The sequence below is a fragment of the Xiphophorus hellerii genome, chromosome 23 (genome assembly GCF_003331165.1).
Source record: "Xiphophorus hellerii strain 12219 chromosome 23, Xiphophorus_hellerii-4.1, whole genome shotgun sequence".
Taxonomy (NCBI): domain Eukaryota; kingdom Metazoa; phylum Chordata; class Actinopteri; order Cyprinodontiformes; family Poeciliidae; genus Xiphophorus; species Xiphophorus hellerii.
In genome coordinates, this window is record NC_045694.1 from 20,174,191 (window position 1) to 20,299,822 (window position 125,632).

The 125,632-nt window shown below is 37.2% G+C and overlaps 3 protein-coding genes across 6 annotated transcripts; all 3 read left to right on the forward strand.

Moving 5' to 3' along the window:
- The first annotated feature begins 2,574 nt into the window (after positions 1 to 2,574).
- On the forward strand, positions 2,575 to 104,021 carry frmpd3 (FERM and PDZ domain containing 3). 3 transcript variants are annotated; one of them, XM_032554317.1, is made up of 19 exons: positions 2,575 to 2,859; positions 2,956 to 3,072; positions 50,597 to 50,682; positions 54,579 to 54,655; positions 83,032 to 83,144; positions 84,116 to 84,270; positions 84,351 to 84,453; positions 84,742 to 84,787; positions 85,424 to 85,528; positions 88,675 to 88,782; positions 90,807 to 90,938; positions 91,968 to 92,087; positions 92,842 to 92,978; positions 93,456 to 93,582; positions 93,920 to 94,009; positions 94,217 to 94,396; positions 95,304 to 95,439; positions 96,065 to 96,949; positions 97,475 to 104,021. In XM_032554317.1, the coding sequence occupies exons 4-19, from the start codon at positions 54,593 to 54,595 to the stop codon at positions 100,291 to 100,293; spliced, it is 5,319 nt and encodes a 1,772-aa protein (XP_032410208.1). In that variant the 5' UTR covers positions 2,575 to 2,859; positions 2,956 to 3,072; positions 50,597 to 50,682; positions 54,579 to 54,592; the 3' UTR covers positions 100,294 to 104,021. The 3 variants fall into 3 exon arrangements, with proteins under 3 accessions (XP_032410208.1, XP_032410210.1, XP_032410209.1); XM_032554319.1 differs by lacking the exon at positions 96,065 to 96,949 and having other exon boundaries at positions 2,576 to 2,859; XM_032554318.1 differs by lacking the exon at positions 54,579 to 54,655 and having other exon boundaries at positions 2,576 to 2,859.
- A 1,086-nt stretch (positions 104,022 to 105,107) lies between these two features.
- prps1b (phosphoribosyl pyrophosphate synthetase 1B) lies at positions 105,108 to 109,999 on the forward strand. 2 transcript variants are annotated; one of them, XM_032554320.1, is made up of 7 exons: positions 105,108 to 105,423; positions 105,820 to 106,009; positions 106,887 to 106,985; positions 107,610 to 107,734; positions 107,894 to 108,067; positions 108,607 to 108,766; positions 108,909 to 109,999. In XM_032554320.1, the coding sequence occupies exons 1-7, from the start codon at positions 105,302 to 105,304 to the stop codon at positions 108,999 to 109,001; spliced, it is 963 nt and encodes a 320-aa protein (XP_032410211.1). In that variant the 5' UTR covers positions 105,108 to 105,301; the 3' UTR covers positions 109,002 to 109,999. The 2 variants fall into 2 exon arrangements, with proteins under 2 accessions (XP_032410211.1, XP_032410213.1); XM_032554322.1 differs by having other exon boundaries at positions 105,109 to 105,423; positions 105,820 to 106,003.
- A 2,030-nt stretch (positions 110,000 to 112,029) lies between these two features.
- Positions 112,030 to 115,020, forward strand: LOC116714024 (solute carrier family 25 member 53). The gene is made up of 2 exons (XM_032554323.1): positions 112,030 to 112,116; positions 113,372 to 115,020. Exon 2 carries the CDS (start codon positions 113,379 to 113,381, stop codon positions 114,252 to 114,254), a length of 876 nt encoding a protein of 291 aa, XP_032410214.1. The 5' UTR covers positions 112,030 to 112,116; positions 113,372 to 113,378; the 3' UTR covers positions 114,255 to 115,020.
- The last annotated feature ends 10,612 nt before the right edge of the window (positions 115,021 to 125,632 follow it).

Below are 125,632 nucleotides of genomic sequence, written 5' to 3' on the forward strand. Positions count from 1 at the left end.
AATCACAAAGAACACATGTCTTTGCAAGAGCTACTCTTTACTCTAATCCCACTTCATATGTATTTAAACAACCAGCACCTTTGTAATTCATTTCAGACAGTCGCAGCCTCACAGCTGAAGACATGATCACATATTTTTATAGCTGGAATATATATTTTGATCAGAAAAAATCAAAACAATACTTTAACATTTTGTGATTTATTTAATCTTTCTTTTCTTTTTTTTTTTTGCTTCTCCCTGGCTCCAAATAGATTTTGTCACACATAGATAGGACAACTGTTTGTCTGCTAATGTCACATCCTGCTAACATTAGCAGACACAAATACTTTTATAATGACCCAAAAGCCAATCTTCAGCTTAAGCATCGCAATATAATTAATAAAACACATAATACATAACAAAGGATGTTTCAGATGTTTTCACAAACTAAAACATATCCAAACTGCATGGGAGATTTCTCTGATGGCTGTCTATCTGCGGTCTAGCACTAACACTTATCTGTCTTTTGTCTAAAAGTATGTGAAGATGTTTTATATTTTTATGTACCTTGAGATTATGTGCATCTCTGGGCATATTTTAAATTAGCTGCAAGAGCTTCAGTATGGTAAAAAGCAGCTTTTCATATTTTCTTGTCCATGGTCCTTGTCGAATAAATTAAATAAACTAAAGAATATCAGCGTCTCTAGAGCCCCAGTCTAACCTTTACTCTACCTGCCTGTTGACACTAAAAATATTGTTCGCCCAATGTGGGCTTCTCTCCAGCATCCATGGGACTTTTTGAGGAAAGGGCAAGTAGGACCCTAATTATGGTCTCCACTGTAGTGATGTAACAGAGATGGGTTTATGCTGGGGTCAGTTTGGGAGCTGACCTCCAGTTGGTAAATTTATGCTGATGTCTTGGCCTCCATTCTCTCTGCAAATGCACCAATGCAAATGCAGCACCACACCACAGCAGGCTCCATGATGTGTGTTTCTGAACTTTGCGGCCATTGCATCATACACTTACCCACCCAATAAGCAGTATACCTTTTTCTCACAGGAAATGTAAAGCTATACCTTGGCCCCATCCAACACCTTAACTTAAACACATTAAAGACAAGATTTTGGACTGGGGTTGGGGGAGACAGTCAGCAAGCAGTGGCATTACCCCCCAATGTTAAAAGAAGAAAATATCTCTAAAATACACAAACTATTTGAAGTGAATTATTACCAAGGAAGAAATGATCAGTTAAGAGATCAGCTGGATCAGTCTTGTCAAGAAGGCAAGTAAATGCTTGTTCAAATCCATTAAAAACTCACAATTTGAAGCACTTGTAGTCGTCGAATTAAAAATGTGCTTATACTCTGCAGTCTGTCACTAGTTTCTGCCAGGAATAACTGCAGACTTTGCATGCAACCCAGACATTTTGATGACTAGCCTGGCTCTTCACATTTGTAGCGACAATAAAACTACCGGTCAACGGTTGGCAAAAAAACACATTGTAGACATAGAAAATCATTGGTTAGCTTGTGAGCAGAATAAAAAAAAATATGCAATAACACCTGTTTTTAAGAAATAGTCTCAGAAGACCTGCAGGTTTGTTTTTTTTTAACTTTGATCGTAATTTTCTATGAGGAACCAAAAGGCCAAAAAACAAACTGGTACACAAAATATAAATTAAATTATTCTTACTAGCCAGTTCTATTATTATGTTGACAACTGAAAAAAAACAGCACGATCCCCAAAGAGGCTGTTTATGTCCGAGTGGAAAACTCACTGTGGTTCAGCGAATACACATTTTACAAAAATGAGCATGTGTATGTTGACTTGCATTTTACAGACATAAAATTATGTGTTATTTCAGTATGTTTCGACAATTTATCTCTCGTTGCTGTTCTATGTCAGGTCAACTGTGGTATTGCATGTTTTCTTTTTCCATATGGAACAAGAAGATGACAGTGTAAGCTACATAAAGGAGACAGTTTGGGGAAATTATTAGAAAAAAGAAGAAGTTGCGGTTACTAGGTATTTTCTGAATGCAAACGTCTCTACTTTCTTCTTCTTCTATTGCAAGATTTCTCTACCAAGTTTTGCTTTCTCAAGTTTAAATGCCTCTTTCCATTTCTTCAGATATTGCCTGATCTTCATTTTACCATTTTATGGTAAATATCATTATAAGCTCATATATTTTAAGTAAATGAGATTGTAATTTAACATCCCATATCTGGTATAGACATTGGATGGTTTTATCTCATATTAGTTTTATTTATTTACTCACTCTGAAACATTTTATTTGGATTTAGTAAGTTTATATAAATTACAATATGCTTATAAACTTTTGCATACCAATGTGAATAATATATATTCTTTGTGTATGCCTTCTCCCTTGTCTCCTTCTTTGTGCTCACAGATTGGAGTGACTCATGAACTCAATCATACATTTGTGACAGACTAATACCAATAGATCGGTTAGAAAAAAAAAAACTCCATCCTATACTGTCTTTGTTGCCGGTCTCCGTCTTTTGCTCCCACACACCCCTCCCTCTCTCCCATCCTCTCTCACCCTGCCACAGCATTTCAGAGCTGCCAGAGGCGTTAACAGAGAGCGAATAGACTCTGATTTCACACACAGCACAGGGAGGAGTCGGCGTCAATGTGTAAATGCACACACGCACTCTGATGCCCATGCCCAGGGAGACAACAGGAGGCGGACAGAGACTTCAGTTGCAGAATGTCCACTTGCTGCAGTCAGACATGTAGGAGGAGTAGCTGCTCTGCTCGCCGTTCCAGCTCTGTTTCAGTCCTGTAAGCACCTCCCATCCCCCCCAGTGTTCGCTCCCTGGTCTGCGGTTGCTAAGGGGCTGGCTGGAATGACCCGGGTAAGTAGGAGACACAAGAAGATGCACTAGATGGGGCTGCCGGCTGGGAGGACTCTCTGATCCCTGATCCCTCCTCTTCTCCATGCTGACACACAGACAGAAGAGCTCTGATCTACAATACAGATGCATGCCCATATAGGAGGGCACTGCTGTGCAGACCAACGGTCTTCAACAGGCACAGCTTGAGAGGAGGACCTCCACAGAGACACACAGGTAAGGGGCAGCACAGCTGCATCTGCTCTGTTGGATTTCCATCAGTATTGAGTTGTGCAGATGTAGAGGAATTGGCAGTGTGTCATTTAATTATTGTCTTTGATCCAGGTCTGAGCTTAAAAAGTGATTGATCTGTTTGGTTTATGCTTGTGTTTGTGTGCTGCACTGCATGACCATTGACTGATAAGAAGATGGGTTTGTGGATGAGCACTGTGGAAGCATGACAATGGGTAATGTCTCCTGGATGAGATGCTCTGATATCCATCAGATGTCTACATGATGTCAGTGGGAAATAAGAGGAAGCATAAAAGGACCAGGAAAGGAAGAAGGAAAAGACTGAAAAGTGCCACATCCTGTCTTAGTGATTGGTCTCATATTTATTTGAAACTCCTCGGTTGGCGATATCTTCCAAACACTTGGGGCTGTGTTTCTCTGTGTTTCAAGGCAGCTACAAGTGCTTATAGTGAAGAAATGTTTGGGGGAAAAGCTCTAAGGGACTTTATAGAGACAGTGCTTACTGAAGCTGAAGAACAGGAAGAGCTCCTGCGTGTGCATACATCAAGCTACGAGAAAGCTGGAAGTTGGGGAGGAAGCCTGAATGTAGACTGAAATTAAGAACAGAAAACCTATGTTGGAAATAGAGGTTCAAACAGAGGATTCAAATAATTATCTGCCATGTTACTAAAATAGAAGGTCTACGAAGACCTTTAAGAGGCTGAAAACAGAAAGAGAAAAGGTCTCTAAACAGCATATGTTTATCTGTAATACTGTTCACATGACTCTTAAATGGTTTTTTTGGGGGGTGGAAGGGGGGAAGGTTCACTTTCTCTGTGAAAGTCAATGGCCACAGCAGCAGCAGCTCCATTCAGAGATTGGCTCTGAGCGAATGTGCTTATGCAGAGGTGCCCGTGCTTCAGAGAGATGAGCTGTCCAGTGCTGTTGCACGGTGCATACATCACTAAACACAGAGCTATAGGCCCAGGAGGAATCAACAGAAAGAAATCCATTACTTAGATGACTATGGTTTTGTGATCTCATCACATGAATGTGTTTGGTTTGAAGACACTGGACAGGGGTGAATGGAGAGAATAATAACAATAAACATCTTCACTTCTCAAAACAACAACAACAAAAAGAAGTTAACACAGACCAAAAATATCAACCTGTTTTATTATGGTGTCTGTTTTATTATGATTATTTGCTGAAATTCAGTTTGAATTTAAATACTGGAGCATCTTTCGATGATTTTCATCTGCTCGACTCGTCTGTTGTTTGACAGAGTGGACGTCTGAGGAATTATAAGCTTTTTTCAGAGATGCTTGGTTGATCTTTATACATTCAAGGAGGGATGAAATTACCAGACAAGATTCAAATCGCTACTTTATTTATGCATTAGTATCCTGAATTAAATTCAGTCTAAAGATCCAAAATAATTTCTGCAATCTTGTTGCATGTCTCACTCTCAGGGGCAGTCACTGTTCTGTTACTGTCAACTTCTGCTTAGTCAATACAAAAAGCAGAACAGCCCCAATGTTGCAGGGTATGGAGCAAATTAACACCATTTGCAAAACTGCCTTAGCCCAAGTTCACACACCTGCCAGCTTCTCATAACATGGCTCATTGAGGCGTCCGGTATAACATGACTGCCACCGATAAATACCAAGCCAGGGCATGCTTTCAAAATCCAATCAACATCAAAGTGACAAGGTCTGATGCACATGTAAGGAGAACCAGTTGGCACAGGCCAGAGCTCTGTAAATCTGCATAAAAGCAAAGTAAAAAAGAGAAATGGCACAAAATAAGACCTAGAGATTACACCAATTACAAGAAAGCATTTAAATGAGGGGGAAAAACAGACAATTTTTTCATGCTCTGATAAATATTTTGCTAGTAGTTAGGCGCTCATGGATGGCTTTGTTACAAATAACTTGAGTACTTCCTCCCCAGAGACGAGCGTGAACAGACACAATCAACCATTATGGGTCTTCCTGGCTAGAAATTATTTTAAATCTAAAATTAATCTTGTAATGTTGGACGAAATGATTTTTGTCTTGGAATTACAGATGTGAAGTTCAAGAATAAGTCTTGTAGTATTTTATGCATTTATTACCATCATTAAATCTGATGAAAACACCAACTTCTCCAGAAAACTACTAGATATTCAGTCTGGTATCAGTCTGATGCAGCCTGTGTTTTTATTTTTCCTAATTGATGCATTTGGGTGATTTGTTGACTAATTATATACATATCAAAGGAAGTGAAAATATCTGCATGATAAATGACATCTGCCATTTGCAGATGTGTTATAGAAGATCAGTTAGGATAAATGGCATGTCTTTATCTCAGATTAATTGGGATAATTTATTTATGTGATCTAATTAGAGAGATAATATAAGGTTACTTGCAAAAGCTATCCATACCTGAGTGTATGGTTGTTTCTAAAGGATTTTGTATGAGAAACCAGGTGTCTGCAACCTATGGCTCTTTAGCCACCGTGACTCATCAATGTGTCGGCCAAAAGTGTTAAAGTCCTGAGAAATATGTTTAAATATAAAAGTTGTTTAGTTCTTTTATTTTGTCATTAGGCTGCAAACTGAACATCTTCCATAAATACGGAATGTTTCATTCAAAAAAGTGTTTTATTATGTGTAAAATTTGGAAATGTTACTTTGTTCTTTATTTTTTAGTTCTTTAACTTAACTAAAAACGTAAAATAATTGTTGTAGTAGGTGTTCATACAACTAAAAAAGTGTCATGCAGGCTATATGGCTCCAGACAAAATTTATTTACCATGTATAACGGCAAAATGGCTTTTGTTGTAAATGTTGTGGCAGACCAATGCAAAATGGCTCATAGCTATGAAGTAGAATGAAAATTATACTTCTGTGTGGTATGAAAATGTGTTTTAAATGAAAAGCTGAAACTTGTTTATGTCTATTCATGTTTCTTCAGCATTATGTCCTAAATAACATCTAGTGACATGACTGCTTTCCGAAGTTAAAAAATTAGCTAATAGAATCCATCTGTGTACAATGCCTCAGAAGTTTGCATGAGAACATAGACAACAAATAACATCATGAAGACCAAGGGATGCATCACATAAGTCAAGGACATCATTGTAGAACAGTTTGACAAAGTGATATTCCAAGTTTTGAACATGTCACATAGCGCTGCTCAGTGTGAAGAGAGCATGGGACAACTGCAAACATTTCAAGACAGCCAGTCCATCCAAACTGACGGCAGGGCAAGGAGAGACGTAAATAGAGAAGCAGCCAAAGAACAAATTATAACTCTTGACGTCCTCTTGAGATCCACTAGTCAACAGGTTTTGAAAAATTTTCAACTGAGCAACTATTAGTGTTGTACTCGAAAAATCTAGCCCTTGTGGAAGAGAAGCAAGACGGAAAACCAAAATATATAGACAGGACAATACAGGAAGAAAATCTCTTAGATGCTGCAGAAGACTTTAGACTGGGATGGAGGTTCACTTTCCAGGAAGATAATGACCCTAAGTATACAACCAAAAATATGTTTAAATTAATATTTGAGAATGGAACAATCAGGCCTAAATCCAGTAAAGAATTTCTCACAGCACTTAACAGTTTTTCAGGCTTAAATCAAATCTGACCCAGCTTGAGCTATTTTTCAAATACAAATTTACAAAACGTCTCTAGATGTGCAAAGCTGTAGAGAACCAATAAAAGTCTTGCATCTGGAGTTACAATAGAGGTGGTTGTATGCCAAACTTTTCAGATTTTTATTTCCAAAAGATTTTTTAAAACTATTTGTTACTTTGTTTTATGTATATTATTTTAGGTATCTTAAAAAGTTATAGTTTTACTTCTTGTCTTGCACTAAGATTATATAATAAATAAACTAATTTCCTATATCTAAAAAGATAGGTATTTAATTTGATACATTAATCTGTTTAACACTGTATGGAAAGGCTATATTCTATACTGGTTCTGCAGAAACGTCTATGATTATTTGGATTTTGTTTTGTTTGACTGAATCAGATGTTATGTTCAGTTGTGCCGGTTACTATAGTTAAAGCCAGAGTGTTCCTGGAATGAAACCTTTTATATTTTTCACTCTATTTACCAACACACATCTCAAAGAGGTCATTTCCAAAATGCAGTTCATGTGTTGAAGGACATCATGTACTACGATGATGTTTTAAAGGTTTGTTATGTATAACATTATATGGGCTGAAAAGATCCTAAATACAGGAAATAAATAGGGAGGTAGTTAGAAAAGGGCGATACTTCGTGACGTCAATGGTTTGAACCTGATGAATGGCCGAGGCATTTCTGTGTGGCGTTCCTCTAAATGCTGACATGGGTTTTCACTTTGTGCTCAATATGTTTCACACAGTCCAAGAACATGCATGAGAAGAAACTGGTGACTAACCTAGCAGTATGTGTGAGTGACAGCATGACAGGTTCAGTGTCAGTCTGTGTTTAACTGATGGACAGATACTGGAGTAAAGGAAAACAAAGGTAGAATCTGATGCCATTACAACTTAAAATATTGTGGTAGGTTAAGACAATGATGATAGACTAAATAGGAACTAACATTCCTGTAACTGGCTAACGTGTCAGAATGAGCGCCTAAGCACAATAAACTAATAACTCGGCAGCAATAAGGTTTAGGATAAAAAAAGTTTTTTAAAAAAGTGTTCATTGTGGGATTAGCCACAGACTTTCTGGACATACGATACTGAAAAATTCTGCCTCATAAACGTTACAACTTCAGTGCCAAACTGCATATGGCACAGTTATGCATAACTGCCAGGAAACTTGTGCATGAGTTACTCGCGTGTGGCAGCAATCGCAACAATACTTAATCGTGTGCTATAATATGCAGACACTCTGTCTCTACTAATGAAGATTCTGGGATGTCTGCTATGAATGCTTAAAGAAGCTTCAGTTGAATACATATCAACTGAGCTTATATTTATTTGACCATTGACCAGTTTAGTTTTATCCTCAGACTGTCTTTAAATCATCTGAGTTACCGTTGCTTGCTGGGGAGCATTTTAGTCTTGCACTCGTACAGTTGTAGGTTTAATTCCAGTTTCTTAATGGCACAAGTTGATGTGTTACTAGGCAAAACACTTCACTCCAATTTGCATGCCAATCTGTGTATTGGAATAAGGAGATGTACACATTTTTAAATGAAACTGGGTGCATGTGTCAGTTTGTGTGGCCAGGGTTACTGTAAAAATGCTGTAGAAATTAAATCTATTTGCAAAATCTAGAAAGAAAATAAGTTTAATGTTCAGTTGTGATTTATGTCAGTCTCTTTTCTTTAGCAGCAGCATCAGCTCTCAAAAACAGCAAAGAGAGCCATGTGTTCATTCTTTACAAATATTGTCTGTCGCAAGGAAACATAACAAATACCTCCTGATACGTTACAATTTACTATTGTGGTCATTTTTTTTCTTAAGCAACAAATTGATTTTGCAGGCTTAGAAACTGTTTAAATGATGCATATGGGAATAAATAACAACTGATTAGACACTGGCTTCTTTACTACGACATGTCAGAGTAATTCAACCACAAACAAAGTTAGAGGTAAAAGGCCAGGGGTCAGGGTAACATAAAGAAATAGGGTTGATTGAATGCTATCATAAAGGGAATGTATTTTATATGCAGCACAATGCTACAGTAAGATCTGTGCTATGATGAAGACAGACAGACAGACAGACAGACAGACAGACAGACAGACAGACAGACAGACAGATAATTCCTCCTAATCATCTGTGGCAATGTAAAAAAAAAAAATCATGTTCACCCTCGGTTGTGGTCACCCCTGACAACCATCATTTTCTGCTGCTGTTTCTGAGGGGGAATCTTGCAAGCTGGCAATCAGACCTGAGACAAACACGAGACGGGCAAAAAACGATAGTAATAGACTGAAAGTGTTACTAGAGTGATAAATATTTAAGTAACTACAATTATATTAATTGGTCTTCTGTGCCAGCAGATTCATGCTCCATGGGAGAGAAATGCCATGTGGAGTTTTTGCTTAACTTGGCCAAAATTCCAAACAGTCAACTGGGAAAAAAAGGAAAAATAAGAGAACACAAATTTGAAGTGAATCCAAACGATAAATTTACTATTTGAAAACTAGATTGTACGAGCTGTGGGTGTTTTGGTCATCTGTTGTCAGCCACATTTAGCAAAACAGTCTGTCTTTTTTACAAAAGTGTAACCACACTTCAACTTAGCTGCAAACTGTCCCTGGCTAATAGAGAACTTCACACCATGTCTACAGACATCCCTGCTATCCAACCAGAAACATTTCTACCTCAGTTGCACGCAGAGCACAGGTACATTAGATACTAATGAAACATAGTATGGTGCTGGAGAATCATTTTAAAAATCACTCGACGGTGTGAAGCCTCATCAAAAACTACCGCAGAACTGACTTCCCTTTGAAGGTTTGCTGACTTATTAATCCGTTTTGATACCCAAAACTTTGTCATTCAACATTCAACATCATCTATTGAGTTGGAAACATATATGCAAACCTCTGTTTGGTCTTTAAAAGTATTTCACCTCCTCCACTTACAGCACTTGTTACATCGTTGTCTGTCAGAACCGCTGGAGCTCCAGAACTTAATTTCAATGAAAACTTCTCAGGAATGGAATAACATACCAAAAAGTGTAATAACATATGAGCATTTTAAATAATGTTCTAACTTAAAAGTATGGCTCCTAGATAATCAAAGTGCAGGCACTGATCATGTGATTATTTTTCTTCAGTTTTTTTATGTATCTTTTTTTTTTTGTGCTATACAGCTTTTTTATTCTTTTTAAATTTGTAGCTTGACTTTTTAGATAAAAATGCTTTTTATTTATTATCATCATTATCTTTTTTTTGGAAGAAGCTTGTTCATTTGTTTGCATTGCACTGTAATGCATTACATTTATATTGATTGCACGTTGAGGGACTACAGATGAAAACTAGTCATTATAGCTAACTCTGGCATATTATGTGATGTGCAGTGTCCCTTCTGAAATAAATGAACAACAGTAGGAATCTATAGCTTCTTTGCATGCATCATAAATACTAAATCCGCCTCAAGATGTTTACGTTTTAGCACAGCCATATGTCTCTCTCAAACTTCCATAAAAATTTCTTATTCTTAGCTGCACTTTTATGTCAACCAAGTCCTTCTTATATGACTTTATGTTATGCATGTGCTGAGAAGAGCAGCAGTCAGCCAGTTTGAGTTGCGCCACTCCTTGTGTTGTAATGTAAAGAGAAAATAAACACAGTAACATTTTGATGGCTCTGAGTATCTGTATGTTGAATATAAAGTCTTGACAATTGTCAAACATTGATCCGGATTTGGATACAGACCCAATTCACACCTTATTTCTGGGCTAGTACTCAGCTATTTGGAAGAAACCTGAATATGTATATAGTAAACCTATAACATCGATCAATTATAGACACAACATTTAAAGCAAAGGGCTCACAGTCATATTAAATAAATTATAATGTGTGTTCCGATGATGCTCAAATTAAAAGCATCTTTTGAAAAAGTAGACATTCAACATGCTTTTCATTGAGCTCACATTTCTGTATGTTTTTTTCAAATTGGTCTAACATAATATTGTAATCAAATGTAGGTTTTCAGAAGCTGCACGTGGAAAATCATCATTAATACAAAACAAAAGCTTGAGATCAGTCTGTGTGTAATTAATCTATATGATGAGTTTCACTTAGTGAATATACAGTAGTTAATGAAACAAATACATTTTTTCAGTATTATTCTAATTTATTGAATATGACTGTAGTCTGGCGTCCACATGATTAATTGGAACAGCAAAGAAAAAAAAATACAATCTAAATAATTAGGACACCTAAAAACTTCTTGTACAGTAGCTGCTGCATGTGTCAAGTTAGACAGTCCTTCAGAGACAAATAATGCAGCTACATATTTTAGTAAAGTGTTTTTTAACATTGTAGCTAAAGTTAAACAATGATGGAGCGGAGGATACCGTCGAGAAACGTTCAAGAGACAAAGCTTTGGTCGCTGTCAACAGGAACAAAATCATCCTGATTATTTAATGTGCCATTATTGTGGAGTGAAGTAGAGCACACAGCAATTGCAGTTATACAATACCGATTAAATGTAACATGAATTTCAAGTGAACGTCACAATTTAAAGGCAAATTAAATGAATACATTTTGCTAAGCCAAAATTAATCCCAGTAATTGGGTTGTTTTTCATCTGAGCTGTTAAAACTTTGATTAGATTCTAATCTGTGCACTTTGTAAAATGAAATGCTGAATATCAAAGGCAAAATAAAATGAAAATTAGAAAAATGGTTTTGGGTGTGCAGTTTACACAGTTTGCAGAAGATAGACTCTCTATCTTTTAACACAGGTGTTCTGATATTACAGTCTTGTATGTTAGCTTTAGTCCAATAATTTTAATTACTTTGTGTATAAAAAATTACTAAAGTTTAAAATTTGGTTGTAGAAAATGCATCCTAGGTATTGGAGTAAATAGGTTTAGTTTGTATCTGTTATTTATTACTTTCATATCTTTGTACTATGATGGAGTCCTTGTTCTGTATGATTGTAAGTTAAGATAACTCAGTCAATACGCACCGAAGCAGAGGAAAGAACATGTCTGTGCCTTCTTTACTGATATATTCCAGGGCTTTTACATGGTAAAGTGTGTTACTTTAAGTAGGTTACTTGGAAGGTAGTGTAAAAGCACTTAAAGTGGTCAACAAGATTCGAAAAGTGCTACAAAAATTCAGTTTATTCACCATTTAACCCTCAGAGCACAAAGTGGGAAGGGGATGCATAAATTACAATGAACCCTCATCAACAAAAAGCTTTTCTACAGCATCTACAAAATTCTCTTGCCAAATCTATACGGCTGAACATCCATCAAAGAGAAAATGCAATGTGCTGTGAAAGACTCAGGGTCACCAGCCATTTTGGGGGATGTACGCCATCTCTGTGAATGATGTGGGCATAACCTTTAACACTAGCATGGATGAACTCCTGGAATATTCACTGATGAAGCAACCATCTGTTTGCTTAATAATCATTTTCTTTCAGCATTGTAATGTTGCATTCCGTAATAACATTTAGGCATGGGCAGGTTAGAAGGCATACTGTGATGTTAAAAAGTCACGGTTTCAAAAGCACTAAAATTTTCTGTCATACTCTTCCTGCTGTATAAGCATTTTTTTTATGTCTGATCAGAGATAAGGTGGAGTTACATTCACAGCACGACCTCTACGCCCTACATAGCTACTAGTTCTACAAATTCAGGCAAGTCACCTCCTATCGTCCCCATCTAAAAAAAGTAAAGTCTGCTATGTGGAAATACCTCTGCTACCTCGGTAAGAAGACAAATGGTAACTTGGAGGAAGAACATGCTACTACGTGCAAAACGTGCTTGTGGACATTTTTAGGTGGTGGCATGTCAAACATCATAGCACACGTAGGGGCGCACCACCCGTCCCTATTTGCTAAATTAAATTGAAGTTCATGCTGTCTTGAAATTAACTATCTACCGTTAGCGTCTGGCATTAGTAAAACAAATATCACCATGTTGTTGTGGCATATTATGCTGGTCACAAGTTCTCTGCATGAGTGTTTCTGGAGTTGCTGGGTTGTGTTTTGGATTAATTTTAAATGAAACGCGAAATTACCGAGTGCTTCAGCATTTTAGCGTTAGTTAATTTTAATTACCACACGTTCTTTGGCAGAAAGCGCTTTTCGTACATGCATTCATGCTTATGGTTTGTTGTTTCTACATGCTTATAATTTATATAAATAAACTGATTTACATCAAACTCCGTCTCGAATCTCAAATAACAATAAAACCCCCCACTGTGATACACTTTTTCTCCCTCTTGATTAAAGTATGTTTAGAACTACATTCACTGGAATGATAACCTTAGAGGCTAAACATTTTTACAGTTTTTAGCTTATTCAGTCTGCTTCCAAGGCTTGGATTAAGTTCCGGTCCTTGATGAAAAGAAACATTCAGTGAAGATCTTCACTGGCACAAGCTTTTTGAATGTGAGTAGGCTTAATCCATGCCTGGGAAACAGAGCCTTTGAATATTGACTAGAGCTTAAGACCTTTATTTGAATATGTGCAAACATGTTTCAGCGTACACTGCATAAATCTTTCACAAATACTCCACAAAGCAACTGAGATTTTACCTTTAAACACTTCCATCAACTCAATCTGTTGTCTGACATCCCTCCATCAGGCAAAAAACCTATTGATTACATTTTTTTTACCCTAGCAGAGGGACACATGCTTAAGCTATCTAATAAACAAAACAATCTGGCCTTACTTCAGGGATTACTAAATCTTTCCAAAGCCTCTTGTTATATTTAATTGTCTAGCAGGTGAAAACTCTAAATATGTTGTGGCTACAGTTCTCTGCAGAATTCTCTAACAAGCTGTCAAACACTAGATTGCATCAGACTTAAATCAGACGTGGCTCTGTGAAGTAGAACCACCACAGCCGCTGCAGAGAGTGAAGCTCCTCCAGACTCCTCTGTATCAAAGCTTTCAGTGACCCTGCTGGTGGTTGACTCACACGGCACAGATTTTAATAAAATCCTAGAAGCATGATATGACACAGTATTTTATGTCTGGTCTTTTTTTTTTTTTCTACAAAAGATTTAAAACGTTTTTTTGTTTGTGGTGGATTTCTCTGTTCAGAGGATCAAACGTATGGTATATTTTATATAGACTTTAACAAGCAGGTAGATGAAAGAGAAGTTGGGCATCTGTGCTGCTTTCTCAGCAATACAAGCAACTGCAAAGTAAATGCAATTGATAAGTATTTTGTTCACCTAAATAAAAAGAAAGAACCACAGGCGTTTATGAGTTTTCGACCAAACTTATTCTAACAGCCATTTTAATAAAAAACCTTTTACTCTTGTATTTCACACAAATTTTGATCACAAGGCAAACAATGTTCAATAATTTTCTGTTCTGACCAAAGGAAAGTTATTCTAATTATGTCCTATTTGAGGCAGAAAACTACATTATTCTCTAACCTTTAAAATGATGCACAGCGCCCACATTTCCCACCAACGTTGCAAGCATTATGTCACAACCAATCAAGTCCAGAAAGAAAGAAAAGAGAAAAGTGACAGGTATCAGGTGAACTCCTCAAATCACGACTTATTTTATGTTTTTTTTTAAATCATGTTTAGCAGTGTTTCAAATGTTTACTCTCTCTCTCTGCATAGTAAGAGAGATGGGGTAGTCAACTGCTCTAGCATTTTAAACACAGCTTCATAAGTATGCTGCGAGCATTCACAGTTAGGTATTGCGCACTTACACACCAGGACAATACACCAGAACAGAAAAAGCACAGTCACCTAAACTGAGGTGAAAGCATGATTTAGCTGTCTCACTCTGTTACACGACATAATTAACATCATCTGTCTTCATGACACTGATATAAACTTTTATGGCAAGATCCTAGATTTTACCTTTATTATGTTCGTTTGTTGTCCTGTGTCCATTTATAAAACCATTGATTGCTGCAAATGTATTTCACCTTTTACGATGGAAGTTTCAATGAGAAAAAAAATCATCATTATCATAAAAGTTATCAAATATCTTACAACAAAAATCTGCTGACTTGCATGTGGGTATGCTAGATCGCTTCACTTTCGTTTTCGGTAGATTTACAGAATCTTCTGTTTGTTAATCATCATTTACAGAAAACATTACACAGATCTGCTATTAATTATAAAAAAGATTGTCTTTAAACTATATGGCTAATGTATTATTGTACTGTGACACATTTTATTCTTTGTTTTGGGGTGACTCACTAAAATTTGGACATTAATGATGTTTTAAAACATTACAAGAGGATGATAACCCACTTTTCTGTGATGTACTACTAACTGAGTCTTGCACCAGAACTTTGAAAAGATACATTTGTGAGCAGTAAAACAAATTAGCATACATTAAACACTGAAATCTTTATCTGTGGTTTGTTGCTCACATTGTTTTTACGGTTGCCTTGACACGCTCATAAAATGTTCTTCAACGAAACAGGCTGCAACACCATCTGTAATAATTATCTTAAACCTGGTAATCCTTTAAATATTTAATTAATATTATTAGGTGGATTCATTATTAGGTGTGCTATTACACTTATTGTTGTAACATTTTATTGTATCTTGCTAAAATAGTGCTACAATATAAGAAAGTTAAAACAAGCCAAATTAAAAACATAAATCCTAACCACGGTGTTGCCTCAAAGAAAAGCTGCTTTTCAGACAGGAAACTCTTGATACCTTTGATTTGTTGGAGTAAATAAGGCTGAGGATTCCTCTCAATCTGGCGCTAGAGTCTCTCTGCTGAGATCTGTGAGGTTCTTTGATGTGCACGTTGCTCACTCCCTGAAGCAGTACAAACCGAAGATAAAGCTTTTCCACATAATACAGCCCTTCACTTCAAAGGTCTAAAAATTAATGCACAGGTGTGCTCAAATGTTGTGATAAGTCTACACATTTTAATGCAACTGTTAGCAAAAACCCTTCTGTTCTTTCAAAGAAGAACATGTAGATTAACTGAAAATACAGTAAATACTACTGACATATTTGAATGTTTCTACTGACAGAGTATTTCTAATGCTGTCAAGTAGGATGTGAGGATATGCCTACTTTTTCAAAATCATAAAGAGATTTAATTTGTTTATCTTTTGTAGACTTTGTCGCCATCAAATGTTTTGATCATCAAACTGAGAAATAGGACATTAAATGTAGGCCTTTTATGAAATACACACTGAATTTGATTAGCACCTAAAAAAAATGCATTTTAGTGTTTACATTCTTATTTATTCTTCTTTACAGAAGCCCAGTGATTATTAAGGTTAAAACCTTTTTTTTATTCTTTTTTTAAGAAGATGCAGCGGTGCATTAAGGAGCGTGCTTTGTGCAGAATGACAGTGAGCAACAGCAGTTCAAAGTTAGACAGTAAAGCCTTTTTTTAGCCACATCCACACAGATCAAATTTTACAGCATGTACTTCATTATTACCAATATCCATACAAACTAAGCAGATCTAAGGTAAAAATCTGAATTGAGCATTAAGACCTGCTGTATGAACAAGTCTAAAGAGTGCAACATTATCAATGGTGTTGTATTTCAGTGCTTCATCCTATTAAACACCTAATTCTTGTCTCTCTGCATTATTTGTTCCCAAGTAATTATGTCCATGTATGTCCAGGTTATTGCAGAGACTTTCTCTAATTATTACATCACACCCACAGTCCAATCAGGTGGTGAGCTCTTACCAAACTCAGTCCTTATGGGTCAGTAAACTTGCTTAGCAACTCAGAAACGTAACAGTGTTGGTTTACATTTCCAGCCACTAAAGTCCTTCTAATAATTAAACAGATAGTTTAGACTATTGTTGCAGTTTTCTGTTGATATTTGTCTGCTTATGTCTCTACCCATATAAGTCTTAAAGAAATTCAGCTCATGGCAAAAGATCAGACTAAAACAACAATGCCGTTTTAAACAAGCCGACATCTCATCACTTGTGGATGATGACATTGTGACCATTTAAAAAGCTGATTGGTTTAATCCAACAGAAGCAGCTGTTCACCACTACTTGGATTCAGCTCATGCAAATAAGATGCCAGATTTGTCTCAGACATGACTTGCGTATTTCCTCTCATGGGCAAATCATGCAGGAGTGGCCAATATCTCTGCTTATTTAATTCTATTGACAGAGAAAGCAAAAAAATATTGAACAAATGTTATTTTGCTGTAAAGCTCTGTGTGGTACAAGCCACTTGAAAAACACACTTCATTTTAAAACCATTTATCTTCTGTGTTCTGTTAGCAAAATGAAACATTTTTGAAACAAGGCTTTCACCTTGTTTTAGGAACGCCATCATAGCTCTCTTTATCCCATCTTCAAAACAAATGGATTTCATATTGAGCTGCAGTCCTTTGAACATCTTGTCATATTGGGCCACACCTTTGATAAATCCTTAATATTGACAACGATCCATTTCTTTTTACCTTACCCCTTCTAGGTGCATCCAAGCTTTGGTATTCTTTCTGCTGACTCTTCACTCTGCATTACAATTTAACCTGCTTGTTTGTTTGTTTGTTTTACAGATCTGCCAGTGTATTGGATTTAGGATTGTTTATGTTTGTTCTAAAATCAGATTAGTTTTCTGCTTGTTTGTTGTTTTTTTATCTTTACCTAGAATCAATTTCCCTCTGAATTCAGGAGAAGTGTCTTGGCACAATGGAGGTCATCAAGACCATGGGAACATTTACAGTGGAGACTGAATGTAATTCCCCCCCCCCACTGGGTCAGTCTAGCTTGACTTTAGCTGCTTCCTAGAGAAAACTTTTCCTCAATAAGAAATTCAGCTGCAAGGTTGAGATAACCGTGAACCATCATTAAGGTGGGTCACGGTTCAAGAGCTTTTGTATTTTCACCCATTATCTTTGACACCTTTCTTTGCATTTTTATGCCTTATACTTTTTCTTTTTTAAAAGATCTATATTTACAAATTTGAATTTAGCTTTTTTTTCCTACAAGCTCCATCCAGGATAGTCAACTAGAACTGCTTTGGAATAGCAAATTCTGCCGAGATGATTTATTTAAATCAAAAAAATTATGACATACATACATTTCTGAGGCGTTATGAAATCTTTCAGACAACCTGAAACAAGATGTTGCGTTTCTTTTATCCCAATGGTCATATACATTCTTTATTCACTGGTAAACAAGCAAAAAAAACTGTATTGGCACTTAGAGAAAGACAGATGAAACACTTTTATCTCCAACTCGGAGTGCTCCCAGAGCGCTGCTGTTTTAGGAGGCCATTTTGTTGCAGGGTCTTTTTTATTATTTAGTTTGTTTCTGTCTTATCTCATTTACCTAGGTGATAAAAATCCACTGCTTCCTTTAGGCTGCTGACTGTCAGTGAAAGCTGTCTTTAAACGATTCTCTGCTCTGTAAAATTAGGTGTGTTTCTATATGTTATTTATCTACTTTTAAGCAGTGGTTTTGTTATGGTTATTTAGTTGCCTGATTTTGTGTAACAGGGACTGAGAAGATCTGTAAGGTATGTTATAAGAAGTGCTTCTTTGACGCCGGTTGAATTTAAAGTAGTTTTGTTCAAGGTTGAGTAAGCCCATTTTGTGTTTCAGGAGCCATTTTGAGACCATTTGGTCCATCGTGTCCAGACCAAGATGTAGCATGTATTTAGTTTTGCATCACAAATGTGTTTGGATATGTGCACAGTAATTTTAGGTAATTAAGATACGTTTATTGCATCACTTATGGTGATTCATTTGCCAACATTAACAACTGGGCCATGTTTGGTTATTTTTTCTGTGTGCACAGTGTAAACCAGGGGTGGGCAATCCTGGTCCTCGAGGGCCGGTGTCCTGCAACTCTTAGATGTCTCCCTGGTCCAACACACTTGAATCCAACAGCTGAATCACCTCCTAAGTGCAGTCAAGTTCTCCAGAGTCCTGCTAATGACCTCATTATTTGACTCAGGTGTGTTGAAGTAGAGATGCATCTAAAAGTTGCAGGAGACCGGCCCTCGAGGCCTGGAGTTGCCCACCCCTGGTGTAAACAATACATAGGAGAGTGATTGTGGTTGTATGTGGTTTCCCTCTGTTGGGAAGGGCAATGAGCAGGATGATTTGGAGACACATTTTCTACATATATCTGCAAATCTTCAATATGACAATTTAACTTGGAATTCTTGCTTTAAGTTGATATTTTGGACAATTATTGGACATTTTCCTATATTTCTCCCAGTAATTAGAAATGGTGAAGGACTTTTAAACTTTGCTCCACATGCATTCTCTGTGCTTTCATACAAGAGTAATTAAATGGAAGATGTGGAAATTAAATTCTGTCAACGTAGTAATGGCAGACCGTCTGATTCCTCTGTACAATCAAACACAAAGCTTCTGTTGTCAGAGTTCTGCTGTCAACACATCTATGTGCAAACAGCTCGAGAAATCGCTCTGATTTGTAGTTGAAAGCTGCTATGCAGATTTCAATCAGATTGATTGCTTTCATGGATGATTTCTTTTGCAAACCACTCCAAAATGCTGTAATTTTCAGATGAACTTTCAGCATCATCTGGTACTGGAAAATTCAAATGTAAGTATGTGTGATTGTGATCATGCGTAAGCATGCTCGATTAAAGCAGGCCAAAAGGTTGTATTACTGCAAGTCTTTCCATCCTTTCTCATGCACACAGAGATGCTTGTGCACACACACTCTCTCTGAAACACACAGATAAAAGCCTCACTGACACGGTAATTGTGTGGAGGTACATTCATTCTCTTCAGGGATGGCTAATTTAAGTTTTTAATGCATTCAAACTCTGAGGAAAATAGAGAAGTGGCTTCACTGAATCCATGTGGGCCCCCAACCCTCCCACACCTACATTTCCACATCCCAGAGGAAAGGATGCAGCCCTGTGCAAAACTATAATGTAATTGGACATACTAAATGTTACATTATGCAGAATGTGTCCTCTTGTAAATAGCACTCCGCTGTGCTTGAACGATTGATTTGAACCAAAACATCCGTCTTGACTTCAATTCCCCTGCCACTTGTCTACTGATATTTCGCAAATGTTTTTCCATCTATTCATATTATGAAACTGTGATTTGACAACATTTTAAGATTTTTGTGTATTTATCAATGAAATACACATTTATTATCCCATTTATTACTGTAAATCAGTTTTGTCTTGATGTACTAATGGAAAAGGGATTCATTTCTGTTTCCTAGAAGAAAAATGGATACAAAGTATGGATGAAGGTTGACAAAAAAGAAAATAGAACAACCTCAATGTTTTGAGCAATGCCTCACTTTTGCAATATTACCTGGCTAGAATAAAATGATAGATTCCCAGTGACTGAGGTTTTATTTAGCATAGACTAAGTATTTAGTCTGGTAAATATGTTAACTGTAATTATTACACCAAACATTGTTTGACTTTTTCAATATATATTGTACATATATACATACACACATACATATATGTATATGGATGGATCTTTTGATGAATGGGTTAAAGAATAAAATCAGGAAATTAAATATTTTCCATTTTTTATTTTTCTTCCAGATTTTTTCAGAACTGGAAAACACTTTAGTCTAACGCTAGACTTTCTCCAGTCTGTGCCAGAACGCTGTTTATTGTCCAGTTATTAAAATATATATTCAGGTGTTTAATTCAGTCTCCATCTCAAACACCTATGTATAAAAGCAATGCCTAACAAATATAAGCATTTAAACATAGTCTCCTCCAAAACAAATTAGACGTATAAAGTCTTTACAGCCAGGGTTTTGGTCTTGGGTATTAATGTAAGCGTTGGTGCTGGTTTTGCTTATTTAAACATAAATCCTTCCCCAATGCTCTTTCAGCAGAAATAATAATCAACCAAATCCACTGCCCTCATTAGGCGCAGAAATGCATTCTGAAGTTAATTTTAGGCAATGTAAGACTTAATCAGAGTGAATTAGTCGAATGAAGAGAGAATCTGGTTCCAGTCTTATTAGTATGAAATCAACCTTTTGTATCTGACAAAGATTCCTTGCAGCAAAGAGAAATAATCACAACCATGAAGTTTATAAAAAAAAAGTCTAAGATAGGGGAATAAAGTGTCATCTGATTAACAGAGAATGATAAATATTACTTCATAGTTTTTTCTGCTTTAACACAAGAGATTTAATCGTGTCAAAGCTGTTTGAATCTTTAAACTGTACTTTGTCATTAACAGAAGAATTTAATTTATGATTACAGGTCTCACAATTTTTCCAGCTTAAACAAAATTCACAATGATCCACATTACATACTTTTCACTATTTATTCCTGGACATTATTACCTTCAGTATTGAAACTCACAATGAAAATAATAAAGGGTGTTTATCTCGTCAAAGAGAAAAGGCAACAAATCCATTTGTAAAAATACATCTCCAGAGATGAAAGAGAACCCAAAGTTTCTGACTAGAACAGTTCCCACAATGAAAGAACGGTTCACTTTAATGACTGATTCACAGAGAAGTTAGGGGAATTGTGCACATTGTAATACTCTTTTACGTATTTATATTCATATTATTAGAGCTTTTATGGTATTTGCACAAATATTCCTGCTCCTTGACTTTTTTTCATATTTTGTTCAACCTCAAACTTCAGTGCAGCTTTTAAGATTTGTTTTTGTTTTTTACCGAAAATCTAAAAGGTATGGGTTGCATTTGTTTTTGGCCTCCTTTACTGTAATACCACTAAATATAAGATTTGTGTGAAAAGAAATGTGTGTAGATTGTGTTTGGCTTCAAATATATTTTGTATAATTTATAATTCTAGACAATCCACATGTTTTACCAGTTTTGATGCTAAACACAATGATTTTTTTTATTCTGCAAAATATTGCTAATAGAGGACAAATGACCCTTCAATAGTTATTTCTTCATACCTCAGCACAGTAGCTTAAATATGGAAATATTAGATAGAATAGAATAGAATTCAACTTTATTGTCATTGCACTGTCACAAGTACAAGCAACGAGATGTAGTTTGCATCTATCCAGAAGTGCTCTACGAGATATAAATATTTATTTACAGGTGTACAAGACTATGTATGTATGGACTATAAGGGGTTATAGCAAGAGATATAGATATTGTGTATAAATATAAATATGGGAGCTATATGTACAGATTATACAGAATATACAAGAATGTTAGGGAATGGATTATAGATAAATAATGGCAGATAAAATTTACAGGTTGTATGTGTGTGTGAAGAAAACAGTCCGTGATGTGTGTGTGTGTGTGTGAGGATAGTCCATTGTTGTATGAGAGGATAGGGGAGTACAGTCCTTATAGTTTATGTTTTATGTCAGGAGGCGTTCAAAAGCGTGACAGCTGTGGGAAAGAAGCTGTTCCGGTGCCTGGTGGTTCTGGTCCGTAGGCTTCTGTAACGCCTCCCAGAGGGCAGGAGGGAAAAGAGTGTGTGTGCTGGGTGAGTGAAGTCCTTTGTGATTTTCCCGGCCCTTTTCATACACCGCTTCCTGTAGATGTCCTTGATGGCAGGGAGCGGTGTAAAGTATATAGTTTTTTTTCTATTCAGAATCTATTTATATAATACTGCTAGGTGTCTTGATACTTTGGTTTATATGTGACTTCCAACTAATTTGTTCATCTATCAGGTCTTAAGTTAAACTTGAAATATCAGGAGAGACATCGCTGACGTTACAGTTAGTGATCCAACGTTCACGACCAATCTGATTCTTTACCTTTAACAATGGGACTCGAGTCAGTTCGTGAGAGCTGTTCTCGCTGCTCTGCACACACTGCAACTGCTAGTATTATTTTTATTCAATTTAAAATTAGATTTACATATTTGGCAAATACATACAAGGGTGGACGTATGGGTATACAGAATGCCAAGGCCATTTGCTGTTTGTTTTATTTTAATCATATGTCAGGGCAGCAGACTGTGTGTGACCTGGCTGTGACACACACACAAATTTCATGCGGCGGGAGAAATGGTCTGGGCCATAGACATTATATATGATCAGACGGTTAATGGTGTGTTCCTTTCTGGGGGTTTTTTGTTCCTTGCCTGTTGCTCCTTATTGATTATGCTTGAGTGTTGTTTACTATTAATGCTTTAATTATTACATTTAATGGCGCAGAAGAGGATCTTTATTTCTGCAAAAGTTTCTCATGTCCATTTTTTTCTCTACTATTTGTTACATTTTCCTTTTATTTTGCTTCTCCATCACATTCATTATCTTCCACTTTTCCAGGATCAGGTCATGGTGGCAGCTGCAGGATTAATATGTTAAACACTTGGGTATTTGACATTTATATTTTTAAAATTTGTATATTTTATGAATAATATTAACTTTACTTAATGCAGATCATAAAACTTTTTCTGTGAATTACAGATAGAAAAACTAGTTTTTCTAAATGTTTATAGAACTATATTTAGTTTCAAAACTTTATATTTTGAACTGCATTCGATTCTGTTCCCTTCAAAGAGTCAGACATCCTATCATTAGTTGCTGTTACAAGTGCACTTATTATAAAGTGAGTATTGGCTAAACCAGCTGTTATTTTTAGGTTTGTTGTTGGCAGCTACTCAAAGTATCTATTAAAGTAACTTATAATGTAACTTAATTACTTTTGAAATCAAGCAGTCAGCAAAGTAACTGTTACTTTTTAAAGGATTAATCAGTAATCATTACTTAGATTACTTTTTCAAGGTAATAGTGGCAACGCTGGTTGTAACATGACAAAGTGTGAAAATGTCTAAGGGATCTGAACTTTCATAATTGAAACAATAATGAACAACCCTGTGGTGTTTACATGTGTTTCAGCCTGTTTGTGATGTGAAACCAAGAAGTTGTGCAGCGTTGCTTCTGGTTCAACATATTTATCTCAGTGAGTTCAGAATGAGACTGTGATCATACTCTACATATTTAATGTCAGTGTGTTCTAACATTCAATCTGAAGTCAAATGTATCCCAAACTCCAGATTTTAGTAGGTAAGTAAAAGACTTAAAGATCTTCCACCACTTTCCAGTGGTGAGCAGATTGTGGACCTACTGAGAAGTAAATAGACTTAAAAAATTCAAGCGCACACCCTGAGGTGGAGTCATGCAGAAAGCAGGATCATCTCTCACTAATATGTTCTCCCTCTTGACATTAGCTGGTTGTCACCACCTGGCAGGGTGTCTTTATGTTGATTTATAAAAAACAGAACGACCATTGATCTTGTTCCAGGATTTTACAGGCTATGTCTGATCTCAACTGAGGGCCACTGCTGAGATGGAACGCTCCTCTGGTTAATTAATGGTCTGCAGGTAAAATAGGAGGCGCCGTCTTCATCAGCCAGTGCAGTCCATTCTCTGGAGAGGAATCATTCTGTAATGAAGGGCACTTGGACCACCTGCTAGGAGACTACAGCCATGATTAAAAGTCACTAAGAGTTCTCTCAAACTCAATCAGATTCATCAAAGATGATCAACTGAGACATGGTGTGGCAGCATCGCCAACATTTGCTTCTTAATTTAAATTGTTTAATCGTAGATGAAACCTTGAGGACATGTTTGTTTATAATTACAGGACTGGTGGTGAACCACCTTTTTTTTAGGAGTGTCCTGTCTCATTCAGCAAGTCCAAGTTAAAGAGTCTGGAGTCAAACAAATCCCTTTGGTAATACCCTATTAGTCCTGCAAGGAATACAGTAAATCCTGTCTATGTCAAGTCATATTTCAGAGTGAATTGCTCCAAGCAAATATGCTGACAATACTCAGAACAGCAAATATGGAAGATGAATAATGCACACACTAATGAAAGGGGAAAGCTAGAATAAGAACTTATTCGTGGAAAAGCCTATTGGGATGTCTGTGTATGGAGCTTTAATCTGAATGAGTAAACTGTAATCAGTTTTCAGAGTTTGCTGCAACACTGCATCTAATTTGGGCCGAATCACTTCAATCCTGTCGCATCTGCAATCACAGCAGCTGATCTGCAGTGTTTTGTCTTTGTCTCCATGAAATGCAGCAGTATTATTTCTGCCTTCTAAAAGTGCTACATAGCCAGTCAATAAGACATACAAAAAATACATATTAAAATATCTCTCCATTCATAACACATTCTTTCGTTGTTATGAAGGGAAATACTTCCTTGAGTGATAATGATACATTTCTGCACTCTGTAGTAGTGTTGCATAGCAGATGGTATGGAGACAGTAAAGCCTCTCAATGTGTGAAGTATCACTTTTATGACAGTTATCTGCTTTAGTCAGCATTATTTTTGTATGGTTTTCCCCCTGGAGATAAAAGGATTCTCTCAGTTTTTCTATCTGACTTTTTCCAGCATTACTATAACAATTTTCAAGCTGAAAACATTATTCTGGAAACAAGGTAGATCAGATTTTGATGATCTATGGCTGTGCTGTCATCTAAAAGTTATGCTCTAGGTTTTTTTGTTGTTGATGCATTTGAATGTTTTTTTGTTGTTGTTGTTGTTGTTTGTTTCCAGATGAAATGATCAAACAACTTCAGTGAACTTCAAAAGTTACTTTGTCAGAAGTATACATGAAGACAAAATTGTATCCGCTAATGTATGGACATGTCATTGACAAAACAACATCTTAACCATATGTTTTTTTAATCATTAACAAGCTTTTAGGATCAATCTATCTGGATATTTAAATTTTTTTTAGCAGAAATGGAAGAGTTCATTTTTATGGGTTGGTTTATTAGCGATCTCTCTCAAAATCAATGCTAGTGTTTATGGTGCATCTAATATTTGAGTCTGTGTGTATAATTTTGACCTTGACTGGATTATAGAAAATATATTTAAACCTATGAAATCAGTTTTACTTTTGAAATTTGCTAAAGTTGCTTTGTTGTTTAATGATCTCACGTTGAAGAAAAGTGTAGTTTAAACTTATTGTGAATTTTAAAATTAGACAAAGGCAACCAAATTGAATACAAAAAGCAGATTTCAAATGATGATTTCATTTATCAGGGGAAAAAAACCCTACTCAAACCAAACTAGCCCCAAGTAAAAAAAAATAAAACATAATGTTTTAATCTAGAGAAACTCACAGCCAGAAGACAATGACAGATGCGTTATATAAACAGGTGCAAAGCACTTTCAAATGAACCAATCTGATTCAGCTAAACTGAATGCTCATCAGAAGCTACAATCCATAACAAAATAAAATCTGGATCTGTAGGTAAATGTTTAATGTTGCCATGATGTGCTGAATTTGAGCCTGCTTGCTTTTCTTTGAAGTTGCACGTTTGCAGACCATTCAAGCTGAAGTTGAACACAGAGGAAACACAGAATTAGAAAATTTGCATTTGTGAGGGCAGCTACTACAGTGATCCAAATATAGTTGAGCTGAGTGTCCATCTGGTCTACTGGCATTTGCATTTTTATTTTTTTTAGATTGGTTCAATTTTCACAATGTGTCTGAACAGCAATGTTGAGAAACAAATTGACAAAAACTTAAACTTAATTCATTAGGAAGATCATAATGAATTTAAGGTTTAAACATCTTGCTGGATCTTGGTCATTCCAGTCTGTAGTCTGACTAGTTTTCTGTCAATCTGTTTTTAAACAATAGTGTAACTTTAATAGCATGCACTGATAAAACAAACTGTTAATCACCAAAGTGGTGCAATTATTTTCTTATATTTTAGTGTAGTAGGTTTCAGTCAATATTTATTTTTAGAAATTACATGAGTCTGTAAGGTAAAATAATACCCAACAAGTGAAATTTATACATTTTAAAAAATGTATTTAATTGTGTTTGTTAAATTCTAACTAAATATTAAGGCCATTTTATCTGGGATTTTTGTTTTCCATGTTAATGTTAACAAAACCAGAACTGGTTTCTTGTTAAAGCATGCAACCTTAATGAAAACATAATAAAGTTTGCATTCTGACAGATTGGTATTCAGAACATTACTAAGATAATTATGTTGGTGATTGTCAATTATTAACTCAGCATTAAGAAGCACAACTTGGTTTCAATTTTGCAATATTGTTTAACTAGCTAGAGCTGGATACAAATTTCATTAATCTTTCTGTACCGAATCTTTCTAAACCCTTATGATAGTTTCCAAACTTCAATAATGCAATCCATCCAAACAACTGGCACACGATGAAGGGAAGACATGACTGTTCATGGAACAAAACAGCTTGTTGAAATGTTCAGATAAGAAATATTCTTTACACAAGGAAGCATTTTTTAAATTTCTTTTTTTTTAGAATTTCCCCATTTTTAAACATTGAATTTAAAAACTACTATGCTTGATTAAATTTTGAATAATTTTTGTGACAAATATTTAGTTTGGTCCACACTCTCTTTTTACAGTGTGATGTGAAACAACACTGGTGTCTAAAGTGTGTGTTGGCAGCTGACGGCTTCATAAACCTATTTGCCAATTTGAGGCTGGAACCTGAACATGTGGCCAGTTCGCCTTTTGCCAAACGTCTCACTGGGCAAAGGTGCTTCTCCCAGCTAAAAGCTGTAATCCCTCTCCCTCACGCCAAGTGTGGCCAATAACTGCGTGGCTCACAGACTCATCAGTCTGGCACACAATAAATCAGCTTGGTCTCCTGCAGAAGCCCAGGAGCCTTGCTGTATATCACATGCTGCACTTACATACATTCCTGCAGGCTTTCCCATCTGACAGAGATTTGCTGGCTTTGCAAATCTAAATAATGCAAGGTTATTTGTATAGCATATTTCAGCAACAAGGAAAACAAACAAAATGCAATAATGAACAAATATTAGACAAAAGAAAAACGACAAAGTAACAAACATCATTTCTCAAATGTCGCCATCAAGGAAAAACAAAAATCATCATTATAATAAAATAAAAAAATTATATATGCTCTATTTATTATTAACAAAAGGCAACAAATTAGTTTTTAACCTTAATCTAAAGCAGTGTTTCTTAATTATTTTCAATTTTACGTTATTCCCCTTCTGGGGAACATAATTTTTTTAATGTCCTCACTGAATTGAAATATTGAGAACATGATAATGTTCAATTGTTTATCCGAATAAACTACTGGCAAAAGCATCACCTAGTTATCAGAGCTGATGAATAAAACGAGACAACTTCAATTTTAAGCTGCTAGAGTTCATTTTAAGTTTTAAGTCTCAACACAGTGTTCAAATTCAGGTCATTAACTCAGTAATATTTAATTAAGACTGCTCAGTGTGTGTGATTCTGGAAGGAAAAAAAGTGCAAATAATTCACTGAGATGTGATTTTCACACTTAACTGTAAAACCTTTTGAAACTGCAAACATTGGTTATATTCCTTTTCAAAAAGGTATATACTTTTCACCATTTTGGTGCAGAACTTTGTGTAAAAATTGGCCCTACTTTAGCTTGCTAGAAGAGATGAAAAGGGCACAACATTTTACATCGACAGTAAACTGGAAGGTGATATAGGCTTTGTTGTGTTTATTGGTCTTTTGTCAATTTTAAACCTAGCAATCCTCCACTGTTTTTTTTTTTTTGTTTTTGTTCTTTTTGACTGTCATAAACTCTTCCAGTAGGGCTGGGCTTATTCATCTAAATATCAATACTATCGACAACAAGGTGAGCACAGGTATTGGATCAATGCTAACATGATGAGGTCAATACTTTTGTTTTCAGTTTCTCTCCCATATGTCAAGCAAATTACTAAAATTTGCTCAGAGTTCATGCCATCACCTATAGGAATTAAAATGCCAAATATCAAGAGCTTATATGTTTCAATTTGAGAGCTGGATTCCATACCTTTGCAGTGCTTCCAAATATTAATATGGCTTTTGAAGAAAAGATGGTGTTCTTATTTAGGTTACATTCAGATTTCAGTTGCTGACTTATTTCATAAACAATGGGTATAGTAGTAGGTAAAAGGGGAATTGTTTTATTTGTTTTCTGCTATATTGTTTAATATTCTAGTTGGTTAATTTAAAAAAAAAAAAACACTTTTTGGTATTGGTATGAAAATTGGCATCGGTGATAATTGCCCTGTGTTTATTTGGTAATGTACTGATACCAAAATTCCCAGTGCTGCACACCAGTGTGCTACTTTTCCAACTGGATTAAACATAATGCATGTAAATTATTTTGAGCACTGCTGCCACCTAGTGACTGGAGGCTTTATTTTTCAAGCATTAATAAGACGTGTACTAAAAAGTCTTCCTGTCTCTCCTGCCCTAATGCTTTCAAAGAAAGCATTTGGGTATATTTTTCTTTATTCCATAGCTCTTATAAAGGAAAATACTAAAACATTTTGATAATTTATGATTCAGGAGAAGACTAAAAGGATAGCATCCACCCAGAGGGGAACTCTGAATTTCTGAGAACGTCACATGATTTCTTTGAAGCGGCTCCTCAGGTTGCAGATTGTCTCAGGATCAAGGAGAAACTGACACGCAGTCCCTGTGTTCCTGCTTCAGCTGGTTTCTGATCCGTATTTGTTATCTGCTTGTGCGAGTGCCTGTGTGAGTACAAGCGCTAAGTAGATTTTTCACTGAGCCAAAAGCTGGAGTCTCTTATGACATAAAACTTGTGACTTCAACAGATGTTTCTTTTCAGATAGCAATCAAAGCATCGACTGTGGCTGTAAGGACAAAGCTGCCTCCTGCGATTATGCTCCCAGTCCCACTTGAACCTGGGGAATACTTGCTGCACAGTTACAGTCAGGGCCCAGCTGATTAGGAGTCATGCACAGCTAAATGATTAATGAATTTGTGACGGTTTCTATTTTTACAGCCTCTGTGAAAGCTGTTTGAACCCGGGAATCTTCGAGGATTCACCATCTACTCAAACAGTTTTTGCTGCAAAGTTTGAAGTCGGCTAAGATGGGGAAGTGGGGAGATATCGCAGCTGCTTGAGCGAAGGCTGGTTTTGAAAAGGAAGAAACTTCGAATCTGCATTTAATCTCCACTGTTTTACCTAAATCGTCTCAAGCTGCTTGGGAAGGAGGACTTGAGCACGCCACAGCAGCAAGGATGTGACTTCATCAGAGATACAAGGCCGAAATGCGGCAGAAGTAACACAGGATTTAAAAAAAAGAGAAGCATTCACACACCCACGCACAAACACTCTGTGTTCAACACCCATCACTCTCCGACTGGCAGCTTCAGGGCCTCTTTGAGTGAGGGCTCTTTTTCTGATAACTTGAGGGGGGGAAAGGTGAGAGTGTAAAAAAAAAAAACATCGCTGCCATCAGCTGACAGGTCCATGGCATTGTGATGCATGAAGGAGGCAGCTCTAATGTGACTAACTGCCTCGGGTTTGGGCTCTCACAGGAGGCTGCAAGGCTAAGCTGTGATATAAATGCAGTGAGAACACAAAATCTCATTGTGCGGAGAAAATCTATTTATCTGAAAGTACCGAATGCCCCCAAAACGAAGCCATTCTTCCCCTTACAAATACTGTGATTATCCCTTCAAACAGTGATTGATGATGTATGGTAATATGAGGCTACTATTTCAACTGTTAGGCTAATATTCCAGCTCAAACCAAAAACTAAACATTAAAATTAGCTGGAAAAGATCTGCCATCAGATAACAGTCCATTGATAAATAATCCTTATGTAACATAGAGTAGTGATGCATTTTTAAATGGGACAAACATTCCTGATGGAATCTATCACACAATACTAGCTAATCCCATGGAAACCAGTTAAAAATTGCTCCTTATGCACTGTTGCATCAATATTAATGAGGTAATATATTACAGAACGTCAGTCACGTTGGCTGCAAAAGGAGTACTTTTACATTTTAACTAAATATAGCTTGGAATTATATACGCTTCTGTACTTTTACCAGAATATGATGTAACATGCATGAATTTTACATGGCTAAAGGACCTAAAAGTAAAAGTACTGATAGACTCTGGACATTTTTTCACATTATAACCACAACTTTCAGTGTATTTTATTAGGATATTATGTGACGGGCTAACACAAAGTAGTACATAATTGTAAAAGTGGATGGAAATTTGCTCAGATTTAGTCAGATTGGATGGAGAACATCAGTTTTCAAGTCATGTTAGAGATTCCAAGTTCCATCAGTTTTCAAGTCATGTTAGAGATTCCAAGTTTGGGTCAAGCCAAGAGAGGAACAAAAAGGATTAAACTACACACAGAAAACAAGAGAATGATGAAAATTTCTAAATACCAGAATGCCCATGCACATCTCCCAGCAAAGAGGAGTCACAGTGGAAATGCATGCGGCGTCGTAGCACAACAAAACTCGGGATTGCAGCAGTGTTGCTGTTTTGTTTTGTTTTTTCTTATCTGTGTCCGCCGCAGCCTGGACACATGCGTGTGAAATCATTTTCCTCACTGAGTAAAAGAATGCCTATTCAAAGAAACCTTGGATCCAAAATTAAATAAGGGTCTGTTGTTTGCATATTCAGTTACAGAAATCCCGTTTGAAAATAAGCTTGAGGATGGATTATCTAATTGTGAGTCTATATCTGGTTTAAGGTACCATCTTGATAATCCATCAATTGTTCAAAAGGTTATTGATTTTTAGTTCTGGTATTTTTAAAAAATACATTACTTTATTAAAAATATTTTATTTTCCCTTCATCTTTTCATTAAGTACTGCTTATTTGAACACATAGCAACAGCTGTTCATTACCTATCAGAGTTAAATCAATCAATCCCAGTTCCTCAAAAGAAAACTTTGTTTCTTAATCATACATATTTGCAGTAATCTGCAATATCACAGCATCATTTTATTGGTTATTATTCTTATTTTTTTCTAAGTAGCTTATTAAATTTTTATTTATTCTTTTCATTTTTATTTCAGGATTAATGCAAGCCCAGGTAAGAATTTCAACTTGAAGTTGAAGCATTTTAGAAAATCCTCACATATTGGCAAGAAGCCGTCTGTGTTCATTCAGTGCAAGGCTTGCTGTTTGAGAATGCCAGGTCGCAAATTCAGTCCTTCATCTATTGTTCAAGTGTTTTATTATAGGATTTCACTAACCACTAAGAATAAGCCAATATAGATTTATGGTGACCCTTTCTCTGAGCTAACAAGTGGATTTAAACTGTTTTAGCAAAATGCTCCACATGGTGCAATAGATCTCTTCACTTTAAGGGTTCAGGTTTCCACTTAAATTATCACCTCTGAATTTTTTCTTTATAGCTCAATATTTTTTGTCAGTAGTCGTACATTTTAAAAGCCAAACAATCTGCAGTCACAACTGGGACTGTGCTGAGGAAAAGGGCAACTTTGACGTATTGACGCAGCGTTAGGGGATGACCTGCTCGACTGATCAATGTTCACCTCAACCTTCAGCGTTCGCTGGGATGCAGAATCTTGTGCTGCATTCAGCTGCCTGATATATCAACAAAGAGAAGTGTGAAAGTCGTTCCTGTGTCTGTTTGTTAAAATTAGTGTTGAGCCTCAGTGATTCAGTGCAGCTGCCTTTGATGATCTCTGTTTTTATGGGAATGTGTAAAAGCGTGACGTGACAGGACACGTGACGGGAATGCTGAGGAGGCAGGAGGGATGTGGTGGTGCACAGCTTTGCAACAACAGCACTTCATTTCCTAATCACAGCCCTTATGAGCTCCTCTCAGTTGTTCGCAGGAAATTTATGGTTTCTGCAGAGCGCAACCTGAGCTGCTTTGCATATTCTCCATCAGCTCCGGGGAAAGCAGGAACGATCACTGGTTTGCTCAACTACGCAGGTAAAATCAGAAGAGGCAGTTTTTTTTTTTTTTAATTTCCACATCTGAGCTAAGAGAAAACTACAAAGCATGAATTCAGGCAAACTAATATCACAGATTAATAAATATCATGTTTCCTCACATTACTGCAGGAGAAAAATAAATATTCTGAATGCAATTTGTACAGCATAAACACATAAGGAATGTGTTTACCTTAAGTGAACTTTCTTTTAGCTTTTCAACAAAACATTATGTGCAGCAATGGTGTATTTTATCAGTTAATGAGGTGAAAATGGGGAATTTAACAGCCAGTCAATAACAAAACAACTTGAGCTAATCTTCCAATTAAACCAATGTAATGTTGCCTCGGTGTCTAAACCTAGTTGTCCACACAAAAAGCATAGCAAGGCTTGAAGTTGTGCATGTAGCTTTAAACAAAGACCTTTGTCTTCATTTTTTTTCTCCTTTACCGTTTTCCTCTCTCAGCATGAACAGTTTCATTTTAGGTTGAGAGTAGCACTCTTTGAGTCATTAGGTCCTATCTGTGCGTCAGCATGTGAAGATCACTTCAGAGCTATCGGAGAGGATACATCATCTTGTTGAATTGAGAACAATTTCCTGACATGTAAAGCAGAAGCTTCTCATTATGCTGCTGTGACAGTTAGTCTATTGCACTTCATTTAGAAAAATCTCTGTAGGTCTACTCACCGGTATGGGCTATATTTTTTTGCTTCATACATAAAAATGCTCTCTGTTGTAAGAAAAAAACTTCAATACTTTTCTGAAGTATGTTTTATTTGCTTGAAAGCCATATACAGTATTTGCATATGTTGTGGCACAAGACATTTTTCTCTCTCTAACATTTAATCAGAGTAAACCATTCCTAATTTTAATCACTTTGCTGAATCAAGATTTTTGTTTTAATCATTTTCAAAAAATTCAGAGCATAAAATGTTCTTGTGAGCATTTCAGCTCTGCTCAAAATGTTCTATGCAAATTAAATCAGGGCTTTGTGATGGCGACACCAAAGCACTGACTTTGTTGGCTTTTGTAAGTAATTTGGAGGCGTGCAAATAATTATCCTTCATAAGGATAATTACCCTTTAGGAAGACCCTGTTGTGTTCAAGCTTGAATTTCCTGGCTGATATCTAGGGATGTGCTTTAGTATTTTCACAAAATGTTTTGCACTGATGATGCCATATGTTTTGTGAACTGCACAAGCAACACAAACATAAATCCTGAGGCTGACATCCCTACAATTAACAGCTGGGATGAAGTCAGGTCTGAATGTTTCCCCCTTTAACTCTCTAAATGTAATAATGATACTCATTATGTCCAAACACATTCTACTTTTATCAGACCTCAAGACATATCTACACAAATCAAGTTGTTTTTTTTACCCAGGGTACATTAGTAAAATGACGTTCTTAATATTGATTTTGCAGTAGAGTTTTTTTTTCCTGCGTTGACCTTCAATTCATGTCATTTTCGCCCTCTTAAGCACAAACATCTTCACAAAGTCTTGAGGTTGTTTTGTTTTTTGTTTTTCTGGGATTGTTTCATATACATTTAGCATAAGGGCACATTCAACTCTAAGACACAAGGCCAGTCTTTATCCTGAATGTTGACGGGACTTTCCTATGAATTTATACTGGCCTGTTTGATGATTATGGCATATTAAGGCATCTGGAACTTTTCAAAGGACACTTGTAGTCCTTTCTTCTGATAGTGTGTCTCTCCATTCAACTCAAATCAGAATAAATCAAATGTGAATAAATCAGAACCTCACCAACTGGACTTTCTGAAATTGTTGGTTTTGTAACCATTATATTGAAAGTAACAATGTAAAACTTTCATTGTTAAGTTTCCTAAATAAGGCCATAATTCCTGGACTATAGCAGCAAGAAATAATATATTTAAACCTGATTACCAATCAGATGGTTTAGTTTTGATTAAATGTTTGATGATTATATTAAAAAAAAATGGTTTGGTGTTTATTAAATGAATGGTTTCGACTGCACAGTTTATCAGTTATGATATAAAATAGCACATTACAAAGGAAATATTCCTGATCTTAAAATTTCTTTTATACATCTTTACATTTACGTCCTTTCATTTTTATATATGTATATATAAAAAATCTATTTCAAGAAAATAGTTCCCTCTCTGCAGATTACTTGCAGTGCTCAACATTGTTAAAGGTCCACAGACAGTGTTTCTGTGACCCTCTCTGTGTAATGGCTTTCTCTGGATGAGCAATAGATGGCCTCGAGCGCTCTATCGGGCCAAACCTGTTATGATGCAATGCTTTTACCACTTTCCTTTAGACCTGACTTTTTAAGAGGTCAATGCAGTGCTCTTTGAAGCATAAAGCATTAAGTTCTAGCTTATGCTACTGACTTATAATTGGCTGCATAAGATGACACCAAAGTGCTTCGCAGTAAATCAGAGGACTCATGTTTCTAGTGAGATTTGTGTCACCTGATTTTAGATATATGATTCATTTTAATTCACAGAGCATTCACCTTAATCAGGGGTCTCAAACTCCAGTCCTCGAGGGCCGCAGTTCTGCAACTTTTAGATGTGCCTCTGCTGCACCACACCTGAATAGAATAATTAGGTCATTAAGGCTCTGGAAAACTGATCTACACAAGGAGGAGGTCATTAAGTCATTTCATTCCAGTGTTTTGTACCTGTGGCACATCTAAAAACTGCAGGACTGCGGCCCTCGAGGCCTGGAGTTTGAGACCCCTGACCTTAATAGATGGAAGGACCATCGAATGATGCTTTGCACAGTTTTCTTTGTCATTCATTCAAAGAAAAGAGCATGCACTGAGTGACACAAGAAAATACAATCAGATGCAAAACTGAAACATTTATTGTAAAGTTTATCTTTTAAAAACATCTAGAGGAGTTGGAGGAAATAGTTTAATGCTTATCTTATTCAGAAGCTGTACCTATGAACGGAGACGCTATTCTAATCTTTACAAGCAACTGACTTATTTGTACGCACTATATCAGCAAAGTGTCACAAAAACATGATATAGTTTTGTTTCTTTCTGGGTGTGGCTCAATACCAACATGAAGAACTTAACAATACAGCAGCTGCTTTTGAGTGCAGCTGTTCACAGATGTTACAAATGCCTAAGAAGAAAGAAACAAAAGCTGCAACACAGATAGAATGCAAAGTATTGGTAATAAATCATCCACAGGCTGTTGCTGCGAGTTGTATCTTTTGGTTCAATTTACTGATATAACACGAAATCAGAAAGAAACGTAATCTTTAGACCCTTTATATGAAATTCAATCCAAGTCACTTCATTCAATTGTCATCATTGTTTTTGAGTTCAGCATAGATTCACATTCAATAAAAGAGCAAATCGAATTTGATCCAATCTTAATACAGGTCAAACCAGCCTTTGTCTTCTTTTCGGCTTTCATAGCACCTTTCCAAAGTATTCCGACTCACATTATCATATTTTGACCAAACATAAACTTCAACATGTTTTAGTGACATTGTTGTAGAGCAACACATAAAGTGCATATAAGGAAAATTATTAATGGTTTTCATTTTACAAATAAAATTCTGCAAAGAATTGTTTGCCTGTGTGTTCAAGATTAATCATGCCTTAAAACTGTAAACATTGATAAATGTCCTACTAGTTACAGCATTTTGCGAGTGGGGGCACACATCTAAGATTATCTTGTTCCTGGTCCAGGCAAAGCTGTCAGCTGGCGTGATCACAGACATTACGTCAGGAAGCGAGTCTTCAGAATAACACGTTCAACTCATGTTTAATCTAATTACTTTTAAACCAAATCAAAAAAACACAGGCCTTTTCTGATTTAAGGCTAAATTTCATAATTGTCTGCAGTTGTCAAACCCTTTCTATGCAAAATATCTATGTTATAATCATGAAAGGGCAATGGTTGAATGCGTTGTGATTACAACAGCAAATGGTTGCTTGAAATACGAAAAGTGATTATGAGCAAACAGCTGCTGATTACAGGAAACTGTAGAAAACGATATTTGCTTTGTTTTAGTTTGATGTGTTGATGATAAACAAATTCATGTCGCTGTACACTGCTAATCTTAAATGGATATTCTTGTGAAATGAATTCCAGTTTTTCAGACCAAGTTTTACCGAGCTTGACCAATTACACAAATGTTGTTGTTGTAGCTTTATCTTTAAAATGGTCTAATAACAGGCTGTCAAGTTAAGAAACTGATATAAAAAGCAACAAAACTTTGAGATAACTTGGATATTTGCATTATATCTGCCTTAATGAGTCGCCTTGTTGTTCATTTGTTCAGTAAATAGCTAAGCACACTGTTATTAAATTGTTTTCCTTTCCTTTATAAATGCAAATCATAAACTGCTTGACTTCACTGCCTCCTTTGTTGCTTTGTTGTTACGCCATAGCAAAGTACAGCATGAATAATAGTCCTTTTTTCTGCACAGAGTAAGCGGTGGTGGTGCGTGGGCATATTTTGGGAGCAGTTTGACATTAAAAGATAAAAAGGGAAGAGTGCAGTGAAAGACGTGGTTAGTCACAGGTGTTCTGGCTGTTGACGTAAACTCCTTATGCTGGGCCCCGGGTACAATCACGTAATAAAGGACAGATTCCAGCGCATAGATGAGTGGGCTGTAACAGACACCATGAGGTGTACATTTAAGTACAAGTTACAGAGGTACAATGCATTGAAATGCTCTCCATCTTAAAATACACAGAGGCATTACTTAGTGAAACTGGATGTGTTCATGCTAAATCCATACACAGACTGATTTTCTTACAGATGGTGATGGAACAATGCCATGTGGATACAAAAAAACCTCAAGAGTAAAGTGAAGTCTTTTAGTAGAATAATCAATAATAAAATTTTAAAAAATGATCCCCCTATAACTGCTGTTATTGAACTGTGACCTACAGAGCCGTACGTACAAAATAAATTATTGGATGAAGTAATAGGACTCCTAAGTGCCCCAGTAGCCCTTCACCCTAATTGTGAACTAGTTACAACTCATTAAAAACTGAAAGCACAGTGCAAGTACTGTTACTTCAAAGCTAATATATCACAAAAGACTTAATTCAAGGTACTTAATATAAACAGTAAACTGTTTTCTCTCTATATATACAGTACAGACCAAAGGTTTGGACACACCTTTTAATTCAATGAGTTTCCTTTATTTTCATGACTATTGACATTGTAGATTCACACTGAAGGCATCAAAACTATGAATAACAGATGTGAAAATATGCACTAAGCAAAAAAAGTGTAAAACTACTGAAAATACCCCTTATATTCTAGTTTCTTCAAAGTAGCAACTTTTTGCTGTGATTACTGCTTTGCACACACTCTGCACTCAGCTTCAAGAGGTAGTCACCTGAAATGGTTTTCACTTCATAGGTGTGCCCTGTCAGGTTAATAAGTGGGATTTCTTGCCTTATAAATAGTCATGAAAATAAAGAAAACCCATTTTAATTAGAAGGTGTGTCCAAACGTTTGGTCTGTACTGTATATCTATAAATCTACAGATAGATAGATAGATATCCCTTTATATAGATATATCTATATAAAGGGATATCTATCTATCTGTATATATATAGAGACAGACCAAAAGTTTGGACACACTTTCTCATTGAATTCAATGAGAAAGTGTGTCCAAACTTTTGGTCTGTACTGTATATATATATATATATATATATAGAGAGAGAGAGAGAGAGAAAGGGAAAACAGTGAGAAACTGCATGTCTCTGCATGAAAATTGAATATGTAGTCAATGTAATCCATTTCACCTCATGTCAGATTTCATTCTGATGAAGGGAACAGGACTGTCTGGATAAATCAATTTTGCAATCTTTTCTTTCTTTTGCTGAAGATTTAAATGGTCACTTAAGTAATTTAATATTGCACTTGTATTCATGAGGGGCACTCAGTGATGCTAGAAGGACTTGCAGTGATCTGGACTTTAACTACGGAAGTTATGATTATATCTTGGTAAAGCACATATACCACAATATTTGCAGATTATCTTTGCAATAGACAGGTGGAAAAACAGACATAAAAACAAAAATCTGTCAAAGCCATACATGAAAGCTTGCCACCTGAATCAATAGTTACATAAAAGCCAATTCACTAGTGATTCAGATTTTTATTTTTACAGGATTGCAATAAAAAGTGAAATCATGCACCTCAATAGAGTCCATTAACACAATTTTTTCCCCAAAAGACCACTTCAATAGTGCTGAAGTTATTTATTTATTTCTTTTTAATACTGTTATTCATTTGGCTTAATAATTTTCCAGTCATTCAAGGCAGTGGACCGCAGTGTGTTTGAAAACAGGACAATTTCAACCCGGATGGCGGGAGGTAAAAATCTTTAGCACTTTCTTTTTAATCAGGCAAGTTCTCAGGAAAAATAAAATAATATTTTAAAGTAAGATCAAACTTTTGTCTATGGGAGGCTCTTTTGTAAAATTAAAATAAATAAAATGTAATTAGAAAGTGTTTTCTGCCCATCTCTATGCAATTTATGTAATTGAAAAATCCATTCACAGAGCCTGCTTTCTCTGTCCATGTAAGGACGAGTCTAGAGAACACCACAAACCAGTAAATATAATAAAAGTGGCTTGTCTTACATCTGTTTATTGATCTGTTTTATTCAACCTCAATGCAGCTCTGAGGAGAGCAGCCCGACGGTGCAACACTACCTCTCCCCTGCATTTTTGTCCCCTTTTGGTGTTAGTGTAGCTTCTTTCCAGCTGCCAAATATCCACAGGTAAAGAGAAAAAAAAGCACAAGATTTCCAAGTCATCATCAAATGCAACATACAGCTGCTCGGGAACATAAAGCACGTTTTTGTCACGAGTTAAAGGCATCTGAGTTGGTTACCTTTATCTTCAATTTGTGTTAATTTGCAAGTGAATACTTTAACAGTCAGCAAGCGCATCACCCAGAAAGAAGTGATGATGCAGTGGTGTGGGAGGAGATTCTTATAAAATGGAGAGCAAAGTATTTGCCAACAGGTTGAGGTCAAATACACATGGATCAGAGTTTGTTATATTGTTAACTTTTGGCCACATAAATGTTAAATAATGAAATATAAACTGTTAGAAATCATACAAACACACAGCCTGAAATGTGCCATATTCTAAACGTTAATTGACGGAGCTACTTTAGACTCTGTCTTTTCACCGAAGCCACTGATGCATTCATATCAGTCACATGGTTGAAGTTGTTGTCATCAGCTTTCAGGGTTGGAAAAAGTGTGTGGAATGTCCCCTACATCCTGTGCACTGACCTCCTCACCTTTTAACAAATGCCACATAACCTGTGTTTCAGGAAACTCATATGATTTCTATTGTTATCACATGTTCATGTTGGGTAATGTTTCAGTTTATGTATGGTCTACCTTATTCCTGTACTGGTCTTGTGTCTTTTCTCCATTCACCTTTCTCAGTTTCCCATTCTTGGCTCATTCCCAGCTGCAGCCTTTTTGCTAATCACCCACCTGTTCCCTGTTCCAGTAATCAACATCCCAACACGGCTGAACACAGATATTTACATACATTATATCAAAAACAAATAACCTCTTTTTTCAAAGCCTTATATTAAATGAAACTACACTTTTCTCTGTTTTGGGTCTATTAGGATTACTAAAATAATTTCTATTTTTCTTACCACCAGAATAATTAACTATTCAGAGAATTTCATTTTTACTTTCTTCACACTGACAAGGTTGCATACGCATAAGCTGGGGGCATGCTACACAACTCTTCAGTCTACACAGATTCTAAAAGGATTTGCAGTTCAGTTGTTTCGGCAGATTTTTTTAAATCACAGAACTGGATCCAAAACCTAAAAACCAAGCCTATTGAAGGATCACAAACTGCGTACATGGGGGGCGGGAGGGACAAACCAACTACAGTGAGCTGAACGCCTTAAACTTGCGAAGAAAACAGTGTTGGCCTGAACAGATTCCAAATAAGGAGCGTGAAGAAAAAACAGCATGTGCAGTAAGTTGGCATCCAGTCGTTAACGCGCTTATCCTTAAAGGGTCGCAAGGAGTGCTGGTGCTTTTCTCCAGCGGCCAGCAGGTCAGAGGCGGGGTACATCCTGGGCAGGTTGCCAGTCCATCACAGGGCAACACAGAGACAGATTTACACCAAAGGAGAATTTAGAAAGACCAATTAACCTATAATAGTTAAGTTTTTGGACTGTGGGAGTGTAACACAGTAGTGAAGAGTAGTACTTATATTTTAAATGAATGGGCCAATAGGTTCGGCTATCGGAGCACAGTGGGGTGTTTAAATGAGACACAAAGGCAGTTGGAGGAATTTAAAGCAATCTATCTTTAGTCAAATAAACCATCAAATTGATAGACACTTGTACAAGACTCACAATTATGAAAATAAAATTACACAAAATGAAATACATAAAACAGTAGTAATACTTCGCCAAGTGCTAATTCTCAGTTTTAAATATTTTTGGTGCACCCTGGTAATCTGAATTCTAAACCATGACAAACAGATTGATTAAATTCAGTGCCAATTCAGGTTCAACTCAACACCGTTCACTTGAGGAGAGTTTGTTATAATGTCCCAAAATAAAACTTGTCCAAAAGGTAATTTCCAAAATTCCGGGATGAAACAACAGGAATGAAAAATGTCAGTCGGCGGTCTCACGCATAACCAACTGTGTGTGAAGATGTGAGTGATGCAGGCCTACCACACAGGAGGGTGCAGCAGGACTCCAAATGGAAAAGAAGGAATCCAGTTCTCCAAGTTCAGGTGGGAAGGCTCGCCATCAAAGTCACAGGAGGAAAAGCATGAGATTAAAGCATGCTTTAACCTCATGCTTTATTAATAACAGTATTAACTTTAATATTATTAACCTCATGCTTAATAATTATTAAGCTGTTCTAGCTTTAATCCACAAATCAGGTTTCTGTAGACACCATATCTGACATCAATTTGTCATTAAATTGCTCAAATTTGCAATAAAACAATTCTTTTACCTCAATGCAACATTTCACAGCATTATCAATTCACTTTTTTGTTAATTGCAAAAATCTTTTCCAAATACAATAATAAACATTACATTTTACCCAAAATCAGTAAAAGTTTACATTTGAATAATTAAATAGTTCAGAAAAAGGCTATTATTCAACAACTATGTGAAAAACAGAACAAAAACCCAAATGAAGGGAACAGAATATGCTCACCCATCTCAATACGACACGTTTGGGACAACAATATGGTGGCTCTCATGTGGTGCATTAAATAATGCAACAAGGCAAATTTTTCATGCTTTAACCTCAATACTATGAACTTTCATCGTGAATAAAGAAAGAATATACTATATTTTAGTCTTTACCTTCAGCTGAACGGAAACGAGATGAACTTCCAGGAAACCAATAGCCAATAAGAGCTAACGAGGTAGCTCCAACAGTGCCCGGCAGAAGAAGTGAAGTTCAGTCTGTTTACTCACTTCACTACTTCCAGCTCAGAAGTTGGATGATAAACAGCAATTCTATTTGCAAAAGGGTTTGTTTCATGTTCGTATCTAGTATTTTTTCCGTCTTAAACAACACGGACTCTCACGCTGCACAGCTCTGCGGTCTTCTCCTCATGTCGGATCTCTCCTGCACACACAAACCTGCTGCAGACACGGAAAAGAAGGGCGGGATCTGCAGCGGCAGTTTGCATTTTGATTGGTTGAAACGCACTGGAAACTAAACTTCCTATTGGCTAGCTGGACTACCTAGCTGAGAAGGACCTTCCTTAACCTCTGTTTCTTAAGGAAGCGTCCCCATTTTATGTGGGCTACAGGAGGAAGTCGGAGTACCTGGAGAGAAACCACGCATCAGTAAGTGGGTGCGTTGCACGCAATCTACAAATATTCACCGCGAAATTGATTACAGGAGCAACAGTGGTGCAGACGACCGTATTTAAATGAGGAATTTGCTTGAGTCACTGGCTGTCATCATGGAGAATGTTGGAGAGCAGAGTACACATTAAAGAAAAATAAAGTAGAAAGTCATTACACTGGATGTGTAATAATAATAATAATACAATTCATGTAAATTAGTGTACAATTTATTTAATGTTTTTAAAAGCAAAGAATGACTTCAGTCATTGCCAAACTCATATTTCTTTGAATGCCAGTTCACACATACTTTTAAAAATATAGATGCAAATACAGCATCCAGCAATCTGGTTTAATAACTTGTATTGCAGGGGGGAGGTCATTACTTTTGCCTACCCTCCTCTCAGTACTTTACACTTTCTGATCATCAGAATTTGTTTTGCATATTCATGAAGGCAGACAAGCTAAATTTATTGCACCTGTGATTCTCCTCATTTTGCTTTCGCAATTCTGTTTGCAAACAGAAAATCCTGTTTGCGTGTTGTTTGTAGATCAGGTTTGTGTATGATATCAAGCTTGTACATGTTTTTTTATACACAAACCTTTTAGAGGATCAGGTTGTGTGTGGGTGTGGTTTTGTTTTTGTTTGTTTTGGATTTTTATTTTTTTGCCGTGCATGTAATTACTTGATTTTAGCTCTGTGCTTCCTAACTCTAAGTCATTGTTGGATAAACCTCTACCTACACGTTATTGCCATGTGGTGCCCTTAGTTGTTTCCCTGCCTCTATGTTTTCCATGTCTTTTTCCTTTCTGTGTGTGTACTTGGGAAACCCATCTTGACCAACCAAAATTGTATGCATTCTTCACATTGTTCCAATAATAAGATCAGGTGAATTGTTGGGCCAAAACCTGGGTGGAAATTATCTCAGTAATTGGTAATAATTCCAAAGATAAGAAAGTGTCAGGAGTCCCAAGACGGCAGCCTTATCTGTGAGATGTGCAGGGAATTAAAATGTGCAACCGTCCAGCAACCACCAATAAGTATCTCTACAGAGTCTCCCTCAAGCACACATACACAAAGTATGTGCGACACAGACACACTTTCTTTCTGTGAAAAGGCTGTATTAATTAGTTGCCCACCTCCCCATTCACCGATCTCCTTTAGGCTTTGTTTTGCCTTTGTATGCATTGGGTAATCATGTGTAATTGTCCTAGGGTGTAAACATCAAGCTGCAAAGCAAGCTCATAATGAACTTCTCATGGTCTGTGCAACTTGTCCTGTGGGCAAAACAGTATAGCATTGTGTTGTACTGTATTGAGCATTATCTGAGTTACTCACATATACATATTATTTAAAAAATTACTAGTGCAGATAATAAGAGAATATATATAAGGGTAAGTCATGGCATCCTTTACAGTCACGGGTTTCTATTGGAAGACAAACATATGCATGGCCCTTTGTAAAGCAAGTGTGACATTGTGGTATACGTTCTTCACTTTGCCATCTATTCAGCATACTGCATGTTTTTGACCTTGCTGATGTTCATGTGAAAAAACAGAGGTTCCTGAAAACTGAACTTTTACATTGCATCTGCAGCAGTGGTGATGTTTCATTTAGAGGAAGCTGCACAATCCTAGGTTAAGGTTGTCATGGGTACTGCCTGTTAAAATGTAGGACCCTTCAGTGTTTCCATGTGTAGAGAATATTTGCAGGAAAAATAGTTGTACATTGTTAAGTTTGTAGTTGAGTGTTTCAGCTGCTCTAACTGTGATAACACCACTACCAGTTGACTGTAGGACATTCAGCAGAGGGAAATTTTGAATGTATCACATTACAAAAATGTAGTGAGGTCCTACGAGTAACCAACTCTTTCACTAATGTTTTTAGAATCAGTTCGCTTGCCTAGTTGCTGCCCAAGGCATGCAGAGAGCCTAGTTGGAAGGATTTCTAAATTATTTTGTGATTAAGTTCTTAATTAGTTGCACACACTTAGTAACTATTATTAAACACATACAGTATTGGAAGGCTCTTTGCTGATATAAACTCATTAGCTAAAAAGTGTGGTGACTGAAGAATTTAACAGAAACCTAACACAAAATGCAGCAGCATCAAAAGCAAAGCTGTGTTTCTTTCATAGGTTCAAATACGTTAATTAGTGTGTTCGTTGATTTTGTTCATATCAACCATGATGACACTTTGTGTCGTATGGCTGAATGAACTAGCATGCACACTTTAACAAAGCAAGAATACATTCAACGTGGTAAAGAACATGCATAAGATTGTCTGCAGTTATTATTCCATTAATTGGTGCAGGGCGAGAACTGAAAAGATCAAGCAGATGCTTCTTTAACCTGATAATCATAGTCAGAAAACAACAGATGCAGGGACAAATTCAAGTTTATTGTTGCCTTATTTACCAAACTGCTTATCAATGATTTACAAGGTGTAAATGATTTAATTTTTAGAGAAAATGTCTTCACCGACATTCTGCTACGAAATCAAGCCACAGTTTTCTTAAATCTGTCATGATTTATTATGCAAACACTGGTAGTATAAATATTGCAGTAGCAGCACAAGAAAAACTAAAAACATTCAGACCTTTATATATAAAGAGCCTGCTCCAAATGGCATGTATTTGACGTTCTACAAAGATGCAAAAAACACAAGACTAATCAATAGGATTGCCTCAAAGTGCAAGCATGTGGGCTTGAAAACAGCTGGACCACTGAGATACCACTGTGCCTGAATATTCCACCTGGTTTATTATGAATATCCAAACTCAAAAAAACACTTTTTCCCCCACTCCTTCTCATGCATCAAGAAGGGCAAAGCCATGTGCTATCTGGAAGGAGAAGAAAGCGAACGCACCTGCTCTTATTACCATAGCGCCCCTGGAAGCATTAGGATGCATATTGACAACAGGACCTTGTGCAATTACAGGCTTTATCTTCCTGCCTGACAAACTGTTCGCTTCATTATGAGCTTTTAGCTGACACCTTACCTCAGCCTCCCCCGCTGGATGATCACTACTAATGCGCAAAATGAAACGGCTAAGAGGTTTGTTAAATTCGTCTGAATTGTTTAACCATCATTTTCCTTTTTAATAGTTATTTAAAGCTTCCATTAGCAAGCAGATGCAGAGGATGACAGCTGAATGAAGAACACTGATGGACACAGAGGAAGAGCATTAAGTAATGTGCCAACAACTCAAAAAAATTTCAAGTGAAACATTACTATGTGAAACAAGGCAAGTTGCGATTCTGGTTATTAATTTAGGTGTTGTAATTTTCTTTCTGAGGAATAAGGAAGTCAGGTTAACAAGTTATATTTTGTGCTTTGTTCCCAAATGTATTTTAAATACGTTTCTTCTTTAAGACAGAGGTTTGTCCTGATAAAATAGGCAACTTAGTGTCTAGAGACAGCATCACTTGCTAAGTATGTGGGTGTTCATGTTATTACATGGACTTCTAGTCTTTTCAGCCTGGTTTTGTCATAATATCAGAAATCCTTGCAATTGCCTATTTGTTACGACCCAGCTCAGCCAGGGGGAAAGAGAAGTAACATTAAAGAAACCTAGATATTAAGGTTTATCAGTTTGGAATTTATTGTTTGGGTTTAACCTTTAATTAAAAGGTAAAAAAAAAACTCTACAGTCAAAAGTTAAGGTGTTATAACCGAAAAGAAAAGCACTGAATAAAACAAGAATCCGCAAAACAACCAGAGTTGGAACCAAAGGTCTTAACCAAACAAATCAGGACCAAAACCTAAGGTTAACAACAACAAAACTCAAGTATGCTACTATAAGCTTACATACAAAGCCCCCACAGGGACTATCAAAGGTAGAGATTTACAAAAGCTCACAAAAAGACAACGCGGTATACAGCAGTCAACAAACACTCAGCAAAGTGGCAAGCTGTCTCAGTAAAGAATCAGCTGCGCCTTCTCCCAGGAAGTCTGGGGTTTAAAAAGGGAGGCCTCATCAGGGATTGGTGGAGCTGATAATTGGTGAGCCAATCAGCTCTGCTGTAGACCTCAGGGAGTGGCGCAGGAGGATTAGGGCTGCAGCCAGTTCCCAATGGAGTTAATTTCATTAGAAAGCTGCAGATATACAGAAAAGAAAGAGACAAAGGAAACATACAAGGCCACCGGCCGTAACACTATTGCTTTCTGCTTCTAACAAGCTAACTTCAAAGAGAGAGGATTCTTTCTAACCACTCATTTCCTGCCAAGTGTAAGGTATTGCTATGAAGACGATATTAAAGTTTGTAGGCTGGTCAGGGAAACGTCTTCAGTTCAAGTTGCCATCCACCCATCCATCCATCCATCCATCCATCCATCCATTTTCTAACACTCTTCTCCCTAATGGGTCCGGAGGTGCTGGTGCCTATATCCAGCGAACGTTTCGGGCGAGAGACGGGGTACACCCTAGACAGGTCGCCAGTCTGTCGCAGAGTTCAAGTTGCTCTCTAGCAAATTATTTTGAGCTCCAAAGACAAAGAAAATTTTTTTTCATTGTCAGTTGTATTTAAATATAAGTATGGGCAAGTAGGAGGACTGCTGATTCATACTTCAAGCTTTCATGTTTGTGTTGTTAACCATATTTTTCATTTCTGCCTTCATAGTTTGTTCTACCAACCTCAGGAGACTAAACAATGATTCTGGCTACCTTCATTTTTGCCTCGCTGCTTAAAAATCAAGGTTTACGCAAATGGGTTAGTGAGCTCTAATTACAAATAATGACTGCAATGAGACGTTGCATGTGGTTACCATAGAAACTCTGCAGATGCCATGCCAGTGGGTGTTGTGTTGATATATGGATGTTGCGTACAAAATGCTGCCTGTTAATTAAATATGCCAGAGCTGCAAATGTTCAGACATATCCGGATGTGCTGGAACACGCTTCTTTTTCTTTTTCCTTTTTATTAGGACCGGTTGTCTACATAATGTTTGTGTAACCAAGCTTAAAATGAAAGCAGTAATATTTTTCTCAGTATTAAGTGTGCATGGTATTGTCATCTATCTAAAACAGCACAAACTGCCGGCTGTGCTTGTTGCCTCCATAAGGAGAACAGCCAAGCAAACAATAAACAATACAGACAAGGACTGCCTGCTCAAGACAAATGTATGAGCTTCACATGTGTAGCGAATATCAATTATTTTAATAGACTTTTAGATCCATAACACAACCAGTCTCAATGGTTGCAAAAAGTCCCATCTGTCTCTTTACTTATCAATAAAATTAATTAATCCAAAGATGAATTGCTGACCTTTGCATTGAGTTCTTAACAATTCCTCTAAAAGGAGGCAGAGCAGATTTCTTATTATATTTATGACTAGTATTTATTTAAAGACTACGCATGAGAAATCAGTTTACTGAAGCTTTTAAAGTCAAAAATGTACATCACATTGATGAACTATATAAATTATCTACCAGACAAGCATTTCTAAATCTAAGATGCACAACACTTTGTTGCCTGAGATAATATTTCTTGTCTATAACTTGGATATAAAATATATGTTTGATTATCAGATGCCAGGAGGAAGATTGCTGAGGATGATCTATTTCAGAGTTGATCACTTAGGGGAGTTTGGTATGAAAGTAGGAAAAGGTTGAAGGTCACTGGAGATTCCACTCGCATTCACATCAGTGTCTGTTCTGGTCATGAAGGGAAAACGCCTTTTGGATCTGACACGTTTTCTGGTATCAGCTGCTCATGGAACCTTCTGCATCCTCACGTGGCTCCTTTACATTTCTCTCTTCGGCTTAAAGACTAACTCAGAGGACAGCATTGCCTCCGTCTGCCCCTAGTGGTCACTTTCAGTTAGGACAGTGGTGGTGTCTTAGCTTCACTTTAGGTTTTGGGTGGTTCTCCGCTTTAAACTTGAACCAGATTATCAAACCAGTTTGGAAGGATATCACTCAAATTCGACAAACCACCATAGTATTCAACACAAAACAATTGAAACTGCTACTACAATGAATTTGCTGCTCTTGGTGACTTGGCTGGATTCATTTATTCTTTGGTGAAAGCTGTAGTTCTTATAAAAAAGACATAAAAATAGATTTTTTGGGGAAGTGTGTGGTGTAATGGTTTAGATGGTTTATGCAAATGGCTGTTGAATTCCTGATCCTGAGCTCCTTGCTGCAGGTCTCCCCCCACCTCCATGTCTCTGTCCGATTACCATCAATAAAGATCAGAACTAGTGGCACAAAATCTAAAAAAAAAATAAAAATAAAAAAATACATTTTCATAAGCATATAGCCAAATGGAGGTCAGCCAATTAGAACAATTAGAAGCAAAATATGTTTGAAAGCTGTGTGAAATTAAAGGGACCTTGAATTTGTTCAATCAACAAGCATTTTACCAAAACCAAACAAAAACAATTTGCTTCAGGGCACAAACAGATGTGTGTTTGGTTAATTGTGGAAAAAGAATTAGATCATGCTTTGTGCCAGAATAGTTGGGCTTTGCTTTCTTAAACCTTATGAAATGTGAACAAACAAGCACGAATAAAGCCACTGAAGCTGAATAGGGTTATTAGTCTTCTGCTCTCAGGCAACAAATTTGTGTATTAGATTTTACATCCTCCAGGGTAAATTCTGTGAAGCAGTGCTTGGCTTGACTGTTACTGAGAGTTTTTGAATGTTTAGCCGAGTTCCTCTCTTGTATTTGGTTCCACAATCAAAGCTACATTGTTTGGGGCAGAAATGTATTTGTTTTTTTTTTAAGTTGGTGGAACTCTGAATCACATCCTCTGATGATGCCAAGTATTTCCCTTGGTCTGTAATTAGAAAGTGTGGTCAGATACTATGACAGAGCATGATCAATGATTTTGTGTGAGAATACACTCACTCAAAACATAAGTCCAATTAGTCTCTGCAGTTTTCTTGCACTCAACAGCTCCCTTTGCCACCCAGGTAAATTATCAGTTTCACATAAAAGCAAAGGCTGAGCCACTGTGCAAGAGATTTTAAAACTTCCTCAAAGCTAAGTTTAACTAAATTACTTTCCATTTTAAGTAAAATTACATCTAAACATGAAAATGAGCATCCTAAAACTTGAACATGAGTTTTTTTTCTCAATGTTGTAACATTAATATAGCACTGCAACACAGATTCCATTGCAAGATAGTCTTATTGAGGTGCTGCAGCTCGAACCATATTTTAGGAAACGAAAGTACAAATAAATATAAAACTATTCCTCAAAAAAAAAAATTCTGTAACTATTCTGACCTGAGATAAAGTATAAAAAAAACTTTCCTTCAAACAATTAGCACAACTGTATCTTTAAGGGTAACAGAAAACATAATCTAGGTTTGCATTAGTAACAAATATAATCAGGATTAGTGTTCCCAAACATGTGGAAAACATGGGTACACATTACTTGGAAGTGGCTTTAGCAGTTTTCAAATAATAGCACTGTGGGTTGATTTCCTTCAGCATTATTTGACCTCAACTGGCCAATGAATGGTAAATAAACAAAACAGCTGAAAGACCTATGACCCATGATAGCTACCATAATAGAGATGGATGTGAGGAAATCTAGGCCACCAGTAATATTTAACCTGCTGAGGTCAGAGTAGATAGCATTGAAGGATCAAGTGTCTCCATTTGAGAGAAAATCAAGGTCAAGGTTATCATAGGCTATTTGACTGAATTCCTTTCTCAGCCCTAACATACAATGCATATAAGAAACATAAATATATATATACATATATAAACCAAACAAATATTGAATATTGAAGTCATGCTGAAGTTAATCAAAAATAAATACATTTGGTACAGATTTACCCCTCGTTGGCAAATAAAGGTACTATATTTCTTTCAAGAGATTGAATCATTTCTTGAGTTTCCCTCAAAACTTTGATATCAAAAGACAACCAAGTGCCCTCTGACAGGAAGATTACATCTGGACATAAACCAATGCTTTTTGCTCCACTTTTCAGTAGCTAAACAATACACAGTCTTGTAAATGGCTTTGAGTGACTTCAGTGAGAGGTCTGCATCAATGCAAATGCATTATAGCTGCAGGAAGTCTAAGTATTTGCATCTTGATAACCACCATTATATAAGCAGCATTATACCTATATGTGTTATTTTCCCACCCACGCGCATAGATATGTTTCAGTTCTCCATTTTCATTTATTTACAGAACTTACAGTATCTGAAAAACTTTTTGAACAAAATACAAACTCCTAACAGAAACAAACAAAAGAATAAATAACTCAATAATAAACTGGTATGTGTGTACTGTAGGCTTGGGTGTTCTTTTACATTATGTTTGATGTCCTGTACTTACAATTGTTTCATAGAACAGTTCACAAAAAAAAGCCTCCATAAGTAGCCCGATGTGAGTATGAAGAACTGAGTGTCTCTCCTTATTTATCTCTCCACAGACACACACACTGCAACCTCGGGTGTGTTTGTGGGAGTTTCCTGCTGAAGGAGAGACCTTCTTTCCAGAAGTCAGCACTCAGAGATCGTAAGTAAATGCTGTATTTTCCATTCTATTTTGTTTTAACTCTACCAAATCCCTATATTACTGCGAGAATCACTGAGTTAATATATTGCAGCGAGACGGTTTAATCTAGAGCTGAAAGGGCTATTAGACAGAGCATGGGTTATGTGTGAGGCAGTATCCTATCTCCGTCTCTTTTATTTTGACCTGACAGAAACACAAAGGCAAATAAAACCTAATTGTACAAAGACGAACTGCCAAATCCCCTATCAATGAGCCGCATCCAAAAGCTGAATATTTTCTTTACCGTATATCCTCTTTATCAATGTCTGATCATACAATAATAAGCCTTACAAAGTGTACCATGAATACCAGTGATTTACCTCTAACTTTCTCAGCCTTGCTGACTTTCTTTAGAGACATTATGTTCATCTATTCAAAGCTGTGTCTCAATGGAAATACTCTGTTTTTATGACACTGCAGTAAAGGTGCGATTACTTCAACAGCAGTGATGTGTGTGCTTGTCCGCTGCGGCTTTTGCTCACATCTGCAACTCTGCATTGATTCTATGCCAGACAGCTGAGCGCCAGGACCGAATGGGGTCCTCTGTGATGGCCCAGTGTACCTGCCAGTGCTTAAACAGAGCAAGGGACTTTATAATAATGCTGTAGGGCAAAAGTCTGCAATCAATAGAGTAATCAAATCTGAAGCAACCATAAGCGTTTAAAAAGAAATGTACTTTAAATCCATTTAAATGAAGATTACAAATGCTTTTTTATATTTTGTCTGTGGTATACCAGTATTAAAGTGTTTCTAAGCATCCATTAATCTTTGTGTTAATCCATCAGTGAAGCCAACACTGTATTATGCAGAAAGAGTAAAATGCTTTATCTAATTACCATATTAAATACAATTTCTGGAAACATCAAAAACATTTTGCTCATCCTCACAATGCTTTAGCATTATAATTAATTCACTGGCCCATTTATTGTCTCGTCGTGGTTGCCACTTAGCGTAGGTAAAACCTCTTCTCTGCTGAATCACTGCCACAAATCTCACCCCACTCTTTAATACAGATCAGTAGCAGGGAAAATTGAAATGGAAAATGTTCCTACTTAAGTCATAAGTCATGTGTCCAAATGTAGCATTCACATTTAGAAAATCTGAGGGAGATCTCATAACGGTATATTTACTTTCAGGAACTGTCCAAAAGGAGGACATTTCTGGTTTCATGTGATCAGCTGATAATCTATTTCTGATCGGGGGGTTTTAAGCTTTCTTAATGCAACAAATGGAGATTGTTAATAAAATAATGTTACCTGCTGTATGTATTCATGCAAAAAATTTTGGTTGAGTAAGAAATGTGCTGTATATTCTTTAGTAGGACATTTCTTTAAATTGGCAGTAAACTAGACTGCTGATGTTTTGCAGGTTTTTCTTTGGTACTTGCATTTGTTACTTGCACATGACCATATTCAGCAAAGACTAATTTTTATCATGCAACAATGCTAAAAGAATTGTGATCATGAAAGGCTGTCGCATTTTTGTCATGGTTGTGATGTAATGAGTAAAAACATAAATACAGATGGGACTGAGAAACGCCCAACATCAGCACATTTAGTGACCAATAGGTACTAATGTGATAAAATTAAACTATAAAGGTTCCCTTATCTCTTCATGTCTTGCTTGAAAGGAATCATCATACGTTTTGGAATTCCCATCTGTTTTACGAATCATTACACCTGTAATGTAGCAAGAGGAATATTTCATTAATCTGCAATAAGCAGTAGACCAGAGTTAAAGTCCAATTTTATCCATCATTTTTCAAATTATATAACTCTACTGCTTTATGCCATACATAGGTAATTCCAGTTATAATAAATATGGCACAATAGGAATATGGAGCTATAAGATCTTTTTAAATGTGGTGGACAGCACAGCAGGAAGACTCACCAACTCACAGGCATAAGAGAAAAAATATTTCATTTTAGGAGGTAAACATATTTGACATTTTCCTCTAGTTGTGCCCAACAAATAAAGTGCCACTCTCGAATATCTCAGTGTTCCCACTGGAAAGTAGAGGCTAGTGTCCTTCAACACTTCACACTGATCTGAGCAAACTGACGAAAAGAGAAAGCCACAGAGCACTTGGCAAGCTGATCAAACAACACCAGAAAAGACGTAAAAAAATATTGTGTAAGGAATATAATAAGCAAATGTAAAACTATTTCTATTCTAAACAGAAGAGAGTTTGTTTTTCTGCATCTCTCTGTGTGGAGTTATGTTCTAGCAAGAAAATTCTTATGCAATCTCTGCCTTTAATGATCTCTGAGTTCATGAGAAACCAAGCTAAAGAACAGCAACATCTTAGTCTTTAAGGATCCAGCATATATAAAGGCTGTGGTTAATAAGCAACTGTCAATCAATCAGGCATATTTTACTTGTGACAATAAAATATTAAAAATGTAGAGCTAGATCTTGGACCTTACATTAGACCATATTCAACCAAGCATTTGCAGACGCAAAATGTGTGCAGTCAAGACCCTGTGCGCGCTTCGACTTCTGAAATGAGACACAGACTGGGGGCTAAAGTGGTGGCAGTGGTTCATCTGGGGAAGACAATTCACCCGCCTTGGTCAGACGTCCCGATACTGCTGGAAAAAATACCATCTGCTGAAAGCCAGTCATCATTTTGGCTCAGCAGAAAAAGAAACTTTACATTCATGAAGGGGAATTGAGATGATGTAATATAAAGTGGGTTTTTTTATTCTCACATTACTATAATCTAGAACAGTCTGTTTTTACAAACTAAATGTTCTACAATTTTATTTTCAGCAAATGCTTATTTCCAAATTAATTAGTTAAAGGAATGCATCATTCCATGAGGTCAAAGGACCACCATCAGTGTGTGTATGTGTGTGTGAAGGGGTGAATGATTGAGTGTAGTGTAGTACACTTTGGGGTCCTTTGAACTTGATAAAGTGCAATACAAGTACAAACCATTTCCCATGCAACCTGCAGCATTACTTACTGATTAAGAAAAAAACATTTAGACACTCCAGTCAGATATTGTTTTTAAGGATATGGACCTGGAAACCTTGTTTGATTCAAGTAATAAAATATATTAACATTTTTCTCAACGTCTTTAATTCCTTCCCTGAGATCACTGTGTTTTTGGCTAAAGAGAGGGCAGTGATGCTGGGCGTGATGTGTGTGTTTTCTTGCAAATGTATTTAATGCAATCTGCTTTGTGAATCCATTGCAGAAAAAAAAAAATCTAATTGCAGGTGTAATGCAATTTAGCAAATTGATGAGATTGCTGTGCTTCATTAAGTCTTTATGTCTGAGACATACAAACATTTCAAAATAGCCTCCCAATAAAGCTGTTCCCTGAATCGAGCCTGTCCCAACGGGTTATTCCTGAATACTAAATGCTTTAATACTGGCTCAGGTAGGAATCCCATCAGGTCAAGATGTGTCCCTTACTATTTCGTTGCATCGCTGATGTGGAAGCAGACCCAGCACAACAGTTGCGTCAATAAAATTGATCAACTTGAATTTACACTGTAAAGGTCTCTCGAGTTGTGCAGCAGGATCATCCTGCCACACTGACTCCATACGCCCTGTTCAAAGTCACAGCAAACAGCAGCAGTCAAATGAATCCATCAAAGGCCAGACTGGTTTTTCCTTGTGGGAAGCATTTACCAGATCAAAATGAGCAGACAGCTTGTCCGCCTCTTGTAGCTTATTCTTATCTTACGCCTGAAAGACTCGCTCCGCTTTATCCCTGGCCTCTCCGTGCAGCTACAAAGCTTGACTTTACTATGTTCCATTCTTCCTCTGCTTTAATCCTACATCTCCTTCCTGACTTCTGTATACACCACACATATGTTTTGTTTTCTCCTTCTGCTCCTTGACAGTTGAACGCTCTGTGATGGTGAACCCCAAGAAACCGTTGAACACAACATATTTATCTGGCCCCTTGAGCTCAGAGACAGTGAGTTCCCTTGGATTTTTTTTTTCCCCTCCACTGTTTAGAGAGAGAGATGCCAGCATCTTTAGAGTGATCACACAGCTGGGCTTGTGCCAACGAGGCACTGGAAGAAGAAGAAAGAATGTGGTGACATCAGTGTTGCTAATCAAAGCTGTGTACTGCGAGACTACAGTCGGCCTATGAAAAATAGGCAGTGCTTCCTTTTCTGTGAGCTGGACTGGATTAAAGCCAGATCTTTTGTTTGGCAGAGATGACAGAGGGATTTCTGTGCCAATATAAAACCGGATGTGTGTGACCGTACATGTGTGTGTCTTACAAGTTGTGGGTGTGATCATCCCCTGATTCATCAACATGGTACACGTCTTCTGTCACAACAGTGACGCTGAGCTCCTCTGTCACGCTGGGTGACACAGCACTCCAATTAATCACAGAAAAGTACCACTAGTGAAGTCATTATGTATTCCCAGAGTTTCATCTTGACAACCATTTTTCCCAGTAAAAAAAACAAAAAAAACACTGACACAAAGCTACACGTAAAAAGGCTTGAAGGCATGGCGCTAATGAGTAAGCAAAAGTGGCAGTTGACAAATGAAACCATGAATGAAACTATGAATATGACGCTGTCGGTTATGATTAGACTTACTCTCTAATTTTACCTCTTTCATCCTGGTGTTGCTGACTCTTTTTCTTTTTTATCTTTGCTCTAATTTTTTGTTCTCTTAATTTATGGGATAATGAATAAAGAGTTGTGGGGCACAAACTTAGAGTAGCAGTGAGATCTATAGTTTGTCACAACCAAAATATAAGGTCTCTGCTTCCTTTGGGTGGTAGATTGTTTTATTTTGGTGATAAAATAGAAGCACCAATATACATAATAAAAGCCTGGGGCTAATATAATAAAGTCTGATATGGATGGTAAGCTGCTAAATATAAATATACAACGATTGGCCATTTTACAAAGTACACCTGTTTAATTTCTTATGTCAAATAACGAATCAAGATTTAAAAATCATTCTGCACATGAGGTTATGCTTATTCTATACAATTCAACTGAAAAAATATACACAAAGCAAACAACCTGATTGCATAAGTGTGTGCAACCTTAAGCTACAACTTTCTTGAGGAACAGCTTGATTCAGTTTGAGCATTTCTTTGAATGTCATCCAACATCTTGACTTGCAAATGTTTGCACACTTTGTGCTGCAAGGATTCCCCAAATCTACCAGATTATGAGGACATCTTTGGGAGAACCCATTATTTCTTAGGTTTAGTTCTGGACTCTGGAATCTTTCATTTTCTGCTGATTAAGCTATTATCTTACAGATTTGGGTGTAGGCTTGGATAAATTGTAACCCTGAGAAATACACATTTATTTTTATCTTCATTTTTCCAGCATTCACAAAAGATCTTGGGTCAGAACTGACTGATATTTACAAGCGTTTACAATTTTCTCTCTTCTGAAGTAAACCCTAGTTCTGAAAAATATACCTGGCTGGTGATGCTTCCATCATAGTGTTTTACTGTGGGAATTGTTTTTTTATTATTTAGTATCGTTTTTGTGTCTATGTTTTGGACATTTCTGCAGCTCCAAAATGATTACTGTCAGGCTCTCGGCAGGCTCTTACAAGTTTCTGTCTTTCGTAAATTTTTGAACACAGTCCAGTTTTTATATTTTGTTGTTCTCTGCCTATTTTTTTTAGTTGCTGAAGACTTTCTTCCATGTGCTAATGAATTTGGTAGTTCTTTTTGTATCCTCCTGATTTATATCTTCATACATTGAGATTATTTCTGATCCTCTGCGCCCTCCCTGTAAACTTTGGCTTTTGCAAAAGGATAAAAATTAGCAAATGTTTTAACATGGCAGGTGAAAATTATTTTAATTTAATTGGATTAAAAGGTCATCCGAGTTATCTGACCGGCAACCTCTAAAATCTCTGATCTTTTTTTTTTTTCAGATGGATTACCTTGGGTAAAAAAAAATTGTTGGTGGCTGAGTTGATAATGGACTCGACATCATATGAGATGAAAAGTAAAATTGAATAAAAGATTCAGAAAGATCAAACAAGACTAAACTGAGTAAATTGGTTTAATCAAACCTTATGCACTGTTGAAGTTTTAAATAAAGAAAGCCATTTTATTGTGGTTAAATATTTTGAACACAATGCCAGCAACACATTTCAAAACTCCTGGCAAATTAGCATGTTTACAACTGTGTTGCATCACCTGTTTCCTACTCGCACTGTTGTAGAACTGAGCCACTTTGTGACTTCACTATGTTGCATTCACATTTTTCCTTAAGAAGAGGCAAATATAAGTGACTCACTGCAAGCAGGTACATTTTTATTACAGAGCCTTGCTTCGGCTTTAATTTCAATTAACAGATTTATATACTTTCCTGTAGAAGAACAGAGGTGGATCCAAATTCAGATTCACAGTCAAAGGAAAAGAAGTGAGGAGAAAATAAGTAAAATTGTTAAGTAAAATACATCAAAGTTAGGGTTCTCTATCAAACTAGAACATTGTGTAACATTGTAATAATGGCACAAGGTGTGATTAAAAAAAAGAGGACTTGAGGTCAATTCAGGCCTATTTGCACCTTCGTTTTGAGGACACATGATGTCTTTATGTGCCTTACTACTTCATTTTCTTACCTTAAAATAATCTTTGAACTTAGCTTTTGTAAATCGGCTAATTTATGTTTGCAGTTCAATATCTTGACCATTAATATTGAACTGCAAACAAAAATACAGAATTCTTATATCTAATTTAAATTAACTCTTGATCAGTTTGGAAAGTTTTTATTCTTTCCTGCATTTGTTTGGTTGTGGTTCTGATCTCAGTGTAGGCCAGTCCACATTATGAAACACATTGTATTATAACCTCAGTAAATTCCCGCTGGAAGATATAATTATTAGGCCGAAGCAGCTCATTCACTCCAAAAGCTTTTTCTTTTTTCTTTTTTAATGTTTTTTGCTAATCTTCTCTCCTCAATCGATTTGGCTATTTGGAGGCCTGATCATGTGCAGAACTCATAAAATTGTGCAGATATGCCAGTTGTACAGAAATGTATGCATTTTAAGAGTTTTGCGAGAGTCTCAACAGAAATAGCTCAACAGCGCCCCCTTGTAACCTTTTTAAAAAAAGCCTCCTCATATACCTTACTTCATCATAAACATATGAAATATGGTTAACATGTAGAACTTTCCAAGACCTATACAAAACTCGCTTGCACCCATGCTGTAAAACAAACAGGAGGCCAGCCATTTTGGAATGAACCTACAATTTTCAAAAATTTTTACCCAGTTTTAGCCTCTGCATTTGATCAAACTCCTTCCCGAAGTTTTTATCAATCAGCATGAAAATTGGTGAGTTTGCTCAAAAGGCACTAGACCTCCAAAGTTATCAAAATCCTGACTTTTCATGCTGTTGAAGGGATGTGGTCAAGCCTCAAACTTCAATTACGTCCCAAAAACTCAAATTTTTATAACTCCTGCAAAGAAAGGCACACACCTTCTGTGGTTGGTCCTCATTTGGCATCTAGAAAATTTTAGTGATCAAGCTCCATGTTTCACTTTGAATGGTCTATATTTGACTCCCTTATCTTGATCAACATCAAACTGTGCTCAGTGACTGAAGACAAGTTGATGTAACTCAGTGCACAGAGACATCTGGCGAAGAGACCAAAAACCCCCAAGACAATCAAGAAAAACTAACTCAGCCATAAAATGTTTATTATTTAATAAACAGAACCAAAACACAGCTGATAAACACAAAACACAAATGTAGTGCCACATAGAGTGTGTCCTTCTAAAACTTTGATGTGTTGTTATGAATCAATAATGTATCCACACAGATGTGAACATTTCTCGGGGCAATAACACAACCCAGTAAACTGTAATTTAAAACAAAAAACATCTCTGTTACTTCAGTTTTCTACTTTCCCATAGTCACCGTTGAAACATTCTTTAGGCCACATTTCCGCATCTTCTTTGCATATATGTTTTTTATTACATTACTGAGCTTTTTATTTTGTGATGCAGCCATTAACTGTGTCCACCGACTATGTTTTTTTTAAATGTTCTTGAAGCCATGCATAAATTTTCCCGCTTGTTTTTAATGTAGTGTTGCCTGTAGCCACAAAAGATTATGTCTATTCAATAAAGCTTCCCAGTATATGGAAATTTCTCTGAATTCGCTAACGATTTTTACAATATTATATACAGAACAAAATGAACCCGCCACAATTATTCGTAAATTATCATCTTAAATTATTTAGTATTTTGGCCTCGGTCTTTTGGATAGTGAACTCCTTCCTATCATTATAATCATCTTTTTCTTTACTTCATATCGAACCTTGAAAACAGAAGTGAAAATATGAGAATGGAGTAATAAGTCCCCACAGTGTGCTGAAAGTATGACTATTTCTGCTTTATTCTTTGGGTTTAGCTGTACTCTGTACACCGTGTTGAACACATTCATGCAGCCACTTTTTCGAGAACTTTGAAACGGAATAATTGCCTTTTTTACTTGATGAACTTGAAGTAGTAGCCTATCTCATAAGGGCATCGTCTAATGGTGGAGTCTTCGGGAATTAAAGAAGTTACCTGCATTTTTGGGATATCTTTAATGCCCAAAACAAAATCAACACTTTCCATCAAAGAGGAGATCTTGCAGGGAAGATGAAATAGCCACAAGAGCTGCTCTGTGTGTGGGTACAGCCATGGTTCAGCTGTTATAAACACAGAGGAAGTCCTTGTGGATACCCATTATTGATAATCTTTGCTTTCCCCCTAACTTTACACCTTCTGCATCATCACTTTAAGTTTCAGCAACATTTAGAGCTGGGCTGATGAAGCCACAGCTTAGTTCATTCTATAACTTCTATCTGTTCCTATATCAGATAGGTAAACAAAGCCAAAAAATCCAGCATGAACGTTGTTTTTAAGATCTTTGAGTGGCTATTTTCTCACATTTTGTTTAAGAGGTACTTTAAACGTCTGCATCTACAAACACAATTCTAAGGGACTACCTTAGATTCAAAATTTCAGACTCCTTTTGTTTACTGATGACAAAGGCATTGCAAAATGTGAATCAGTCCAGTTGTTTTGGGAAGAAAACGGGAGAGAAATGAACAGATATCAATAAGCTGGGAGATGCCAGGTTCCATTATAAGATAATCGATGTGCTGAATAACAACATGACCTATATTTTTCAAAATTTGGTGTCAGACAAAATATGGAAAACTGATGAGAATTAGATTACGTAGAAGCAGTGAACTTCAAACAAAATGTTTCGGTTGTAACCCCTGAATGCTGCATAGTTTTCTAAATAATTTAGCAGGAAAAAATGGAATGGAATGAAAGTGGTTTGTGAAGAGTGATAGGTATTTTCTCAACCTATATAAAAGGAACCACAGACAACGTTACTTAGTTTTCAACCAAATTCTTGCAAGAATTGAGAAGGCACAGAGGCTCAGCTCCTACAAGCCGATCTCTTTGCGTTCTGCCATTCTGCTGCAGAACTTGCCTTTTTATTAGCAGGGAAAGGGAGTGAATGGAAAGTGGGAGAGTGATCTTAACAAGAGGGGGAGCTACCCTGATAACAAGGAAGGGGAAAAACAGAAACTAAATTCTACACACAGACAATTTTACAACTAAGGAGTATCTCAAGAAGATCTCCTAAAGAAGATTTAGACATCACCTGCAAAAACATGCTTGAGGTAAAGGAAAGGTTAGTTATGTCTTACACACAGTTTAACAAGTTCCTCCTCTCTGGTGTGAGAACACTAAACCTTTAAGTAAAAACCAACTAGTAATATAAAACTACTAATGTAAGAAAGATAACAAAACATAATAATTCTAACAAAGAGGACTGAAGAGAACTGGGGCAATTAGTAACTATATATTTGATGGGAATCTGCAAGCCTGCTGCATTATTCACCACAACTGGAAAAATGACCTCTATAATAGCAACATGGACGATGTGAAAGTGTCTTGTAAAAGCATAGGATTTCTATGAAATCCAGCATGTGAAATTTAGATTTTTGGTTTGGGTGGAAGCAAACCGTGATGCGTTTGCATCCACCCACAGCAATATTGAATTAACATGAACAGCCACTTCGTTCAGATCGGTACTTCTGTCTTTACAGTTGAGGAATGTTGTTTACAGTGGAGGCAATGTCCAGTAAGCTTCATAACGTGGAACTGCCGTGTTGCATACCTCATGGCCAAACGTTCACAATTGGGTCACATTTAAAACTTCAACAGAGTCCGTGCCTCCAGGAATCAAACGATTCTCAATAGCTGAGAGCCCAGACCCTCTGTGTGAGCAAAGTGCAGTACAAGGGGCTGGCTTTTACCAGGCTGGGAAGCGATACCAAAAGAAAACGATTTATGAGTAGTGAAGATGTTTGGAAGGCAATAAGATTACAAACTTCAAAGAATATAAAATATTTGTACTAGTTTCAGCTCCACTTACAAAACTAATCCTTTCAACGGTTTTCTTTAGCCTCTGCATACATGTTAGCCTCCATCATGGCATGTAAAGCCTGTGTGTCATGTTCCAGCTCAAGCTCAGAAACGTTGTACTCCTCGCAGCCTAAACGCTCCATCTCTCAGATCTTTCTTATGGACTTATCCATTTGAGTTGTTTTCCTCAGGGAAAGAGTTTGTCTAACCTGATGAGAATGCTACAAAATCCATGTTAGAATCAATCACCAGTCAGTTGTCCAATGTTGCATTCCTTAACGTCTACCTAGAACTTGTTTTTCTCAGTACATGCTATTTGTTTATTAATCTCCTCACCATATCTCATAAATTTTTCTAATAGCAACATGGACGATGTAAAAGTGTCATGGTGTTTCTACAAAATCCAGCATGTGAAATTTAGAATTTTATTCTTTTTTATTATAATTAAACAATTGCTGAAAAGGAAATGTTGCCTTTTGTCATTTACTTTAAATGATTTAAATAGACTGTTAATTTTAGCTTTAAGGCAGAATGTCAATGAAACCTGTTTCATACTTGTCATTTTGTAAGTATAGCTCAAGATGTAAATTTAACAAAAATGTAACAATATATATAATATATGTGAGCTTTTTATTCTATAATGTCATAAACATAAATGTAAACTCTGAGGCAGCAGTTTTCAATTCAAAGCAACAATGCTGTTCAGCTAAGCCACAGAACAAGATGTTCAGATTTACTTAAAGTTACCAGAGGCTCCGTTTTCTTTAACTCTTTTGAGATTCACAAGCTTGACAGCAGAAAACTGACACAGAGAGACAAGCAAAGTGAAGAAGAAAAAAGGAAAACAATCTCAGATTGGTTTGGAAAACAAAAAAACGATGCCGCAGATTCATACTACAGCAGCCTCTGAGGACATTCGAGCAACCGCACACACACTTCCCATCCACAATCCAATGTGCAAAGTGCTCTCATAAGATGAGAGGAGCAGTAATAACCTTCAGATAAGAGCGTCAGTTTGTCAATATTAACGGACTTAAATAAAATAAATAAGTTGCAAAGTTTGTGAATCAATGTAAATCACTGCAATAAAAGGAAACTTCCTGTCAATAGATGGCTCTGAATTTGACAGCATTCGTTTGTCTCCAGGTATGCCTCAGAAGCGTTCAGAGAGACGAGTCGGCGATATAAAATGGTGATGATCTAGTCTCAGGTGTTTACGCGGGGTCTGGTTTTACTCCTCGTTCATTCTTCAACCTCTCCTCGTTCATTCTTCCCTGAAGCTCACAGCCGCACAGATGCCGCTTTGCTCCATGTTCCGCTGGTTGCTATGGTGACCGCTGACCGAAGGAACATGTAAATTATGGCCTTCCACGTTGGAAGGTATTTTAAAAGAAGTGGGAGGCAATTATTTTATTTGGAGAAAATGTCGAACGGGATTACAGGCGGCTCTTGGCTGCTGAAAAGAAACTTGCTGAAGATTTCTGAACACCAGCAGTGGTGAAACAGCCAGTACACAAAGGAGGTCCAGGTAAATTATTAAAAAGTCAGTTCTGCTACAGCCTAACAAATATGTGATTTTGTAATGTTTAAAAAAAATAGCAAAAATAATTCAGTTGTTTTATACGTTTTTAAAATATGTGCTATAAAACAAGTTAGATTTCCAAAGCCAAGCACATTTTCAGACATACTTTTATCTGTATTTTGCTAGATTTTATGCACAGGATATTTTTGTTTCTTCATTTATCTTTTATTGTTTTTCATCCATGCTTCTTTACATATCAGGCTGTTTGTTTTCAAAAAACTGGTTATTTCCTGAGAAGTAACCAGAAATGGTTATTTCAGTTATGGTTATGGATATGACTTTTATTAATTTAGAAATTTGTCACTTATTTGAAATATTCTTAAAATTCAGAAGAGGGAATAGTTTTGCTACATTACATATTTATTGCATTTGGCAAATAGTTTTGTATATAAAAGTCCTATTGTCTCTATATTCAATATATGAATTGTTTGGTTTACTTCAATTAAGGCCATTCTTTATTTAACTCCATCTTCTTCCCGCAGTCCAAAAATATGATTGTTGGGTTAATTGGTTAATCAAAATTATGCGTGTGCATTGTTGTGTGCTATGTGTGTCTGTGTGTTGCCCTGTGATGGACTGGCAAACTGCCTCGGTGTCGCCCGCCTCTCGGTCAAAGACTGCAGGAGATAATCATGACCCTGCAAGGATAAGCGGGTATAGATGCTTCAGCATTGCATAGATGCAGAATTTGTTGTTGTCAGTGTGTTGATGTCCTTAAAAATTGTCTGATCCTCGTTTTGTCTCCTCTTGTACATTTCTCATGCAGACAGACAGACTTGCTTGTGCGTGTTTGTTTTGTGGAGATTTCTGGAGCATGAAATAAGCTTTCCGGGAACAGTGACGACGAGCCCGGATGGCGTCCCATGGTATTTCTTAATACACACAGCTCTCACATTAAAATTGTAAATGTCAACTCAAAGCTTCTGGCTATTCTTCTTGGTTTCCTCCTGGTTATGACTCTTCATGAAACGGTGAGATGTCATCAGGATTATGCAGCCATGGGCCATATTTTTGGGAATGAACAGTGAATGAAGGGCTCGGGGTAAAAGAAAATCTCACGTATCGAATCAACACAAAAGGCAATTCTTACTCTTAAAAAACTGAAAAATGAACTCTCAACATTCTTAATTTCCACCCTTTTTCAACTTTTTCTTCCTCCCTCTCACACTTAAGGGTGTGCACTGTTGTGTGTGCTGATTTTGATGCGTGTGAAAGTTCTTTCATGTGCTCTGCACTGATGAGCCAGGAGCAGGTAGCTTGACGATAAGAAACATATCTGAGCTCGACACCTGTTCACCTGTCTCCTGACTGACTACACAAGCTGATTGCAAGGGAAGTGTCATTCATTGTCAGCAGGGAAAACTGTAATGAAGGAAGTACAGGTGGTATGCAGACTTCGAAGTTCAGTTTTGCTGTTTGCTGCTGTTTTTCTGCAAATATGTCACAAACATTAATCAGCAACTATACACAAACCATCACTGTAAGTACTTTTACATTTTTCAATTTCAGAGATAAAGAGGACTGTGTAAAGTTTTGAAGATTAAGCTTCACACAGCCCAAAAACTATTTATTTATAACTGTGGAACCAAAGGTTGCCGCATTTCATTCATCACAGCTTATTTGACCATTGCAAACATGGCTCTCCCAGCTACTATAAATGTATTTGTATGCACATACACAATGAAATAATCTGAACGATCTCCTTTTGTGTTTTGCACCTCACGACCTGCATGAATTTAGAGAGCAAGATCTGTCTTTTTATTGCAGCCTAGTTTAAATCTGTTGAAAATCAGCAGAGAATGTTTTGACTGAAATTTAGTTCAGACAGGAAGGAGGTACTGTGCACACCTTTTAATTTTTACACATAAAAATGGCTTTTAAAAAAAGCCTATTTTTAAAAAGTAATGATAGCTTTGGTCATGGGGATTAAAAATATTTTGGATGATCAAACTTTAAATAATTCTGAATATAGTTTAATTAAAACACAATTGAGATTCATACAACATTACAGACTACTCAGGACAGTTGATTGCTCTAAATTGTATTTGAGAATATCAGAGTAAGGAAGTTGAATACAAATGCATGACATTTAGCTTTTTTATTTGTAATAAAAAGTCAAATCTTTATATTCTTTTTTTTATCATTTCATGCACTACTTTGTCACATAATATCCCAATAAAATACTTGGAGGGTTGTGGTGGTAACATGATAAAAAGCAAAAGAAGATGTCTGAATGTAAAAGGGGTCTGAATAGTTTTGCAAATCCCTCTAATTTGCAGACAAAGATTGGTCCAAACACCTGCAGGGAGGTTTTTGTTATCCTTTTACTTAGCGGGGACATTAATCTACATAAAGACAGATATTTTATTGATGTAAGCACTTTCTGTTGGCACTACAGCCTCATAGTCTCTTTACAATGGTCAATGATTTCTGATTTGTATCCAGTTGTAATACATGCATTATTTCATACGTTTACAATCAAATATATATAGTGTGAGTGATTGTAGCATCATGGAGAGACAATACATTTCTTGCATTTACCAGCCCTGTACATGATAGCCTTAACAATTATAGCCTACTCCTTACCCTTCTCATAAACCTTCATCTTTTTCAACTCTAATCCTAAAAAGTGCACTTACTCAACTTGTAATCCCAGTGTTAACTTCAAATCCAAAGGACTCAAAAGGCACTCTGTGCACAGGGACATCAGCTTGGTCCTCTTGGTCAGCATTTTGACAGTTTATAGTCTCCGCAGGAATATGAACACGCAGACACAGATGCGTAAACAAATACTGATGCATAAATCTTTCAATGGACCTGTCATAACACCACCACTTTGTAATCAACACTGGTTTCTCAAACTTCACACACATGGCTAAGCACCGGCTATCGCAGCGGTGGAGAAAGGCGGGGAGGATACGAGCTGTGACAATTAGCAGTGACAGGGTCTTAGCCTCAAGGAGTGAGGCAGTGAGCAGCTAGTAACTACCGTAAAGCCACTCCACCTCTGCAAGTTTCCGGCTGACTCAAATATGTGAAATTTACCATAAAATGCTGAGGCAGACAGCAGCATTTTCTCCTGCCATTTGTCAGCTTGGGCTCCCAGGACTTTATAAAGACACATTATGCTGTCTATAATAAGAAGCAAGGAAGTAAAAGAAAATACTGCAAACTTAAGGGATTGGTGATATTACTATAAAGCCAGTACAATTGTGGTGAAAAGGCTACATATACCCACCAAGCAGAAATGTTATTGAAATATATATTTTAGGGGTTTAAATATTGACTAGAAAAGTCCCTCTCCATTAAATATCCAAAACAATAACTGGGTGCACAAGTTTGAATTTAACGTGGATTTTCTTCAATCTACACAATTAAAGTTAGACATTCAACACTTCACTAGAGCCCTTTTAGTAAGCTGCAGAGCACAGTATTGACTGAAATTTTAACTGCTCTTTTGAAAAGATGTAGCATCAGACGCTTGTCAGAAAGTGCACGTCTATTTTCTATTCTGGTGAGAAATCTAGTTTAAGAAGATTTATTCTGTGGCATAATAAATTCATTTGAATGTAATGGGTAATATTTACGCTTCTTATAGTAGGTGTATAGATGAGATGCAGCTTTTATTTATGTATGTGACACTGAGTAGACAAGAGAAAATCCACAAGAAATTCAAACTTGTACACCCAGTTCTTGTTATTCTTATTCTTTGATGCGGGTTGGTAAATTGTTATTCTATTGAGAACATAGCATGGTTCAAATGTTTAATTAAAATGGGAGGATAAAATGGCATTAATATCAATGAATGTAAAATATCTCAAAAGAACTGTAGCTTAAATAAAATAGATCTAATTTTGCTATTTATGATCCATCTTTATTAATTTACCAACATGAGAGCAGAAAAGGGTGATCTCTTAAAATGGTCCTGCAGAAAGCTCAAAATGATGGGCCACACACCAGTATACCTGCAATCTTGTTGGTAATCTCCACACTGATATTGATTTTTCCCCCTGTACTCAGTAACCACCCTGTGGTTGCTGATACAAAACGATCTTATTGACCTCACTGTTAACAATGAAAAAAACAAAAAGTGCTCAATTTTTGGCTAATTCATCACAAATCCTAGCAGTCTTCATACAGTTGCCCAGCCATGATGATTACAAATTTTATAGACATTTGTTTACTTTCTATCAGGTACCTTCCAGAATAAAAAAACAAAAAACTTTGAGTGTTTTAAGCTAAGAACATCTGGAGGCGTATAGCTGTAAGGGAGTAAATGCAATACAAGCAACCTGTGTTGGTGATAAGGTCTATAAATCATGACTAAAGGTGAACAGCGTCAGAGCAGCAAGCACCAGGACAACAATTACATATTATTTTCCCAAATATGGAACTCCATGACTAACGTGTGAAAGAAGACTGGGCAGGACAATGATAAACGCAATCAGAACTGTGTGCAGTCAGCAGTTCTGCTTCAATATAACAGTTGAGACTCCTAAAACGTGCCCGACCACAGAAAGCTGCATATTCATCTCCTGCCTAAGGTGCATTAAATGGATTAAAGCACCAAGAGCAGCCAAGCATGTATTCATTTCCTCCACACTGAAGGTGAGAGCAGACAGCCACCAGAATATTATAGAGTGCCTCAATGTCTCAGGACCATCTTTCCAAATCAGTGAGGGAAGATTAAATATCTTCTTATGAAGTGAATTTCATGATGGATTGTTTTTTTTGTCTTTTTTTAAAAAGCTTTTAAAAGCTTTTCCACCTTATTTGCAGTCACACAAAACAGTTATAACATTGAAATGTGATAAGTTTATCAGCCACAATGGACATTTTTCTTTTCTAGAATTGAATGGGTGAAAACAGATGGACTTTTTGGACAAACTTTAGCTACTTCATTACAGAGAATCTCTGATATTTCCCTTTGGATAGGATAGGCTTTCTTGGTCTTCTGTGTGTGACAGGTCATTAACTTGCTAATGCTTTCAGCTACTGTGCAGTTTCAGAAACACTACTGCAGTGGATCAGGCATACTGGTCATCTGAGGATAGAACCTGACACACAAAGATAGATCAATGTTGTAATGTAGAGTGAAAACAGAACAGCACCAATGCTGGATATATAATGCAGAAGATTTATCTAATTTTGCACAGTAAGTTGCTACTGCTAGGCTTATAATAATGGCAACTGTAATGTTTTTGCTCTGGCTCAGTTATTTAATTCAATCTGCTTGAATCAAATCAAATCAAGAAAATCAAATAACCAATTTGATTCCTGGCATAATGCAATGCACAAAACACAAAACCAAATCCAGTTTAGCTACTTTATTCCTGTTGCCCACAATGCTTTGCATGCATTTTAGGCATTACTTTCTACAATTATACTGGAGCGCCATTCTGATGGGAACATTAAATGTTTCACTTTAAACGGGATAATATAGTTAGGTGAAGTCAAGTTTGTTTGCATAGTTTTCAGCAACAAAGCAGTTGAAAGTGTATACCAAACTGATGTCCACTGTCATTCAAAGATTTAGAAGATTCTGGCATATTCACATCAATTTGTATGAATGAAGAAGTTAAAAAAATAATTGATAAAGTTCAGAAGTGCAGTACTTGCACAGTAATGAGATTGGTTACGTTTTGTTGATCGAGGTCAAATCCAAACTTGTGGGCTTTAAAATAGATGAAGAGCTCAATCAGAGGCTTAATGCCACACATCATTGGGCTTGGGAATACTATTAGGAGAAATGCAGAGGCAGGCCATTCCATGCAGCTGCAAAATCATAAAAAATCAAAAATGTAATTTATTAGCAGGCTAATATGACATTTTCTAAAATGAAATAAGGTCAGGTAAGATAATTTTATTTATGTAGCACATTTTCAGCAACAAGGGAGTTCAAAGTGCTGTTGTACCAAACTTACTGATAAGATAAATTTCCCAAAATTTACCCAAATAAATTTGGGTAGTAAATTATATCACTATGTGTAATGAATATCTAGACAACGGATGTAAATTTTTGAGTTGAAGAATTATTTTTAACTCACTTTTTCCAATGACATGTACCTACATACGATAGGACAAAGAACTTTCTTGTTCCTGGTCAGAGCACTAAAGCTGCTACATAAAATACATGCTATGTAGTAGGAAAACCTAAAATTTCGGTTAAAGGGTCGTTACGTTCAGTATATAGTGTCCATTAATGGGCTGTTGAACATGTTTTATCAGCTAGATAGAGAGAGACACATTACAGAAACCTGTGCTGACACATTAGAAAAGCATGGAGAAAAAAAAGAATAAAAAAACTGCTCGCCACAGCAGACTTTGGTCCAAGCTATGTGGTGGATGAGTGGATCCTACCTGGGCCAAAGCGTGCAGGCTGCAGGAGCATAGCATCTCAGCAGGCTACATAATTACACACCCTGATGGCACAGCCACTTGGTATTCTCTGCACACCCACTAAGACATACCAGGCCTCGATAAGTCAATGGTAAGAGAAGGGAACAGGAAGCAGAGGGAGAACTATTACAGACGCTTCAATCAGCGAGACCTCTGACAGCGGGGAGCCTGGGTCATGAATCAACCCCTGACTGTTGCGTGAACCTGAGGCATGGAGCCTTTTGACAGGCAGAGCCAACATGCTGCGTTAGAGGAGGAAATCTGACATTTTACATTTAATCTCTGATGAGTGGAATCACCTCATCAGGTAAATAAACAGCAGCACTCGTCAGGCTTGAAATCTATTGGAAAGCAGCAACAACAAACACAGAACATGCTCTGTGTCTCACTGCGGCTGGGTTAGGGGACCACACAAATCATCTCATTACAGAATTGTTCTGGATTGTCCTCAGCTTGTCATTATACATTTAAATCAGCAGCGAGCCGTTGTACCAAGCTTACTGATATTCTCTTTTCAGCTCATTATGTTGCTGTGTGAAACCGAGCATAGAAGCTCCTAAGACTGTTTTCTGTGCAGTTAAACACAATGTATGAATTAATATATTACACGCAGAGGGTTTGTGAAATGTGTGTTTACACTGTGGGAAACGGATATTAGGCCGAGGCGCAAACACAGAAAGTGTGGATAGTGTGGGAAATGAGCTGAGTACTGCAGACTGCGGAAGGAGAGCACTTTATTGGTAGTTACAAAAAGGGCGGAGCAGGGAGGGGCATGTGGGTGATATCTCATGGGTCGGAGAACACCAGAGAGAGGGAGGGTGAAGCAGCCATGCTGTACTTCTCTAAGAATGAGTGTCATTCTGAATCGTTCCGCTGTCAAGCAAGTTGCAGAGAACTGTTTGCTTCAGTGAAGGGTGACAGCAAAGAGACAGAGCTGCTCTGCTGCTGTCACAGCCACTCTGCATTTCACTTTCCAGACGTGGGCGGCTGCATGATATAAATGGCTATACAGGCCGCTGGACCTCTGCGGCCATCCGTGCTATTTTTCTGTGTGTGGAAAAACTACAACATCTCTGTCTGGGCTGTGAACTCTGTGAGATTCTCATGGTATAATAGCCTTGAAAAATAACTGTTTATTTGTATTTGCACACAAAAGCATTGGAGTAGAAACACCATTATTTTTGCTGCGTCTAATGTACTGTGACATATTGACATGATATAAAAATTCTATAAAACATTTTTGTACACTATGTTTAAGCAAAAACGGGAGTTTTAGAACAGTGTTACATTATAGAGTGGCAGGTGAGCTCCATTCGTTTTCATAGAAACAGCCAATTGGAGGTGCACTACATGATGCAAATTTATTGCAACATCACTGCTAATCATTTAACTATGCATTAATGTTTCCTAACAGTTTCTAATGCTTAATTTGGTGGCTAAGTGTAAAGACATTTAGAAACTACATGCTTACAACAAACCTAAAGCAGAAAGAAATAACTCTCTTGAGTACTTCATTACTTATTGCAAGTCATATCATTATCACATGGCAAGCAACATTCACCAACATCATTACATATTGTTTGTTTTGGTAATATTCTGCAGTTCCTTATCAGAATATTCACTTTCAGCTGAAAGTGAATACGCTACTCCATACCTCAAACAATTTTGTTTTCCACAGTACCTTCTCTGGAATCTTATTAAAATGATTTCAATTTGTAGGAATGACATGAAAAGCAATTTTAATGGCGCTGAAAGCATCGCATTTTAAAACCTTGGCATACCTTGTATTAAAAAAGAGGATCATTTAATGCTAGCTTTGGACAAAACGTTTGGCTCCTTTTTCCTCTTTAATTTGCCCGGGAATCCTCGACGAGTGGCGGCGTCGTGCTAAAACGAAACAACAACAAAGCGTGTTGACGTCACAGATCACAGAGTTTAATCTCATACAAAGCAATGAACAACAAAGCTGCAGAGGAACAGAGATATGCATTTTTCATAAGAATAAAGACACACAAGGGGAGACAAACGAACATAAAACACAGACAAAAAAGGCAAAAAATAGCGGCCGCTCTCTCTCTCTCTGGGCTGACCTGGAATTTTTATATTGAGTAGGTGTTTCTTGAATTTAATATATGCAGTCAAGGCGTTCCGTTCTTTGACCAATTAGAAACTCCCTCAGCCCTCAGAGAGACTTGGAAACTCCCCTCATTATGGCAAAGGTGTCTGTTTTTTGTCCAAGCAAAAGGGCGGACCACTCCGTGCTCATCTCCGTCTGGTACGGGGAGAGGCGCCAAAAAGTCTCTAACCCTATCGGAATGTAAATTTTATTGCTGTGTCTGTCAGCGGGGGAGGAAAAGGGCCCTGCTTGTTTGAATGTCTACTATTTTCAGCTCCCACATGCTCAACAGAAAACTGTTCCAAATAAGAGTGTTGGCTATACCTTTACACATGTCGTAAGATTAACTGTATTAAGCACCAAAATTAATCCTTTTTCTTAACACTTGATACCGGTAACCAGTCCATTTCTACTGTGAAGACCCAATAAAAAACATCAATTAGGAATCGAATTTGTAAAGATCAGGTGTATTAGCCTTCACTGACAGCCTTGTTTCATAATCAGCATTTAATACTAATGCCTCAAATATACTATCCATGAAACTTAGAAAGACAGAACTGGAAAAGAAATGTGCAGTAAAGAGTTACATGAGAGAAAAAAGTTCAACAACATGCAGAGTCCAGGTAAAGCTCAGTATTGGATTTATGCCAGAATACAAGTGGCTTCAAAATGTCTCAAGAGAAAGCAGTCTCTTCTAACTTACTGATGCAAGCCTCAAAACAGCAAAAGACAAACATCCCGAGACCCAAATCATAGATCCAAAAGAAACCGTCAGAGAAAACAAATCTCCTCTCAGTCACTGGGAGCTGATGGCTGATCATTTATATCTTGGTTTTTCATCTTGTAAGCATTCGATTTCTTCGCTGTAACTATGTAGTTTTATTTTAGGACTGTTTCTGTATTGCCACCCTTTTGCATCATCATGCCATGACTTTAAAAGATGCAAACATATTCAGGGGTGCTGGTAAGGGGCTACAATATTGAAAAATAGACTGTTTTAATTAAGAAATAGAAGAATATTATCTACAATACATATACAGTATTATCTAAGCATAACCTTAGTTTTGATTTGTATTAAAATTTTTCTTTTACATGTATCGCAGCAGCAAGCAAATCTGAGTTTGAATGTTAGAAAAACACATTTCTATGTATACATCTTTGACCTTCAGTTTCATGGGTGCATAAAGTAGAAGATTTTCTCTATATTCACAATATCCCAGCGTGGAGACGATTTAGCTTTGCATTTGGCCAGTTCCATCCCTCTTATATTAGAAACCAGCCACTGCTGCAAATTTAAATCTGCTCATACTGACCAGGCTTTGTGGCTTTATAATGCACCACAGGTGTGGAAAAAAAGTAGTTGAAATACTTTCTGGTAAAAATAAATTTCAGCCTACTCACTGTGGAGAGAAAGCTGTAGATATATTTAAAAAATAAAGTCCACATCTCATGGGTTTACAAATGACTACGGCTTGAAGCCCGCTGCCAAGAAAACACAACAGAAGCTTGAAAAACCCCAAAACTGATCCCCAAGATGAACTTACCAAAGGTAGATTGTGGGACTAAATCTGTCAAAATATTTTAGAAAGGACCTAAAAGGTGAATCACAATTATGTTCAAGTGTGAACATTCCAGTCAAAAATGATTGAGCTAATTAAAACAAAAAAGTAGGAATATTTTCATAGACAACAACCTGCTAAAACTTGCATGTTACTTAAACAGGATGTTTTAGGATTTTATGTTTCAGTAAATGTTTTATAGTGTCTTAATAAGCACATCATTTTTAAAAAGCTTAAAAGGCTTTGATATTTTCAACATTCTTTATACTTTATGTTGGCTGAAGCCATTTTTAAACTCAACAATAAAACAGCAATTTAATATTAGGGTAATTTTTTATTCTTCCAGTGACTGGATAAATGACTAGAACATTTTTCAGTTCTCTTTCCAATACTGCAGTCAACACGGAACTAAATAAAATAGCTAACCATTTGATTAAAGAGTGATTAGAATACTCCTTTTCTCCTTTTCACAACTTATCATTGGAAATTAAGGTTCCATTTACTCTGGAAACAACTCGTTTGGCAATTATTCTCTCAGCACAATCAGGCTTCTCTTTCAAATTAACATTCTCCCATATATATATAATTTATTTTCTTAATTACTTCAGTTATTTTTGATGAATAGCTTTTCAGAGATAAGCAAATTATCAAAGACTCACTGAGAGTGTAGTTTGGGTAAAAGATCAAAAATTTAAACATAAATCATTTTTCTTGTCAATGGCTTGGATTTCAATGGGACAACCTGTGTAAATTAAGGTTAAATAAAAAAAATAAATCCAGCTTTTGCACAGATCATGTTCAGGGACAGTGTGTTTTTATTCAATGTTGATCGTAATATGTGCTTAGCTTTGAACAGAGAGAAACTGTGCCTATGGAGGAAAGACATATGAGATGCATTAAGTCTTGTCACTTTCATCCTTGCTAGCATCTTCTTATTTTTAAAAGTGCACAACTTAAGATAATGACTCTGAGAGCATTCTTTCATCTTTAACTGTTTCTGTTTTGTTTTTTTTCCAATTACAACTGTGATGGTTATGTGCAATCAAATTGCACGTACACTTTGATTGCACGTACAATCAAGGAGAGAGTCTCTCTCTTCACATATAAGAGGTTATATTTGTTTAGCTTTGGACACAAAACCCACACAAAGCATGTAAAACAAAACTGCTTATTACTCTAAACATTAAATGAAAGAAACCCAACAACCACCATTTTCCCCACAAGTCTCAAATGTATTTACACACATACACACACAAATTAAACAATAATAAACAATTCTTTAACATAATGTGGGACGTTGCTCCAGCTTTTTTCGGTTCAGTTAAATTCAGTTCCAAACGATAATAATAATCCATTTCAATCGTTTTCCTCACCAGTTCAATCCGTTAAAAAAAACTCCACTCCATGTTTTCCGGAATGCCCGGAAAACATGGAGTGGCCAACTCCATGTTTTGAGTGGCCAACTCTCTGTTATTCCTACATCGATTTGATACAGTAGGGGCGTCCGCACTTCCAACATCAGCGCCTTCTGTCACTTTTTTCAGCCAATAAAGCTGTTTAATCTTGTTAACACGTCGTGACCTGTTTTTCCGAGCCGCCTTTAAACGCAACATGAGCGCTACGACGCTCGCGCTGGGTTTACACCTGTGCGGCAGCGAAGGAGACCTGCTGCTGCTGTGCAGGTGTGCACAGGTGTGTGTTAGAATGATGGCAGCAAACTAGCAAAACACAAAGAACTTTGCACAATTTTTCCCCCAAACTAACTGACTGAGTTGAGTAATTCTGTTGGATGCAGGTTATGTTAATCCTACATACACCATGCTCAACAGGAGAGGGCCCACCTTCTCCAGCTCTCATCAGACGTGATAAAGCAGGGGTGTCAAAGTCCAGTCTTTAAGGGCCGGTGTCCTGCAACTTTTAGATGTGCCTCTGCTGCACCACACCTGAGTAGAATAATTAGGTCATTAGCAAGGCTCTGGAGAACTGATCTACACCAGGAGGTAATTAAGCCATTTCATTCCTGTGTTTTGTACCTGTGGCACATCTAAAAACTGCAGGACAGTGGCCCTTGAGGACTGGACTTTGACACCTGTGTTATAAAGGCTTGGATCCCTGAAATCATATTCTGCCTCTCATCCGGGCCCCATCTAGTTCAAAGATTAAGTGGAGCTGCAAACAGTTCATTTGTGAAGGTTGGATATAAATTTTTTGCATGATGGAGAGGGATATTTGTTTGAATATTCATACTTGTAATGGCACAGTAAGTGAGGATCTATGGCGCAAAGACACCTAAGATTTACTTTCCTAGCGATCTAACCCATGGTAAAACATTTATTATGCTGCACAGCATGCCTGTGTATACATAATCTGCGAGTACAAACAACAGAACACCTCAAAAATCCTCTGTCACAATAACAGAACATAGCAAATGCACACTGAGGGAGGTAGGTTTTTAATTATTGATGCGTGAAGTAGGCATATACATCATTTTATTCTGTCCATGTTATGAGCTGTATAAACCGTTTTCACGATTCATATCATGAGCAGCAGAAACACATCACAAATGCCCTAGCAATGTCTGAGAGTTTATGTCAGAGTTAGTCCGCTGTCATTCATCATTCATTTGTCTTGATCAATGTGCTGAAAAAAAAACAAAGTGACTCACTGAGGAGGGAGGAAAAAGACAGAGAGGAAGTTTGGAGTTCAGAACAGAATGACAAGACATCAGCATGTTCAATGAGTTACAGCATCTATAAAAATCATCCTGAGGGACGCCTCTTTGTGTCTTCTATTCCAGTTAAAACCAATTCTTTGTGTTTAGCTACTTTTCAGTATTTATGAGAAATAGTTTTAGATTTTTTTTGTTTTCTTCTCCTTTGCAGTTGTTGTTTACCTTCTCATCATTCCTTGTCAGCTCACAGTTAACACTTGAAAATCACTTCATGTTCAGTAGTTCGCCATTGTGATGATTGACAACAAACCGTCAATGCTACTAATTTTTCTTTGAACTGTAGACTATGTTGTGTTAATAACCTGTGCACCAATACACACACATCAGAACTGGACCAAGAAAACTGGACAAAATTCTGTGGTCTCATAAGTGGCATTTTCCTTTAGATTGCATGCATGATTGTGGTATAATCATTACTTCCCAGAGAACACATGGCACCAGCATGTACTATAGGATGAAGGCAAGGCCAGCGTGGGAGTGTGATGCTCTGGGCAATGTTCAGCCACCTACCTAAGCATTGTTGCAGATCCTTTACACCCTTTCTTGGAAATAATACATGGCTGAGACCTCTTTCAGCCGGATAATGTGCCCTCCCACAAAGCAAAAATAGTTCAGAAACAATTTGAGAATGTAAATAACACAAAAGACTAAAAGCATCTGCTGCTAACATCTTGTCCCCAGATGCCTCAGTAAACCTTCAAAGGTTTGATGGAACCAATGTCTCAATGGTTTATTGCTGTTTTGTATGAACAAGAGGGCAAAACATTATTAGGCAATCGGTGTGGCAATCGGCCATTATGCCACACCAAGGATCTTTGAGTAGTAATCATTCCTATGGAGGCAGGCAGACAATGTTCATTCATGAAATTAAATCTTAGCATGACGCAACATTTGTATGGCATGGTTCTACATTGAGTGCGCAAATGGCAAAGCAGACCATTGTGTGGTTAGACAACACAATTGAGAAGTCACACAAATGTCTGCAAACATTCAAGGGATATCTTCACCAAAACTTTTATAAAAGAGCTGCAGTATGGGCAACAACTTCAGAAAGTGAAAGTGATAAAAATGTTTGCAGAGTTTGATAAATGGACTTAATCTGGCTCAATCTCTAAAGGACATTTGTGCAAAGAGACAAATGAAGTTAGTGATGGGAGTGAGGTAATACATAAACCGTGGGTGAAACCTGGATCTTCACAACATGGTTTATTATTATATTTCAAAGAAAAGCAATGATATCTGCATTAACATCAAGACAACTAAGACCAAAAGAGATTCTGTTTTTATTGTTTAGTAGGCAGGAGAGAAAAGGAGGATATATCCCTGTAAATATATTCCCGTGAGTCAGAAAAAATCTAAAGCAGGCTTAACGTAAAGAAAAGTAAAATAATTTTTAGTTTAAAAAGGGTAATGCAGGCATTGTTCTCAAATAATAAATTTGTCTTTATTGGCGCACTGAATAAAACCGAAGTAATGGTGGAAGACAGGACAGGATATTAAAATGATAAAACAATGGGAGTTGCATCCAATTTTAGTCAGAGGACTGCCAAAGATTTTAAATGATCCAATTGTCCGGATAAAACACACCACGAAAACTTGATCTGAGAGGACCCATGGGACTACTTCTAACATAACTTCTCCAATTGAAGAAGGAATAGGTTTTGCTTTCCTGTAGGATTTATGTGTCTGTCATGGTCAGCCTTCATATATAATAACAGGATAAAGTTCACTCCCAGTGGAATCTTTCATTTGAGTCTTTCAGTCCAAAGCCCAATTACTTTAAGACACAAATCTCAAATCATGTCAACACAAAGTCACATTTCTAAGTGAAACTTGAAGCTCAAAGCATATTGTAGTCAGGTCTCCACGTTGTGTTTATATTTGTAAAACTACTGTAGGCCAAACAGGTAGAGATTTTTTTATTTTTTTGTCTGGGAAGGCTCATTTCACAGTACAGTGGAGAGATTATTGTGTTGCCTCTTTGGTAATACTAATAGGATTTCTCCAATATCAAGGATTTGCTGCATTTAATACGAAATGTTGGAAGCTTGAACTCAAGGGTGAAGGAGGATGCAGTTAAAAAAAAACCCAAAAAACATGTTTGACCTAAACATTAAACATTAAATATATCTGCTTGGTTAGCTTCATTCTAATTGAGTTAGTGTAATTCTTAGTGTCTGACCTAACATGAAGGATACCAGCTCTGTCTGTACATAATTAATAAGTAATGAGCAATTGTCTGCATTCCAAAGTCAAAGATCCCATAAGATCCAGTTATTCATTGCTCTCCCCAGTTTCCAATTAGTGCCACCCAAATCCCAGTTTTCGAATGTGATTTCATCTCTGCAACAAATTACAATTTATAATTCTGGCATTTACATTTATGAAACACAGTTAATCAGTGGGTATAACAATTAACAATCATTATTGGAATAAAATGAGTAAAAAGAAACTCCTCAAGCGTAACAAGAAAGTGGTTGGATAATTAAAGGTGCCATGAGGAAGTGTCATGCTCACTGGAACTGAAATAGATTCCTTATATCTGTGACTGATGTATCAATTAAACAAAAAAACAGCAACTACTGGAAGTTAGAAAGGCAGAAATCAGTATTTTGTTAAGTAGTTTTATTTTGAAAGCATTTGTTTCTGTGCCTTATGTAGCCATAAATCTCGGTCCAGTTGTTTGGACATATATTAAATTTCTTGTCTAACATATATCACCTCAAACCAGTTAATATCAATATTAAACAGTCAGAATACCGAAATCAAGATATTTAGGTTTTTGTTAAGTTGAATGTGCCACAATTTGTTGAAATTTTGTTTAGTTGCCTAATTTTGATCTACTTGGAGATTGTGTTTTAGTGATTTGTTACATTTGTATTTCTGGGTATATCTGTGAAATGTTATGTTTATTTTTGTGTCTCTGGTTCACCCTGTCTGCGACAGACTGGCGACCTGTCCAGGGTGACCCCGCCTCTCAGCCTGAACGTTAGCTGGAGATAGGCATCATCAGCCCGCCTGACCCCACTAGGGGACAAGGGTGTTAGAAGATGGATGGATGGATGGATGGATGGATGGATGGATGGATGGATGGATGGATCACCCTGTATTTTCCCTCAATATGTTAGTTTCCTATTGTGCCACAGGTATATCTGCTTTCTTACTTACCTGTGCTTATTGTCCATCCGATGTCACAGGAGCCTATAGCCATTCTGAAGTCAGCTTATAATGATAGTCCAGAACTGGCAACTGGGCAATTGAGAAGGAGACTTACTCACTTACAATAGCTTTAGATAGGCTGGCAACCAGCATGCAAAGGCTGGTCGCTTACAACCCATACTTTCTTCTTTAAAGGAAACTTTAATCTCTTTTGGCATACAATATCTTTTAAGTGTCTTGCTCTACATGCATTGACATATTTTTGTGGTGAGGTAAGGCCTTTCAATCCAGGGCATTCTGTTTTCCAATATTATCAGAGTAGGATGCAATAATGTCAGAATCTTTTGAAAATACAAAAAAAAAAAAAAAGAATTCTTAGAAAATACAAGCTGGTTATTAACAAGTGTCCTGTATTCATACAGAATCTTGGACTGGACAAGAAGAACTTGTTTTTTTTACATTGTACTCAATGGTTCTCAGTTCATCTGTTTCGCAAAGACCAGCCGGTATTATTGTCGACAAGATTTATATTTGAACACTTTTATGAAAGTTTCCTACTCATTTTTCAGCAAATATGTAAGTCTACCATGTAAAAGAAATGTATTTAAATATAATTAAATAATAAACACAGTCCTAAAATGTACTCATGTTTTATTATGTGCTAAAGAAAATCTGCTGCTCCTTACTCTAATGTAACTAGGATATAACCACAGTTGAAACATTTATTGAACTAAAATTCTTCGTTTTAAATAGAGCTAAACAAAGATTGTTTAATAGTATGAATGTGTGATTGGAAATGATTTAGATTTATATTTTCTTTTGATTGGTGTATAAAACAAGAAGCAAATCTGTCCTCAAGAGCAAATCTCATGTGAAGCACTTGTTTCCTCACAGTTGCACAGACACTTTATGTACCCATACAAATTTATACATACAAAAAAGACACTGAGGATAATGTTCATCATAAAAAATACCAAATACAAAGACCTTAAGATTAATTAAAATTTCCCTGGGGAACATACATGCTGAATAAAAATGCAGCAACCGTTGTTACGGAGTCAGCAACAAACGTGTTTGAGTTCAGGCCCGCAGGGTTAATAAGAGAAAGGTCGGTTTTCCACACCCTGAGGCTCGGCGAGCTGCTGCAAACCCTGCCGCCTGAACAGAGCAGGTATGCGAGGCTCTGACCTCCAGTGCCTGAGGAAATGCTGGCATCTGTCCATGGTTGCTGCAGAGCAATCAAAGAGTGTCTGGTTAGCTTTCTTTCTCATACAGCCACTGCATCCTTATTGCCGTCCACCCACTAGCCCCCCGTCAACCAAAGCTTCAGCGAGCGTAGTAAAGCTGTAGCCATAGCAACGGAAGGCCTGCCAATGTCCTTGGGGATCATTTCTTGATAGAATTCCCCTGTGTCTTCATTTAGCGAAAGGTTGCTCCCTCTGCTGAGTAACTGTTTATCTTTGCAGACATGTAAGCTGTGGTGGCCATTGGCCGCCTTTATCATCCTCCCATCTGTTAGGTCCTACCACTCCACTCGTTCTGGATGCTGAAACTAATCCCCAAAACTTGTGATAGGAATTTAAAGCTGCCAACTCTGAGTTCCATCCAAAAAGCCCCAGGACAGTAAACAGGGAAAAGGGGGAGGAGTGAAACATCTTTTTGGATAACAATCAGGTTGGTGGCAAAGCATCATTTCAGCTTTATTTTAGTTCCAGTGTGTTTCTTACTCGCTACAAGGTCATCTTCTCATTACTGAAATTACAAATCAGGCTCCGAAGGTGTTTCTGACTTAACCCTCTGCAATCATTGCACGTCCCTCACAAACCGCCAGTCAGAGGGAAGATGTACAGGATGGGTTAGCTTCCAGTAACAGATGGTGGAAAGAAAATGACATTAGGAGAGAGTGGAAGGATGAATGGGTAACATCAGCTCTGCCAGAATAAATTGGAAGTATCAAAACGACACGATTCCTTTTTAGAGGCAGAACAAGCAAGAGTAGGATCTTTGATCTCCGCTGTGCACCTTTGATATGTCTATAGCAGGCCAGTGAAAAAGACACGAACTCTGAATACTGAAAGATTCTTTGAAATTAATATTTTACGTACAGATTGGTTAAAATATGTTTCCTATTTTACAGATTTATTCTGGGGCTTATTTGTCACCCTCACATGTTTCAGATCATTAATAAATTTTTTGTAGCATTCAAAACCTATCAAAGGCAATAAAAAAATGCAGTTTTTAGATGTTTTTTGTGTTTATTACAAGAAAAAAGCAATCCCAGCTAATCTAGCTTAATGTGAAAAAGTAATCACCCCCCCCCCCCCCCCCCCCCCCCCCCCCCCCCACACACACACACACACACACCCATTCCAGACCAGTGGCATTTACAATAACCATTTATCAATTTTGCTCCCATCAAAGCACAACACTTTTAAAGTTATGCCACAGCATCTCAATGAGATTCAATACTGAACTTTGTCTAGGCCACTCCAAAACTTTCATTTACGTTTTGAGCCATTCAGAGATGAACTTGCTGTGCATAAGAATACAGTACCGTCCTGATGCAAAACCAACTTGCTCTTGAGCCAAAGACAACAAAGAGGCTGTCAGACATTTTCCCTCAGGATTTTCTGTCAAAAAGCAAAATTCGTGATTTCATTAATTGTGGCATATGATACAGACCCATAGCTGGCAAAACGTTATGGGTTAGACACAAACATCACCACCTTACCACTGTCATCATGAGCTCCTTTGTCTGAAGCTGTGTGCTAGTTTTAAAAAAGATATCATATCAAGAAGTTTGAATTTTCTTTTGTCGGTCCACAGAATGAATTACTGTATAAGGCTCTGTATAAAAGTCTTGTGGATCATCGAGATCAAGATGTTTTATGGAGATTTTTGTTCTTTTTTTGGTTAGAAGTGTTTTTTCTTAGAGCTACAGTATCCCATGGGTCTAATTTTGCCAAGACTCTTTCTTATTGTTAAAGTATGAGCAATGACCTTAACCGAGACAAGAGAAGCCTGCAGTTCTTCAAATGTGTTTCTGAGATCTTTTCTTACATCTGGGATGACCAGTCAATGCGCTCTTGGAGAAATTTGGGCCTGTCACTTTTGAAAAGGTTCATCACTGGTTCACATTTTCTCCAGTTGAGGATAATAACTCTCAAAGAACTATCTAAAACTGGAATTGAGAAGTCTGCTTCATTTAACATGTGTTAAAAGGTGGGATTCGACACAATGTAGCATTCCTGATGTATATTCCCCTTCATAAGTAACTTTATAACCCTTTCAACACAGACAGACATCATTAACTTTGTTTCTTATCTGATTTTGAATTTCATTTGATCAGTGCATGACTTTATGCCTTTCTTCCTGTTGTCAGACATGTTCCATTTCACTGATTTCTTGATTCTAAAGAGCCATTATTTTGTCCCATATATACAGATTTTTTTCTTTAAAAAGATTAAATTATTATTTGAAAAAATTACCATGGTTATATAGGTTTTATTTAATGGCACGTAACATGTGAGTGTGACTAGAAAACGAAACCGGATAAAATCGTTGAGGGTGCAAATACTTTTCCCACTGTAAATGATTCTTTTTGAAATACCAATTGTATTTAATGTAATGCATTTCTTGATGTGGAATAAGCTTATCTAACACAGTGACACAAGGTAGAAATTAATGATGCATGATGCAACTGTAAATAATCCATGCTCTCCTATAGCCCTGCACAAGCACAACATCCAAGAAGAATATAAATCTAAACTATTGACCATTTTGACTCGCCCTCTCCTTTTCACTGACTGTGGCACTCAGAAAGATATTGGCTCTCAACAATGTGTCCCTGCATAACAATCCCGGGCAGTTCAGCCATGCTTTTTGTCTGCATCTTTCTATTCCAGCCCATCTGCACCATTAACATCACAATCCGCGTCTCATCTTGAGTCAGCAATCATCGCGGATATGGGCATAAATATCTGGTTTTGCTCTCCCTCACACAATGATTTCCATTTTTTTTCTGCCCGAAACACACACTCACTCTTTTTCAGTAGCCTTGCTTTCGCGGCCACCCACGCAGGCATCTGTAAAAGAGCATGTGTGGTTCGCAGCATTTGTGCGGTCCACGCAGGCAGAAACTGTCAGATTCCGAGCCCTTAATGTGTTACATCCTCTGTGTGCTGCTGGTTCCTCATAATTGCGGGTTTTGCTGCCAGATACCTGAGGCAAATATTTTCCAACATCCTTGACTCTGTTTTTATTTTACTTCAGTTTGTTTTATGTGGAAAAACTTTACGGGGCAGATCGGTTGCGAGTGAGAACGTCTCACCTGCTTGTTTTTATTTGTTTTCTTCCCGTTAAACAGGTGAATGATTGCGACACAGAGAGCAGCCTTTGCAGCGCGACCCCGTCCCATGTTGCTCCCTCCTCTCAGGGAATGGCCAAGGTCCAGGATGGACACACGAACACATGTGAAAGGTGGAGATTGTTTGCGAGCAGCTTATCAATAAATCAGCATGGGATTGTTTTATTCCTGCTCAGTGGTCAGGTGGTAGTGTTTTTTAAATAGCGATGCTTCCTGAAACCGCTCACATTTTCACAATTTACAACCATAAGATTCATCTGTCATGAAATTTAAAGTGGGTTTAGGTTCCAACAGATTTGGTGCGACACCTATTAGTCAGACTACACCAGAAGTGAAGGACAAAAATATCGGTGCTGAAGAAAAAGCATAAAGTCCAATTTGCACTTTGTCTTGAACAGTCCACAGACAGCATGTGGCAAACATGTGGTTGAAACCAGTATGAAATGTTTTGGCCCACATGAAAAGTCATATATTGCGTTTTGCAAACTACATCACACTGAATACATGATGGAACGAGGCGGTCACCAGCATCATGTTGTGTTGATTTGTTTTCTTTAGTCAGAAAATTGTTGTGAAACTTGTTAGAGATAAGTACAGACCAATCCAGTAACAAAAGTTGCTGGAGGCTGCTTAAAACTTTAAACTGGGTTAGAGGTTCACCATTCAGCAAAATAACTACCCTAAACATGTAGCCAGAGCTACAATGGAATAATTTAGATCAAAGCATATGAATGCAGATGTGGCGCAGTCAAAGTCCAGACCTAAAACCCATCAAGTGTCTGTGAAAATATATGTTCGCAGACACCCTCCATACAGTCTGACTGAGCTGAGCCAGAAGTCTTTAGGTGTACAAAGCTGGTGTTGACATTATCCAAAAGACTGGCAGCTGTATTTGCAGTAAAAGATTATTCGCAAGGTCTTGACTCAGGAATGCTGAATGACACACTTTTTAATGTGCACATAATATCCCAACAAAATACATCCCAGTTTGGAATTGCAAAGTGACACCATGTGTTCAATATTTGTCAAAAAATGAGCCTGAATTTGCAACTTCTGAATTTCTGAATTTGCATTTACTTCACAGCACTGACATGTTAGAGGAGAGCCACGATGGTATGGACAGTGGCACCCTGAGTCCTCCTTCAGCTCGACAGGTTACCATCAAGCGCCACCCTACTCAAGGCTTCGGCTTCATAGCAGGCAGCCAGAGGCCTGTCATCGTTCGCTCCGTCTCTGCCGGTAGGTCAGCATATATGTTTGGAAAAAAGGGATTTCATCTGACGAGACTATAATTTTTACTGTATGTCTTTTGTCAATAGACGGCCCCTCCTTTGGAAAACTTCTCCCTGGAGACCAGATCTTGGCCATAAACGAAGAGACGGTGAGCGACGCGCCACGAGAGAGAGTCATAGACCTTGTAAGGTAACATCCTTTACTGTCCCAGGAGGGAGGGCGGGAGGAGGAAGAGGGTCTTAAAGTCAGGGGACCAGCAACAATGGCAAATGGGAACAAAAATCTAAAGACTTGGGTAAAGAGGATGGACTCAAAAGAAGAAACAGTTTCTTACAGCATCAACAACAAACCTGAGGATGACTCAGTCCTTTTGCAGCCAAGGAACAGCAATAAAGCAGCAGATAAAAACTGTTCTTTCAATGCTGCACTCCGTGTGGCATTATCTAACCCCCTCTACTTTCGGCTGTCTCTCAACAGACGCTGCAAAGACACCATAGTTCTCACTGTGCTGCAGCCCCATCAGGTAATACAATGGGGCGCTCTCCCTTTCATCCTGTCCTCCCTAAAGATCCCTCCTTGTCCTCGTCAGTCGCAGCACTATTCCCTTTCCATTTGAATCGTACGGCTAAACAAAGTACAGTGTTCTGTTCCAGTGGTGCAGAGTGAGGACGTACATTAGTATTCATGACCTTGCTCCGTACACTGGAGTAATTTCTTTTCCTGGTAACCCTGCACAACAACTCCAAGTGGGGACATAAACAGCCACATGAGACTTTAATAAACAAGAATTTTATGTGGATGCATCATTCCCTGCAGAAACAATAGACATGTACAATTCATCTTGCTAAGAACCACCAGAAGATTTTATGTTGTTTGTTGCATAAAGATAAAAAACAAACATTAAAATAAAGCATCTTATCTTTTGGAGGCTAGAGTTATGATATGTCTACATAAAATTCTAAAAGTTAGACAAATCTCAAATAAAGAAACTTTTTTGTGGATGAAGTTTGCATTTAAATCTTGCAGCTGCAACTTTACACCCAATTTATTGCCAGTTCATTAACGCATGTCTTTTTAGTGCAAGTCATGACTCACTTGTAAGTCGTACATCAATCAGCAATGCTTCACAGAGTAACCATCACTCTCCTTATGTTTTTAGTCACCTAAGTCTGCCTTCATAAGTGCAGCCAAAAAGGCCCGCCTGCGAACCAACCCTCCTAAAGTGCGCTTTTCAGAGCAAGTGTCGATCAGCGACCCGGACTCAGTAAGTTTTAGCTGCATTCAAATAATTGCTGTTGCCCTTTCATTCCCTTCTTTGCAAGCTTTTATTTTTTAGCAGGAAACATAAAAAAGAGCAAAACCATCTCTCTCTTCTATCTCTTCTTTATGTGAGTGCATCGAGCAGAGACGGGAAGTTTGGTCAACCTTTTTGACACTAAATAAATTGCTTTTTGTTTTTTGACAGATTTGGCTTCTCTCAAGTGCGACTTGTGACTCTTTTGTTAGTTGTTTGAAAACAACCAAAAAAAAAATCCTCCAGCTTTCCAGTTATGAAGGACATAATGACGATCCTAAGTGCTAAATATAAAGCAACTGGATGCTTCGCCTATCATCCAAAAGTCTTTGATTCTGATAATGTGCTGGGAGCTCCTAGCTTATAAATGGTAGATGGAAGGATTACACTAATAGGGACAGTAAGGACAAGTGGGTTGCTGACCCAAACACACTTCCTGTGATATTTGTTTTGGGTAGCTGCCCAGACAAAAGTTGGAATGTAAGGCACTAAGCACCCTTTAGTAAGGAATTTTAAGCAAAAACATTTAGCTATCTAGTAAATTATTTAAAAATGTCTTCCCTCCAATACAGCTGTCTTCTACAGCTTATTGGGGGGTAGAAAATTAATACATTCTCTTTTGTTATTTATGACCAACTCCTTTATGATGAAAAAAGTTGGTTGGCTAAAATCAGTTAATAAATAATTCAACTTCATTTACTCTAACATTGAACTTAGGTATAGGTGGAAAAGAACTGATGTCAAACACCGGAGCTAAAAAAAAAAAAAAATCCAACTTCAGCGGACAAAGTATCTAACTTTCATACACTACGACTAAGTTTAATAAAGCAAATTAGGTTAGCAAAATATTCCAGTAACTTGAGTTATTTTGAACATTTATTCTAAGTTTTAAATTTACCTTACTAAAATGTGCAGGTACCTGCGGATTCTTCCTAATAAAACCAATATGTGAGTTGTTTTACTCACATGTTTCAGAATGTGAACGGTTGTGAAATCAACCAGCAAGGCAAGTCAAGGCTGCAGTTTAGGTGTTAGAAAGTAGGAACGTGAGGCAACCCTCTGTGATTGCTATTGGCTTTTCACTTGAAGTGAAAATGGCTCCATTCTTTCCTCCTTTTTCTCTCTTTCTGTACGTTCTGTATGTTCCTCACTGCACCGGGCGCTTGTGTTTGGATGTTTTATCCCTGTGGTGAACTAGTCTCTCTCCAAATACCCCTATCACATTATTGCCTATCTGTCTTGTATTTCAGGGGTGCAGGAAGATGTGCAGCTTTCAGTAAATAAAGCACCACCACACAAATTTGATCCCCAGCTAAACCAGACTTGCAAATATTTTTTGGACATGTCAAAAAGTCATGAAAAACATGATCATGTCTGAAACATGAGATATGAAATTATTTATGAAATGTACTCAAGTGCTGCTCAGTTGTCACAGTAATTACCCCCTAATAATATTAATCATTGCCATTCTAAGCTATGTAGATACTCTGTCTATGCTGAGGAAGAATTACTTATATCTGCATGCAAAAGGCCTGCATTGACTACGCAGCCCAACTTTAGCAACTTTATCAACTTCATCAAACTTTCGTTTGTAGGTATCTGGTTGATCATTAAAAAAATAAATAAAGAAAAATTAAAAACTTGACTGTGAATTCCACACATTTCCTCCTAAAACACTTGTCCTGTCATGCCTCCCAAGTCATGAAAGGACTTGATGTTCAGCAAAATGTACTTCAAGTTTAAAACCCACAAAATAAATGTTTTTAATACAGGAAAAAAAAAGCTACGTGACAGCAGCTTTATCGTAATCATTCAGCGTTGTTATCATTTGCGCAGAGAAACAACGTTGTTCCTTACTAAACGCTCACACCTTCCAACCAAAGACGTTTACAGTAATGATTTATAAATAACATTAATGCTGTACAGTTCACAAAGATGTCAAGCATCATCAATTTAACAAAGGAGCAAACATGAAAGGATAAATTATTTTTGGTCTTTTCTAGTTGAAACTGGTGGAAGAACAAAGACAGCAGTATTGCTCATCACACCCACAAAGTCACGATTCTTTAAATAAAGCAACAACCGACTCTTGTGGAGCCACTTCTATTTAGCTTTTTCATTACACCTGACTTTAACATCTGCTCTGTCCTGACAGGGCCATTGGTAATTAGCATGAGAACCAAGCTATTAAGACAATTAACAGTTTTTTTGAACAGATATGGATAACGGAGTTTGTAAAGGGAAGTAATGGAGCTGGTTTTAATGTTTTCACCAATGCACCGTGACTGTAACGAGAAAAATCAGTTCACTCTGCACAGAACAACAGCCTTTTGAGAGCTTTCGGTTCGAGACATGCTCTTACATTACAATTATTCTTTGATGATCAAGAGCTGCCCAGGTGTCTCCTATGTCTCACATTTAAGATAAAAGAAAGTCATAGAAAATAAGAAATAGACGAAATGTTAAGAGAAATTCTGCGATCTTTGCAAAAACTTGCTAAGGCTTTCATGCTGGGTGTAAGACTCTCTCTTGCATGTCATGAAAAATCTCTGCTTATGTCTTATTTTCTTTGGTTTCCATTTTTTTCCTGATCACAAATCTAACTACATTTTGAGAACAGAGTCATTTTTTTTTGTAATTCTTTTGCATAAGGTAAAATAAGTTGACATTAAGAGGAGAGTTCCTTTTTCATTTTATCCAAGTTAAGAAAAACTGCACTGCATATCAGATCTTATCTCTGTCAGAGTGCTCCGAGTAAAGGCAGCAAGGTTGAATTTAGCCCCTCATTTATGACTCTCCTACATCCAATTTTCTTTACATGGCATAAATATTAGATGTGTAAGCCGGAGAAAATGAATAATCCCTTCTTTGATCATAATACAATGCATGGATAGCTGTCTTAAGGCACAGCTTTGCTCCTTCTCAGTCAGATAAGTTAAAAGATCTCTTCCTTGTTTACTTGAGGCATCTTATCTCCTCTGCTTTCCATTGATTCCCACCGTCTGATGCCGACCAACCATTACATTTGATTATGTTCATTCCCGATCACCTTTTTAACTTATTACCACAGTCTTTAATCTAAACAACCCATTTTTCTTCTTCGATCTTTCTTTCAGACAATGCTTAAGGACGACTCCTTGCTGCTCATACCAAATGTGTTGAAGGTGTTCTTGGAGAATGGACAGATTAAATCTTTTACGTTTGACAGCCGCACTACTGTCAGGGTATGTATGAAGGCTGCCGAATTGCTGTGACAAAGAATTTCAGGTAATAGTTTTATAATAGCAAAAATTTAACTGACATTATATGTATACAGTGACGTATTTCAGAAAAAAGAGGCTCTTCAATTTCATTTAGTTCACTTTTTTGTAAGAATAAACTGCTGCACACCAAAGATGACTAAATGCAATAATAATGTTTCAGACAAGCAGTTTGTGAATTAGTGCTAAGTAAAGAATTATTTTTAATGTTTTTTAGGGAGTCAGTACTGCATTTGAGAATCTGTAGTGTAAAAGGTGATATATTTTGACCTCTCAGACTTGATCTGGATTATTCTACATTGAACAATTGTTTGAATCACATTTTTAATTATATGAAAACACAAAAAGCAGGTTTTTTTTTAAAAAAAGGTTTCTTGGTTTTAGGTGCCACTTAGACAGAAACAGGCTTGAGAGGGGATCTGTACAGATTAGACAAAAATCAGATTAGACAAAAATCATTCGTACCCCTGGGGGATAGATGTAAAGCATTTTTTACCAACATGCTCTTTTCTTTCCAACTTGCATTTTGTCAAAGTTTGGACATAAATCTGATGGAGCATCTGTGTAAGGAGATGAAGATTAAGGAGGGTAGCAAAAATATGAATGAAAGCATAAGAGAAGCTGTACACCAAGGTTTCATTTACAGCCTCCAGCGACATCACTCATTTTGACAAAAAATATTGATTACTGTGGTTTTACCAAGCAGCCTAATATCATTATTTATACTTTTATATTATAAATGAATTTGTATAGATATAGAGTACTGTGAAATATAATTCATCAGCATCTGTCTTGCATTTTCTATGCAAGGTGTCATTAATACAATATTGGGAATTTTTCTCATTCTTGAGTCCTGTCAATTACAAACCGTTTTTTTTGTTTTAAAAAAAGCCAATCAAAACAACTTTCTTTATCCTATCATTTTCTATAACATAAAATACAAATATTAACATTAAGGTTGGGAATTGGGACATTATCTTTGTAAGCCAGAGGACACATTTATTTCTGTTTCAGGCTCTAACATGAACTTGACATCTTGTATTAGACTTATTAAATGCGCTCTATTAGATTTCACATATCCCTTGCCATGCTCATGAAGCGTGGGGGAGACACAAAGGGGCACTTTTAAGGAAAGATGGATGATGCGCTCTCCTGTCAGTCTAATTAAATGGAACTTCAGCATAGATAAAAAAAACTCAGATCAATATTGCACTGCCACAGACTGAATCAGTGGCACTGCAGGAAAACTAGTTGTCTGCCCATTTTCAGGTCTCGACAACTTGTGAGACTTTCACTTGATTGTCTGGGTTTTTTTTTTTTACCATCATTTAAAACAAAACCAAGCTTGTCAATTGCTTTAAAAATCCTTGCATTTCAAAGGAAACCTGTTCTAACGCAGCCTTTCTTTTGCTCTTAATGAGGCTCCGTATTGATGTTCACAGGCAGATTACAGTGACAAAACACAATTATAAAATCCTTTTCACAGTCAATTTGACTTAAATATGGCGAGCACACAGAAGTTCAAAAACTCTATCTTCAGGCAAAGCCCACTTCCAGATATGATAAGCACAGAGTTTTCTATTAGACACCTGAGGCAATTCCTCCCCAGACATGATAAGCAACGAGTTTTCTATTAGATAGGGCTCTCTGAGAAAATCTCTGCATCATTCACAGATACTGATCTGCAAAAAAGAGCAAATTTTTTGCTTTGAACATTATTTCCTTGAAATACATCTGCTCACAATGCAGAATAATGAAATTTCATAAAAGCTTTCTATTGCTCAAAGCAAAAATGCATAACAGAATAAAGAGATAAGACAGTAAATGCTCCTTGAAGGGATATCAGTTTGACAAACTGCATCTGAAATTGCAGTGAACGTGGAAGGATTTCAGGTGAAAATGGTTCCCATGGATCAATTCATTTCTGTTGTGGTGTAAATGTGATTTCCTCTTGAAAATGCATTCTGCTTCCATCTGTTTCCTTCCAGGATGTGATCTCCTCCCTGCAGGACCGCCTCTCATTGCGCTACATTGAACACTTTGCTTTGGTGCTGGAGGCAGGTGGGCTGGACCAGAATCAGAGGTTGCATCTGCTGCAGGAGAATCAGCCACTGACACATGTAAGATTCCAGTAATCTGGACTGGCCAGATGTGTGCAAAAACAGTTTGAACCAAGCTTGAAGGCACTGGCAAAAGCAACAGGAGACACTCAATCATAATTGCTGCACAAAATTCACAAGCCAAACGGGTCATACAGACAAGCACCCGGAGAAACTAATAATAAAATATGATAAAAGAAAAAAAGAAAAGTAACAAGAATAACTATAGTCTGTCTTTCTTTTCTATGTAATCAAAGAAAATATAAAACACCATCCTCACTGTGAAGCATCGTGGTGGCAGGTTTATGGTAAATATAGGATGCTTTGTCAAGTCCAAGGACTCCCAACTACTTTACACTGCAGTCAGTCATTCACCCATTCATACAGTGATGGTGGAAAACTATTCTGTAGCCGCAGCTGCCCTGGGCTGAGGCTACTATTCATTTAGTGTCACCAGGCTTTCTAACCACCACCAACCAGTCAGTCATTGCTGCAAAGACCACAATGACTGAGGCAGACAGAGCAGAGAATTGGACCGGCAACCCACTGGTTACAAGACAAAGCCCTGTCCCCTGAGCCACCGTCACCCATTGTCCACCATCTCTGGGATGGGCTTCTTAGCCAGTCCAAGAAAACTGGACAGAGTTTAAAGGAAGACAAATTGATCTAAATACAAGATAATACTGGAAGAAAACTTGTTAGGGTACAGCAAATGTGTTTCACAAAGTATTGACTTATGGAGGAGTGTAAGATTTTTATTTGTAAAAAGAAATTTACAAGAAGGCCTTTTCTACCCCTTCACAAATATGGACTCCTTTGTGTCGGTGTATCATAATCCCAGTCATATACGCATTTTGCTGTTTAATTCAAGACTTTACTTTCTTCTACAGCTGAGTGATTTGTTGGAAACCTAGCACAAAAATACCTCACTGTGACCTTGCAAAGATAAACACTGCATTCAGAAATCAGGCCCACTTAGAAAAACATGATCCAGTGTTATGTGACTAAAGGTGTTGCTGTTATCTAGCTGATGAAACCCTGTTTCCCCAGGTGGTGCACAGAACCTATTTCCAGGGGATGAAGTGTCTGTTCCGTGTGTGCTTCTTCCCCAAGGACCCTGCAGACCTGTTAAGAAGAGACCCTGCTGCATTTGAGTACCTCTATATACAGGTAAAATGCTGGATTATTGGGGGATTTAAGCAGCACAGTCTCACGGCACTGTTGGACTGCTGTCTCTTTGATGTGCAGTGGGTGCCACGTGGGAGTCAAAGCTTTTAAGTTTCTTTTTTTCCAAGTTTGCTATTGGATTGTGTATACCTTTGTTACATGATGTTGGAGACAGAGATAAAAAAAAAGAGATCATTATAAGAATGTGCATGAGGCTTTAAAAGTGTAGGTTTTGTTGTGTGCTCTTTTTTAAATACTTTAAAGGCAATTAATTAAAGGGACAGTTCACATTTTTTAAAATAGGTTTCTGTTAAGAGGTTGTAGCCAAACAATATTTCACCTGCAGTAGGTAACTCTGTTACTTTCTTTGCTCTGATTAAATAGTGAACATAAAGTTCTATAAGATTTAGAAGTCTTTGCTATGAACTGTGACGACACCAGCCAAAGTAACAACCAAGAATGCCAATTAGTATGAATATTAAAAACCTTTAGGATGTAGTGGCACACAAGTTTTGTATCAAGGATATTCAGCAACTGTGTGCCAATATCCCTCACAGTCTTTTTATCAATAAGAAAATGCTGAGAGTTTTCTACCACCTGACTCTGTTCATAAACCCCAACAGACTGAGTTCAAAAAAAATATTTTTAGTTGTAAACAGGAATCCAGAAGCTCTTTATAACATTTCAGTCCAAGTTTGAATGGGGAGGATTCTGATTTCTAAAGAGACCATTGAAGCATGCCATTATGTTCTCACAGAGTCGCAATGACGTTATCAAGGAGCGCTTCAGCATGGACTGGAAATCTGACGTCACGTTACGACTGGCTGCACTCCACATTTACATCACTGTGTCCTCTGCAAGGCCTAATCAGAAGATCTCTCTCAAACATGTTGAGTAAGTCTTCAAAACAACTCCATTAATGCCTCTGTGGAGCATATCAATGCGCCCCATAGTAAAGTCTGCTCATTCACTGTCTAAATGAATAATAATTCATTCCAAGAAGTATTAAAAGTTCTAATTATTCAAGGACCATTTTCCCTAGGTAGTTATCCATCACAAAATCCATTGCTTTGTGAAATTACATCTCACTAAATTTCCCCATTTATTATTCCAAACCTTAACTTAGCAAGTAATTAGTTAGTGCTATCATATCCACAGTAGCAGATCAGATTCGCTGTGCTTGTAATAGACTTCAGATTACAAAATGAAACCAGGGATTGAGGAGAATGTTACTTACCTTCACTGTGCCTTCCTGTGGAATGAAAAAAAAATTTTTATTTGTCCTTTCAGATGTACTGTCTGTCTTGTACAATATTTTCTCCTTCGTGTATTGAAAGCTACTGTGTTTTTGCTCTCTTGTCTTTGTCACAGGAAAGAGTGGGGATTAGAGCCTTTTCTTCCGCTCACTCTCCTTCCCACAGTGAAGGAGAAAAATGTGTGTAAATCCTTGTCTCAGCTGCTGAAGACATACCAACATCCACCACCATCAGGGAACAAGGTGACTCTGTTAGAAAAAACTTTTTTGCATTGATTGTAACAATTCTGTTACTTAAAATTGAAAAATGCCAAGCTGACACACACTTGATTGCAATCAACATAATTTCTCAATACATTACTGATTCTTTGCAGGAAATAAAGTTTTTTGTTTACGTGGTTATGACTGCTAGATCGCAAGCCGTTTGGGCATGCGCTTCAGCCATGTACATATACCAGTTGCATAAGAGTCTATTATCCAGAATAGTGTCTCAACAGCGCCCCCAAGAGCATTTAGGATTTATAGCAGGAATATTTTACTTTGACAGATGAGCTTTTTCTAATTATCACTATGCTGGCAGGTTCCTCCACTCCAGGGAAAGCTGCAGTACATGCGAATACTCAACGATCTTCCACCTTTTGGTGGAATACTCTTTCACACAGTGGGATTGGTAATATATGTTTGAATATTTGCATTCAAAAATAGAAACAAATTACTTCTTTGCTCAATAGATCCTTATTTAAAATATTTTTAAGCCTTCAAATCTTTTATTCAGACCTGTACTGTGTATATAAAAATATATAAAAACTGTTAAGGAGGTATTCCAATGACAGAATATGTGACAACTTGTTATTTTATCTTCTGCACTCTGTTTTAGGACGAAAAGCAGTCTGCCACAACACTTCTAGTGGGGCCTCGACATGGAATCAGTCATGTTATTGATCTCAAAAACAATCTCACAACCGTTCTGGCTGAGTTCAGTAGGATTTCCAAGATCCAGCTTTATAGAGAGAGTCAAGGAGTAGCTCGTGTTGAAGTATCAATTCATGAGGCCAAGGTAATACAGAGTAACCTGTGAGCATCTACACGAAAATTTAATTATTTTAAATGTGTTTTCACATAGTAATAACACAAGAGTTTACAAACAATTGCTCTAGAGCAGTGATTCTCAAATGTTTTACAGCAAGTACTGTACTAACATTTTTGAAAGAAAGGAGTACAGCAGGACTTAATTGTTGTGTCCGGATAATAAAACTAACAAAACAGTCAATAAGGTGGAAGTGCATGAAGATACAACAAAAATACTTTACTCCAAAAATTTGAAGTTTGAAATAACAACAATAAGGTATCTATGATATCTAGAATCAAAATTCCTAGTGAGGAAACAAAAGGTTCCTCAAACCTCTTTCAAAATAATGTCATTTAATCTATAATTTAGTGATGGCAGCAGGAAAAATGATGCTTTTCTGATTGTTTTAGAATTTATTCTCATATAATTTTTTTAAGGCATACTGGACACTATACAATAGATGTGTAAACGTGTAGCTACAATTTTTAAAGTACAAAGTGTAGAGAAACACAGAAAGCTAACTACATGTAGCTTTTATAGTTAGTTGTATTCTTAGATTACAACTAGCTTTTACTGCTAGTTGGAGTTAGAAAATCCCTTTGTAAATCATACTGGTTTATGATTGGTTGTGTTTAATATAATTTTCAGAATTTTTACATAGCTCTTCTATGCGTATTATATTTCTAATGTACCAAAGTACTTGAACTACTCAGCAGTTTTAATGATTAACTATACAATAAGTAGTTACCAAACAAAATACTAAGGGCTGCTAAAGATTGCTTGCAGTTTGAGAACCATAGGTCTGGATCTTTGTAACTTTATTTGAACAACTTTATTTGAACAGACTACTGTAAAATAATCCATCGATATTTCTATCTCTTCTACAATCTTGCAGCCTCTGGTTTTACTCATGGAATGGCCTGATGCCAGTAACTTTGCGTGCCTCATTTCTGGCTACTATAAGCTATTTGTAGACCCCAAACGAAGCATCTACAACCGTAACTTTGGTCAGTCTCAGCTGACCAAGCCAGGTAAATATAATAATAGTTTTATGCAAGCAATATTTATCAAATACATATATACGGTAAGTATTTTAAGCAAAGATTGATCAAGCATGTAAATGTGTTGAAATTGTTAAAATAGACTTATTGGTCTGCATTAGATACTGTTTGTAATTATCTGCATTATGTGTCAAGTCTACATGGAGATTGATGAACACTGCTTTTTCACTGAATGAAGTCATTTTATCCAGCTGGTTTTCCCATCTCATGGCGCCCTCTGCTGTCTCTTCTTTCATCTTCATTCTAACTCATTGGACTGGAATGTCATTTTGCTTTCCCAAAATAGAGTAACATGAAATCTGCTTTTTGCTGTAATGGTAAACTTTTAGCGTTCAATCATGAACAGATCTTCAGCCATCTTCTGCATCAGTTTGTAATCTACATCTAGGAAGATTCTTACCATTTTATCATTGCATTACATCAGAATCTAACCCTCCAACCTCAGACAATTTTCAGCCTTTAACATTCATTTTTGAAGTAAATAACCCCCATCTGACCACCAGCTGTTGCCTTTGCTTATCCATCTGGATCTTCTCTATCCCAACTAGTTCTTCACTCCTCAAACTCTCCACTGCTCTGACCATTCTATCCTTAGATTACAGAAGTTCCCACCATCCCCATCCGCGAGCTGGGGCAGCTGGATTGCAAAGTGGAGGGCGGCGAGGGGAGGAGAGGGAAAGTTCCCACAGAGAGTCAGGAAGTTCAAGACCCGTGGTTCCTGCAGAACCTCAACATCTAGGCTTGTGTCACATTCACCTTAGAGAGCAGCAACAATTCCAGGAGCTCCAAGTGCACCCAGAGACCGAGCTCGACATTAACGAGAACTTCATTTCTCATGAGCCACCTGGTCGACCTCGTACCAAATCCGATCCCACACAGGAGACTACAGAGGAAATAGTTGGGGTTTTAGAGAGCACAGTTGTAGAGAAGACAGGATTTCGAGTGAGGGCCCAAACAATGGGTCAGTCAAAGAAAACTTCACGGTACTTCTGTGATTCCTGCAAAGCCAGGCTAAAGGCCGAGGGTCATTCAACTGCAGCAAACAGCAGTGGGAGCTCGGGGAGACATTGCTCCAGTGCTTGTGCCTCTCGAGATGCCGGGGCAGTAGACCTTATGGCCCTCCCACCTCCTGGCAATGAAGAAGAGGAGGAGGCAGATGGTGGAGGTGAAAAGTTGCAACCACCACCGCCTGCCATTGCTGCCCCACCACCTGGCTTCAGGGATAACAGTTCTGACGAGGATGATCCGAAAAGAGCAAAGAAGGCCCGAACTAGCACTAATATTGAGATTGCTACAGGAAAGAAGGCACAAGCTAAAGAAGATGTGCCTGTGACACTGATTGATAATGTGGCCACAAGAACAGTTCGAGACCATGCCCAGGAGCTTGATGATGCTCTGGTGTCCACCTTACAGGCGCTTGAGGCTTTGGCAGCCTCAGAAGACTACCCGCATCATCCTCAACAACCAACACAGACTGCAGGTCAACAGCCTCAGTCATACTACTGCTCACATTTCACTTACAGCATCATTTTCCTGATAAGATAGATACCAAATTAACAATGTATGGTATTACTGATGTACTGTTTCCTATATGCATAGAGCAACAATCCAAAATTATAGCTAAAACTCAAAATATTCCTGAGTATTTTTACTAAAATATAAGCTTTATATAAACAAAGAAAATATTAATCAAACATTGTATGTCACAATGAGACCAAAAGAAAGAAAACATGTTTAAGATCATTTATCAGGATTATTTTTTTATGAGTAGCAAATGTACAATATTTCCAAATTAAACAAAACCTTTAATCTGCATGCAAAACTGTAATGCTTATCCTATAAAAAATCCTGCACAAGGCATATAAATTTACTGTAGAATAACTGGTTGAAGATAGTTACTTCAATCCTTTATGCCATTTGTGACCCACATCCATATACTTCTGTGCAGATACTGTATTTGTTCTTTGATTATACTAACTGTGTGCTTTGTTGGTGTCGTCCTCAGGGTTGATTGTCTTAGCTGCCATTACACCTGAGTCATCACTGGATTCAGGGCATGAGACCAACTCCTCTGAATTGACAGATGTTTCTGAGATGGTGTCAGCAATGAAGCAAAACCAGAACCAGGCATATCTTCTAGCTCACCATATCAACAAGGAGCGTATTCTCTGCCGTCGTGACTTCCCCATGGCAATCCCTGGCTGCACTGCAAAGACCATAGGGACTGGGGCTTTTACTGTGGGTCAGATTCGTGCTGGTTGCCCACCCAAGCAAGTAATCCTGAGTAAGACTGTTCCCTTTAAAGTAAACCCTGGCCAAGATTCAGCAATACTTAGGGTTGTGACAGAACAAGGTGGCACTCAATACACTTCTCAGACTGAACAGAAAGTAGAATTAAAAGCAATATCAGAATCTGTCAAAGCAAACACAATTGAGCCTGATTCTAAGAAATCAGAAGAACCTAAAAAAGTTAATCCGTCACTGACAACTCAAGTCAATGCTGACCAGACTATATCAAACTCTTCAGAAATATCCCAATCTCAAAACCTGTCTGATGGTGTGAAGATTAAGACAGCAGCACCTCTTGCTATAGAGCCAATACACAAAGCCTTACCTAAAATTTTGCCTGTGGACACAAGTGTTTCTGTCAAGATCTCCACTAATATGTGCCAAGAAGCCACGACTGCCTCCAGTGAGACCATGAAGCCTTCAAGCTCTGCAGATCTTCTGCCAGTGGATGACCTTTTCTGCACATGCCCTGTGCAACAGGAACCCACATCTCAACTAAGGCTAAAAGACCCACAGGTCCAAAAGATGATAGTGTTTCAGTCATCCTCCCCCACAGATGATGAGCGTCTTCGAGCCAAAGGCCTCCAACTGGCAAATAATAAAGAAAATGCAACAAGAGTAGGTGCTGATCCTACTTTGGCAAAGGCAAGCCCTCAAATACAAAGTAAGTTATCCCCTCATTTGCCTGTAAAGGTAGAAAGGAAAGAAACATCTGAAAACAAGACTGAGGGTGCCCAGGTAAAATCCCACTCAGAAACACAGTATCAGAAATCCACTGTAAAATCCTTACCTCTTTTAGATGATCTCACAACACCAAGTCCCAATGTGGAAAAAGTCTCCACTCTTCCAGCTAGAGACTCAAAGAAGCAAGGCAGTGACAAGAAGTCACAGCGCAATGCTCCTTTTTTGAGCTTTAGGAACCTTCTTTCAGCAACATTTCCTGCAAGAATGAGAAAAGAGACAGATGAACGAAGAGCACAGTTGCAAAAAGTTCGGCAGTATGAGCTAGAGTTTTTAGAGGAATTGCTGAAGCCCAAGTCATCACAAGGGGAATTTATACCCCAAAGATCCTCTCCTGTGCCATCAGGCACTCCTTGCGCCTGCCAACTCCGTACCAGTCCTGTTCTTAAAGCTCCAGGGATATCCAGGGAGCAGCGACGCAGTTGTGACTGTAAACGAATGTGCAGGGGTATGCGACTACCTGACACACCAGTTGGCGCCACCACAGAGACAAAAAATCGAGGCAGAGAGAGAAATATCTCAAAGACCCCTCCAGCTGTTTCCAAAACTCCTCATACCCAAAGTGCTACAAGGAGACCTCAAACTTTAGAGATCAAAACCACAAGAATACGATCTACCAGTCTTGAGTCAAGAGAGCCAAGGGGAGACCAGAGCTCTTGCTTGCCCACCTGTACTTCTCAAACCGACTGCATAGGAGCTCCACAATACAAAAAGCTTCAGAGACGATACAGCATTGGAGAGCTAGATAATAGTTCGAACACACCTGTGTATGCTGAGGTGAAACCAAAACCCAAAAGTCTGGAGAAAGAAATGGAAAGAGTGAGGGCCACAGGATTAAGGCTTCCCACTCCTATAGAGCCAATTCACACTCAGTCTCATCAGGCAGACGGTAAAGGGAAAAGGGGTGTCTTTTTCATTCAAGGAGAGGAACTGCTACGTGATACTAAAGAAGGAACTGGGGAGGTTTTGCTTACATTGCCCAGTGAAGATAGTGATGACAAAGACAAATGCTGCTCATTTTGTTTCTGTTATAGGAAGTGTGAAGCCGCAGATGAAAGCAGTGAGAAAGATGAACTCTCATATTCCATACCTCTACAGGTCCTTCCAGGAATGGAGATGGACTCGCGCACATTTCCTGTTGTAAGCAAAACACTCCAGGTCTTAAATGCAGAGGACTGCAGTGGGGAAGAAGAGGAGGTAGAGGAAGAGGAAGAGGAACCACAGACACAAGACATCGACCTAAGAACCTGTGGCACACTGGAAGGGAGCCTTGCACGTGTACAGGCTCTGCAAGGGAAAAGTTTCAGTTTACCTGATGGTTTTCTAAATGCTCAGCTGGATGCTAATGAGTTGCTAGCTATCCTTCGACAATGTGCTAACAGCCCACATGCTGACGGCGAAGCTCGTCTTCAGTCTTCACGGATTGCAGAGTACAAACAGGAACTGGCGGTGCGGTTCAAAGAGTTCAGGGCATCATGTCGACGAGTGGCAAGTGTGGAAAAAAGCCCAACACGAATGCTTGCTGTTGTTTCAGACAGCTTCCAGGTGTTATGTGAACTAACTCAGACCTTCATCAAACTGGTCAGAGGAGTCCGCTCAGACGCCCAAAGGCTACAGCTGTTGAGGAAAGTTGAGGAAGTCGCTATCAACTACACTTTACTTCTTCGTGCAGCGGAAGAGTCCATGGGACACTCAAGCAGTTTGCCAACAAAGACAATGAGCCCTCAGATTTGCTCCAATACCAATAACATGAGCTCACTTACACGACCCATCAAAACTCTGCCTGCACAGTAGGAATGAATCTGGCAGGAACATGGGTGGCTACTTTAGCCAAATTCATTATTTATTTAGCTTTTACAATTTTTACTAAATCTGCAATGAATCATTCGATTGCAATGCAACTCTTTCATCCCATGTTTACAGGCCCTGAGGTAGCCTTGTTTTGAAAACAGATATACACCAAACTAATGCACAATGGAGCAAGAACTCTACAGCAGGCTGGGTGATACAGGGCTAATCACCTCATATGAACATTCACAAGATGAAATATACAGTATATATACAGTATATATACATATATGTATAGTAAAATATTTTATATACATATTATGTATATTTTAGTTGTGTCTATACAGCAAATATAAAGTTGGTGAAGAAAATGAATTATACATTTATTTAAAATATACTAAAGTAATATAATTATAAAATTAACAATACATCAGAAGTACATGTATGCGTTGGACTAAAATAGTTCAGAGATCTTGTCAAGTAGCGACTTCTGTAAACTGAATAGTCCAAAGGGTTGGTTGGTTAGGTGGTGATGTGTTTGTGGAATTTGTTACCTGTTGTAATGCAAACATGATCTCTTTTGGCTGTGCTGGCAATGTGTGACATACAATGTACAGGCCAAAATGCAAGGAAATGAGTTGGAAACTGCAAAAACAAAATTATAAAAGTGATTATATTGACTACTGGGGCCTCACTCTCTCTTTACAAAAAAATCAGATATGAAACACAAACGTTCAGAAGCAGACAATGTAGCAGAGACCCAAGTCACAGTTTTATCCACTGTACAGTAATGAGTGCAATTACATCACTCAGCTGTAAAAAAGACTTTACTACAGTATAATTTGTAACACGAACTGTGTACTTTACACCTTTATCAATTTATGACTCACTTGCATCTCACTGATTGTAAATGACATTAATAAATACCTTCACTAGCAAGTGAGTAAGCCTGTGACTAGGATTTTGCACAACCTCAAAATGATTTTCGGAGTTAAATGTATCCTTTAATGTTTACATATGTGTTTTTGTTTCATCCTGCTGCTGAAAACTTTACTTGAGTCAACATTACAACAGTTCATCTCCTTAATGCTAAAGCTGACCTGTTTCAAGATACTCTTTAATTTTTATTAATATTTTAAGATACTATATAATAAAATCTGCTTTCTATGTGCTGTTACACATTGTGCAATCTAGCAAATATTTAAACACACAAAGTAGTTTTCTATGTATTTTAATAAAACTAACACACCATTTCTTGTCTGAAATCTTTCTTTTTGTCAGATCCTCTTGGCATTGCTAAAAATGATCTTTATGCCTGTGCTGGCCTATAATGTATCATGGAGACTGTTAAAAGAAAGTACAATAAAACAAAATTATTGGTGGCATTTCTTCTGCACCAGTAAAAATGAAGAGAAGGTTAAATAATTATTTCAAAAATTCAAGAAACTTATTACCATAAACTGTATGTCAATCTGGTCGAAAGGTAAGTCTAAGGGTAATGTGATTAAAAGTAGTAGACAAACAATATCATACAGCAAATATAATCTTCACCACATATTTATTAATTGAAAATAACTGTTTAATCTAGCCCTGAAATGAAATCTGGCTTTAGAAGACACTACTTTCTGTCAGCACTCTCTTTTAACAGTTTTTTTTCTTTGCTGTTAATGCTGCAATTTCATAACAGTTATGTAATGTTCTTTTTCTCACTGTACGTATTTTTTTCCCTTGCAACCTTCAGGGACACGTGTTGGAGCTGGAGGTGATGATAATGTACAGATTTTTTTAAATGGGAAAAGCAGACAAAACTGAAAGAGGAACCATGTTCACAATTTGCAAATGGTATCCCGTATGGGAATGTATAATTTTACACAGCAGATGTAAATGATGTGATAAAATATTTGAGAGAATAAGACATACTTTTAAATCATTACTTGTAATATTAAGATTTATGCGAGCCCTTCACTATTTTGTAAATAGGACATGTCTGTGAGGTAATTATTTGTAGTCTAAATGTAACATAGAGGCTAATAGCGAAATCATATATTTTGAAGAATATCAGTACAAAGCATGGGACATGTTTATTTTTATAAACAAAAAATATCAGACAATGTTTCCTCATCAGCCTGAGAACATTTCAGCATTCAAGAAACATTTTCTGTGTTTATCATTGTTTCTGTTGCTTTGCTAAATGGACCTCAGGTCAATTTGTTCCTTCTCCAAATTGTGCATCCAATTTGTGCCTACTGTATTTAGATACACTACTGTGTATCCAAACATTTCTCCCGATAAATCATTATTTTATTTATGCATGGCAACAAATAATCATAAAATATTACTAAAAGTATGAAAAACTTAAAATTACAATTAATATGTTTTATATATATTTATAAACTACCCTATTTCCATTTAACGTGATTATGGTCTCAGTTTGGGCAGTTGACTCTTTGAAGATTGTCTAATGAAGATCTTTAGTCAAAGCAAAATGACTTTCAGTGATCAACTGCTCATAAATGTTTATAGGAGTCACAAGATTTTCTTATAGTAGGTTAATTGTAGTTAAGATTAAGTTATTTTAAATTCTTGGTTGCCATAAAAACCCCAAGGACAGTATGAATTGATGCACAGCGGCTATGTAACCTCTAGAGGCTACCTAACAGTCTCTAGATAGCTCCTTTTCATACCCAAAAGGTCGACAAAAAAGTACAAATTGGTGAAGGAGTGAAATGACCAGCGCTGTGCTAAGTTGATCAGTCTGTGTTTCATTCACATAATGATGACCACCATGACTTGGTCTTTTGTTTTTCTTTTGTACACTTATTCATTCCTGTCTTAATTCACTGTCAATGATCTTGTCGACACTGTGGTCTTTTGTCTGTGTACAAAGTTAATTCATGTTTTAAGAGCAATAAAGAATATTATATAAACTATTTCAAAGAATTTGGAAATGCCATTGAATGAACGAAGTTTAATTTAATATGCAATTTTTGTTGACGCAACCTTTAACAAATGCAAGATTGATAACAAAGAAATATACCTCATTTCCCTTGGGCAGAAAGTAATGTTGACTTAAAAGTGTAAAATGTTCAATCGCACGCTAGTAGTAATGTTTATATATTGTGTTGTTGGTTTGATTGCTTAAAATTTCAAAACCAGCTTTTGAGTATACACACAAGCATGATAACCACTTTCTTGAGGTGATGTGAGAAAAAGTACCTACTAACAGTAATCAGGTGTTCCTAATTAACAACTCTCAGTTTATTACATTGAAACTCTATCAAGATTTTTGCATTGTTGCAACTTTTAAGTATAATTCACAAAAGAAATGTTGATGTTAAAAATCATACATATAAAATTTTAATTAAAATCTTAGTGTAACACAAAGATAGAGAAGAAATTACCTAATAAATCAAAACCTTTATGACTATAAAAATGATAAATGTTCAATGTACAATTTTTAAATAAAATGTCTTCACAGTGGCTGTCAGAGGCTTACATCATCACATGCCTGAATGTCTATATTAACTTAGGGCTTTTACCATGTTTTCTATAATGAGATAATTATAAAACATACCTTCAATCATTTTTAAATTTAGTATATTGATGCACAGGTCTGTATTTTGTATTTTTTTTATTATCTCTAATCCACAAAAGGTCAACATGATACAGAGAGGATAAGATTTATACGCCCTCTCCTAATATTAAAATGTCCAATAAAATGTTGCACCACTGCACCCCTGGCCATGTGTTAATCCTTACACATATCACGTACCAGGATTTAAATTATCATTCACACATTTTTAATAGTCTTAAGGTTGGAACTTTTTGTTTCACTTCATTTGTTTAATGTTAGCCTGCTTTATTCATTCCATCCTATATCTATTTCCTTGAGCTGCAAGGAAAATAATTGTCCTATCAAAGGATACTCCCACTTTAGCTATGGATCGGTGCAACTGCGCCAGTATTACTATGGCCCTCTTCGCTGCTTCAGACCTCTGAGGCCTTCATAGAACAGCATTTAATATTTAGAATAAATCACATGCAGATTATTAACTAGGTGCCTTCAGAGGGAAATGCCTGGATTTTATCTTGTGGTCTGGCCATAAAAAGGGGGAGTAAAACAAATGCACACACACTTTGTCATGCGTTCTTCCCTTCCATTCCACAGGTCTGCACTACTTTGTATGAAGTCAGTCACATAAAATTTAAATGAAACACACTGAAATTTGTTTTTGTAATAATATGACAATTTGAGAAAAAGTCACACTGTTTTAATAGTGCTAGGGCACTGCACAAAGCACGTCAGTTTATTATTGTATATGTATTTTGTAGTTTCATAGGCGTCGGCTTGATAAAAACCAATGTACTTCAACCCCAAAAAAGGTCACAGAGATCTATGTAGATATGGAAACACCAAGCCAATCCCCAGATTCCAGAGCTGTATTTAGAAACAGAGCACAAAGGGGTGTGTTCCATATTGAGAAGCCAGACCATTGACAGAAACACCAGTTTTATAGATCGGTTTATATAAAGAGGATCAAAACGGACAACCTTCAGCATACTTTAATAGCAATGTGAAAATCATGACTTTTAATTCTGTGGATCTTACAAATGATAAAAATACTGCATAGAATTTAAGCAAATAAAAAAATAAAAATAGCTTAATCCATAACAGCTGCATACTGACAGGATTTCTCGTGATTTTTTCATTTGTTTCCTCAGTCAACAGCTTTCAGTGACCTCGCTCGCGCACGATACCTTTTTCAGTTCCCTTGTCCAGGATGACGTAATCGCGGCACAGCGTAAGCGAAAGCAGCGTGCGCGCGCCCTTCGACAATGAGCTGCACGCGCGAGGTGTGGGACATAATGGAGGATAGGTAGGGAAACTGCACGGCTCGGTAAAGAGTAGCTTATCAACTGTTGATATATTTTGTAGTTCTCCCCCCTGACTCGACAGCTTCTCGCTGCCGCAGCCCGCCCTGTGTCGAACGACGACCCAAAGCGACGCAACAAAATGCCGAATATTAAGATTTTTAGCGGCAGCTCCCATCCGGATCTTTCTCAGAAAATAGCAGATCGCCTCGGTCTTGAACTGGGAAAGGTTGTCACCAAGAAATTTAGCAACCAAGAAACATGGTAAGCTTTTTTTTTAAATTTTTTTATGTTGGTTTGGAAATGCTAATTATGATTAAATGTCGTAACCTAGCGACTTGTTAGCTGTTTATGAGAAGCGGTGTCACGGCGAAAATTGCCGCGCAGTGTTTTCAGGAACTTGTAGTCCACGCATGCATCAGAACTCACATTAACTTGTCTAATGGACAAGCGTGCAGACCCGCAGCATTCAAATAATTTAATCCACTTAAAAACCAAAAGAGTAGTGTCCCATGAGTCTTCATACTTTTCTTATCATCACTGTAACCCTTGATCAGGCCAAACCACATGGGGACACAAGCCATTGTTTGTTCTGTTTCATATGTCCTGCTTGCTTGGCTCAAAGTGCTGTTTGTTTTCTCACTTCTCTTCCTCTGGCAGCGTGGAGATCGGGGAGAGCGTCCGAGGGGAAGACGTTTACATTGTCCAAAGCGGCTGTGGGGAGATCAATGACAATTTGATGGAGCTGCTGATTATGATCAATGCCTGCAAGATAGCCTCAGCCTCCAGGGTCACAGCTGTCATCCCCTGCTTTCCTTATGCACGCCAGGACAAGAAGGACAAGGTGGGGGTGAGGGATATTTGTCTACTTACTTCTGTCATGCCATTTGTCACCCAGAATCATGACAAGAAGCCCACAGACATGTCCACCCGCAGTCAGCCCTTCAGGCGCATTTACTTTCAGTTTTAGTTTTTTGCCTGATGTTATCAGCTCATTCTGACTGCACTGCTTAGTTCCCACTTTATTTCATTTGTTCATCTTCACTATTATTTCAGCCTTTAAATCGCATCGCATGAGTGGAATGTACGGTGCATGTACGCACGCAGGTCACTTAATTTGAATATAATCAAAAAGTGGATTTATTTTTATTAAATTATAAAGTTTTAAGTATTCATCAAACCAAGTGATACAGTTCAACAGTTTATTTCTGTTTGTAAGCAAATTATGGATTATGAATAATAACTTGAAGAGACTATTTGTTATTCAGAAATGCTACGTTAAGGTTTTTACAATAATGGAGGCTCCTGACTAGACAGTTGTCTAGCAAACACCTATTGACACCCTTCACTAAGAGGAGTGTAAGTTTAAAGAGGGGATTTGCTATTTAGATCACTATGAAGAAGCACAATAATGGAATGTTTAGTGGAAGAAAAAATTGTAGTCAGATAAGATGCACAAGCAAAAGTGATTTTTTAATTTTTTTTGTGATCTCCTTAGCCGTAGACATTAGTACAAAAATGCTTACAATATATACATCTTATTTATAAGTAAATACATTATTAACATTAAGTAAGTATCATTTGTCTGCATTTAGTGTAGACTTGTATAGATTTTATCCTTTTACTGGTACGACTGAAGTCTGGTGCTGAGCGTTATTTTTAGAAATGAGCCATGCCTGCTAGTTTTTTTTATTCCATGTAACCGAGGAGATCTGTTTTCATCGCAGAGCCGGGCTCCTATCTCTGCCAAGCTGGTGGCCAACATGTTGTCTGTGTCAGGCGCAGACCATATCATCACAATGGACTTGCACGCCTCACAGATACAGGTGGGTCACAGGAGCTTGAAACAAGGCTAATCTACCTGGATTTTGTTCGTTCTTTTACCTGTCTTGTTTTGACTTTCTGTACCTGTTTTTGTCTTGCTTTTTTCTCCTTTATTTTAGCAGTAAACTTGGCACAGTTAGTTTTACTTCCAGTTACCGCTAAACTGCACTTCTGTCCTAGCCTGCTTTATATGAGGGCGTTTTTATTGACTTCTGCCCAGTTTTACTTCTTAGTAAATAAACAGTGTAACTTGGCTTCATTTTAGTTAGAAACCGTAACGACTTGGTTTCAGGTAAAGATCTTCACCTGTCCTGTCTTTCTTGTTTGACTCCGATGGTCATGGTGAAACAGAGCACATATTTGTTAATATAGCATAAAATCTGTTCATAATTTGGTTGATAAAGTTTTTTTTTTCTCTCTGCAGTCATGCCAGAAAACACACCTAAATGAGACATTTTCCATGTATAGTCTTAAGGGTACTGATGGTACCTTTTGGCTTGGCACACGTTGCACATGTGCAAATCAAATTTAGATTTGCATTGCCTTGAATTTGCATAGTGGTTAGGAGAGTGAGAAGTAAGTCTGTGAGAACTGACCAGAGTGTTTTTATTTTATTTTTTTTCCAGGGATTCTTTGATATTCCTGTGGATAACTTGTACGCAGAGCCAGCTGTCTTGAAATGGATCAAGGAGAATATCCTTGAATGGAAAAATTGCATCATTGTGTCACCTGATGCAGGAGGAGCTAAGAGGTATGCCGGGTTTAGCTAAAGTGTTTTTTTTTTTTTTGAAAGAATGTTCTCCAGATGAGCGATTTAAAAAAAAATAATAATTATGACAGAACAGACTGCCTTAACAAGCCATTGAAGTGATTACCTTCAGCTTGTGAACTCTGTGTCCTCCCTCTGCAGGGTCACCTCGATTGCAGACAGGTTGAATGTGGACTTTGCTCTAATTCACAAGGAGAGGAAAAAGGCAAACGAGGTTGACCGTATGGTTCTTGTCGGAGATGTGAGGGATCGTGTTGCAATTCTGGTGGATGACATGGCTGACACTTGTGGGACAATCTGCCATGCTGCCGATAAGTAAGCTGCTTCACATTACTTTTTAAGTAAACCTTGCTCCTATTTAGTCTGCAATACTCTGGCTAGCATTGAATTTTATATACACATTTTCCAGGTCTGGATAGGTATGGAAAATGAAAATAGAATATAAAAAATATACTTGTTTCCTGATTGTATTAGGTGTAACATGCTCTAAAACTTGCATCCATCCATCCATGATCTCTTATTTGTTTTATCTATTCACCCATCCTTCTCTTCAACTGTTCATTTCGGTCTATTCTGTGTTCTACTGTCATTCATCTTTTCCTTCTATCATTCATGTAGTCATTCATATCTCCCCTCCATCCCACCCTCAGTACAGTTTTGTAATTATACTTTAAAACACATTTAAAAAATTGTCTGATAAAGGGTGACATTTTGACTTGGAAAAGAAATGTGGAGGAACCCTGAAGAAAATGTGCAGCCCAACAGAAGGCTTAGGCATTTGTTAATTTGGCTCAGAGAGAACTTCATTTGTATTGAAACACGTTTGATTTCCTGTGCTCTTTCTTTCACTCTAGACTCATCTCTGCGGGTGCCACAAAGGTTTATGCCATCCTGACCCACGGCATCTTTTCTGGTCCAGCCATTTCACGCATCAACAACGCCTGTTTTGAAGCTGTTGTCGTCACCAACACAATCCCTCAGGAGGAGAAGATGAAGCATTGTCCCAAAATACAGGTTTGAGATTAAAAAAAAAATGAAGATGTGAATAGCGCAAGGGGATTTTAGTTTTTAATAGACTTTTGTGATTCAGACACTTGAGTTTGGTGAACAGTTTGTGCAATCCAGCTCTGGTAATGTGTTTCTTTTCTTCCTCCAGGTGATAGACATCTCCATGATTCTAGCAGAGGCCATTCGCAGAACTCACAACGGGGAATCCGTGTCTTACCTTTTCAGCCACGTCCCCCTGTAGCAACGCCATCATCTGTGTTCAGTTAATACCAAATACGAGAAGAGAGAATGCCCCCAAACACTACCATTAACAGAGCTGTTCTGCTAATTAACAACGTTGAAAACAACCAATGAATGAATCAGCCGTCATGTCTGTTACTAATGCACCCCCCCCTCACTCGCCACCCTCCACCCTTTAAGTCTGAAATGAAATCCCTTGATGTTCAGGGAGCCGAAGCAAGTGCAAGCTACCAGTTTTAGACAGGCTTATTTATGTGTATGGGTAAATGAAGTATTTATCCACTGTGAACTTTGTGTTTCTTTCAGTGCATTTAACTCATGGTTTCTCCTGATCGTCATGTCACTTTGTTGTCAAAGAGCTTCTATAAATACCCCCGGCAGGTTCCAGTGCTCAGGAGAAGCGTCTGTTATATAAAGCTGTTACAGTGCTTTCTGTTACAATGAATGAGTGCAGTTTCTCTGTTGCTTGGAAGGATTGCAGTTACTCCATATGAATGTGCATTTAACTAGTTTACAGTGCCACTGAAGCTCCACTCAACCAAGAGTGCCTCAAAAGTCTGAAATGAAATTGAATTCTCCTCTAGTCTTCTACTGCTCTCCCTTTTCTTCTTCCTTTGCTTTTAGTTTTCTCACTGATGAACAGCTTTCAGGTGTCTTAGCAGGCTGAAAACGAGATCTTTTTAGGATGTTTCTTTCAACTCTTGAGGTGCCCTCATTGAGTGGGGCATGCCCAGTGTCTCCAAAGTTGTTGTTTTTGGGGTTTTTTGGAGTCTAAAATGAAGATAAAAAAGTAGTCAGGTTTTTAGCCTGGAGTCTCTGCGGGCTGGAGCTTCCTTCAGAAATCTTCACCTGCTATTTTTGTTTTTGTTTTGTACGTCTGGAAGAAAAAAGTTGTCATTAATGTGCAAAACTCAAGTCTTTTTGTTCTTTTACAGTAGAAGGAATGCACCAAGTGTTTGAGGGATGCATTCTCAATAAATTTGAATATGCCAAAATAAATCTATGGGCTCGTCTTTTATCGTAAGTTAGTCACTGTTGAGAGATGGAGCTTACTTTGCATCGCCTTGCAAAAGTTTTCAAACCAGCTGAGATTTTTCTGGTTTTCTTGCATAACAGCCGCAAACCTTTATACTGTTTTACCAGTTCAGATTTGCAAACGTGAAGAAAAAGTGTATCAGGCTTTTGAGTTAAAAGCTTTGCAAATTCATGGTCGGGATGGAAAAAATGAGATGGAGTGAGCTCTTGCCTGCATGAATCATGGAAAGTATGTTTATACTCCAAACACAGGAGCCTCATGCAGGTATGGCAAGTTCAGAAGGCTTTCTATGATTAACCAAGCCTGTTTTCTAACTAAATGTTTTTTTGTTCTCAATTTGTGCTTGCATGTGCAAAAGTGAAAACCGTTTCTTTCTTTTGTAACTTTATGCTTCAGACAGACATACAGGAAGTGAAACTTTATTAACTTTCATTCTAGAAGCATAACTGTGTTATCTAAACTCTCATTTCACTTCAAACTTTTATTTTATGGGTGGAAATAATCCCCTGTACAGAGTTTTATTTGCTTTGCAAATGGTGGTATAATTACAGGTATAATCTCCTGTCATATATCAGTGTTTAAAACCTTCTAATCTAATTAGTAATTGGGACATCAACTCTGCATATAAAATTACCTGACAAATACAACTTTGTTGAAAGCACTTATTTGTTATAATGGACTTTAATTTTACCCAACCAAATTTACATAGAATAAGAAGGGGTTGGATTTTTTTACAGGAAAAAAAACGTGCGTGTCACCTTATGCTAACGCAATAAAATATAATTTTTTTTAAATATGGCAAGCGTTTATAACATAAAATCTATTTCGTCTGACAATCTGTTCCACTTTAGATGGGTTTTACTTAGATACAACTACATGTTTAACTGTCCTGAATGGTAATTTAAGATATTTGCTTTCACATTCTGACCAGTAACAAGAACAATGCAAAATATATTCAGTTAGATTTTAATGAGTTGAGATGCTTTTCAAGTTATCACAAATGACATCATTTGAAGCGTCACCTACATTTGTAGTCACAATTAAAGATGTCTCAAACTTAGTAGTCAAAATTCAATTTTTAGATATCTGAATGAAGAAATCGTGCATAAGCCTCCCTGCGTATGAACTGTCCAAACAGCTGCCTGCAGAGGTGTGCACAAAACTGTCAGACAATGCAGAAAGTACTCATTAGTTTGGAATATGCAGAGAATGCAAACTTCCTGAACCTTAAAATCTGCAAGGAATTTTCTATGCATTCTTTTCCGATACACGCACTGTATTCATTGCACTTAAAACGAATTTGAGAAGCTGCTATACTGTCAACCCATTCCCAATCTGAAAATGATGGATTATCAAAAATCTATTTTTGATATATTTATCTCTAAGTTAGTTTTACATAGTAATTTTTTGCTTTTAATATATCTGCAAGTTAATTTCCACTAGTCAAATCTAAGATATCTCTAATTAGAATTATGACTAATTAGAGTCAAAAGGAGATATCTCAACTTTTCTTTAGTCATAATTTAATTGATGACATATCAGTAATTCACAGATAGTAATTCATTGTAAATCTGGAACTGAAGTCTCCATCGGACTGCAACTAAACCTGACACAATTTATATTAGTCAGAATGTAATTATGTAATTAGAAATGACTCAAACAGGCATTTTGTGTCTTCAAAAAATAATAAATATGTCTAGTCATCGGACATCTGGAGTGTATGGTGAAGTCGATTTTATGTTTAAATGGCCTGCCATATATTAGGCATTATTTTGTAGAGCTCTTAAACGAGGCTCCTGGTAATTTATCATTTAGATTACCTTAATAGTTTGTCGGCACTGTTATGTAAAATATCTAAAGCAAGCAAATGCAATCATTCTCCACGGCTACATCATAAGGCAGTTAAAAAGGTTTAGATTAACACAAATCTTGTGTCTCACGCTGGTGAATTACGCGATGATGTAATTGACTGATTGGTGACGTAACCAATCCGTAAATCGAGGTGGGCGGACCAGAGACACCGGCGGATTAAACCTCGAGCATCCTGTTATTTTTTAAAGCCGCGCCTCATATAGAAACGGTAAGTCTCTTTCTGTTTTCAAATGCTGAAATATTAAATTCGTCCACTGGAAGTGAAACAGACGTTTGTGCGGCCTTAATTTAAAAATAAAAATAACGGTACAGGATTTAACTGAGACCACATTTAGCCACTACCATCTTTTGTGTGACTGACGACTGTGAGCGCATTCATAAAAAATTAAAGCAGTTTTGTTTCATGCACATGACATGCAACTTAACGTGATGGTTCTTTTCCCCACAATTCAAAATCTTTAAATATACGTTTCTGTATTGTACGTTACCTTTAACGATATTTACTTTTTGAAGTACAGTATGTGTTTAGATTGATTTAAAAACTAACAGAATCAAATGATAAAAACAGGAAAGGGGAGCACTCATCACCAGGGGTGAATTCAGGCAGAAGCTGGGCTAGAGCCAGTTATTCTCGCTAACCCAGTTGTTCCCAACCCTGGTCTTCAAGCTTCTCTTCTCCTTCATGACTAAGGTGGCTCCTGGCTTGCTGCCATACACACCTAACTTTAATGAAAGGGTGATTAACAGGCTTCAGCAGCACTAGATGACATGTAGAGGAAATCATGCAATCATTTGAATCAGGTGACTCTGTTCCAGCTCACCTGGAACAGAGACCTAACATCTGTAGGTCAAGGGGCCTGAAAATCAGGATTGGAAACTACTGCTGTAACCATACAAGTTTCACTTGTGCATGTAAATTACAGCAGACTTACAGTTCCAAAGATTTTAAGCCGTATAATTCTAGTATTTCAGAAAAAATACTAGAATGAGAAATACTATTTATCCTTTCTAAAGAGTAACTTATAAATGCAGTATATTTCTACAGATGTCTTTATTCCTGATAAGAATCATCACTGCTGAGTGCATGCCTGTTATACTTATTGTCATACAATTGACAGCATGCAAGGCTTGTTATGGAGACTTCATCCTTTTGGTGCCACTCCTTGTTACATGATTTGTGGTGATAAAATGAATCTTGTCCAGTCTAGTGGGCTGTGAGTGGAATAAATGGGCCTGTATGTTATTTAATATCTTCGACCCAGGGAAACACAATGTCTAAATTATTAATACGATTGTTTATTTGAGATGACAAAAATTTTGTCCCAATTGCTTCCTTATGTTTTTTTATTTTTTTTTATTTTGGATTTTATTTTATAGAATCGGTGTATAAATATTGTGCTTTCTGCTGAGCTCGTCTCATATCAGTGCAAGACTAACACGATTTGCAAATTTAATTTTCCAAGCTCAGGGATGGCAGGAAGCCCTGATCACCAACAAGGGGATGAAGGCCCTCAGAACACAATCATTCGCCTTCAAAGCTACTTACACGGAGGAACCTCCAGCTTGCTGTCAACGGTCCCCACCGTATTTGTTTTTCCCGTCTACAAGACCATTTTCCGTCAACAGATCCACAATGCCTCAGTGCAGCAAGCGGTGGGACAGCTCTATAAAGAGGGTCCTCTAAAGCTCTATAGGGGCATGGTTCCACCACTCCTGATGCGGACCCTGAATGGCACTCTTCTCTTCGGCCTCCAGGACACACTCCTCCGTCAACTTTCCCTGTCAACCACCACCTCGGCCGCTGCCCTACCTGCTCTGGCTGGATTTGGGGCAGGTATTGTGGAAGCTGTGGTCTTCACCCCATTCGAGCGAGTTCAGAATGTGCTGCAGAATGGCCACAATGACAAGCATCTGCCGTCCTTGAGGAGTGTTCTCATGAAATTGAAAGTAGAAAGGATAAGCCAGGGCTATTACAGAGCCTTCCTGCCCATCGCAGCCCGCAACGCCCTCGGCAGCTCCCTGTATTTTGGCATGAAGGGGCCTGTGTGTGCCATTGTGGCGGGACAGGGACTCTCTCCCATGACCTCCTCATTCGTCTCAGGAACGCTGACCTCGATGGTAATCAGCTTGACTCTGTACCCTCTGTCTGTGCTGGTAGCAAATATGCAAGCACAGGTGGGAGGAGAGGTTAAGGGTGTCATTGCATGTTGGAGGCAGCTGTGGAAATCTCGGAATCATAGCTTGGTTCTGTTGTATCGAGGAGGGACCCTTGTTATCCTAAGGTCATGCATTACGTGGGGAATCACCACAGCTATTTATGACAGACAACAGAAAGGATCCTCCTGAACGTGGATGCTGAAAGTTATTCTGCATCAACCCTACTTCTCATTAAGTGCAAATATAATAAAAGACTTTGTTCTTCTGATTTAGTAGGTTTTTGAAGTCTAGGCCTTTCTTACAGAAGAAATTCTGATTCGTCAGAGTAAAACTCAGGTGTTCCATATCTCAGTTAAAATTACTCCTGGACCTGTGACTGTGTTAGAGCCGTTATTTGCAAGAAAGCTGATGATTGTTTTCACAGGAAACTGAGGTTTGATGCAGTGGGATACCTTTGTGCAACTTGTACAGAGAATTAAATGTTGAAAGTATTTCTCAACAAAATAACTCTTGGATAGGAAAGTTTAATAGTGAATGTTATGTCAATTGCAAGTGAAACAACATTCACTTGAAATTGAAATTAGTGTTATTTTACTGGGGGTTTTTTTTTGTTTGTTTTTTTACACTTCCTTTCTGCAGTTACTCTGACTGGCAATGCTAAATTCAAGTTCAAGGTATCTGTGTATTGGTGGAGCACCAGCTCCTAGATCCAGTTCCTGTGTAAATAATCATCAGTTTCTTTGTATTTAACCACCCAATGCAAACATGGTTGATGAAACATCATAGAAAATTTTTTACGTTTTTTTTTTTTTTTTTTTTGTCATTGGAGTTGTATAACATTAAAAATTTGATTTATTTTTGGACCAACGTGGCTCCAACCTCTGGGACCAATTAATCTTGATTTGTTATGAATGAATGAAATACAAAGAAAATGATGTTCTGCATGTCAAATATGAACTACACTGCTCAAAAAAATAAAGGGAACACTTAAACAGGTGTTTAACACTTAAAGTGTTCCCTTTATTTTTTTGAGCAGTATATATGCAACAATGCAAACTAATATCATTACTGCCAAGAAACTTTGGTGAATATTTCTCACGTTCCTCAAGTTTTAAGCAGATTATGGTGCTGGTTAAAAAAAAACTGCCTTTGTTCTTGTTGACTTTTATGGGAATTTGTGCTCATTGCAATGCTGTTACATATTTGTGAAAAATATAGTCTGACATTTTTACTAATATAATGGTTAGCTTGAGAACACAGTCGGTGTCTTTATTGAACAAATGTGATCAGATAACCATGCAGTAACTTAACTTCAAATGTACAACAAAAAGCCTCTGATTTAAGAAAAATGGACACATATGGGTAACAGAAGATCCCCCAAAAATAATTTGTATCAATGAAAAATGAATCAAGAGTTTACCTTTAAATGCATGCTGACTGGACATCAATTAAGACAATGTTGCATGCAGCGCAATATCAAGACACTTGTATACACTATCCTGTAAGTAATGTTATTGTTGTTGGTGTGAGGTTTGTTAAACAAGATAGCAGCTTAAGACGTGGTTTACAGGCAACCAGACAAAAACAACTTAACAGTAAATCATAATGTTGTAAACCAACTATGTCAGTTTGACCTTTTAATTATTTATTGTCTTCCAGATTGTCAATTTAAATTAATCTTAAATGATTAATTTTTATGCATTTTGTATCAATGGTTGTTGGTGGTGGCTTTTTAGGTGCTGAAAACCATTCAACTGATTTTTGAATAATAAACTCTGTTGGCCTTTAAAAAAATCTTTAGTCCTTATTTACAGTTTTCATGTAGAAATACAGATAAAACCACATATTTACATATACTGTAAAAAAAAAAGGACAGCCATTTTTCACTGACTGACATAAATACTTTGCTATACATTTCTGTGAAAAATTAGGACACCCCATTAAGTATTTAATTTTTTTTTTAATCAAGAAATGATCACAATTCAAAATCTGATCTGTTTTTTTAAGTCTGGAAAAACAGAGAAATGTACCTGCAAACAGACAACAAAAATCTACCGGTACATTGTTTCACTCATAAGACAAAGATTATCTACAAAAAAGTGTATATTATACCTGAGAAAGAAGTTTGGTTTCTCTACCTTCTCATAGCGAGTGTTGCTCCCTTTATCTGAAATAGCAAAATCTGGGCTTTGACTAGTCCCTTTAGACTAGCTAGATTTACTAGAATGTATTAGGTTATTGTCACATTTAAAGCACAGTCCTGCTCAAGAATTAAACTTTGTTGCAGATGGTCTCCATGCTGCACAACACTGATATAGTGTCTGATTTGTGGTTTATGATTTGACCATTTTTAAATTGTTGGTGTATTATTTATTTATATGTTTTTATGTTTGGACTCCATTTGATCATCTCTTACATGTTTACAGGTCAGATCTCAACAAACATCTTAGGTGAACAGGTTGTTTGGTTTGAGATTTATATCCTTTTTTTTCTTTTCTTTAAAAGATTTACAGTATTTTCAATATTTCCTTGGCTTTGGAACTACCACAGACTGTAGCAAGAATGAAAAGCACAAAAACGGTCTGATCAAAGATTGACCTAATCATTCTGCTGTGATTACAGAACATTTGTGAAGAAGGGATACTTAGTCCAAAATATTATTTAGCTACCTGTTTAAATCAATATTATTCTGTTCTTATTCTTTTCTTATAGCTATAAAAAAATTTACATAAATATATATTAATGTTTCCTACATAAACTTTGGGGAGTTGGTGTGTGTGAAGTGCAAAATGATAAGGGCAGCATTTATGCAAGATCCGCCACTGTATTGAAGTGCTGTGTAACAGTGAACCAGCACTACCACTTGGTATCCGATCAATATACCATGCTCGCTTTTTTCCTCATCAAGATGCAAAAGTAAACTAATCTTATCAATTATGCATTGCTGCATTTTCTTTCTGTCATCCATTATCGGCTAGTGGTGTCATGTCAAATGCAGGCCACTAGATGGAGATGTTGTAAAAGATTCAACATTACAATCGTACGTATTACAATACGTACGATTGTACATACAATTCTAAAAGCCCTCGTTTCTCTTGCAATAGGTAGGGGAGATTTTTTTTTTTTTTTTTTAAAAAGGTTTATCTAAGCAACAAATGTGATAACAGGACGGCTGGTGGAAGTATACTACAGTGTAATATGACGCGTGTCCAGTTGAAATGCTTCCCTCGGATGTGTGGGAGCCAATGAGAAGCAGAGCAATAGTGTCCATGTTGGCGTGCAGAAGGGCGTGTTGTTCCTATTTAAACCCCGAGCTTTGCACAGATTACACACAAGCGCATCTTACCTGGAGAGAACCGTCTCACAGAGCACCGCTGTACCAGGTAAAAACACCTTTTTACCACTTCTATCATTTGGCAAATTAAACTTTGGGCTTATAAAAAAAAGAAAATACAGAATCAGTGTAATCTGAAATTAATTATTTTATGTTTATGAGGTCTCACGAGTCTTTGCCAGGTGTTATATAACATTTTTGCTGTAGGCCACTATAAAGCAGTGTTGTTTTTGCATGCGAATTGCCCGGTTATGCCGTTCAGCTAAAGCTGACACTCCTGCATTCTTCACTGTAAGGGAAGCTTGACTAATAAATCACTTAATGCTATTGTTTTGTCGCATCGTGCATCCGCTTGTTTGTACATTTCATGTGGCTCAGAATTTAGTCATGCAGATAAGATTTTAGTGGGTTGGCAATATCCCACAAAGGTTGTGCCTTTAATTTTGCATGCACAGTGAATACTTGTGTAGTTTTTCTGAAATAAGTATTAACCTCATTTCAAATTACACATTTTAATATCCACACACAAATGCAAATCAGTGAGCATTTTACCTCCCCATTCAGTTTACCTCACTGTAACAGTGAAATGTGTGAACCGAATCCTAACAAAAGCTCTCTGTTGATGGTTTTGCATAAAATCTAACTAGCCTACGTGTTATGCCTTCAAAATAGACCTCTATTGAATTTTTTTTTTTCAACCTAGGTGTAACTCAGTTTTTTTTTCCCACTCTGCATGGGCATGCGCTGCAGATTGCTTGTCATATGCACCTCATATTTGCATTCGTATTCCCCTCTTTTCACACAGAACTCTTCCAAAATGGGCGACAACAACCCAGTCAATCAAGAAGTGGAGCAGTTTAACAAGCAGAAGCTCAAGAAGACGAACACAGAAGAGAAAAACCGACTCCCAACCAAGGAGGGTAGGTGTTAAAAGTGAAAGGGGAGCGGAGGGGGAGTTGTGAGAGTCTTGGGTTAACAAAAGTTGGTCTTGTCCACACCTGCTTCAAATGTTACCTTTTCTTTACTTGGCTCCATTGTGCTTCAACTCCTCCCTTCCTAACCTTAGGAGAGGCAAACATTGCATCACAGATCAGAAGAGTGTACACGCCCATCCACCTGAGAGCAACTCCCTCCTTTCTACGAAATGTCTATGCATATTGCCACCCACAAGTGCACTATGCCAGTGATTCATTTATATGTACCTGTTTTATCTCTTTACAATTATTATAAATTTTATAACCCCAAAGAGCTTCCTTATTTCTTGATAAGTACGAGGAGAAAATGTTCTGGGGGTTTTTTGTTTCTTTTGTTTTACATAGCAGTAAATACAGGAGAGTAATTCATTTAGGATCTCTTTTTACATGTGAAAAGTGTCTCAAAATGCTCATTCTTTGCCACCAGAGGCCCAGAGGCTGATCTACCTCTTTCTTAGTCTAAATCTAGCCCAGACTGGTAGGTCACAGGGGAAGCGGGGAAACAGGAGGCTCTGCTGGCACATGTTCATTTTATGAGTTTCTTACTGGAACACTTCATAAAAGGAGGAAGATAAATTTATGGTCACTGTAGCACAATGGTATCATTTAATTTACTGTCCTCCTTTAAAACAGGATGATGGAAAGTTTAAGACCACAGACACTAGAGTAATTAATGCAAACTATTTAATAAGGATGTTCATAACTCTATGTGCCTCCAGGCAGTTATTGAAGATGCTGCTCATGCCTGGTGGTTGGTTTAAAGTTTTGGTAATAATTAGCTGAAGGCAAAGTTTTTTTTGTTTTTTTCTGAATGAGTAACTTATATTTAGACTAACAGATAGTGGCAGCTCTTATGAGATTTTTTTATTATTATTTTTTAGCACAATCTCTAAAAGCTCGCTTTAAATAGTAACAATATATTATGACCTTTTACGTGATTTTTCTTCCGGTTCATATCTTTCATAAATTCAGTTAAATAGGCCCTTGGGACCACTGATAATTTTGGAAAGGCATACAAAAACCTTTGGAAAGGTTTTTTTATGCCTTTCTGTAATGACAGCCATAACAGAATTTCAGAAGTTGTTTTCTTTTGTTTGTTTTGTATTTTTTTTATACCAGTATTACATTTTGCTTTGCATTTATTAGAGGCAAAAAAAGAAAAATAACAAACTCATTTACTTTTGCTTTCTTAAATAAACACTCATTACAAAAATAATACCCTAGAAGACTGTTTGGCTAGTCTTTCATTTTATCTGAGAAGACATTGTTTCCTCTGACACACCCCTGGTTGTGCTCTCCACCAATAGGTGTGTCAATACCAAGCCCTTCTCAGTCAGTACCCACAATTTCATTTGTCCTGTGTTGCTCTGACTATGACTGCCTGAATTTCAGATAAAATCCTATTAAAATTAAGTTTAGAAGGAAGAAACCAACATATGTAACTTAAGTATTTAAGGTTACTGGAAGGCCACAACTATAAAATAGAAAATATTGTATGAAAACCAAAAAATATGTAAATATTTTTTTAGTACTACTTCTGCAGTACTTCAGAACTCACCTGATGCACAATTTGAACCTTATGAACAAAAGTAAATTTAATTCCATTGGTCCCAGTATGCATCTACTATTCAGCAAGACAGTACATCAGAATGGAAACGTATGCTTCAAAGACCGAACAGAACCTGACGTTCCTCAAAATCCATTTTATTTCCTTATATTAGACCTTCTTCCAGTGCACCAGCGTGCATAGTAAGACAGGAAACACTGGGACGGCAGTTTTAGATTGAAGTGCTAGTTTGTGGTATTTTACAGGAGTGCTTCTTCATCTGTATTCCACGCACACCTGATAATTTTTGGAAACTCAGAGGTTGAAACATCTGACACTGGAATGCAGTTCAGAAAATTTATGTGGAAAAACATCTGCTGTGGGAGTTGCTATATAAACACAACTACTCTACTACTGGTTGAAATTCTAGAGTATTATAAATACCATAAACCTATACCACATATCCACAATCACTACTGTGTGCAGTGCATGCATTTGTGATACAGGACCTCCACTTCAGAAAAATCTAACGGTTTTCACATTGACATAATTTTTTTTTTCTCCTGTTTCTCCTTTCAACCCTGCATAAACCTTCTTTGATAGAAGGTTGTGAACAACATATTTGACAGTAATCTTGTATTTTACAGTTTGAAAGTCATTCTAAAGATTTAATTCTCATCAATCTGTCTTTTGTGCTCACACAGAAATTGAAGAAGAGAAAAAGGCCATGAAAGAGGGGAACAACTGAAACACTCCTGCCATGATTTTTCTTCCTCCTTCTGTCCTTCTCGATCACCTTGCTTGTCTTCCAGTTCAGAGTTCTACATCTCCATCTTTACTGCTGTCTGCCACGTTTTAATGGAAATGGGTTTAAAGGTTGCTCAAAGTGATTAAATAATCTCAATGTAATCCAACTTGTATCTAAAACTAAATGTAATGGGTGCTTCTTGTGCTCTTTCTCAAGATTTTACACAGTGTTGAACCGAAGGCAGTAAATTGTAAGTGTTGGACGTATACTTAAACAAAAATGAAAATGCAAATGTACTGCAATGACGTAATTCACTGATACCAATACCAAAAGTATGCCTGTAAATGGTGCATTTAATGAAAATGTAGAGAAGATTAAAGGAAAAAAACATATTTTTGTTTTAATAAAAATCAACGTGACAAATGGTTTGCTTAATACGAGTCACTGTGTTCAAAATTCACTTTTATCATGTCTGATGTTGTAATCATTCAAGAACCATAAGAGTTTTGTCAAAACATGCCTCACATTTTATACATTCCAACACTTTCAACCAAATGTTCTGTTAGATCTAAATATCAAGTAAACTGAGAACACACAATGACCAGAGATTTATTTTTCACAGTACTTTAGTAAAATAATAAAAAAAATAATCATCTCATACAAAATTGCCACTGTCAGTTATAAGATGGTGCAGGATTCAATTTAAAACCTGTTTTGGTTTGCCTTCCATAATCTTGTTTGGTAATCCTGGGGTTGATGCATGTTCTGTTTACATTTTTTTTCTTAAAAACATCGGTTATCTCCTTTGCAAGAGCTGGAATCAAAATATTTATGTTATTGTGTTAACATTCTGATGAAGGTCCCTCAACCAACAGGTCTGGGCTTGCAGGGACAGAAGAGTGGTTAAGAATATATTTCTATATGAGCTGGCAGAACAATTTTTATCTTGGTTTTTCCAATCTAAGTTTTAATTTCTAATTGACATATTTTGTGACTGTTGCATTTGCTGTTCTTCCTAAATCACGAAATACACAGAACAGAGCAAACTTGTGTTTGTGTTTCTGCTGAAGGCATCCAGACTGATTTCTTCTCCCAGACTCTTTTTGCAAATGGCTTAAACTTGTACAGGGTTTTTCCACACCATCTGTTGGGGCATGTTTTTCTCACAGCATGCAAGTACATGACAGGACAAATCATCCATGCAAACTACTTTGGTCATTTTACATTACTGTGGAGTAAAAATTGCCCCACTCTACTTTGCGTGGTTGCTTTAATTCAACATCAACTGAGATTTTTGAACATGGACCTCTGGTTTGAGGTCACAGTATCTCAAATTAATCAAAGTCCATACCTTAGGCCATTCCAAAACCTTGTTGCCTCTCTTTTTTTTGACACATTGAAAGGTGCACTTGCCATGTGCTTTGAATCATTGTTTGTTTGTTTTTTTGTTTTTTTTTGCAAAACTAACAATCTAAATTCTTTAGCTTAAGATCACAGAATGATGGTCAGACTTTGAGGACTTTTTGGCACCAAGCAGAATTCATGGGTCCATCACCTGCAGCATGTCATCCAGGTCCTGAAGAAACCCCAGAATACCATAGACTGGCAGGGCTGGCAAACCTGCCACTGTTTGATACCAAAATTCGCCACACTCATTGAAGACAGCACTGACAAAAGTGCAAGGTGTGAAATTTTAAGCTAGTGCTACAAGTCTGCAATAGTTGTCAGAGAGATTGAGAGACTTTAGGTCAGGGGTGGCGAACCAGTGCAGCATTAAAAAAAAGCTCATAAAGCTCATTACCATAAAGAGCCTCACAATAATTTCAAGATTAACTTTATACCACATAGCTAGCTGAAACAGCTTTTTTCTTAGTCCCTAATGCTTTAGTGGGACACCTGATAGTATACATTTTTTTACAAGTGTCTTTAAGCGGGTGCTCTTTCACCTGTGTCAGTGAAAACGACAATGATTAGACTTGTTTAAGTGTAGTAAAAATTAATTCATAGACATACAGAGAACTTTTGAGCTCTGTCCTCCAAACTGGCGGATGTGGACGTATCTCATGTAGAACATTTTTTAAACATGGAGGACAATTTACTCGCATGGCTCAGATTTGTACCTATTTGAGGGTATTGTGGTCTCTACCGTTTGCATATTTTACACTGTAGTTTAGTCATTATTTTTGGTGCAACAACCCAAGAACATCACTGGCCCCCTATTAGCCCTCTTTAAAAACTTCCTGGATTCACTCCTTCTCAATGGTTTTAAGGGGGCATTTAATAAACAATATTCAAGCATTAATACAAATTAAACCTTACTTAAAGGTTAAACACAGTGGGTCTGTTAATAAATATCGTTATTAATTTAAACTCTCATACGAGTCTCTGTTTCTTTCAAATTTTTCTCAGTTTTGTTCTGTTTTTTTATGGAGTAGAAAAATTGTTCCATATCTCAAATCTACGAACCTGCCACTCTGAGCGTCAGCATTGATTGTGTTAATGTGATCAGAACCGGTTTGCTTTTCCCCTTCTGCACCAGAACCTGCCCCGCAAACTGTGGCATATATGTTCGCTTCTATTTTATTATTTGCGCAGCAGCAGCAGCTTGCTCTGCTTCCCTCTCACCTCTGCGTCACAATTCTCTGAGCTTGGAAAAAAGCGCAAAGCGCACCGACGTGAAATAATGCAGCCGACAGAAATACAGAGACCTGTTGAGGAAAGCTGCCATGGAGACGGATTTTATTCGTAAATGATTCAGCTTCCATCTAACACCTAACCAAAAATGGCATTGAGTCATTCTCTTTTCTCGTTTCAGGATTCATGTTTTGAATCCTGAAAACATATGCCAATTGAGACAGGTGACTTCTACAGTGCTTTAGATGTTCTGTTTTTTTCCTTTCCTGGATCAGTCCTGGATGACCAACAGCAATAATTTTTGTATATTAGCCTTTGCTACAAAGGTTCAGTATTTGTTCCTTGTTTTCTGTGGATGGTGGCACTCACACTGGTAGGATGGAGTACTAAGAAACAATCCTTTCTAGAGTGACGTCAAAGACTTGCTTCTTATTGGTTCTTAAACCTACTTGGAAGATAATGTGTTGCTTTTTTAAGGGTCAGAATATGTTGTCAAAAACATCAAAGTATGATATCAGTCCCGCATTTCATCTGTTGTATCAACAGTACAGCCTGGACGCACTGATGTGAGAGTATGGGGGATACATTCTTGGCATTCTTAGGGCCCCTTTTGGTTATTTTTCAGACAATACAAATGATATAAAAACATTTCTGTCACTAATGATTTGTAATTGGGCAATAAACAACTGTTTATGCCCTTATTTAATCATAATGGCAAAAGAAAATGATCCCAAATTATCCTAATGAAAAGTTTACAAATGTGGACAGTGTGGCCTGCAGGCTCAGAAATGGCCATCAACAGTAGCCGTCCTTATTGCTTGTAATTAGAACATGTGTATAAAAAGTAAGAGAGTTTCTGTGCTCAACCCAAAACCATTCATGTTTCATCCAATGCTGCACTAAGTTACTGGGGAAGACAGCCCAAGAATTAACAGGAGATTGGATTCTGCCAGGATATGTAAATTTATTAGCAAAAACACAACAACACCTCAATCCCACTGCTTCCTTGGCATGTTTTCCAAGGAAGTAGGAAGAGAACTGTGGAAGTCCACCAGGTCTTAGTCCCTCTTGGTTATAATTTCAAGATGCCTGAAAGTGCCATGCCTATTTTCTTTAGACAATTTAATGCAAAACACCATGAAAATTTCCAGCCATTGTGCAATTCAGTAAGGATACAGAAAAGCCCAAAGATATTTTGGTATGAAATGTACAGTATACATCAATCCCAGATCAAAAGCTAAAGACTTAGGGAAGATATAGGCTAAAGTGAGAGCCATTATCCACAGTGACACAAGTCCTTTATTGACAAGGATAAGAGGCCACTCAGAGCAGATAAAGTCATTACACTAAATTCAACATAAAGAGCCAGATTATAGTTGTCTGAAACATTCAAGCAAAGGCTACTTTTTAGAAGCAAGTCCTGTGGTTTGATGAAACTAAAATTTATTTGTTTGTGTTTAGTCATAATTACTATTGCTACATTTAAAGTAAAAAGGGGGAAAGCTTGCAATTCTGAGAACACCAGCACAACTGTAGGAAGTGTTGGAACCATCATGTCACAAGGCTGTTTTGTAAAAGGAGGGACTTGTTGCCATTGTGATGAAAAATATATGGACATATTGAAACAATATCTTAAGATATCAGCTAAAAAGTTAAACCATCGATTAAAATGGGTCTTCCGAATGCATAGTGACAGATGTGGCTCCCACCTGTTTAGAGTTGTATTTGAAACGTAATCAATTACGAATTTAATGATGGCTCTTGACTTAATGTAATGTTTTGATTGTTGATTCTATGTTGCATGACTTTGTGTTTTTGTGTTTGTTATAATGTAAAGCACCTTGAAATTCCCTGCTGGTGAAATGTGCTATACAAATAAAATTTGATTGATTGATTGATTGATTGATTAAGGACAATAAAGAGTTCCCATCAAAAAAGTCTGACTTCAGTTCATGAAAAATAAGCAGAGCTGAAAATGTGCACGAAAACAAGGCAGCTTACGAAACTGACATGGTTATACCAGTTCTGTCAGTAGGAATAAACTATAGATCAAGGGTCATTCAATTGAAAATGCAAAACTGCATGTAAACTTCTTAACTTGATGCTAAATGATTTAAATGACTCACTTATTGTTGAACATTTGTAAGTAGAAATAATTTCTGCTAATTTTAACTGATTGAATGACTACTGTGTATCTGAATATCTACCCGGTTACACACCCATAATATTTGCACAAACACCTGTAACTATAAGAAGGGGTGTGTACACTTTGAGAATCATATTATCAATTGAACTTTTGGATCCCAGTGTGGGTTGTTGGTGTAGAAAGTT

Bases quoted from the DNA above. Each gene is read 5' to 3' on its own strand.
- LOC116714024 (XM_032554323.1), top strand. From the start codon at position 113,379: ATGGCAGGAAGCCCTGATCACCAACAAGGGGATGAAGGCCCTCAGAAC.
- frmpd3 (XM_032554317.1), top strand. From the start codon at position 54,593: ATGGTGAACCCCAAGAAACCGTTGAACACAACATATTTATCTGGCCCC. The intron at 88,783-90,806 runs GTATGTATGAAG...GTTTCCTTCCAG, and splicing joins ACAGCCGCACTACTGTCAGG to GATGTGATCTCCTCCCTGCA. The intron at 93,583-93,919 runs GTGACTCTGTTA...CTATGCTGGCAG, and splicing joins CACCACCATCAGGGAACAAG to GTTCCTCCACTCCAGGGAAA.
- prps1b (XM_032554320.1), top strand. From the start codon at position 105,302: ATGCCGAATATTAAGATTTTTAGCGGCAGCTCCCATCCGGATCTTTCT. The intron at 105,424-105,819 runs GTAAGCTTTTTT...TTCCTCTGGCAG, and splicing joins TTTAGCAACCAAGAAACATG to CGTGGAGATCGGGGAGAGCG. The intron at 108,068-108,606 runs GTAAGCTGCTTC...CTTTCACTCTAG, and splicing joins ATCTGCCATGCTGCCGATAA to ACTCATCTCTGCGGGTGCCA.